Raw genomic sequence first — 142231 nt, 5'->3', positions numbered from 1 at the left:
CATGTGGGTGTGGCAATCGCAAGAACACTGAGAGGTGGAAAGGGATGGGCAGAGTGGCCAACTTCAGTTTCTCTCACTTTCTCATATTTTACCAGTTTAAGTTTAGTTTGTTCTATTTCTGCGCAAATTGACAAACAAACAAAAAAGTTTAAGTCCACGTGAACATTCGTAATACTGTACAAGCATATAGTACAATTTTGCCAAGTGCATATCCATTTTTCAAGCAATTTCCTCCCAATAGAATGCGTTTTGGGATGCTGTTTTCATGAATACATGTGTTTTTGCATGCGTGCGTTTCACTAATGTGTGCATTTATTATATATTTTTCTACACGTTCCTTGGCTGGACAGCTGCATTGCAAAATTAGCAGAAGTACGCATTTCAAAGGAGACGAGCCATGTGCCTTAATGCGCACCAGTTCAGGAAGTGTGGATTTGGTAGGCTCGTCGTAAAAGGCAAGCCAAATACATCATCTTTCCACCCCATCACCAGAGGTAGGTTAGGCTGAGAACTGGCAGAAAGCTACCCCCTGAGCTTTAAGACTGCATGGGGATTTAAACCTGGCTCTGCCTCACAGTCTGCCACTATTTTCTGGCTCCTGGGGTGGCCCTGGGCAGAGCCCCCCCCCCACTGCCAAGCTCCAAAGCCTTAATCACTGGCTCTTTGAGAAAAATGAAGGCAGCCATTCACAGGGTGCCACCTCCTTTAGTCGCCCCTGAATTCCGCACATGTGCAGAAACCCAAATTACGCGCAGCCGTGGTTAGAAATGAAGCTACTTCACCAGCTCTCTACTTGATTGGCTGAGAGCAGTGCTCAGGAGAAGGAAATATCACATCTCCCCCCCCCCCAACTGCCTGCATGAGTTTTCCTCCACTTGCTAATTTCACATTTCTGAACAGGCATATCTGACCTTCCTGGGAACCCGGGTGCGGCGAAAAACTCCACACTTTGGATTGTGAAGCATGAATTATTGTGACACTGTTTAATATGTAATCCAAACCGTACTGGGCAGTGCCCAGTATGGAAATCCTGCCTTTTAGTAAACATCAGAGCTACTTAAAAAACGTTCTTCCTTTGAAAATCACCTGGTCTGCCCTAATGTTGGGGAAGAAACACACACACCTCATAGGAACATAGGAAGCTGCCTTACACTGAGCCAGACCAATGGTCCATCTAGTGCAGTAATGTCTACTCTGACTGGCAGCAGCTGTCCAAGGTTTCAGGCAGGGTTATTTCCCCAGCCGTACCTGGAGATGTCAGGAATTGAACCTGGGACCTTGTGCCTGCAAAGCAGATGGTCCTTCTCCTAAATGTGAAGTAAGATGCTAGTCCTCATGACCCGGAATAAAGATCCGGTTTAAATAGAAACAGAGGAAGCTACATTATACTGCATCAGACCAATGGTGCATCTAGTTAAGTACTGTCTGCACTGACTGGCAGCAGCTCTCCAGGGTTTCAGGCTGGGGTCGACCTGAAGATGCCAGGGATTGAACCTGCACAAAAAGGAAATGCTCTACCCTTTTGCTACGTCCCTTCCTATACTTCCTCATGCAATGTGGGAAAGGTGGCACTTCTGAGACAAACAGGCTATTTGCCGATCTTGGAGGGACTGAGGAAATGCTTGGACCTCTGGAGAAAGGAACAGCCACAACTACCTCATCTTCTGCTTGGTAGGTGTGTCAAAAAGTTGTTCTGTGGGTTGTTGGAAGCTGGCCACTCTGCTCACAGCCATGTTCCCATCCCCTTTGATAGGACCCTGAGTTCATAGCGTGGGTTGCCGGAGCCCGGGACAAGCAAGTTGCCGATGCCACCAGGGTTCTCCCTCCATTGGAGCCAAGCAAGACCACACTGTGCCATCTGCCCACTCTCACGGGGGGGGGGGGGGGGGGGAGCTCAGCCACCACCGCCTAAGTTGTCAACATTCAAATCTGGAGAAAGTTTAAGGCAGACGTTGCCAACCTGGTGCCCTCCAAGGGGTGCGAGCTACACACAGCTATGCTGAATGGGACACCCAGTCAGCGAAGGTTTCTTCGAGGGTTCAGGTTCTACAACATTCAATGGCAGCCTTTGTTGCAAATCTTCCTCCTAAACAGGCAGAGCAGCTCTAAATCTTTAACGGGCACAGCACTCTGTCCCTGGGACAGACCTTTTCCTTTTTTTAAAAAAAGTTTACCCTCAACATATTTATACTTTGGGGTCATTCCAAGACTTTTGGTATTTCAGAGAGGGCATGAAGAATCACTGTTTCCCCTGAAGGTTTTTTGGCAGACACGGTACCAACACTTAATGAAAAGCACTTTAGTGCCTTGGAGGGGTGGGGTAAGTTGGAAGAGTTGTGGTCTGAGGTCTTCCACAAGAGCGGGCTGGATGCTTTTGTGAATTCTCTGTCCGCGCTGTTCCCAGCATGTATACCCACATCAAACTATGATATGTAAAAAAAGCTTTCTCACAGGTTTCCTGCGAGGCTGAGAAGGCTGGCAAATTCATTTTTACAAGGTTGGTGCAGGGTTATTTTATGGACAAAATCCTAATGAATGCAACATCGTCGTTCCCACGCCCATCCAATTTCACCCATATCATTCAAAATTCCGTGGGGTGATTTCTTGTTCTGCACTCAGCCAGGCGAATTCTATAACCGATGCATCATATAAATTGCATTTGATTAATTGATAAATAGATTGATTAACCCTGCATAAATTTACGTGCCCATGAAAACAATAGACTATTTGTTTTTATATACGTTCCCATGTCATAGCAGAGGCATTTCCTCCTTTGTATGAAAGGAAAGAGGTGTGTTTCTTCTGTGTATCATTAGCAAACACCCCAATATTTTGGAGATTCTTAGGAAACTGACTTACCCCGAGTCAAAGCACTGATCTATCTAGCTCTGCATCATCTAAACCAGGCATCCCCAAACTGCGGCCCTCCAGATGTTTTGGCCTACAACTCCCATGATCCCTAGCTAACAGGACCAGTGGTCAGGGATCATGGGAATTGTAGTCCAAAACATCTGGAGGACCGAAGTTTGGGGATGCCTGATCTAAACTGACTGGCAGAGGTTTTCCAGGGTTTCAGAAAATGCTCTCTACCAGCCATACCTGGAGACTCCAAGGAATGAATCCGGCCATCTGCTTGCAAGGATTGTCCTCTGCTATTTGGCCATTGTCCTACATCTTAAAATAAAGAATTCCAGTCTTCATGGTTTGGAATTAAAGGCTGAGTTATTCAAAAACAAAACAGAACCCTCCCTTATATTTAGTCTTCTTAAAAAAATGCACCCCTTTTTCGTTGTTGCTCTTTTTCGTTCATTTTCAAGTTAACCTTGAATGATTCCAGAGGTCTTTTGGGTCGTACTGAAAGATGTACCTTTTCTACTAAAATATATTTCTCTCTTCCCCCACCGCCCCCACCCCCAAGTTTTCAATAGTGAAATCAGAACTTGCACTCCACATTGCCAGTAAAGGCTTCTCAGCAGACTGAGATAGAAACAGCAGCAAAATCAGACAGAAAGAAACCGGAAAGAACGGCCTGGAAGCAATAGATAAGGCAGCCGGCTTAACCGGGGGGGGGGGGGGACTGGCCTGGACACGGCTGCTGTGACTTCTTAAACACAACATGATCTACAGGAATCTTTTGAACATCGCCACCTACTAAAGTCTGCAAAACAGGCTAGAGGAGCTGTATTGGAAGCTGGCAATCTGCAGATGGGGGCTGAGTAACCCTAAAGTCTTGAAGAAGGCACCACTGGGACATTCCCAAAAGCTGCTCAGTTTGGTATTAATCCTGGGAGGCACCGTTTTGTGGGCTCGGCTCAGTCAAATACTGACCCCTAGAAGGCACTGTCAAGATTTCTCAATGGTGCCCTGCAGGGGAACAGCAACTTCACGAACGGAGGTGGGTCAGCTCACCCATGAGGCCTCTTCCGCTGATGGATCAGGCCAATGGACCATCTAGCCAACCAGATGGTGAACCAAAGCCTATCATCTGCTGCTAGCCACAATGGCTATCTTCCTCAATCGCCTCTGAATACCACAAACAAAGAGATGGTTCTCGTGCTTAGGAATCCTGCTCCCGGACTTCCCCGGGGCATCTTGTTGACTGCTGTGAGAACAGGATGCTGGACTAGATGGACCTTGGGCCTGATCCAGCAGCCAGGGGTTTCTTGAGTTCGGTGGCATCAAGAGCAACACCCTGTGCTGTGGGGCCAGCCGGCCAGCCTCACATTCCTGACTGTGAATTCAAGGGAAGAGATGGCCAGCAGGTGGCAGATTCATCCCAAGAAACAGTGCGGCCTTTGTATTTTGCCAAATTCAAGTTATTTATTAATTATGTTTCTATACTGTCCCTCATCTGAGGATCACAGGGGGATTTACAATATAAAAAACACAAAAATGCGTAACATGGTAACAAATGAAAATGATATCCGCCCCCCGCCCCAAACAGTTTAAAAGTCCATAGGTTGTTTATTAGCCAAAGGCCTGGGAGAAGAGGGACGTTTCCGCCTGGAACCTAAAGATATGTTACAAAGGTGCCACTTCCCTGGGGAGATCAGTCCACAATTGGGGAGCCACCACAGAAAAGGCCTGTTCTCTTGTTGCCACCCTCCAAGCCTCTCGCAGAGGGGGCACACGAAGAAGGGCCTCAGATGATGATTGCAGAATCTGGGTTGGTTAATATAGGGAGAGGCGATCCTTGAGGTCTTGCAGCCCTGAGCTCTCTTGGGGTGAGCTAAGAAGAGAGGTTTGGTGTGATCCTGAGGCCATTGGAATCCTGCTACCAGAAGGATTCTGACCCTTAGCACTGCATGGATATGTTTGTAACGCAAGAAAAATCACCAAAGAAATAGAAACAAAGATGGCAAAAATCCCCCCCCCCAAAAAAACCCCAAAGCAGCTTAGGCAAGGCAAGGATTCTCAGAACCCAAACAATTCATTCTGTGTGTGCCCAAGCAGAGGAGGACTTTTCTTTCTTTAACAGCTTCTTCTGAATGCTGCATGAAACGCCTCTTCTGAAACTGCTTTATGAACCTTGTCTTAATATGGCATGCAGATCTGCTGCAATTCAAAGAGCAAATAATTGCAATCTCTACTACGTATTTATTTGCCCTGTGGGAACACCTTGGCGTTCTGACCCTCACAGTGGGTTTGCTCCTCCCCCCCTTTTTTTAAAAGCATGATTATTACTGCTGACGAATTGGTGTGAGCCCTGGATGCTGCTTCCTCTTGCCAAAGATGCCAGAACATTATGCAAAGTTTCTCACGCAATGCATTCTTCTGCGCTCCCTCCATTTGAAGAGGTGAATCATCCATCACTTTCTGGGGAGAGGACAGGAGGAAGTTTGTATGGAAGCCAGGTGAGTAGGCCGGATGAAGGAAAGCAGCTTGCTAGATATATAGAGCCCCTCTAGCCTGGTGTTTTCTCACAGGCAGATTCTGCAACATGCTCTTAACAACAGTAAGAGTGCATTAGCGATGGATTTATCCTGCTTCAGGTTGTCTTGCAGTGCTTCCCTGGTGCTACTGCTTTATTGCTGTCCAGAGAGGTTATAGCACAAATGAAAAGCAGGACCAAAAAAACCAAACAAACCAGAAAAGTTGCGATATAAAAAATTATGGGATTTCAACGGGTTACAGGATATGCACTTATTGGAACTGAACAGTGTGATGGCACCCAAGCTTTCAAAAGCGCAAGCAGGTGTTAATGCTGCGATAGTATCACAAGCACAGATCACCATGAAAGTGCAATTTAGAAGGATGTGTGGAAAAGTCTCATACACACACTAGGAAGACTACTCAGAAACTTCAGGTGGTACAAAATCAGCAGTGGGGCCAACCCTACCATTAGGCAGAGTGAGGTAGCAGCTGCTGGGGTGATGGCAAGGTTCTGGAGGTCAGAGCTGTATATGCCACATAGCCTGTCCTGAATTTCCTAAGCTAGCCTAATACCATCAGGGGCAGTGGAGGGCAGTGTCCAATCGCCAGGATTAACATCAGATTAAACTTCCAGTCTCATCCATGGAATGGAGCTTCCATGTTTTATTTTGCTGCAGACAGCAAATGTCTTGGGTTGGCCATGTGCAGCAGCTAAATTTATTATTGATTGATTGATTGATTGCCTCAGCCACCCTGGGCAGCTTCCAACAAATATAAAAGCATAATAAAACACCAAACATTAAAAACTTCCCTACACAGCCTTCAGTAATGCATCTTGCTTCTGTATATTCGCCTCTGTGCATTTAAAGACTATCTCTTTCCAAAAAGGAGATGTATAACTTTCTTTCTTTCTTTCTTTCTTTCTTTCTTTCTTTCTTTCTTTCTTTCTTTCTTTCTTTCTTTCTTTCTTTCTTTCTTTCTTTCTTTCTTTCAATAAAAATTGCTCCCTGTCATCATAGCTGCCAAGTTTTCCCTTTTCTCACGAGGAAGCCTATTCAGCATAAGGGAATTTCCCTTAAAAAAAAGGGATAACTTGGCAGCTATGCCTGTCATGGAAACAAAGTAAATGCCTTCCCTGTTTCCCCCTTTTTCATACGTAGTCATAAATTAAGCCATGGCAGGGTTTTTAAGCATTTGAGAAATATAAGACATACCCCGAAAATAAGCCATACTTCCGCGCCGCGGAAACCAACCCCCACAGGCACCTCCACTCACAGAGTCAATCCATGCGGCCAGCACTGCAGGAGCGCGATCAGCTGTGAAGCGGCGCTCCAAAGTCTCCGCTTAATAGCTGATCGCGCTCCCACCTTGCTGGCTGCATCCCCACGCTCCGCCTTCTTGTCCACCGCCGTCCCTGCCACTTCCGTGCTTGCCACCACTGCTGGGCTCACTGCTTCTTCCTTGCCTGGCCCGGCCAAGGAGCTTGGAGCGCCCTGCAGCGGCGGGTGGAGCGCCTGAGCCAGCGGCCTCCGCCTGGCCCGGCCAAGGACGCCTGCCACCCTGCTACCCGGAACCAGTGGCTGCTGCAGCGCTGAGCCAGCGCCCTGAGCCGTAAAAACCGTACTGGTAATAAAAAAAATAAGACATCCCACTGAAAGTAGGCCACTCTGTGTTTTTTTTTTAGGAAAAAAGTTTTAAGACGGTGTCTTAAAAAAGGGGAAACACGGTTGTTCCTGTAGAAACATGGGGGGGGGGGAGATGTGTTTTGAAACAAACTGAGATACGTTGATGTAAAATTCTTGACTTCCCTCGCTCTGCTAATGGACAGTCATTGAATGGTTAACATGGCAAATCCCTAATGTGCCATAGCATTAACAATGATTGGGGGTGGGGGGGGAGCATATTACTCTAGGAAACTAAAAGAAAGAAAGGAAGAACAGATTTTTCTGTCCCCTGCATAAACATGGAGGTGGTATGAGAAAATGGTAGTTTCATAGCAAGATAAGGAACAAGATTTCTTAAGACTTGCAGAGACTTTTGGCGGTAAAAATGATTAGTCATTTGTTGCTGTTTTTATAACGGGTGCCAGTCATCCAGTTAAAGAAATCTTCTTTGATTGATCAGATGTGTTGGTTGATGAAGGAGCTGGACATGGAGAGAGGGGTTAATTTCTTTCATGGGCGCAAATCCCCCCCATGTATGAGACAAGCCAACAGGTACAAGGTCAGCCAAGCAAGTTGCTATGGCAATGGCCTATATAAATGATTAAGGCATGTTGGCTTATTAGTCAGTCCACGAGTCAGTCTGCGAATCAGAGTATGTGTTATGTCTTGAATTGCTGGAAGCAACAGAAATACTTTCTGCTTGCATATATCCATATCTGTATCTGCAAAGCCTACAAGCTGTATGTGTATATCAACATCAGGAATGGTATTACCGAAGCCTGATCTTCTGCAGCAGTAAACTATTTTGGACCTTATTTTGGTGCCTCTGTGTGGTGACTGGAACTGGGGGCTACTTCCACTTACATGGGTATCACACTTCAGTTTCTCAACATCGTGTTGATTAAAGGTAAAGGTAAAGGTAAAGGGACCCCTGACCATTAGGTCCAGTCGTGACCAACTCTGGGGTTGCGCACTCATCTCGCATTATTGACCGAGGGAGCCGGCGTATAGCTTCCAGGTCATTTGGCCAGCATGACAAGGCCACTTCTGGCAAACCAGAGCAGCACACGGAAACGCCGTTTATCTTCCCGCTGTAGCAGTTCCTATTTATCTACTTGCATTTTGATGTGCTTTCGAACTGCTAGGTTGGCAGGAGCTGGGACCGAGCAACGGGAGCTCACCCTGTCACAGGGATTCGAACTGCTGACCTTCTGATCAGCAAGCCCTTGATTAAGGGACCAGTTAATTGCATCTGCATAAATTTGGTTATAGATGCAGAATAAGAGCATAGGAAGCTACCTTACACCAAATCAGATCAGTTGTCCATCAAGTTCATAGGATGGAGCTTTGACACAATCCACATCTACTCATAAGTAAACCAGACGTAGTTTGAAGGAACTTGCTCCCAGGTAGGGGAGTATGGGATTGCAGCCTTAATTAACTAAACACCACAGTATTCCTCCTCCTCCTCCTCCCTCCCTCCTCCTTCTCCTCCTCCTCTTCCTAAGGCACCATCGCTTTACAGAGAGTAACATCATCAAAAAAATGAGAGTAATGTTTTTCCATATTTGGCCATGTGCTTGTAGAAATAGACACCTGTCAACAGCATTGCTCCTTTTTTTAGAAAGACATTGCTTATTATCTCAGCTCTTAACTGACGTCTTTGCTAACTTGTAATAAGAATACAATGAACCTCCAAAGGTGTTACAATGAACGGTAAATGACAGCTGGGATGTTTGAATACTGTACCTGACCTTTTCCCACATGCAATGAAGCGCTGGAGGCCGCTGTCCAAAACACACTTACCAGGGACTGTAAGCACCATTGAAAGCAGGGAGACTTGCATTGGATTGTGCAGCTTTTAATTTTCAGCTTTTCCATCTATCCTGATGAAGAGTTCTGTGTAAGACAGAGGTTTGCATATTATTTTTTGAACCAGCTGGCCCGATAAGTGACTCCATTTTCATGAGGAAGAGAAATCCCATTCCAACAGGAGATATTAATTCTCAGCTGTCTGCACCTCTCCTCCCGCTGAGGGACTGGCTAGAAATTGAATTTTCACCAAAGCTACAAATTGACTTTGGCTGTTTCATTCCAAAGTCGGAGGGAGGGAAGATTCCAAAGTTTAGTGCTGGTGTGGAAATAAAACAGAAGCCTTCTTCTCCCCCCCCCAAAAAAACACACACATTCTGTGCGCCTCACACAAATATTTTCTCTTAGGGTACACAGACACATCTCAGACTGTTAGCAGTTTTAAGTTCAACATAATGTTTTCAACCCTCCGCAGAGTAAAGGGGATAAACAGCACATATTGAGCAGAAGGGATGAGAGGCACCTGATGAGGTGGGATGTTGCAGGGCCACCCTAGGGAGGGGGCAAACAAAGTCAGGGCTGTGTAAGGACTCTGACCGAGCCAATCTGGATCTTCTATGGAGCCTGTAGCCCCATCCCTCCGAAAACAACATAGAAGTGATCACCTTCCCTTTCTGAGGGCGAAAAAGAAGTCAAGCTGAAAAACTATGAAAGGTCCTGCAGCCTGGGAGTGAACAAGCCCCTTCCCAAAAGGGGCTCAGCAGCCATTTCTGATACAGTGGTACCTCGGGTTACAAACTTAATTCATTCCAGAGGTCCGTTCTTAGCCCGAAACCATTCTTCACCTGAGGTGTGCTTTCGCTAATGGGGCCTCCTGCTGCTGCCACCACCGCCGCGTGATTTCCGTTCTCATCCTGGGGCAAAGTTTGTTACCCGAGGTACTACTTCTGGGTTAGTGGAGTTTGTAACCCGAAGTGTTTGTAACCCGAGGTGTTTGTAACCTGAGGTACCACTGTATTTCGAATCACTATGTGGGCCTTTTTTTTTTTTGCCTTATACAGGTCACTGTAACTCTCCGACAATTTGACTTCACCCCCAAAGGCACACTCTTCCATTGCCTCCCGAGACAGACGGATGTTTTTGATATGATGATAGTGAATGCTATGTTTGCTAATTCTTGGTGCTGCTTTGAGCTCAACATTGTTGCTGGAAAGGTGGGTTACAATGGTCGAAATCAAGTTAAAACAAATCAAACTGTGGTACCTGCGCAGCCCTGACCTTGTTGCTGCTTTATGTCAACACCACATTGTCCAAATACGTGGCAGCAATGATAGTGCCGGGAGAGTGGTTTTGAGGCACTATTTGGCCTCAGAAGATCCTTAGAAGACTGTTCATTCAGAGTCAACAGTACTAGGTTTAGGTTCGAAGGACAAACAGGCTGGCTTGTATGAAGGATGAATGGATATTTCTGGCCTGGATAATGTTTGTTAGTTTTTAATTCATAATTCTGTTTTGTTTCCACATTTATTTCACATTTTTTTTAATTCCTCTTGATTTCAGAGCAGCTTTTGATTCTATCTCCAGAACAAAGGTATGGGAAAAACTGAAAAAAGCTGAAAAAAGGATTTTTGTTTTTGTTTTTCCCCAGTTTATTCTGGCGCGGTGGCCATTTTGGAACTGGGTGGAGCATGCTCAGAAGCGACTTTTGATGCTGCTCTGCCCAGTTCCAAAATGGCTGCAGTGCAACTTCTGGCACGGCGGCCATTTTGGAACTGGGCAAAGCAGCATCAAAAGTCACTTCTGAGCATGCTCCGCCCAGTTCCAAAATGGTGGCAGCGCTACTTCTGGTCTGCTATTTCCGGCCCGGTCCCTTATTTCTCTGACAGCAACTTGGCAGCTATGGTGGAAAGTATAATAACAACTTTCGGATTTAATCCACAGATCTTACTTACCATGGGGTATGAAGAAGCAAAAAACAACATTAAACAGCGAGTGGTAGATACTGAACGACAGGTAGACCTAGCCAGGTCCCCAAAATTCCTAATTAGTGAAACTAGAAAATACTTGACTTCCCAAATGCCATACATAGCTAATCTCGAAATACCAAAACAGCAAAGGGCTTTCACCTTGGCCCGCTGTCAAGCTCTCCATTCAGCAATTCAAGAAGGCCGCTATATGAAGATACCATACGAGGAGAGGAAATGCCCATGTGGCTCTGGGCAGCAGGAAACAACGGAACATGCCCTTATTCATTGCAAGTATTATATAGACCAGGCATCCCCAAACTTTGGCCCTCCAGATGTTTTGGACTACAATTTCCATCTTCCCCAACCACTGGTCCTGTTAGCTAGGGATCATGGGAGTTGTAGTCCGAAACATCTGGAGGGCCGCAGTTTGGGGATGCCTGATATAGACGTTCGAGCCAGGTTTATCCAGCCCATCTTATATAAATTCCCAGGGTGTTCAGAACAACACAACATCTCCCTATTACTACAGGACAAAAGCCCAGAAGTCACATATTCAGTCGCCAGATTCTGTGCTGCCATGATAGATATTCGTTGAAGGATGGTCTATGTTACAAATCAGTCCTAAAATGAAGACCCATATTGTTAGATCTGTATCACTGAAGCCCCATCCCATATGGCTGTTTTAACGAGCCTTTTTTAATCCCTCTTATTAGTTATTAAAGGTAAAGGAACCCCTGACCATTAGGTCCAGTCGTGACCGACTCTGGGGTTGCGGCGCTCATCTCGCGTTATTGGCCAAGGGAGCCGGCGTACAGCTTCCAGGTCATGTGGCCAGCATGACAAAGCCGCTTCTGGCAAACCAGAGCAGCACATGAAAACACCGTTTACCTTCCCGCTGTAGCGGTACCTATTTATCTACTTGCACTTTGACGTGCTTTCGAACTGCTAGGTTGGCAGGAGCTGGGACCGAGCAATGGGAGCTCACCCCGTCGCAGGGATTTGAACCGCCGAACTTCTGATCAGCAAGCCCTAGGCTCTGTGGTTTAACCCACAGCGCCACCTGCGTCCCTTATTAGTTATTATTCACCCATTATTTATGCTTAATCAAGTATTTTATATATATGTTTTAATCTACGGTTGGTTTTTGCTCCCATTTATTTAATAATAATTTGCTTAGATTCATATTGTTATGCTATTTATTTAAATGCTTTGCTTATGCTAGTCTGTGACCGAATGAAGTAAATTCATTCAAATTCCTCTAATAATAGAATATAAATGTGCAGGTAAGTGCACATTCTCTCTCTAAATATGTATCTGGAGGTGTGTTTTCTCTCTGCACACAAACTTAGGCCGGTGGGTCCAAAACTGGGAAGTAAAGATCCAGAAGAGTTTGAAGGCAGAGCAGCAGATCATCACCATCATCTTGCAGTCGCCAATGGGATGCCTGAAAAGCTAATAGGTGGGGTTAGACTCCCTCTGCCCCCCTATAAATGGAGCACCAGGAGACAGCCTGCTCTAGGCCTGCTACATTCAATGTTGTATTATGCTCCCAGCACCTGTGTGAAACATGAAACAGTATTTGAGGTTCAGGAGACGACACAGTGTGCTGCACACAAGCGCCTTGCCAGGATGAGTAAGCCAGGGCACGTTGCCATTTCAAGCTGCTTCCGGCCAGCGGCTTGTTTTGTGTGATGTCAAGTGGACAACAAACCATTGGCTCCAAATGTGAGCAGCAGCCTAGCCAACCCCAGGGTGTACCAGCCTGTTTCATCTCTCGCACCATATTCTTTGCCAAACATCGGATAAACCCCCGATGCATTTGAGGGGAAGCCAGTGTTCCTTTCAAGGGAGGGAAGAGCAAACTTTTAGTTCCTGTTCCATCCAACTTTTTTCTTTCTTTTTTAAAAAATGAGTGTTGCAGAGAGGTTACAGGCCTGTGTTTGTGGGGCGGGGAGACGTTCTGTTTAGCATTCTACCTCAGGGCTTATCTTATCGCTGTGTTTACAGCATAGAAATGGATGACTGTCCGTCAGCTGCCAAAAAAGAAGAAGAAGAAGCATGGACTGCTTTGTGCCGCTGCAGATAACATGCCCTTTGCAAACTTCCTCCTTTCCAAAGTGCACTAGAACAGTCCAAAATGAACTACAGCCATCATTTCAACTCTATTGATAATATATACAGTATCTCATCCAGAATTCAAAGGCCTTCCTAAAGTAGGAATGGGGCATTTGTCCATTTGGCATTTTAATACAAACCACAGAACCTAGGGCTTGCTGATCAGAAGGCCGGCGGTTCGAATCCCCGCGACGGAGTGAGCTCCTGTTGCTCGGTCCCAGCTCCTGCCAACCTAGCAATTCGAAAGCACGTCAAAGTGCAAGTAGATAAATAGATACAGCTACAGCAGGAAGGTAAACGGCGTTTCTGTGCGCTGCTCTGGTTCGCCAGAAGTGGCTTTGTCATGCTGGCCACATGACCTGGAAGCTGTACGCCGGCTCCCTCAGCCAATAACATGAGATGAGCGCCGCAACCCCAGAGTCGGTCACGACTGGACCTAATGGTTAGGGGTCCCTTTAGCTTTAGCTTTTAACCAGCAGTTTAATTCCAGAATCAAAGTGGAGCTATTGGCCAGGGGTGCCAACTTGAATAAAATAGTGTGCATAATCAATCATATAATGCGGTGCATGCGCACCATGGGAATGGCCATCAACTTGGGGGGGGGGTCCAACCCCCTCACATATTTTATTGTTACAGGTAGGTAGCCGTGTTGGTCTGAGTCGAAACAAAATAAAAAAATCCTTCGGTAGCACCTTAAAGACCAACTAAGTTTTTATTTTGGTATGAGCTTTCGTGTGCATGCACACTTCATCAGATACACTGAAACAGAAGTCACTAGACCCTTATGTATATTCAGAGGGTGGGGGTGGGGGGGGATGGGAATGGGTGATGGGCTTATAGGAGTGGTAAACCTGTTGATGACTGTTAACGACTGTTAATGACTGCAATTGGTCTTGCGGGGGGGGGGAGCTTTTCTTAGCTCCTCAGCCCTTGCTTTCCCCTTTTAACCAGCAGTTTAATTCCAGAATCAAAATGGAGCTATTGGCCAGGGGTGCCAACTTGAATAAAATAGTGTGCATAATCGATCATATAATGCGGTGCATGCGCACCATGGGAATGGGAATGCCCATCAACTTGGGGGGGTGTACAACCCCCTCACATATTTTATTGTGGTGGCCAAAGCCCCCACAGCCCTTAGGAACTGGCTCCTATCCTATCCGCTGAAATACCATTCGACTCTTTGCAGGGGGAGGGAATAAGTCACACCCTCCTCCCATGGCAGAAGAGGAGAGATGGTTTGGCTGGGCGAGAAATGTGCTTGAAGATGTTGTGAGGAGTTTTGCCCAATAGGGAAGAAGTGGAGACCAGCTTATTTATACCAGCTCCATCCCACACTATTCCCTCTTTTTTTCTGTTGGCACCTGCCCTTTGTGGGTGAGATCCCCACCGCAATTGGCCCCAAGTCTCCTCTTTCTTGCCTGCTCCACCCTGCTGGGTGTCATCACTGTGAATGGAGTGGTATTCTTTAATTTGGCTTAATTGGCATTTTGTCCAGGAAGGTGAGATAGGGTTACCAGATGTCCCCGTTTCCCAGGGACACTCCCCGGATTTGCAAATAAGTCCCTGGACAAATTCCATCCCCGGAATGTCCCCGGATAACGCAAAGCTTACTTAAATCCTTAGTGCCTGAGACATTTTGGGTTTCCCTGGCAGGTAAGTTGGGGGGAACGGGGGCCAACGTGGCCACAGTGTGCCTGTCAGGTTCATATCCTTGAGGCACGCAGCAGGGAGGGAGGAATTTAACAAACATTGCTTTGTGGCCACAGTGTGTGGCTGTAAACCTGCCCAGGAGACTGGAGGAACGGCGTCCCCCCAAAATTATTACTATTCACCTGCTCAGAAGTTTTTTATTTGGTTAATTAGGTATGTGCACAGATCCTCCAGTTTATTTTTAAAATAAATATAACCTGTATATCGATGATATTATTTGTCTCGAGTCCTCTTTTTGGCCTGATGGGAATTTGCCCTTCTTGGGGTGTGGGGTTGTGGTGCCAATTCTCCAAGCCCAAACTCATGTACAAAACAGGCACATATTATCTATTTTCATTCCACTTCCAAATCATTTCCTAGAAAATATCCTGAAGTGATTTAACATTAAAAGCAGCTTTGACAATTCCATATATAAAAGCAACTAACAAAAAATTCATATATTAAAAAAAGATTTGAAATCCAATAAAGATGCAGACAGGGAATGAAGGGGTACATAAACAGGTGTGTATTTCTGAAAATATAATGTACAAATTCTATTTGGGAATTTAGCTTGCGAAAATGCGCATATTTAGGGGGGGGGGAGTATGCCAAAGTGCACATGAATTTTAATGTGCAAGAGAAGAAAGTTGTCAAATTGGGGCAAACTGAGTTTAAGATTGGCAAAAGGAGAAATGGAAGCAGACAAATTTTTCTACCACAAACCCTAAAGTGTGCCTGGGGTGAGCTTTTGAGTTTTCTCTTTGAACAGGACCTCCCATGCACCACAACACACACAAATTTTGCATTTCCTCTGACTTTCAAAAGTGGCTTTTCATCGGGGCACAAGGGGGGGGGGAAGCCACACACCGTCTCTAAGAAAATGTCCCAGTTTAGGAGAGTAGCCTCACATGCACAAAAATTCATTTTCATCCATCTCTGATCAGTTTGGGATATGAAATTTGGTGCTTGGTATTAGATAGATAGGTAGATAGATAGATAGATGATACATTTTGTCTATATTTTGGTCATTTTATTATTGTTTTATCTCTGAATTTTATACCAATTTATGTAATTGTTTATTTTATGTAAACTTCAATATTATTTTCTTTTCTATAATAATAATAATAAAATTTTTATTTATACCCCGCCTTCCCCAGTCAAAACCAGGCTCAGGGCAGCTAACACCAATAAAATTACAATAAGACATAAAAGAAAAGAAAACAATTAATTAAAATATAGATTAAAATACAATATTAAAATTTAAAATGCAGCCTCATTTTAAGTAGTCCATAAATCAAAACCATGAGGGAGGAAAACACAGGGGTCAGACTGAATCCAACCCAAAGGCCAGGCGCAACAGCTCTGTCTTGCAGGCCCTGCGGAAAGATGACAAATCCCGCAGGGCCCTGGTCTCCTGTGAAAGAGCGTTCCACCAAGTCGGGGACAGTACGGAAAAGGCCCTGGCCCTAGTCGAGACCAATCTACCCCTGACTCAGGTCTGGCACTAACTAAGCGGTTATAGAAATCTTAATAAATTGAAATGATCAATGGACACACAAGAGTTAAAAGCACACATAGTGTACGGTCAGTGTTAGTGTAGCAGTCACAGTGTATGAAAAGGACCTGAGAGTCCAGGATTCAAATTCCTACTCAGCCATGAAGCTTGTTGGGTGACCTTGAGCCAGTCACTGTCCTCTCAGCCTAGCTTACCTCACAGAGTTGTGAGGAAATGCTCCTTGGAGAAAAAGTATTATTAAATAAAGGCACGTTTCTGCATACATGTGCAGAAGTCGGAATATTAGCCTCTACATGAGATTTAACATTCAGATTGGTCATAACCCAGTTATTATAAAAACAATACTCTTTTGTTAGTCAAACTGACCATTCATCTTCAAATGCACTCAAACTTGTTAATGAAATACCAAGTAGGAGTTTGGTATTGTTTACGTACATTTGTCAGTTGTAAGACTTTCTCGAGCTGCGATGAAAGCCATCACTTCAGTCATGGGCACCAATGAATGGACCAAGACTGCAATCCCTATGTGAGTAACACCCACCGAACACAGGAGGGGGGGCTGGTTTCTAAGGAAGCGGGCGTAGGTTTGTGCTGCATGACTAGTCATTTATTTCATTACATTTATATATCCTCTGTTGTATGGAACTCATACAACTCTCTTGTATGGGCCGGTTACCCACCAATATCCTATCCACAGCCTGACCAGTTAAAGATTTGTTTCACTACAGAAAATGGTGCCAGTGCCAGACCTGAGTCAGGGGTGGACTTTTGAAATATGGCACCTTGAGCGAGGACAAAATTTGGGGCCCCTCCAATATTTCTTATTTTTACAGTACTGTAATTCATTTTTGTACAGTTGATTTTTTATGAATCTTCTCAATAGGTACTGTATAAATATAGATATTATTATTATTATTATTATTATTATTATTATTATTATTATTATTATTATGTGCCCTCTCGGATTGGTGCCATATATGGAGGAACCACCTCCACCCATACCTGCCATGTTCCTGCCTGAAAAATAAGGGATCGGACCGGAAGTAGACCAGAAGTCGCACTGCAGCCATTTTGGAACTGGGCAGAGCAGCATCAAAAGTCACTTCTGAGCATGCTCCGCCCAGTTCCAAAATGGCCGCCGTGCCAGAATAAACCGGGGGAAAACAAAAAAAAATCCGTTTTTTTCGGCTGGGAACAGCCGGAAAAACGGGGGTTTCCCGGGGAATACGGGAGACTTGGCAGCTATGCCTCCACCACCCTAAATCCAGTGTTCCCTGAGTAGACTCACAGCTTGGAGCTACAACAATCCGAACCATTGCTTGGTGTTGCTTCACCCCAACACACCTTGTGTTGCATCTACTGAAGAATGTTTCTACTGCCGCCAGTCACCCACCTCCCTTCAGGGGAGTAGGAAGGGAGGGGCAATAGGGGTGCTCCGCCCCAGGCAGCATGATCCTGAGGGTGCCATCGCGGCTGCCCCCGCCCGCGCTGGGTGCCCCGCCCCCGCAGGCAGCGGTCCCCGCCCCAGAACACGTGCTCCGCCCCTACGGGCGGCGCGTCACACCCCCAGAACATGCACCAGCCCCGCCCCGCCTGCTGTCCGCCCCCGGTGCCAGAGCATGAAGCTCCGCCACTGCCTCCCCTCCCCTCCCTGGGCATGTCTTCTCACTGGTGGCACTTTGAAATGGACCCCGTCAATGGCTGTCAACCAGCATTTTGCAACAACAAACACGGAATGCCCAATGTCAAGACTCCCATTCCAAAGCATCACCGCCTGGAGACACATCTGGTGGGAGGTGGAGAGGCAGTGGAAGCGGCAGCAGCAGCCCCCAGCAGAGGGACTTAATGTGCCATTGCAGGGGTGGCAATGGGCCTTTCTGAGGTCTGGGTCCATCAGTGGGTGCCTGACTCTGCTGACCCCTGACAGCAAGGCAGTTGCATGAAGGGCCTCTTTCAAATGCTGCTCCTACTTTAAGGAGACTCATAGTCATTCATGGTCATGACTAATTTAAGCTCATTAATTTAGGTGGGTTTACTCTGAGCAAAACTTATAACCCCAGGGCTTATTATAGTTCACTAATATGCACATTTTATGCACTCTTTTTTTACCCCAATATATTAATTTCTGCTATTAATGGTGCTGGAGGAGACTCTTGAGAGTCCCATGGACTGCAAGAAGATCAAACCTATCCATTCTGAAGGAAATCAGCTCACTGGGTGCTCACTGGAAGGACAGATCCTGAAGCTGAGGCTCCAATACTTTGGCCACCTCATGAGAAGAGAAGACTCCCTGGAAAAGACCCTGATGTTGGGAAAGATTGAGGGCACTAGGAGAAGGGGACGACAGAGGATGAGATGGCTGGACAGTGTTCTCGAAGCTACGAACATGAGCTTGACCAAACTGCGGGAGGCAGTGGAAGACAGGAGTGCCTGGCGTGCTCTGGTCCATGGGGTCACGAAGAGTCGGACATGACTAAACGACTAAACAACAACAAATTAATTTCTGCACACATTATGTAGCTGGAGAACTGCACTGCAGAATTCAGAGAAGCACAGTTTTTGAAAGACGGCTGTGTTTTGGTTCGGAAAGTGAGAATTTGGCAGGTTCAATTTTAAATGCGAACTGAATTGAATTTCCCCTCTATCTCTGTAGACCACCTCCAGAAAGAAGGGGCTCTTGCGCTCATCTCCTGCCCCTGGGCTTTGTATTTCGGGCATCTGATCGGCTGCTGTCAAAAACAGGCTGCTGGTCTAGATAGGCCTTTGGTCTGCTCCAGCAGCCAGGCTGCCCTGATGTTCTAAAACAAGACTTCACTGAAACGGCTGGGGCTGTTTCATCTGTCAGTATTTATCCACTTTAAAGTGGCTTTTTTGATTTTAAAATGACTAACCATGCTCTGACCCCTTATAGGAAATGTTTTATATTTTCACATGCATGAACCCGAAAGGAACCGGCCGTCTTTGTCCGATGAGGCATGACATTCTTACAGGTGCTTCCTCCCAATTTCTGACATACGGCCCCCAGGGACCTCAGGTTCCTGTAAAGAAACTGGGGGGGGGGGTTGCACATGAGCGCCAGCCACCTTTCTTTTTTACATTATTGAGAATCGTTACTGAGACGAGACAAGTCCTTCATTTGGTGTAAATAAATAAGGAGAGCCTCCAACTGGTTTTAGCAGAGAATTTAAAGTATCCTGGAAGCTACCTTAAAACAGACCCAACCTCCAGCATCAGAGTTTGTCCTCTGCCTGGCAAGGGTCTCAGGCAAGGTCCTGTCGCCTGGTCCTTTTTGACATGAATCACCAAGGATTGAACCCAGGAGCGTATGGATGCAAAGAAGCAGCCACTACTGAGCTCAGCTCTTCACCCAAACCCGCTAGCTCACATCTGAATGTGAGCAGATGGGATCCTCATGACTCACCAGGCTAATTTCCAGTGGTTGTGCTCTGTACTCAGAGGAGGCACTCGCAAGGTTATCTAAGTGAGGGGTTCAGCCAGAGGGCCACATTCCCTTCTGGGCAAGCTTCCAAGGGCCACATACGACTGGTGGGTAGAGCCAGAGGCAAAAGTGGGTGGAGCGACCTATGTAAATTTTTGTATTGTACTACAGACTAGTTTCGACACGATCCTCCATTCAGACAAGCAAAATGCTTTATCAGTCAGGTAAAAGCATTCAGAGTGCACAATAGGGCCTGTGGGATAGGTTGCCTAGGGAAAGTGGGTGTGGCCAAGGGAGCATTCCGAGGGCCAGGCAGAGAGGTCCAGAGGGCCACATTTCGTTCCTGGGTCTGAAGTTCCGCTAATAAAAGGTCTACTGGCCTTAAGAATCCTACAGCAGTGCCTTCCGTTCCTCCCATAAATAACAGCTTACTTTATTAGGCTTAAAATATGCGGTGTTCTTTGTGGGGTGATTGTTGTTGTTTTTAACACTCAGATAAGAAATTTGTGCCATTTGTGCCCAACATCTTTCACATTACAGTAACTTTGGAGGAACTGTATGTTGTGGTGAAGAACAGCACTGTGCAAAAGGGAGGGATTTTTTTTTATAAAGTGCTTGTGGTTGGAGGATGTGACATTGTCACGCCATTCAGCGGGAACCTGGCCTTTAAAAAAAAAAAAAGCTGAAAGGAACATCTTGACGGCCTGTTATCACATCAAGGTGCAAAGAGCAACGAATAAGCCCAAGAGGGGGTGGCAAGGACCTCATCCTGCTCCAGAATATGCACTGGCAAAAATGTGAGTTCTGGACTCTTCTTTTAAAATAAATAAATAAATAACTAGAGTGCAGAGATAGGCTCTGGGAGGAAGCCCTACTGAATTCAATAGGGCGCGTTGCTGAGTAGACATTGTTAGGATTGCACGGTTTAACAGTAGTGTAGCAAAACTGTAGAGGAAGAACTGCTAATTTTCATTATCCTTTTGGATTTTCCAAAGTGCTTCTCAGTTTTTATTGTATTGGAACCACTCTGAGGTAGGTCTTTATTCTTATTCACATTTTGCAGCTGGGGGGGTGGGGGTGGGACTGAGGCTGAGAGTTTGTGACTTAAGCAGAGATGACCCTGGAGCTCTTCCAGATTAAATCATGCACAGCATAAAAAGAAGGTGGTGCCAGGATGAGGCCTTTTCCTCTTGCTCTCTGGCATATTTGGAACAAGCAGTGCTTACCGAGTGATAAATGGTCAGCACTTTGCATATGCTCAGATGAACACTGCTCTCTAGAACTACCTTGCAACGTTTTGTCTTTGAATCCTGGCTGGCAACCAACAGAATAGAATTAACTCTGAGACTTTAAGACTTCTGCATCATTGATATATCCTGAGTTCGGACTAGCATGAACTCGACCCAATTTAAAGACTCTTACATCTAATGCTGTAACAGATCATCGTTGTACATATCCTTGTAGCTTTGAGTTGACAACTTTTATATGTATTCTTGTTTTTGCAATTCATATTTGATGTGTTAGTAGGGATCATTCTCACTGTTGAATCTTATATTGGCCTGTTTTTATTCTTGGTCTGTTTTTTTATTGGTGCTTTTATCAACGAGAACTCCAATTTATTGAATCCTGGCTGGCAACCAACAGAATAGAATTACCGGTAACCAGGGCCATCCCTAGGCCCGGGATGGGTGGCGCAAGGTGCCAGGGCGCCCGGCCATCAGTGGCACGGAAGGGTCGCCAAACGCTGGTGTCTGCCTCCGCGCACCTCTGCTGTTGAGCGGCTTCAGGCAGCTCTCCGGAGGCGCGCGGGGAGCGCTGGCCCTGGGCCGCCTGAACAGCTGAGAGGCGCAGCGCGGCAGCCCCAGGCTTGCGCTCCCCACGCGCCTCTGGAGCTTCCCGCGGGGAGTGGGAGCCTGGGGTCGCCTCCTCCACACCTCTCAGTTTTTGAGCGGCTTCAGGCCGCTCTCCGGAGGCGCGCAGGGAGCGCGAGCCTGGGGCTGCCTCCTCTGCGCCTCTCAGCTCCCCGCGCGCCCCTCCTGCCTGCCTCACTCACGGGGGGCGCCGGAGGGATCTTGGCACCAGGGCGCCAGATATGGTTAAGGCGGCCCTGCCGGTAACTCTTCTTACTCTTTTAACTCTCACATTGTAACCGTTCAGTTTTACTTCAAGTGTGCCTGCTAAGAATCCACAGATCTGTGGCAATGCCTTCAAAGAAGACGTTTGGCTCTTGTGTACTGGAAAGGCAAATTATCTGAACCATCACTTGTTTTCTGGCACACATACAAATTCACAAATTTAAAGCACAATCCTGCATGGGTTTACTTAGAAGCCAGTCCTGCTGAGTTGTATCCAATGCTAATTCTACTGAGCGTAGACTTATTGAAATTAATGGACACAACTAACTTACGTTCGTTCATTTCAATGGGTCTACTCTGAGTATAACTTAGCTGGATAGAGCCCACTGACCTTCAATGGAGGATTCTCCAAGGTAAGTGGGTATAGCTCAGCAGCTTTAGGCGGTGATCCTAAGCACACTTACTGGGGAGTAAACCCCAGTGAATACAATAGTACTTGCTTCCAAGTAAGCATGTGAGTTGCGCAGAAGAGAGATCATAATCCCCTAGTTGATAGCTGTGTCATGTGCAGTAGTTTGGCGAGAATTTCTGATTCACAATACTTCAACAATAGCAAGTAAAATGGATTTTTAGAAAATCTGCTATGGATGATCCTGTGGATGATCTGAGAGCCAGTGTGGTTAAGAGCGGTAGACTCGTAATCTGGTGAACTGGGTTCGCGTCTCAGCTCCTCCACATGCAGCTGCTGGGTGACCTTGGGCTACTCACACTTCTTTGAAGTCTCTCAGCCCCATTCACCTCACAGAGTGTTTGTTGGGGGAGGAAGGGAAAGGAGAATGTTAGCCACTTGGAGACTCCTTCGGGTAGTGATAAAGCGGGATATCAAATCCAAACTCCCCTTCTTCTTCTTCTTCTTCTTCTTCTTCTTCTTCTTCTTCTTCTTCTTCTTCTTCTTCTTCTTCTTCTTCTTCTTCTTCTTCTCCTGCAAACCTCTTTCCTCTTAGCCTCAGTGATCCTCACCTGTATAATATGAGTATTACAGTAACTGCATGCCTTTGATCGGGTCTTTCTGCTGCTTTACTACTGATCAGGGAATTTTGTGTCAGGATCCCTGATCAATCATAACTTAGGTATCAATTTGCATCTGTGAAGAGCAAAAGATAATTGACCCTACTGCCCCCTGTTTTGCACCTGACTCTGATTACTGAGTCCTGGAGTTCTACTGAAAAACAATGTGCCATATTTACTTGAATGTAATGCGCACATTTTTGGGCCAAAATACATCACGGAAATTAGGGTGCACATTATATTCAATGGTGCGTTAGATTTGCATAAATATGGCAGGTCTTGCAGGCCTGAAACTGTCAACCCCTGCAGTAAAGGACAGCGCTGTTATTCTAAAAAAACCAAGGTACATGGAATCCCAGGAAATGCCTTAACATCGTGTTGTCTGCACGCAGCCGAGCAAGCTTGCCATTAGGAGGGTACAGAGGGTTCCCATTTCTCATATGAGGAACTGAGGCCAAGAATAAATGACTTGCCTAAGGCTTCCAAGGATAGAGGTGGAGTTAAAGCACCGTTCTACAGAGATGGAGGACAAAAGCATGTTAAGAACATAATGATCTAAGACAGGCATGTCAAACCTGCGGCCCTCCAGATGTTTTGGACTACAATGCCCATCTTCCCCAACCACTGGTCCTGCTAGCTAGGGATCATGGGAGTTGTAGGCCAAAACATCTGGAGGGCCGCAGGTTTGACATGCCTGATCTAAGAAGAGTCCTGTTGGATCAGACCAAAGGCCCCTCTAGTTCAGCATCTTGTTCTCAGAGTAGTCAATTGTGAAGCCCTAAAAGCAGGAGCTGAGTGCAACCCCATCACTTGTGAATCCCATCACTTGTGAATCCCACCAACTGCTGTTCAGAGACAGGTTCCCTCTGACAGTGGAAGTAGAGCATAGAAGCAGACAAGTAGCCAGGAGTAGCCTTCTCCACCAGGAGTTTATGCAACCCTCTTTTAAAGCCATCCAAGTTGGTGGCTGTAACTGCAGGTAGTGGGAGCAAATGTAGTAGGTTAACTATGTGCTGTGTGAAACAGCACCTACTTTGGTCTGTCCTGAACCTTTCAACATTCAGCTTCTTTGAGAAAGGGATAAAGACTGTCCGCTTTCTCTAGACAATGCATAATATAATTTACCTCTGTCACATCCCTTTTTTTAGCGAGTTGATTTACTTTACGCGGGGCAAGCAAATTTCCAGCATGTATAATGCAGAGAGAGAATATTTCCAATGCTTTTGTCAGATTAGTCACCATGAATCAAATGTCACTGAATGATTCACAATTGCAGCAATGCTTTTTTTTCTTTTTTAATGGCAACTGTGGTTGCCAACCAAACAATTTCCATTTTAGAAAGTGAATCTTATCTTTTGCATCTGCCTTCTAAAAATGTCAAATAATCAGCAAAGAGTTAAGGGGAACGGCATCGATCAAGCCACTGGCAGCTGCTGTTGGGCTATTGCACTTGAGCGTGTGCAGAATGCCTGTTAGCACAGAGTAACTACAGGGTACTCCAGGCCAACCACCTTTATTTCTTACACTCCTTCTTTTCTATATAGCATAGTGGTGTGTCAAAGTGTCAAAGTGGCTGACAAATCAGAAAAAGAGGTAAAACTACAGTATGTACATCCATCAACAGGGATAGACGAAGCTGACAGCTTTGGTTCTCTCTGTTTCTTACTTTTCCAAATCTTAAGCACAGTTCTCCGCACTTCTGTTTGTTTATTCTGTTTATTTATTTTCAAAGTTCTCATGAACTTTAAGTGCACATTTACCTGCACATTTTGCCTAATCAACTCATGTTTGCATGCAATTCCCCTTTAATAAATGTTACTCTTGTTATTTTCACTAATATATGCCTTTATAGGCATGTCTTATACCAGGGGTGCCATATTTCTAAAAGTGAAAATCCGGACACAAAAGTTGTTTAGCTTTTTATGGCAAAATCTCAAAATAACAACAACAACAACAACAACAACAACAACAATGAAGTTTTTGAGCTATTTTAAAGGAAATTCGCCAAAATCTACACTTCTTCCCATACGTCTGAATTTTCCGAGACATTTCAGCGATTTCCGCCCGGACACCGTTTCAGACGGCCAAATCCCGCTATGTCCCGGAAATTCCGGGTGTATGGAAACCCTATCTTATACAAATACATGCATTTCTGTACGCCTTGTTTAGTTGGAGAACTTCGCTGCAAAATTCAGAGAAGTGTGGATTTCAAAGGATAGTGGTGTTTGGGTCTGCGCGTTGTTTTGAAAAGTGTGAATTAGGCTATCTGAATTTCGCCTCCATCCCAATTGGAACTGGAGTCTGCTACTCCATTTGGTTCGCCGTTACTGCAAATGCTTTTTTTAAAAACGGACTTTTATGCAGCCACATTCTGGCTGTGAACCAACACACACTTTGAAGTGCTTTCTTATTTTGGGCATTTGTGGAAATGCCCAACGGACCACCAACAGTTCATTTATGGAATATGCTGCCACAAGATGGCCACTGGCTTAGGGAGATTTTAAAAAGCATTAAACAAATTCATGGAGTAAATGGTCCTACCAAAGGACACAAAATAGAACCCCGGGTTCAAAGGCAGTGTCCCTCTGAGTACCAGGTGCTGGGGACAAACAGCGGGAGCGGGGGACTCTTGCCTTCACACCCTCATTTGGGGCTTTCCCAGAAGCATCTTGTTGGTGACTGCTGGGAAAAGGATGCAGGACTACGGGTCCATTTAGTGCGGTTCTTAAAATGCCACTGTGCAAATGAGTCCTCTCAGAAATTCAGGACACCAAATAGTTGGACATCCCGAGCAAAGCCAGTTGAAATGAAAAGGTGGGTGTCAAATGTTTATCCTTCGCTGATTCTGCAGCAGGTGAGGTGGGGGTTAGGAACCCAGCTCCGAGAGTTCTTGAGAAGTGAGACCGAAAGATGAAACCGTCATGTGTGATGTGTTCCATCATGTGCGCCTCCATTCAGGCGAAGCCACCTTGGGAAAAGTTGGTGGGGGAACGAAGTTCATTGAGGCTTCATAAGCCAGCTGCTTGACTGCCAACAACATCAGCAGGGTTCTTAATAGATTCCCCACCCCCACCCCGAAATGTAAAATGCAGCTAAGGATGGGCAAATCTGGCAATTTCGGCTTCTCCCAGTTTATATGCAACATTGCCTACCATGCACAGTTTTGCAAATCAATTTCCCCTAATATAAGGAATCTTTGCATGTTCTTTTCACCAATATATAATCGGGCTTTATCCTAGTATGTGCATTTTTGAACGCGTTGCTTGGCTGGAGAACTGCACTGCAAAATTCAGAGAAGTTTGAATTTCGAAAGACAGCTGTGTTTCAATTCACATACCGTTTCAGAAAGCGTAGATTTGGTGCGTTTTTCTTTAAATTGTGAACTGAATCAAATTTCTCCCCCATATCTAACTGTAGCACAGGGGATGGTTATGCTCTGCCTTCACGGTCAGAGCCAGTAATGCTTCTGAATACCAGCTGCTAGAGAGAGTTCTCTTGTGCTCAGGTCCTGCTTGCGATTCCCCTACAGGTTGGCCATTGTGAGAACAGGATTCTGGGTTAGATGGGCCATTGGCCTGACCCGGTAGGCTCTTCATAAACTCTTATGATAGGTAGCAAAGGGAACCCAGCATGAAGGGTAACATTTTCTCACTTCATGTGTATTTGCCATCATGGCACAGTGACCAAACCATGTGATGCCTGGAGCGGAGTTTTTCCAGGTTTTGCTGTGCGTGCATGCACAGAAGCGCTCTACTGCCGCGCTCGCATGCACAGAAGCGGTCCCTCCGGTTGCGGAAACCTTGGGAATCCGACCTGAGCTCCGGAATGGATCCTGTCTGCAACCAGAGGTACCACTGTACAATTAAGAAGAAGTATATTTTAGGGAGCAGGCTAGTAGACGGGGCCCATTACTTACACCAGGGGTCCCCAGACTAAGGCCTGCCACCGCATACGGCCCAAAGGCCTCTTTTATCCGGCCTGCGACGACCCCCGCCGCCTGCTGCCACCACCCGCTCTTACCGGCAGGGGAAAAATGGGGGGAAATGGCGAAAATCATTCGTGCACATGCGCATGGGCCTCTCCCGACCCAGAAGTGCACCGGAAATAATGTTTGCGTGCTTGCGCAAGCGTCGTTTCCAGTGCACTTCTGGGTCGGGGAAGGCCCATGCGCATGCACACAAACGGTTTTCGGTGCTTTTTTCCAACCCGGAAGCGCACCGCTGCGCCTGTAAGAGTGTGTGCACATGCGCACGGGCACGCACTCCCCCGCCGGCCCGAAGCCAGGTAAGTTTGGGGACCCCTGACTTACATCATAGGAGCCCACACAACGCTAAACACTGTTATTGTATGTAGGTTTTATTTTATTGGTTTTTTATCTTATATTTTGGAAATGTACATCAATTTTTCCCCATTAATTTTTTGGGGGGCCCCAAAGCTATAGCTTGTTTAGCTAATATGTAAATCCGGCACTGCACTGACAGAGCTATCATTTCCAGTTGTTGCAACCTAACCATTCCAGCACTCAGAGCTAAGCAATGGACATAGGCCCCTGGGATTTTTCTCTTCTGCCATATGCACCAATAAGGTCCGTGCAAAACGCTTTTCTGCATGCTCTGTCAGCCATATACTCAGAATTCTCCAGCGCTATAACCAGCTCTACTTTTGCTCAAGGGCTTTTGATCACTGAGTAAACACTCCCAGCCTGGTGTTTGCTTAATATCTTTGCACAGGGTTAAATGTTTATTGAAACATCCTGCCCCAGATGTGACCAGAGATGGGGCGGGCGCGGGGGGTGGGTGGGTTGGATCCATTCCTTGCCAGCTTTAAGTGACAGCTTTGCTCCAGAAAATCAAATGCCACCCTGGGAAAAAGCTAGACCCGTGTCAGTTTCAGAAGGGAGCCTGCAGGAGTCTCTCCAACAAACAGGTCTCAACATGCACCAAGGGTGGGTGGGTGAGCGTTGCTGGATAATTGACACTGTTGGGGGATCATGGTGTTCTGGGTGACACACACAGCGTCAAATTGAGGCCACGAGCTCACTGACAGGGCGATGGGAGCAATTGACAGTCAAGAAAACAAGGGTTGTCTTCTGCGTGTTGACCCAGCACTGAGTTGACAACCGCAGTAGGAAGCAAAAGGCATTCCCACAGGCGAGCTACCTCTTACACAGCTGCACAGCAGCCAAGGAGGAAAAAGGTACTCTTGAGGTCACAGAGAGAACCCTCTTCAGGACCCCTTCCAAGGTAGTGTCATTTTTTGGCACTCCTCTTGAGATTCTGAGGGCTGCATGGACAAAAGTGGCAGCATAGCTACACGGCTGTGTGGCTTCCATATTGTTATCCATGCAAACTGTCAAATTCACAATGATGGCAAAGTAGAACCTCCATGTTCAGGGGAAGCCACTTACTACTGGAAGAAAGCCATGGAAGAGGGCTATTGACTTCAAATCCCAGGATGCACCTGGCTCTTGTGTCCCCACTTTCCCACCAACTCAGGAGAATCACAGAGAATGAAGTTGTAGGAAGCATATACCATATTTTTTCGTGTTTAAGGACTAGGTTTTTTCCCTTAAAAATAATGTCAAAAATTAGGGGGCGTCTTATACATAGATACATCTTCCCCTATTTTCTTTCATCTGAGTCCCCCAAAATAGGGTGCATCTTATATATGGGGGCGTCTTATAGCCAGAAAAATACATACTTACTAGAGACAAAGACATCCTCTGGCACTGCAGAGTCCTAGGCTGAAGAGTTTTTGTGTGGCATCTCTCTCTCTCTCTCTCTCTCTCTCTCTCTCTCTCTCTCTCTCTCTCTCTCTCTCTCTCTCTCTCTCTCTCCAGGGCCGGCCCTACGTGCAGGCTGGGTGGCGCAGGGCACCACGGCGCCGGCCTGCCAGGAGGGCGCCGCGAGCTGCGACCACCCGCTGGCCGGCCGGTCCGCCGCGCAGCTGCGCCCACGGCAACCGCGCTGCGCCTGCCCGCCGCGCCTGTGGCAGCCGCGCTGCGTGCGACGCCCACCCACCCACCGCACTGGGAAACGGGGCGGGATGGCACCGGAGGGATATGGCGCTTAAGACGTCTCTCTCTCTCTCTCTCTCTCGCTCGTAATGTGTAATATTAATTCACCTAGTTCAACAGGTGGCAGAGCCCATCATACTGCATTTGGGCCCCTCATCTCTGCTCATTATGTTGAGTAGGGCCCTGAATGTCTGCCCCCAAGTCTTACCATGATGGCACAGGAAGGTGTGGAGTGGGCATTGATGTGGCAACGTCCTTGTGGACACAGGAGCCAAAGTAGCTCAGCTGGGAGAGCGTTAGACTAGAAATCTGAAGCCCCCCTGGTTTGATCCCAGGCAATTCTGCTTGGCATGGCCCTCCTTGATGCGAATGGGCTATCTTTCAGTGACACATTTAGGTGTCGAAGGCCCTGCATTATGCCCCTGGCATCTCAAGTTAAAAGGGTTGGGGGTAGCAGGTAGATATGGGGGAGGAATTAGGTTTGGTTCACATTTTAATGGACGCATGCCTAACACACACTTTCTGGAAGAATGTGCGAAGAAAAGCAGTCATTCTTTGAAATTCACGCTTCTCCAAAATTTGCACCGCAGTTCTGCAGCCCAAGTAATGTGTACAAAAAATGCATATACCAGAGTAAAGTGTGATTATTAATGCATTTAATTAGTAAAAATATAACACACAGAACGCATATTAGGGAAACGGCTAGCAAAAATGTTTCTAGTAGGCAATGTTACATATGAAGATGCGTATATTAGGAGAGATCTGCACTAAAATGCTTACAAATTTCATAAATAAATCACAAACCGATGCAGACGTGTGAAGAAGGTGGCTTCATCCACACCATAAGTATATTTAAAGCACATTGCTTTCCCCCGCAAAAAATAATAATAATCCTGGAAACTGTAGTTTGTTAAAAGTGCTGGCAATTATAGCCCTGTGATGGGGTAAACTCTAGTTCCCAGGATTCCAGGGAGCACTTTAAATGTTTGTTGTGGGTGTGACTGAAGATTGGAAAACTGGAAAGCTGAGAGAAAATGAACTTAACAGGTAATTGGAAAGATCCCCTGCCCGAGACCCTGGAAAGCTGCTACCAGTCAGAGTAGACAATACGGGGCTCGATGGGTAACTAACCTGCTGTGCAGACTGGAAATTTTTTCCCCTTCCTAATATGAAATATATTACCATTTTCCTCCCACACTCAAAAGCATCTAAAATAGCATTTCAAAGCAGAGGCTGTTCTGCCTCCAGATGTTCTCCTGCACCTCCTCAACCCAGCCACCTGCACTGAGATTACCTACCCAAAATAGTCCCAGCTGTGATCTTGTCTGATCAGCTCCGGCTTCCAGTTAGTCTCTCCAAGAGGAAGGAAGATAGAGTAGCTCAATAGCTTCTTCCTCACACTGCCAGCTTTATAGGTTTCCTCCTTGCATTCATGTCTACCAGCTATTCCCCTTTTTTGTCCCCGTACTCATTGCTTCCTCTTGCACTTGCTTCCAGCATGTATGGTTCAGCTGAACGTCTTGATTCCTAGACCCGGTTTCTTCTGGCTCCCAATTTCTTTCCATCCTGTGGTCCTCCTGATCCCAGCCTGCTTGCCTCTTTTACTTTCTGTTCCTGGTGCCAAGCCCCTGTCCTTATCCTCCTTCCCAAGATCAACATGAAGCCCAGACTCAATCGGGCTAATTCTCCCCAACCTAAGTGCATATAAACAGGGCCGGTCTTACCATTAGCCAGACTGAGAAAGCTTCCTCGAGCAGCTGGTTCTGGGAAATGGGAAATGACAGTGAGATGCCGGAGGAGGACAGAGCCATATGGGCCACATGGCCTGCACATGATTTGCACACCCCTCAACGAACCTGCTGCTCTCCGCAGGAAGACATAGGGCTCATCCGCACTTAGTTCTTGCCCCCATGCTTCCTAGGCACAAGTCTGCCCTTTAAAGCAATTTTCTTCCTCCTGGCATTTCCCCCATTCTGAATCGGAACAAACAGCAATTTGGGTTGGGTCTGATTCAGTAGCAAAGAGTGAGTTTTTGTGGGGAAAGTACTGGGGCAAAAAGCAAAAAAAAAAAGAGGACAAGGAGCTTTAAAGTGCCAGCCTGTGGCTAGAAATGCAGCAGCAAAGGAAGTCTGGAGGAGCAGTGTTGTCCCACTGCCCCTCCTGATGTAAGATTCAGCTGCTGGTCCAATTTGCTTCTGAATGCATGATGAGAGGAACACACCATTTTTGCCCTTGACTTCTTGCAGCCAGATGTATTGGGACCCCCCTGCATGTAAATGAGCCTGACCGCAAAAGGATGCTTCACCTGAAACTCAGGTTTGGTGATAGGTGCTCCTTTTATTACTTTTGAAGCACCATTTTCTACAGCAAACCGCCGCTTTTTCCGGAGTAAATGTGCTCAGCGTCGGGGCAGCAGGTGCAAACTCTGTTTTATTCCTGTAGTCGTGATGGTGCTCTGATTTAAGTAAGTTTTAAAAGGGAAAAACATAGAAGCAAGCTGGAAAGGCGGTGAGAGAAGGCAGAATAAGTGTGAACCTTGCATCACAACTGAAATAATATGATTGTCTAAAGTCCAGGGTCTCAGTTTTGCTTCTGTGCTTGTCGAATGCTAAGGGGCTTCCATTTACCACGCCACAGGGTAGTCTATGCTCTGGCCTCAAATCACACATGCAAACGATTCCGCCTTCTGATACTTCCTCTTTGACTGTACAGAGGTCATAGCACAATCACTGCCTAGGCTAAGATTTAATCTAAATTACAAACGCACCGTGGTTTAATACCACTTTAAGCAGTTTGGCTTCCTGCAGGGCATCCTGGGAGCTGTAGTTTGGTGAGGTGTTTTCCACAGACCTACAGCTCCCAGGGTCCTGCTTTCCTGCTTTCCATAAGCATTCCATAGGCATCTCATTGTCCATTGTGAGAACAGGATGCTTAACTAGACAAGCAGTTGGCCTGATCCACCAGGGCTCTGAAGTTCCTATGGTTCTCTGGGAAGAGAGGAGATAGTGGTCTGTAATGTGAGCATGCCTGTGGGTGCTATTCAAGAAAGTCCCTGCTGTCCTGGTGTATGCACAGTGTACATTATTGTAGTACACAAGGAATCACGGCTGCATGAGTACAAAGCAGGGGTCCCCAAACTAAGGCCCGGGGGCTGGATGCGGTCCAATCGCCTTCTCAATCCGGCCCGCAGATGGTCCGGGAATCAGCATGTTTTTACATGAGTAGAGTGTCCTTTTATTTAAAATGCATCTCTGGGTTATTTGTGGGGCATAGGAATTCATTCATATTTTTTTTCCAAAATATAGACCGGCCCCCCACAAGGTCTGAGGGACAGTGGACTGGCCCCCTGCGAAAATTTTTGCTGAACCCTGGTACAAAGTTTAGAATGGTTTCTTTTCTTTTTTTAAAAAAAGTATGTGCACAGTGTGTGCCAAAGTGTGAGAAAATATTTTGTGTAATTCATTTTTTGAGATACAAGCCAAGATCCCCAACTGCCTTGAGAAGGAAACATTTTCTGAATCATAACAATTATGCTCCTTGGGGTTTGTGTTATCAAGTGAATGTTTGCTTTCCAAACTTCTGCAAACAGAAAAGGATTTCCATTGTATCTCCTCAAGAGCTTATTATTTTAATGTTTCTCTCTGTGTGTGATTATACCAGAGATGCAAGCGGGGGGAGGAAAACAGTTGTGTGTTCTGGTTTGCGCCTCTGAATTGATAGATTTCTCACCTGCCAGAGTGTCGGAGGGGGTGGGGAAAGGCCTGGCGGAAAGTGTGCACTTTGGGGGTTGAAACGCAACCAGTCAGCCATGCAAACCCTTGCAGGATGACAAACTCTTTTCAGTGGAAAGTTGGCTCAGTGGACAGTCCTAGTGACTCATCTTAAAAAAAAAGTCCTTTCCAACTAACTTGGAGAGGTAGTGTGAGTGAAGCTTGGCAGGCTCTCAAAAGAGAGCTCAGCTCCTTTGTGATCTGAATATCCGTGACGGGCTGTTGCCAATAAACCCTTTCAAAATCCCTCAGCAAACTCTCGGGGGCCCTTAGACATTTCTCCTTGGTTAACGTTGCCTTTCGCTGTGGCTTTTGAAAAAAACCTTGGGTGCCCCTGGAGTTTATCCAAGGTCTGAAATAGCCACTTCCTTCAACGTCATGCCCATGAGATGTTGCTGGACTACAATTCCCACCATCCTCTAAGCACTGGCCATTCCAGCGGGGGGCATCTGATGGGAGCTGGAGACCAACAACATCCTGGAGGGCACCAGGTTGGAGAAGGCTAGTCTGAAGATAGTACAGGAGGCAGCTGCTTTACTTTATTTATTCAACATTTACAGAGAGAGGCTTGGGAATGCAGCATCTTGGAATAATGGCGTCCCAAGAAATCTCCACCCCGCTTCTCTTCCACTTCTCCATTCATCAACAGCACCACCCCGTCTAGGGTTGCCGCTTAGGACCATCTGTCTCCGAGCCCTTTGCTCTCCTCCTTTTAAGGCTCGCTGGGTTCTGGGAGCTGGTGGATCTGGAATGCTTTCTAGTGATAACATGTCAGCCTCACCCCCCGACCTCAGAGCATAAGTCAACCAAAGACTTATAATTTGGCATTAAATTTGGATTGTTTGATTATTTTATAATTTGGAATGTTTTTACTGTGGTTTTTATTGGATTGTTAGAATGGAAAATTTAATAAATATTATTACCGAAATAAAATAAAATAGTGATAACATGTCAGCCAGCTGCTCCAGCTCTGCCTCCCCCCCCACTGATTTCCCAACTTTTCCCCTCATCTTCCTCTGAGCTGTGACCCCCCTCAAATCCCTGTTGTAATTCTGAACTGTCTTCTCCTCTGGAAGGGTCAGGCTGGGGAGGCAGTCTCCACCATTCCTCCTCTGCCCAGTCCCTGACAGAACCACATGTCTGTTGCCTTGTGTCCCATGAGAGAAGAAAAGCACAAAAAATGTAAGGAAATAAGTGAAGGTGAACAACGGGGGAGGGGCCATAGCTCAGTGTCAGGGCATTTAATTTGCATGCAGGGGGCCCCAAATTCAGTCCTTGGTGTTTATAGTTAAAGGGATCAGGTGGATCTCGCTGTGCCTCAGAGCCCAGAAAGAGACTGCCAGCTGTGAAGTCCAATACAGTGGTACCTCAGTTTAAGTACACAATTGGTTCTGGAAGTCTGCACTTAACCTGAAGCGAACTTAACCTGAAGTGAACTTTCCCATTGAAAGTAATGGAAAGTGGATTAATCTGTTCCAGACGGGTCCGCGGAGTACTCAACCTGAAGCATACTTAACCCAAAGTATGAGTGTAATTGGTTCTGGAAGTCCGTACTTAACCTGAAGCAAACTTTCCCATTGAAAGTAATGGAAAGTGGATGAACCCATTCCAGACGGGTCTGCAGAGTACTTAAACTGAAGGTACTCAAACCGAAGCGTACTTAAACCGATGTATGACTGTACTGGGTTGGATAGACCAATGTTCTATCCGACATTGGATAGAGGCCGTTTCCTAGGTTGAAGTAAATTTGTTGTTACAGTGGTACCTCGGTTTATGAATACAATTGGTTCCGGAAGTCTGTTCATAAACTGAAGCGAACTTTCCCATTGAAAGTAATGGAAAGTGGATTAATCTGTTCCAGACGGGTCCGCGAAGTACTCAACCTGAAGCGTACTTAACCCAAAGCATGGGTGTAATTGGTTCCGGAAGTCTGTTCATAAACTGAAGCGTTCATAAACTGAAGCGAACTTTCCCATTGAAAGTAATGGAAAGTGAATTAATCCGTTCCAGATGGGTCCGCGGCGTTCGTAAACCGAAAATTCGTAAACCGAGGTGTTCGTAAACCGAGGTTCCACTGTATTTTTAAGTAGGATGGTGGGAATTAGACTCTAGTTCCCATTTGCAGAGTATGCGGAAGACAGCCCTGGGTTGTTCGACTCTTTAATTAGTTCTCTTTTTTCATCTTATAAAACTACGCAAGACACTCTCTTCTAAAGTTTAAATAACATATAGCTTTTACTTACTGTACTTTCAGTGGCAGATAAAATATATACAATGCAGGTGGATGTTTCTTAAGATGCTAATACATCTTACATAAATTACCAGGCATAGGCAAATTCCAGCCCTCCAGATGTTCGGGACTACAATTCCCATCATCCCTGACCACTGGTCCTGTTAGCTAGGGATGATGGGAATTGTAGTCCCAAACATCTGGAGGGCTGGAGTTTGCCTATGCCTGGATTAAACTGTTGCAGACTAACTCTGAGGCAGATGGAAGCACTGGCACAGCACAACTGTTAAGACTGTTCTATCAACTGCCATAACTGTACCAACTGAAAATAACTGCCACAGAGTGTTTGATGCCATAGAGTTCTACAGCTCTTGCAATCAGTTCTTTGCATATGCATTTTGGATGCTAAAATCCCACAGGTATCACATTTCTGAATACATTCTCAAGCAGGCAGAGCCATTCTGACAATTAACACCACCTCATTCTGTCGCAAGGATAGACCAGGCCAGAGTCAGAGGTCATATTTGCAATCAGTTTTCAGCATCAGTCCCAGGGAGAGAGACATGAAATAACAGGTTAAAATCAGGCAGGCGGGTTTATGAAGACTTCTGACAATTGTGGACATTAAAATTACTAGGCACGTTATCTTTCCTAGATAACCATTAATTGCCCTTGAAGCTTGTCGGCAGGTGAGCGCTGGAGATGAGGAATGAAATCTGGCTTGTGTTTAAATCACTTCTCTTAAAAAAAAACCTAATAATAATAATACATGCTCCCTTCCTCAGTTCTGGAAGGCATGCGCCAACATTTCTTATCTCGTGATAAGAATCAGCCCCTGACAAGATGCAGAGCAGGGAGGAGAAAGACCTCACACCAATTTGAACCTCCCAAAGCAAGATTCCTCCTGACTGTCTATCACTCCTATGACTGCCGTGGTGCTTGGTGCAACACACAGAATGGCGATAAGCATGTTTCTGTGGTGGAGGAAGCCAAGAGAGCTGGAAGGAGTTGCATCTCAGTTGCTTCAGGAGCCAAGGTTATGCGCGCACACACACACGCGCGCACACACACACACACACAGAGGAAAAAATGTCTTCTGGCTGTGCCATCAATCTGCTTGGCATTAATTTCCCTTGTCTGTTTAGCTGCAGCCTGTGCAGCCTGTTCTTAAGGTTCTCATAATCCCAAATCCTCTCTAGGACATGCTGATTTTCCTTGTAAGATTTAAAGGCATTCCCCCTCTGCAATTGCACTTGCAAGTAAGACATCAGGGTTCCCTTGAGTCTGTGCCATCTGGGAAGAGCCAACTACACAACAGTTTGATTAAATGGTGTTTATTATAAATGGGGGAAAGGATACGTTTCCCCAGAATATAACCCCCTCCCCTACAAAGCAGTATTTTTTTCTGGAGAGATGAATCAACACTGCTGTCTCTTTTTCCTGGCCAAATCTGTCAGTTTTTGCTTCTCCCCATTCCCCCCCCCCCAAAAAAAGTTCAGCTCTAGTTTAAACATCAGCTTGCACTTTCTTCTAAGTCCTCATGAATATTCGTCAACATATGAGTGTGAATTTCTCCTAATATTAATGCTTGCATGCAGTTCTGCCTAAAATCCACATTTTTGCAAGGCAATTTCTTCCTAACAGAATGCATTTTGTATGTTATTTTCACCAATATACGCAGTTGCATGCATGCTGTATGCAGTTTGGGCTTGGCTGAAAAACTGCACTGAAAAATTAAGAGAAGAGGGGGTTTTGAAGGATGGCTATGTCTTGGTCTCATATTATTTCAGAAAGTACAAATTAGATAGATTCACTTTTAAATGTGGTCTGAATCATATCCCTCCCCCATCCCTACATCCCATGCTACTCCCCGATGTTCCAAAGACGATTCAGAGATAAATGCACAATTTGCAGGTGATTCTGTCAATGTCAACTGTGAACTTACATATTTCCCTGGAGACAGTGGCAGACACGAATTCTTTAACAGAAGAGGCTATTGCCTCATACAGTGGCTCCAGAAAGTTAAACGAAGAATGGAGGGGGGGGCTGCGGCGGGAGACTGTGTGATGATGAACAAGTGATGTTAAGTGAAGATAAATGCTTCTGGCCCATTTCTGCAAGGTGAAAGGTACAGACGCCATCTGTGATCAACAGGACTCTGTAAGAGAATACCTTTTAGAATTTCTGCTTCACATATCTGCAGGCTGGGGAAAGGCGGCTGGCCAGAGAAAGGCAGAGATTACTATTTCACAAGATTGTGGCAACATGTTTTACATATACAGAGACAGAAGCAAAATAGAGGGGCAGAGAGAGAGAGATTTGGCAGAGGAAATTATTTGTGATAAAGGTGTTGGACAATTTGACAGCCATCTGTCAGGAATGCTTTGATGGTGTTTCCTGCTTGGCAGGGGGTTGGACTGGATGGCCCTTGTGGTCTCTTCCAACTCTATGATTCTATGATTCTATGAATTTGTGACATCCAGTTGTGGCATCCAGTTGTGAGAATGCTTGGATTGCAGAGTGATGAGAGTGCAAGCATTGATTTCAAAAATTATTTGGTGGGCTAGAGCATCACACAGAGAGGAAGTAGCTTGCTGTTGAGGCTTACTCACTGCTATTTATATTATCTGTGAAATGCCAATACATGGGTCACCCATGTTTTGGGACCTATGGGCTCATGTGTGAAACTGTTGTGAGCAGAGGAGGAAGGATTTGTCAACCTTGGTTCTCTCATTTTTCCAATTTTAAATCCAGCTTTTCCACATTTCTGCAGCGGTTTGTGGTTGGTTTGTTTTACGCAAAATCCTCATGAAAATTATTCATTGTGTTAGTGCTAATTTCTCCTAATACCGTATAGACATTTTTGTATTCATTTTTAACCAATAAACGATTTCTTGAAAGTCTATTTTCCTTAATACTTAGTTTTTCCCTAAGATAATGCATGTTTGTATGTTATTTCTGATAATATATACATCTTATGCACTGTTTAATATAATCATTTGTGTACAAATCACTTGGCCGAAGAACTGCATTGCAAAATTCAGAGGAGTGCAAATTTCAAAAGGTGGGTGTTTCCGTTGATAGATTGTGAGAATTAGATTTGCCTTTAAATGCAAACTGAATTGAACTTCTCCTGCATCCCTACCCTCAGCCCCACTTGTTACAATTCACTTTCTTCCCTGTTCCCCCAAACAACTGGCTTTATGAAACATACTGAAGCGAAAGAGCATTAAACAACATAGCAAAACAAGTTGAATAGATACATTATCTATGATGTTACACTCCCAGATTTCCTTAGTACATTCTCGGATACTTCCCTGAGTAAGAACATTCTCACCTCTTACTTATAGTTCCCCACAAATGTCTTAATTATGGTTCCATGTTTCCCTCTCCCATAAACTCCAAATTCCTTAGTCTGCCAACATTTCCTGCAAGTGTATTTCCCCTTTCCACAATGCCCCTGAATTATTGACATTCCACCATGCCTATATTCACCTTTGTGGTGTCATAGCTTTGTTTCATCTTTGGGAAATTTTCTGTGCCCATGAAGTTGGTACTGAGGGGGGGGAAGCTTGTGAGGTTGCTGAGGATCCCCCCCTCTCTGCTTCCCAACCTGTGCATCTTATAATAGCTTCTGAAACTGATCTCACACATCTTCCTGTGGTGCATGTTCAGTCTTTCTCCAACCAGTTCAAAGACCACCATCTGTACATCTGGGCAGCATTTTCCACCACCTTTGAGAATTTCCTGGTTCTTTATTCTTTTTCGTTCTCTGTGCTGAACTCTGCCACATTCTTTGCAACATCATCATCTGAGGAGCCTTTTTGGTTCTCGGTTTCCTCCTCTCTTCCTTCGCACCACCAGCAGCTTTAGTATAGTTTCGGTGTCCTGTCTTGCTCATTTCCCCAGAAACATTTGTCATTGCAAAGACTGGCGAGTTTTCAAACGTTGCCTTAACAACTTTTTAAATATCTTTCTCCCTGTAATCTTCCAACTTACAGTATTTCTTCTTTCCTTTTTCAGCAAAATACAACCCCCCTTGTTTCTATTTCTGTCTTTTTTAAAATCCTGACTGGCAATTCTGCTTTTGTTTCTCGCTCTTTATCTGTGTCTACCCTTTCTTGCTTACATAAGCTTTGCCATTTTCTGTAATGATATTCTAGTCAATAATTGGACATGTGGTTGTTCACTGATTTTCATCTTTCCCTAAGGAGACAATATAGGCTGGCACTCTCTCCTCGAGTCCCCACAAACTACAGTTTTGGAGAACAATACATCTATTGTCAGTAGCTCCATCTATGGAGTTCGTGAGGAAGAGGTTAGCTTAGATCATGGGTAGGCAAAATAAAGCCCGGGGGTCGGATCCGGCCCAATTGCCTTCTAAATCCGACCTGCAGACGGTCCGGGAATCAGCGTGTTTTTACATGAGTAGAATGTGTCCTTTTTAAAAAATGCATCTCTGGGTTATTTGTGGGGCCTGCCTGGTGTTTTTACATGAGTAGAATGTGTGCTTTTATTTGAAATGCATCTCTGGGTTATTTGTGGGGCATAGGAATTTGTTTTTGTGTGTGTTTTTTTCAAAATATAGTCCAGCCCCCCACAAGGTCTGATAGACAGTGGACCGGCCCCCTGCTGAAAAAGTTTGCTGACCCCTGGCTTAGATGAATTAAGTTTTGAAAAGCACAAAGATCAACATAGTTTTGAAAAGATCAACAAGGACCTTCTAAGGGAGTGGTCTTCAGTGAGAAACTCTCTACTGTACTTGTTCTGATGGAGCATGAGAAGAGGTGCAACCCAGGAGATCGTTTGCTGTGTTTGGAGAAATTGTTGTTATTGTTTCCCAACAGTAGCTACCACATATGTGCATATATTTTCATTTTACCTGCAGTCTTGTTTTGTCAATTAACAAATTTCTTTTATACCAATTTCACCGGGGTGTTTTTTTATGTGACTTTGTCTATTGTTGTTTTTCCATATTTTGAGGGACTATGGTTGGTATGCAACTAATGCATCTCATTAGTGCAAGGATTTCCACTTGCGCAATGGGACTTCCTGCATTCTCCTCCCTTCCATGTGCCCTGCACTGTCCCCAGATCTGCTCTGGAGAATTGGAGGAATCCCTGCAGCAGATTTATGGGGGTGAGGGAGGAGAGTGGGGAAGTCCCATTGCACAAGTGGAAATCCTTGTGCTGATGAGATGTGTTACTCAGCACTAATATGAATACAACCCCTTCCTCTCTGTCTCAGTTTTTTTCTGGTGTTGGGACCCAGTTCCTAAAGTTGTCATCACAGACTTAGCAAACTGCCCGTAATTTTGATAGTTGAGGTGTTTTGTAGAGATGGGGCTTGTGTTTTTCATGGTTTCCTGGGTGTACAGCCTCCCCAAAGGATCCCTGTTATGTGAGCCTGTCAATGACAGGGGTGTAGGACACAATTTGCCCTTCCCCCATAGACTTTAGCCTTCCCCATATAAATGAATTCTAGTCACGAATGGTGACTGCAGGAACTAAGAATCTGGCCTCTCCTACCTGCCAGCCAAGCTTCTGTTTTGTGGCATGCAAGAGTGTGATTCATTCATTCTCTGGCAGTGCTTGTCTGTTTATCTATCAGAAGATCACACTATTTGTGCAGTCAGGCATCAATGTTTACGGCATTTTGCAGAAGAACGTAAGATAGTTTTGCCCTAAAGAGCTTACAATGTGATTTTTGACAAAGGTGTGAAGAGGAGGGAGAGAGATGAGAGGGTGTGGGAAAGCTGAGGATCAATGGGGGACACAGGGAAATTGATGGTCAATAGAAGATATGGGGTGGGTTGAGTGACAGGGAATATTTGTGAGCAAGTAGAGTCATATATACTTATCCTTTGGTTTTGTTGGGGATGTGGAGTAAGTGATGGTCCAAAGGCTTCCTATATCTCTGGTGGGTTGTCTGGATGCACACTTTGTTTACTCCTGAATTATTTACTCCATTCATTGGGGTGGGGAGGAGGCACCAGTTATTTCCTTGTGTTGCTAGCCTTCCAACTCCCCACAGCTTGGCGTGGGTTACAATGAACACATCGCTGGACAGAAACAGCTTAAAACAATATATCTTTATCAAAACTCCATCTGTCTGGAATTGGCCAGCAACACGAGAGTCGGATGTGGTGAAATGCATGGGGTTAATATGGACTTGGGTACAAGCCTGTGGGCAGCTCCATCAAGGACTGGATGATAAACCACAGCAGCACCTTGTAAAACTGTACCCAAACCTCAGGTGAATCTTCAGACTTATATATAATAATGTTCATTGGATAGAATTTTTGTCCAAGGATTAGTGAGTCAACCACATTGCCTTAACAGGCTTTTCGCTGGATGGCTTTGAAACTGGCAGATGGTTTTATTTCCTCCAGCCAGGTATTTGTCGTCAGTTGCAAAATGTTTAAAATATGTGTGGGTCAGTAGAAATATTTACAGAACAATCCCTGGCAAAGACATGGTGGTTTCCTGGTGCTTGCGTTTAGAACAGAGGCGAGATGAGGGTGAAAGGTAACAGTGTGTAGCAGATTGGTAGATTAATGTTTTGCAAAACTTTTACTGGTGGTCCAGATCCAAAGTTATGACTTGAAACACCACTTTCGACTCAAATGGGCTTTGAATTCAGGCTGTAAAGCAGGAATTGGAAGACCACAGGCCTTGGGGTTGAATGTGCTCCCCATAGACTTCTGCCTGGTCCTGACGATGCTCCCTGGTCTATAGCCTACTTTCCGCATTTCTCCTGAAGCTACACCTCTCCCTGGCCCTGTTCCTTACTCTTTGAGTGCTTTGCCTGGCTGGAAACTGTCCCCCAGCTGTGATCATGCTTTTGGCTTGCCTGGATGGAAGATGGACAGGTGGGTGGGTGAGGTGGCTCGATGTAGAACCATCTGATCTTGTGCAGTTGGCAGGTAGTAATCTATCATACAAAGGTAAGAGTCAGATCTGTGGCTCTGGCTGTGCCTAGTGTTGCCTCTGGCCACACCCACAGCTGGCATTCAGCCCCTTCAGAAGGTCTCCCATGAGGGAATGGAGTCTTTGGGCTGAAAATAGCTCTCCAGCCCTGCTGTAAAACCAGGACTATCCAGCAGGGGCACCATTCTGGGAGTGCAAGGGGGTGGGTCCATCCTTGGACCATTCTCATGTTTCAGACCACACACAATTACCGGTACTTCTCAAAAAGATGTCTCTGTCTCTGGTCAGCTCACTAGTTCTCCAATGATACTTGAAGAGCTGTACTGTAGACAGATACTTTGTGGCAAATGGTGCATAAAGGTACTATAATAAAAAGTTAAAAAGTTAAAATTTTATTCTGTACTTTCTTTTCTAATTGTCTTTATCAACTCCTTTTCCGTCTACTTACCTCCTCCCCCCCTTTCCCTCCCCCCTCCTACCTCACACCATTCCCTCCCCCCTCCCTCTTCCATATTGACTTACCTCAGATATTTTCTCTTGTTCGTCTCTCTTCCTTTTCCTTTTCTCCTTTTTTCCCGGTTCTTTTTATACTCAAGGTCTGGAGCATTCAGATTTTGAAGCCAATTTAGTAATGTTAATTGTAACTTTTGAACTGCTGTAAAGTATGTATTTACTATATGTATTTTTCTTTTCTGTATTTTTTTGGAATTTTAATATGCAATAAAGGTTTTTGTAAAAAAAAAAAGTTAAAATTAAACAGCCTATTAAATTGGCCTCTTTCGCCATACAACTGGCAGGTGGAAAGGTCTTAACCCAGTACCTTAAACTCATATGTTGCCTTCTATCAGCCACCAGTAACCTGGTTCCCTCCAGATATTCTGCAGCATAACCATCAACCCCAGTCATTCCAGCTCTTTCCTGTTGCCTGGTACGGTACCCGAGGCCCTTTAAACTGGAGATGCCATGGATTGAGCCTAGGCCCTTCTGTGTGCAAAGTCGGTGCTTGACCACTGGGTGACATACCGTCCCCTCAGGATTGAAGGTGCCGGGTGGAACTCTCTGAAGGGGGCAATTCATAAACAAGGGGCCACCTCTGGCAGTGGAGGCCTCTGTTAAAAATTAGCTACCATTAGAGATCCTGCTTATACCTGCTAAAGGCAAAGATCCTTTTGTTTGTTTGTTTTAATGTAATTTTTATTAAATTTTCTGTTTTATTAAATTTAAAGTACATCCTTAAGATATCAAGGACTTCCCTTCTGCTCTTTCCATGGTTCATTTTACATATCATAAAAACCTGCGTATTTTACAAAAACTATACCGTTCGGTATTCCATTATTACATCCATCAAAACCTACTTACACTGTTGAATTTATCTTAATGCTGCCAACGTTTTCAGCTGTACACAGTGATTTCCCATATATTCAATAAACGTTTTCCAATCTTCTCTGAATGTATGTTCTTCTTATTCTCTTATTCTATATCAGGGCCAGCTCTAAGGCAAGGCTGGGTGGCACAGGGCTGCCAGGGGGGCGCCGTGCGGCTGCGCCCACCAGACAGCCATGGTGGGAAACAGGGTGGGGGGCGCCGGAGCGATCTTCGCACCATGGCGCCCGGGCGCCCAATATGCTTAAGACGGCCCTGTTCTATATGTTAAGTCTGCAAGCTGCGCATATTCTGTTAAAAGGTAAAGATCCTTTTGGCCCAGTTCTCTTTTCTGTCAGCGGGGCCCTTTCAGTAAATTTTTACTCTATTTGTTCATTAGTAGAAGGATAGACACCACCTAGATCTTCCTCCTTGGGCACCACTGCACAAAGGGTAGCCAACATGGCAGCTTCCAAGTGTCATTGGACTACAACTTCCATCATTTCTCGTGCAGATGGGGGCTGATTAGGGTTGCCAGACTCAATAGAGGACAGGACTTCTGTGCCTTTAATTGCCCTGCTCTCTTTTGAGTCTGGAGTCTGGAAACCTTAATTTCCAAGCAAAGGGTCTGCTGGTTTCTCTTTAAGGTTTCCAGACTCAAAAGAGAGCAGGGCAATTAAAGGCACAGAAGTCCTGTCCTCCATTGAGTCTGGCAACCCTAGGGCTGATGGGAGTTGAAGTTCAATAATATCTGGAGGATATTATGTTGGCTACCCCAGTGTTTCTCAACCAGTGTGCCTCCAGATGTTTTGGGACTACAACTCCCATCATTCCTGACCACTGGTCTTTCTAGCTAGGGATGATGGGAGTTGTAGTCCCAAAACATCTGGAGGCACACTGGTTGAGAAACACTGGGCTACCCCACACATAGGCAATGAGCAGCATTTTTATGTGGAATGGCACATATCTGCGTTTCCCCATTTCTCCTCACTACCCTCTGGGTCTGTGGCTAGGTGGTAGAGCACCCGCTTTCCGTGCGAAAGGTTCCTGGTTCCATTCCCAGCATCTTCAGGAAGACCTGGGAGAGACCCCTGCTTGAAACCCTGGAGAGCAGCTGCCAGTCAGTATGGACAGTATTGAACTACATGGGCCAGAATCTGTATAAATCAGCTTGCTTCCTGCATCCAATCATTCAAGTGGTTTATGTTTTGATATGGCTTTAATGAGAGAGGGTGAAGCTGGACTCCTCTGAAAAGGAACGGGACTGTTACCTGTTTGATTAGTTAGAACTTGGTTGGGAAGGGAGCACTGGTTATCAGCTCAGGTATGCCTACCGATTGCAGTCAAAGCCCTGTGCCGCGGAAATTGTTGCCGTCAATGGATTTATCAATATTTCCTTACGCCCGTGAGCTTTGATACGGTGTCAAGTCATCGCCGCCAAATACTTTGCATGTGATAAAGCTTACCTGTTTCAGATACAGAAGTGAGTTGTGTTTCCTTGTGACTCACACTATCGCAAGGCTTCAGGGTGGCTTCTTGGCTGACTGCCGGGCTGATTATTCAGAGGAGGGTTTAGCAAGCCATGGGCTCAGACCTCACGATCTGAAATTGTTTTAATTCGCTAAAAAAGGGAGAGGAAGGAATGGTCAATGGTCAAATGTACACTGCACATTTATTTTTTTTAATAATATTTTTTATTAATTTTACAAACAAAACTAAACAAACTACACACACATACAATATAACACTGTCCCTTCGTTTTCCCTCCACCCACTGGTTCACCTCTGCCACCAGTGAAACCCGTGTGTTTTGAGAATCAAAGGGGTCCATTGTAAGTTGGGTTTGGCCTCCCCCCTCCCTCCTCCCCCCTCTTCCCCCCCCCCTGCCACTGAAAGGACAGGAATGGAGGAGCTCTGAGGATTGGTTTCCCCCAGCTCATTCATAAGCATACTTAGACAAATACAAACATAACAATAATAGGGGAGAATTTTAACTCCCCAATTCTTATTACCTTAACCTTATACTTGTGACTTCCTCGATAGTCTTCCTCCTGGTTTTCCTTAAACAAAATCTAAAGTTTATGGCGGGTTTTCTATTTCAGTTTAAAATCCTTTTCTTATAATATTAACTCAACCCTCCTCCTTTTCCATGCTGCCCTCCCACAGGCCCCCTCCTGCCACAAGAGGAACCCGTGGGGCACAGCATTTCCAAGGTTCCATTATATCCCCTCCTCACCCCTCTGAGCACTCCCTGCCACTGAGTATCTCAGAGTAAGGAAAGGAGAGTAGGCAGCTTTCTGCCTAACCTAACTTAACTTACAAAAATTTACATTAACTTAAATTCTTTCCTAAGCCGTTCTTATAATTCCCTCCAGAAAACACAGCTTTTTCCATTCATTTTTACACTCCATCTCCTCTCCCTAAGTCTTTCCCCCCAATTGGATCAGCATTTCCGTTAACAGACCAAAATTTCAAAAACCGTCTTTCAGAGACTAAAAGCAAAATCTTTTAACTAGAATATTCACCCCACACCCATTCTTTCCCATATCCGTCTCCAGACCCTTGTCCCCCCCTGCCCCTGTCTTTCCCATTCCTCCCTGACATCACCCCACATTTCAACCCCTCCAGGATCTTCAAGTCCATTAATCCTCAAATTCCTTTGCTTCTCCTTTTCTTGCTCTGCTTGATTTTCTTCCTTTTGAAGTCCATGCTTTGCTTCATCCCAAACATATTTTTTATAGTCCAAGTCCTCTTTAAGATTTTCATCTAGTTGTTTCTCCTGACATCCAGATTCAATCTCCACAGTCTCCAAGATCAAATTTTCCTCTAAATCCTGGACTTGGACTTCATCCTCGACTGCTGGTAAATTGGGATGTTGCCGTTCCTTGTAAATATCCTCCCATATTTGTAGATAGTTTAGCACAGCCTCCTGGAAGGCTCGAGAGTACTTTGTTTTCATATTTCTCCTGACCGCAGACAAACAGGAGGTGGAGAACAAAGAGGTGCTGGAAAATTCCTTCCTCAGACGGTCGACTCCATTTTGGCTGTTCTTTTCCTTTGTCTTTTAACTCAATCACAACTCCATTCTTAATTCCAATATTGAATAGTTCTACCACGTTTTCAGTCAATTTTTACTGATTACAACAGTGCAATAAATCCACCCAGTCTTTTGACAGCTTGACAGCTTTTGACAGCTGTCAAAGCACTCTCCCCCTTAATAATGCTGTACCTCAAGGGGTGCCGGACTCGGGAGTTGAGAGGGTTCAAAAAAGTCTTTCTTTCTCTCGGGTCCACAGTCCCAAATGCCTTTTGTCGTTCAGCTTAAGATTATTTAAAGCGCCTCCCAGTTTTCCATTAGGAAGAGACCGACTTCCGTTTCTTTAAAGCCTCTCCTGTTTTTCCAATTAACGAATTTAAAGTCCGTGATCGCAATTCCACTTACTTTTTGGAAGTTTAAATTTGTTCGGAAGAATCTGCCGCTTGCCGGGTCAGGACTCGGAGCTTCACTTTTCGGAGGTAAGATATAGACCAAAATGGCTCCCGCGGTTCCACCCCGCCGGCTCTCGATCACTCTATTGAGCTCTCGGGCAGCGGGGGATCCGCAAAAAACGGAGCAACCGCTGGGTGCGTGAGTCACCGGGACTCTCTACCCGGTGTTTTTACGGGGAATCCGCTCGCTCTGCGGACTTCCCCCCCCTCCGTGAAGCCAGGGACATCGGCGCGCGAGGTCCCTGCGTCCTTCTCTCCGCCGCGACAGACCGGAAGTCTAAATGTACACTGCACATTTAATCCAGCTGCAGACTGGGTGCAGGGGGGCATGTGGAAGGGAGCAAGGGGAAATTCTAGTGCACAAGTGGAAGGTGTTCCACTCATCCAATATTTGAAGCACTGAGAGAGAAAAATAATTATCATTTTCCCCTCCCAGGTTCTGCACCCGAGCAGCCCCCGCCCCCAACCCGCCCCTATCAAGGTGTCCGTGTCAAAGAGCCCGTAAAGGAACTCCTAAAGCGAAAGCGTGGCAGTGTTCAGAATGCAAACGTGGCCACTGCTGGGACAGCGACGACGGTAAGAAGAGCTGTGGGCAAAACCACAATTTGTGGGCAAGATCCTCTTCCTCTCTGAATCTCCTTGTTGATTCATATGGGTTTCCATCATGATGTCACCTATGCCAAGCTCGGAGTCTTATGCTCGGAGCTGGCAGGCTAAGCAGACCTGAAATTGAGCTTTGTATAAAGCTCATGTGGCAAAAATCTGAATTTAAAAACTGAGCCGGGAGAAGTGGCACTTGCAACAGCTGAAATGAAAGGCGGCCTGTTGCGGGGCAGCATGGCTTGCGGAATCCCCACCCCACTCCTTCTGCCCTTTCATTCTCCAAACAAAAACTTTTATTTGGTTTGGTCATAAGATTTCTTACCCACCCTTCACCATCAGGACCCAGAATGGGTTCTCACAATATAATCTTCTTTGGCGATCACTCGTAGCTGAGTAAGATTGTCTTCCATAAACATGGTTTTAACAATGAGTCCATAAGTGACTGTGGAGGCCAATTCTGGATCCACACATCCTTCCACAGTGGAGACATTGGTTTCCGGGCGGGAGTTGATCATGGTGTGGATTTGCCAAGCGTGCCTTCCTCTTAGCACATTTCTCCCTTGCATCCTGAGTTCAAGTGTCTTCAAAGCCCATGACACCTTTAGTATAGGCTGTTTTCCAATTGGAGCGCTCTCAGGCCAGTGTTTCCCAGGATGGGTTCTCACAATATAATACAGTTACAAGAGCAAGTAAAACCATTATTATTATTATTATTATTATTATTATTATTATTATTATTACTACTACTGGCTGGCCCTGCCATGCGTTGCTGTGGCTCAGTCTGTTAAAAGGAGCCTCAGAGTCCCCCTTCAGACTCCCCTCACCTTCAGAGTCCCCCTGTTTTACATCCCAGCCCCTCCTACCCCCACCCACCCACGGCTCATCCCTGTGATTGACCCCACCCTGTCCTGACCCATGACCTATCCTGCCCCCTCCTCCCCCCATCCCCCACCCAGGCGAGCCCCCACCTCCACTTGGCCCAGTCTGGAAAGCCGAGCCGAGATGCTGTGGAAAGGGAAGTTTTCCTAGGTGCAGTACCAGTGTAGCCGTCACTAGAGGGCACTATTTTGCAACCTCTCCTGTGCTCCCAGCATGCACTTTCATCTGATTTGTGAGTTCTGGAACACATGGTTTGGGGGCTTTTACCTGGTGGAGGTGTGACATCTGTCTTAGCAAACTTTATAAGATCCTTCGGACATTCGCATGTGATGTTGTGTCAAAATTTCACCTCAATCGGTCAAACGGTTTTGGTGAAAAGTGGAGACACACCCACATGCCCTTTTTACATTTATATATTATCTATATATTATAGATTGTTATTAGTTGTAGTAGTAGTAGTAGTATTAGTATTATTATTATTTTAAATCAAAACTGATGAGGTGGGTCCCACAAAACACAACACTGTCAAAGGCCAGGGTAAAGAGGTGCATCTTCAACATTTGCAGTCAGCTGTACAACAAAAATGCTAGACAAACCTCTGCCAGGAAGGAGTTCCACAACGGAGGTGCTGCCACAGAGAAAGCCTTCTCCCAGGTTGTCATTCCCTGCTCTTCTGAGGGTAGCAGAATGACCAAGACCACATTCACGCCCTGCATTTAAAGCATCGTGGTACCACTTTGAGCAGCCATGGCTTCCCCCAAAGAATTCTGGGAGATGCATCTTGATAAGAGCGGTTACAATTCTCAGAGTGGTTTAATAATCAACTCCTCTTCACACAGAGCTCTGGGGAATGGGGGGGGGGGAGATGGCTTTCTAACAACTCTCAGCACCCTTAACAAACTACAGCTACCAGAATTCTTTGGGGGAAGTGACATCATGGTGCTTAAAATATAAGGTGTAAGGGTGGCCTAAGAGATCTCCCTATTCCCCAGTCCATATGCTGGACCTGAAAGCGCATTAACTGGCCTTGATGTTTAATCGCAGTTTAAATATCACTGAAATGAGTTTCCTAGTTGGCCTCTGAGTAATATTTTCTCTGGTATTACGCTTTCTTAAATAGCTGATGTCAAACTATTATTTTCCTTTAGGTATTTTTCCCCCATCAGCCTGTCCCTTCCTATTCACCCACTGGTAAGTGTCTCAGTATTCTATTCTATTCTATTCTATTCTATTCTAGTTTTTGCTTTTGTTTCCACTTCTTTGCTCTGACCTTCTCACAGCTTAACTCTCAAGTACAGCTGGGGGAGAAATTCAATTAAGTTCGTATTTAGAAGCGAACCTTCCTAACTGGCCTTTTTTCCAAAGCTAGCTGTGAGCCGAAACACAACCACCCTTTGAATTTTGCACCTTTCCACATTGTGCTGTGCAGATCACCCAGTCAAGTAATGTGTTTCTAAAAATGAATATTTTAGCGAAAACAGTGTACAAAATATATGCGGGGGAAAAAAACGGTTTGCAAAAAAAAAAGGTGTCTATTAGGCAAAATTGCATAGGAAAATCTGTATGTTAAAACTTTGCACGAAAATGCTGATGAATACTGGGGACCTTAAAAAAAAAACCTAAGTGGAAATGATTTAAGATTGGAAAAAATGAGAAGCTGAAACTGACAGATTTGCCTCTCCCTACCTTCAAGACTCTCCTCTCTTCACAGGCCAAGTCTGCACAGATTCGGATTTTGTCACTTCTGCCCTGCCAGTGATGGATGATGGGTCGCTGTATTCCGGGTGGTTAACACAACCTTCTCCAGCCTCTCTGCAGCCTTTGACCCAGTGGACCACCTACCCAGATTATGTCTCCCATGAAGCTGTCAGCTGTCCTTATTCAGCGGACATGTATGTCCAGCCCGTGTGCCCAAGTTACACGCTCGTCGGAACATCTTCAGTGCTCACTTATGCATCTCAGCCGCTGATCACAAACTTTGCGGTGAGTTTGGCTGGGTCACTGCAATGGACCAGTTCTACTGATTTCTTACATTTTTATTGAACATGACTTATATGCCTCCTAACAACAATAACAGCCTCTAGGTGGTTTACTTAAAACAATATCAGCCGTTCATAAGATGACGCAGATAAAATTAGCAAACTTTAAAAACACATAGAGACGATAAAATGATCAAAATATCGATGAAAAGCAACAGTTTTAAATACAAATACACATAGTAAAATTACATTTCTGGGTAGGCTAAACAATTAAGCTTTCAGCAGTTGTAGGAAAGGGTGCAACAAAGGCACCTGCCTCATATCAATGGGCAGGGAGTTCCAGAGAGAAGATGCTGCTACTCTGAAGGGGCAATTCTATTTTTACAAGTGCAGAACAGTGTGTGGCAGTTGCAAGAATGCCAGTTTCATAGATCAAAGTGGTCAAGTGGGATAAGGTGGTCCTTCAAGGAAGCTGGTGTCAGGCTGATGAGGGCTTGGTGAAATATTTCCCTCAAGATTGCAGATTAAGTATTGTTGAAATCAAGTATCATTGGGTGACAAATACACATTGTATGCAATATCCAGTAAGCATTCATCAGATATTTAAACATACAGTGAATGTTTGACATCACAATTCTCAGAGGACCATCACACACAAAGGGATTATTTTCCTGATGCAAATCCCCTTCGACTCTAATTTAAGTGCAGGCTGTTATAGAATTAAGCTTCCTCATGTGAGAAGTAAAAAAATCAAGATCATTGTGTGCACTTCAGGGGGGGGGGGGAAACGAGAGAGAAAGTGAGAGTATAGTCGTCAGCTTAGTATTGGCTTTGACTAGCAAGGAATCTCATCGCTCCGACTGGCAGCTTCTGAATTGCTGTAACTGAAGAGTGCCATAAATTGCATTGTTCTGTCTTGCTACCCAAAATATCAAATACCGGATCTGAATATCCGCAGGGAGCACCTGGATGCTTTTCTTCCTGGTCTGTTTCCACACGATATTTTTACAACATTGTTTGCAGCTGCATTTCAAATGCTATGAATAATTATTTTATTTGATGGCTTTCAGGGTGCTTTACCTTTTTTTTAAAAAAAAGCAACACTTTGCACAAGACCAACTGTATATAGCAAAAGCAGCAGTGAAGCCTTTTTTCCAACCAAAGACCTGATCACCCATTGATTTCAGACACGATCAAAAGCAGGGGTCAGCAAACTTTTTCAGCAGTGGGCCAGTCCACTGTCCCTCAGACCTTGGGGGGGACTATATTTTGGGGAAAAAAACGAATTCCTGTGCCCCACAAATAACCCAGAGATGCATTTTAAATAAAATGACACATCCTACTCATGTAAAAACACCAGGCAGGCCCCACAAATAACCCAGAGATGCATTTTAAATAAACGGACACATCCTACTCATGTAAAAACATGCTGATTCCCGGCCCGTCCGCGGGCCAGATTTAGAAGGCGATTGGGTCGCATCCAGCCCACGGGCCTTAGTTTGGGGACCCCTGATCAAGAGGGACAGTCCACAGATACTGAGCTGTCTTCCACACTGAAGCCTACGGGGCTGGAATTTGTTGCAAATGTAGTTGCTGCTGTCAGGGCATGGTGTACAGAGATCAACACTGCCTCTCGTGCTATTTGCCGTAGCAATGTGCCATTGAAAGTGGAAGGAACTTAGATCACATGTTCTGTTCTTCTGTTGTAGTTGTTTTACTCAGTTACGGGTATGCACACCTCCGCAGATGGTTAATGCCACAATGCCTCCATTAATTTCTATATGGGGAAGGAAGAGGCAGCATCCCTAGAAACAGCTGAGAGGAAGGAGGAATCTCATTGCCCCACAGCAAGGGCCCTGTTATTCCAAGGGTGCCTAAGTAGCAGGTGGGCTTCTCGCCCCACAGCTGTGTTAAGGAATCCAGCCTATTTCCCACCATGCAAGTTAACAAATACATAACACTCCCATTCGTATGCTTGGGAAGGTTTTCTGTTCTGGGTTGGGAATGAACACACAAACAGGTGGTTTCCGGTACAGTTTGGAAAACCTCGGATTTCTCTACCGTCTCTCTTGGCAGGTCCAGAAGTTGAGAGCCTAAGTAAGTAATGCAAGGAGAGATGGTTGGGAGTAGGCTGTAGGCTCAAAGGAAGCTGTTTCATACCGAGGTCAGACTCTTTGTCCTTCCAGCCCAGTGTCAACCACACTGGCTGGCAGTGACACTCCGGCAGAGATCTTTCCTGTCAACACTTACTTGACCTTTCCTAAAACTGGAGCTGCCAGGGATTGAATGTGAAACCTTCTGCATGCAAAGCAAGTGCTCTGCCATTGTTGTTGTTTCCCTCTCCTCCCAGGTATTTCATGGCATCAGTTAGCAGAATTTATTTATTCATTAGTCCTGGGCAGCTGCCATGGTTTTTTTGCCTACTCCCATTTTATCCTCCGGCAATGTCCCCCATGAAGCAGGTGAGGTTGAGAGTGAGTGATTGGCCCAGCAGCAGTTGGTGGGGTGTGGGGCAAAGTCACAGAACCCCTCCTGATGCGAGTGGAATTACTGTTTATATGGATAAGGCTCAGGCAGGCTGCTGCTTCTTTAGCATTGTGGCAATAAGGTTGGAACCATGTGGACACATTGGCATGACAGAATTACCGTATTTTCCAGCGTATAAGACGACTGGGCGTATAAGACGACGCCCAACTTTTCCAGTTAAAATATAGAGTTTGGGATATACTCGCCGTATAAGAAATACGACACGCGTATAAGACGACCCCCAACTTTTAAGAAGATTTTCCTGGGTTAAAAATTAGTCTTATACGCAGGGAAATACATTTACGGTATACAACCTTTGCAGACTAAAAAAAAATCCAACGGTAGCGGATTCTGCTCTTATTCGTTTGTGCAATTTCTGCTCCTGACCTGTGGGTGAGCAAGCAAATTGTGGCAATTTCTATTTCTGATGGTATCCTCCCAGATTCCTAGCCAAAGGTCGCCTAGGGAGCTTAATGGTTAATTGGAGATTTGAACCTGGGTCTTCCCAATCCTAGGCCAATTTTCTACTGCAGGGGTGCAAAACCCAAGGGCCTCCAGATGTTAGAGCTCCCATCAACCTTGACTACTGGCCCTCCTGGGTGGGCCTAATGGGAGTTGGAGCTCAACAACACGCACATTCCCCATCTGTGGCCTAGTTACTCAACCACACTGTGTCCTTCATTATTTTTAATGGTTCATTGCTAGTTTTGCAGGTTTTTTTGTTTGGAGGATTTTAATCTTGACCATTGTTTTTGACTTATTTATTTTAAATAAATTAGTGGAGGCATCATGGCTGGGGCTGATAAGATCTGGAGACCCACAACAGGGGTCAGCGACCTTTTTCAGCCGTGGGCTGGTCCACTGTCACTCAGACCATGTGGTGGGCCAGACTGTACTGTATTTTGGAAAGAAAATGAATGAATTCCTATGCTCCACAAATAACCCAGAGATGCATTTTAAATAAAAGCACACATTCTACTCATGTAAAAACACCAGGCAGGCCCCACAAATAACCCAGAGATGCATTTTAAATAAAAGGTCACATTCTACTCATGTAAAAACACACTGATTCCTGGACCATCCATGGGCCAGATTGAGAAGGCGATTGGGCCGCATCCGGCCCCTGGGCCTTAGGTTGCCTACCCCTGACCCACAACATCTGCCCCCCCCCAAAAAAAAGTTTGGCCTCTCCTGCTCCAGAGAAACACAAGTGATGGGTCAATCTGTTTTTTTCCTTTTAATCAAACAGGCAAGACCCACTTCCACGCCAGCTGTTGTGCCTCACTTGGATGTCATGGACCAGCAAGCTCCTCTGAGCTACTTCCCATGGACTCAGCCAATCTCAACATTACCAGCGCCGTCCCTGCAGTACCAACCGGCTTCACCCACCCTCCCTGCACCCCAGTTTCTGCCTCTTCCCGTTTCAATCCCAGACCCGGTCCCCGAGGAGCTGGAGGACTCAAGGAAGGAAATGGGCACCCTGACCATCGAGAAGCTTCTTCTGCAGGATGAAAACAACGGCGCATACGATCTGAGCAACAGCCTCCCAGTCGAAGGCCTTTAAAGCCAGAGTTTCGGCATGCAGGGATAGTGTAAAACGTCTCAAGTCTTTGTGGCTCAAGGACAACCCAGCTCTCTCCCTGTGTCTCTCCTTTGGGTTTGTCTTCTGTGTGCTGAGCCCCTTTCCATATTGCGTATGCAGAGAAATGGCGGTTTATCGAGGCAGTTCTTCAGCACCCATGTTTTGGCAAAAGAAATACAGCAGTCCGGCCCCACAAGTAGGAATACCACACTGTGAATAGGCTCTTTCCGTCTAGATGGAGGAATAAAGCGCAGAAACAGGGAAACAGTGGTAAGGCAGGCCACAACAGCCCTATTTCAGCTTAAGTACAACCCGGGCAACCCCACGGCACCTTAATTTGTATGGCTAAGCACCCGCCCAGTTCCATGGGTGGCTCAGGAGGCTGCCTGGAACTCGGGGATTGAATGGGTGCTGCTGATGGGCTCCTCTAGAAAAATCTTTCAAGGGGGCAAGGAGCAGATGGGGACATGTTTCCCTTGCAAGGTGTGGCTGTTAGCTTTGTACCGTAGGTTGAATTCAATTGGGGGTTTCTGTGCACAGTCCCACTCACACCCCTCTCCCTTGTCACACTCTAAGTAGTGCTCGAGGGAGGTGTGGAGTGTTGCTAGCCTAAGGAGAAGGGGTGGTCTGGGCAGAGTCCCAAGGGGCAGACAAAGAGGCCTGGAAGGCCACATTTGACTCCCGGGATGGAAGACCCTCACCTGTAGAGCAAGGGCTTATCCACACTTTCATCTGTGGTGCAATTTCTATAGGTCCATGATTTGTAGGCATGGGTGGTTTTTTGTTTTGGTCACACCGCTGCGTTCCCTGAGCGAACCCACTGTTTATCACTGGATCAGAACAAACAGAAGTTCATGGAAAACCTGGCGTTTGTTCCAATTCAGCGGTAAAGCATTGCTTTTCCAGGGGGAAGCAGCAAGATAATAAACCCCCAAAACTGTTCGGACCTGTGCCTAGAAATCATGGCACAAACAGAGCCCCAAGTGCTCACACCAGCCATTCACAACCTGGCACCCTCCACTATAACTCCCATCAGCTGTGACCATTGGGCCGTGTTGACTCAGGGTGATGGGAGTTGTAGTCCAAAACATGTAGAGGGTGCCACGTTGGGAAAGCCTCAATCTGTTAAAGACGCACATTCTTGTGAGATTCGCTCAGCCCTTACAAAACCTATTTAGAAATATCCGGTCATATTAAGTGTATTTTGTCAATTATCTCTTGAAACACTGGATTATCACCAGCTATTCAGGGTAGAGCCAATAAAAAATTATAAACCCAAGTTAGGCATGTCCATTAACTTCAATAGGCCTCCTCTGAGTAGGAATAGCATTGGATACACTTTTTTTTAAAAAAAAATGCAATGTTTGAATGTAGAGTGCACCTTCTGTGTTTTATTGCACCAAGATACTCAGAGTGCCCCCTAGAATGACAGTATTTTCCAGGAGAGATTTAAGCACATAGCCGAGCTTTAGGTTTGTGTAATTAAAAGTGTCATCTTGGCACCCCCAAATTCACATTTAAAAAAAAGAGACTTTTTGCGGCTTGAAAAGTGACAGGCAAATGTGGGATGGGTGGCTGACTCACAGTAAACAGCCCACAAGCTAATAAGGATGCATGGGCATACCCAGCACGGGGCAGGGGGGCAGCTGCCCCCCCCAGAAGCAAAAAAGGGAGAGCACAGCACGACAGGCAGCCTGCTTGGCTGAAGCGAAACAGCAGCAGAAGCAGTGAAGCTGCCTCCGTCAAGGGAAACCTGGACCTGGACCTGGGCTAACTTCAGCCCACACTCCTTCAAGTCACAGCGAGCACAGCACAGAAAGTGCTGCCCCACAATGCTCTGCGGCACTTCATTGTGCACTTTCTGTGCTGTGCTCACTGTGACTTGAAGGAGTGTGGGCTGAAGTTAGCCCAGGTCCAGGTCCAGGTTTCTCTCGACAGAGGCAGCTTCTCTGGTGCTGCCTCATTTTAGTCATCGCTGCCAGTAAAGGAGCGGGCGAGGCAGAAGCACAAGCGCGGGTGGCTCCGTGTGCCTCCCTATGGGGGGCATGGACATTGACCATGCCTCCTGGGAGGATCCCAGCCACGTCATTGCCAGCCAGCCAATTGGGTGGCTGGGGGTGGGGGGCATGGCTGGTGTGCCGCCCCCTAGTTTTGATCCTGGGTACGCCCATGTGCAGGATGAAAGTTTACTGTCGTATAACCACCCTGTAAACAAATCAGAAAATGCCCTCAGTAAAGTATGCACAGAGTTGTCTGGAGGAGCTTTCCTAGTTCTTTGTATATAATAGTCAGGATAAACCAATGAAGATGATGGAAAGGCAAGCTGGGTCTCTGCTGTTTTTGGAATCTGGCTTGTTATTTTTTTAAAGAAGGGATTAGTGTTGGGTGCTGTTATTCCTTTAGGCAAATATCATAATAAAACTTAGCATTGATGTAGCACATTCCCAGTGTTCCAATGGCTCTGCTTGTATACGCATTTTCCTAAGAATGATTTCCCATGCCAGGAATATTCCTCCTGTGAAGGATGCTGCAGAGAGCACCTTTTAAAGCCAAACCCTCTTAAAGAAAGGACACTTTTCCAATGTACACTCAACATTACCTTGGCAAACGGCATTGCTTCATTTCCGAAAGGGCTGTTGACATTCTGAGCGCTCAGTGCTGTAAAGTTTTTATCATGTGTACAATATAACAATCTGGGGACAAATATTGTCTGCAGGATCCAAGGGCCAAGCGGAGCAGTAAAAATTTTTTTTAAAAAAAATCAAGACTTTCTCCCGCCCATACACACACGTCTGCACCTTTCGCCTCCTTTTGGCTTGGATTTCGACTGCTGTGGAAACAACTGCCTCTTTGTCTGGGAATGGGGAAAGCGTTGCTTTAACTGAATGCCGTGTGTAGCAATTCTTCATCTAAAAGATCAACAAAGCCTGGGAGACTAAATGGAAGCAGTCGGGTCTAGTTCTGTAGGGTAGAACCTGAATTATCCAGCATGCTCAGGCAGTCGTAACCCCTATGGCCTTCGCTCCTTCAAGCCTGACACCCTCACCTGCCCAAATCTTTTTCTGCCCTCTCAATCAAACCTACTCTCTTTTGGCACCCCTTACACAGTGAAGGCCAGTTTATTGGAGGGGGGGGGGAACAGAGCACTGCCTCACCAACAGCAAAAGCCAGCTCCCTTACTTGCCTTCTTACTTAACAATTAGTGCAGGGGGTGGCAGTACCTGTCACCATCCTCCTGGTGTTGCCCTTGTGGCATTCAGTAGGGAGGAGGATGGAGACAAAACTAGAATTAGTTGTCTGTGCCTGTCATTAGCTCTGGTGCCACCTACTGTTGACCTCCCTCCCGTCTACCCTACCAGTGGAAGCATCATGCCATTTTCAGCGATTGTATTTGCCAGTATTCTTCTTCTTTTTTTATTAGATAAATCTTTATTCAATTTTTTAAAAACATACATGACAAAAAAGAAACAAAAAACAAAAGGTAATAAGAATATTCAAATTATATATATACAAAATGAATTTATAAAAGAAAAAATGGGAAAACAAAGAAAAGAAAAGACATATACAAAAGTACCACAAATAAAGTAGAAAAAAGAAAATGAAAATGAAAATCACTTCCTGTTATTTACAGCACGCGTTCCTTTGTTTCTTCTCTTCTTCTTGCTGTTCCTCCTAATCTATTCCAAATCACACTTTCACTTTAGATTTATTTTCTTTTCTCCTTTTAAGTTCTAATCTAAGCATTTCGCTAAATTAACCTCTATGTTTTCTCTCTCCAAGTAATCTTGAACATACTTCCATTCATCTATTATTCTTTGCCTCGGAACGTGTCTAATTATTGCCGTTAATTTTGCCATTTTTAAGTATTCAATTAACTTCTCCTGCCATTCCTGAATCGTTGGTAAGCTAGCCCCTTTCCATTTCGATGCAACCAATACCCTTGCCGCTGCACATGCGTACAGCAGGATGTTCACTCTGTCTTTTGGTATGTCCGGTGGGATCATACTTAAGAGGAAGGTTTCGGGGGTCTTTTTTAAATGTACATTTTAAAAGTTTTTTTAGCTTTTCGTATATCTGGTTCCAGAATTCCGCCACTTTAGGGCATGTCCACCAACAATGATAGAAGCTCCCAATTTTGTCCTGACATTTCCAACATTTCCCCTCCCCCGTTCTGTAATATTTCGCAATCTTATCTGGGGTCATATGCCATCTATAGAACATTTTTAAGATATTCTCTTTGATGTATTTGCCAGTATTCTTCTCTGGGTCTTTCTTTTCTTTTCCTTCTTTCCTTCTTTCTTTCTTTCCTTCTTTCTTTCTTTCTTTCTTTCTTTCTTTCTTTCTTTCTTTCTTTCTTTCTTTCCCCCAAGCTTTATCCACAAGCAATATGCATTGACAGGCAACCCTCCAGCTACCTTGATCCTAAGTTGTAATGCAGGAGTGGAGAGCCTGTGGCTTTCCAGATATGGTTGGACTACAATTCCCATGATCCCGTGACAATTAGCTGTGCTGACTGGGGCTAATGGGAAATGGAGTCCAATGGCATCTGTTTCTATTGCCAAGTTTTCCACCACCACTGTAAAGTACAATTCATATCTGCTGAACTCTGAACATGGACTTCAAACAAAGGGGAAATACTGTTTCTTCTTCTTCCCACAACTGGCCAAAGCAAGCAGAGCTGTTCACAATTAAATCAGTGTTACAGCTCTGGGCATGTGCCTTTGTGCACACTCGTACCAGGAGAGCTGTGTTGCAAAAGCTTTGATGTCTGTATTAACAGGATGTGAAAGAGCAGCAAAGCGATGTTGAGCTTTGCCCTACAGGATGGGAGCCTCTTTTTCACCCCATACTTAGAATGCAATGAAGAGCTTTCAGGTTCCTGAAGATTGCAAGGGGTGTTGGGTTGCCTATAGGATGGTAGAATTCACTTTCATCACAGTCAAAATTAAATATCCCACACCTGGCAAACGTTCCAATTTTGCCCTGCCAATGGTGAATGCAGATCTTTCACCTTTGGGTTTTTCCATTTTGGAGCATGAACTCTTAATGTAGGATTTAACTTGGTATAAGTGTTTTAGACTTGTTGCCATGTCTTGGCAGGTTTGATCTGGATAGGCATCAAATATGAAATCTCATCAATTAATGTATGGGAAAGAACAATGCAGTACATTGCCATGCAAACAGTGCTTTTTCTTCAGGAGGAACTCACCGGAACTCAGTTCCAGCACTTTTCAGGTGGGCGTCATTGCTATTCTAAGAGAATGAAGGAGGTGTTCATTGTGAGTTCCGGCATCTCTTTTTCCAGAAAAATAGCACTGCATGGGAGTGTAGGCTTCCTGAAAGCATTTGGCTGGTCGCTGTCAAAAGCAGGATGCTGGGCTAGGTAGTCTTTCATTCTGCTGTGACTGGACTATGGAGAAGTCTATCAACAATGGTCAACAGCATCTGTTTTGCATGCAGAAGGTGTCGTGCTCAATCTCAGGCATCTCCAGACACGGCTGGGAGAAATTTCTGCCTGAAATTCTGTCTGCCTTTGGTCAGTCAGCATAAAGAATATTGAGCTAGATGAGCCAATGGTCTGGCTCAGTATAAGGCATCTTTCTGTGTTCCTGTGTATTAAGGGAAGGGCTGTAGGTCAGTGGCAGAGCACCTGCTTTGCATGCAGACAGTCGAAAGTTCAATCCCCGGCAACTCCAGAGTGCTGGAAATGTCCCTTGCCTGAAAATCCTGGAATTCCAGCCAATGTAGACAGTATTGAGCTACCTGGCCCAAGGATAAGGCAGCTTCCTATATCACTAGTTATTGCTCTGTGTAAAACCAGAAATCAGGGCTCATTCCAAGATCTGTGGGTATAGCAGTGTACTTTCCCTTACTGCAGATTCTCTCTTCCACTCAAGAAAAGCCAGGTGTGTGTATTCTGTCCCCCAGTAAACGCCACTGCTAATCAAAGTGTTTGATCCGTGGACCCGGAGCATACAAATATTTACTGAATCGCTCCGGAACCTGATAGCTATAAACACAAGCAGTTTAAGTAGGAAAAGAGTAAGATAGGGAGGTGAGCGGTTGAAAGCAATGTGCGGTCTCACGTCACATTTTACAAGAGGTACAAGAAAATCACCTAGAGGCAAGATTCTTGTCCCCCCCCCCCAATTTTCTTTTTTTGAAAAAAATGGTTTTGCAGATAGTTACCTAACAGCCCTTGCAGCTGTTGATAGGAATAACACCTGGTTCCTGACCATGGAGACAGCAGGTCTGCATAGCAGCCATGAACTTGTTTGGTTGGGGGCTTGGTTGTTGAACTAACACCTTACTGAAGCAGCGATGGACAGGCTGGCTTAGATTTTTTAAAAATAAATAGGAAAAATTCATGAAGGGCAAGGCTATAAATGGACATACAAATAAAATAATGGTGATGGTGATGGTGATGGTGATATGAGCTGCAATAATGAACCAATAACTTCAGTGTACAGAGATTCTAAGTGACAGGTGTTGAGGGCAAACCACGGTGGAAGGGATTGCTTCCTGCTGATTGCTTCTGATAACAGGATGCTGGACCAGATGGGCTGGTGGCGCTGTGGTCTAAACCACTGAGCCTCTTGGGCATGCCAATCAGAAGGTTGGCGGTTTGAATCCCTGTGATGGGGTGGTAGCTCCCGCTGCTCTGTCCCAGCTCCTGCCAACCTAGCAGTTCGAAAGCACACTAGCTCAAGTAGATAAATAGGTGCCGCTGCAGCGGGATGGTAAACGACGTTTCCGTGCGCTCTGGTTTTCGTCAAAGTGTTCCATTGCGTCAGAAGTAGTTTAGTCCTGCTGGCCACATGACCCAGAAAGCTGTCTGTGGACAAATACCGGCTTCCTTGTCCTGAAAGCGAGATGAGCGCCGCAACTCCATAGTCACCTTTTGACTGGACTTAACCATCAAGGGGTCCTTATTTTTAGGTCTGATCCAGGAAGATGCATCTTGTAAAGCAAGGGAAGGTGGCCTGTGGCCCCAAAGACATAAGCAGCCCTTGAACTCATATCCCTCCCCTACTGAAATTAGGTTTGAAAGAAGCCTTCTATTGCTGCCAGGAGAAGGGCTCTTTTCATGCCTAATTGTTGGTGAGGGCAAGGAAGAGTTAGTATGCCTGGTTGAGGTGTGCATGCACAGCTGTGACTGCAGTCTGTGCACTGTGACAGTGTGCATAAGACGCTCACAAATGAGCCCGCGGGCCCCAAACTGATGAGTGACTCTTCTATTAAAATTTCACAGGTAAGTGTAATGTTTCTATTAAAATAGCATTAATGTTTTGGCAGTGAGCAAGCTTAAACAGCAAACTGCTTCCTTTGGGTCCAAAAGCTGAGTCCACCAAAGGATTTTTGAAATCAATGCATGTACAGTAGTACCTCCAGTTACTAAAACCTCTGGTTATGTAAAGGTCAGGATGTGAAAGCAGCAAACCCGGAAGTATTGGACCAGGTTTTGCCGCATGCACAGAAGCCATCTACCGCCGCACACGCATGCACAGAAGCAGTCCTCAGGTTGCGGAAACCTCGGGATCCGCCCAGACCTCCGGAACAGATCCCGTCCACAACCAGAGGTACTACTGTACTAGCATTACCCTACAATCCAAGTTATACATTGTGACCTCTGGATGCCACAAGACATTCAACACCTTTATCACAAATAATCTCCTCTCTCCCAAATTATCATGCTCGGAATTTTTAAAATTCAGTGCACACGGTCAACATTTCAAGATTCCCCCCGCCCCACCTGCTCTCTCTCTCTTTCTTTTGCCTCTCTGTGTAAAACATGTTGCCACAACCTTTTGAAAATAGTAATCTGGACATCTCTCTGGCCATATGTCTTTTCCAAAACCGCAGGTATGTGAGCCAGAAATTCTAAAAGGCATTATCTTCTGAAGTCAGGTTGATTATGGACAGCGTTTGTGCCTTTCGCTTTGCAAAAATGGGCCAGAAACGGTTATCTTCACTTCACATCATTCGCCCATGATAGCTCAGTCTCAAAGCTCATCCGCCACCTCCACCCGGTAATTTTTCCTTTATCTTTCTGGAGCCACTGTATGGGGCAATACCTCTTCCATTTAAAAAAACCCATGTCTGCCACTGTCTCCTGATAATTCCGTAAGTTCACTGTTGACATTGATAGAATCGCCTGCAAATTATTAGTTTATCTCTGAAGTGTCTCTGGACCATCCATCCCGCCCCCACCAACCCCCCTCAAGGAAAATACAATCTTTCCTTTTCAGTGGAAGAATTTGAATAATTTCTGAACCAGCATCTGGCTCTCCTTATTTGGCCCAGCTTTTGTGGGGGAGGGAGGGAGGTACTGTATATAGTTTCCACACATTTAATTCCTGTTTCCTTAACACATAGAGAGGGAGCTGAGTTTGAATTAGGAATGGAGGATAAATCCAGTTAGGATTTTAATCCAGGACCCTCCCCACCCAATTCTCACTTTCTGAAAACAATACATGAATCTCAGCACAGCTGTCTCTCAAAATTTGCACCTTGTTGAGTTGCGTGGTGCGGTTGGTGCAAACATAAAATGCCTTCTATCAGAGGAAATTGCTTGGAAAAAAGTGTATCTTGGGTTAAATTTCCACTAAAATGCTGATGGATTTTCATGAGGACTTTAAAAAAAAGGGCAGAAAAAGAATTCCCATGTACAACAGCTCTTCTGAAAACCATATTGCTAGTGGTGGAATCAGAGAAATTATGGCAAGTTGTTATGGCAAGGCAATTGCTTTTTGCGGCCAACTGATTGCAGGTACGTAAACACAAAACACCCATAAAGATTAATCTAATTTCCGTCTGTTAAGGCTTGGCCTTGGAACAACAGCCGAGGAATGGGGCTTCTTCTATCTGGGTCTATAAATCATGGCTTCGCACCGTTTGCAGGCAGAGGTGGAGCTAGCTGCTCCGGCACCTGGAGCGGCACACATGCTGTGCACCTGGGGGCAGGGCAAGCATCCCAGGGGGGCGACGCCCACGGTGAGCGGCGAGCATCCCAGGGGGGCCGCGCGACGATGTCACTCCCCTCAGGGATGACAGCCAGGGTGGTCCGCACCAACCACACACCCCTTCCTCTGCCAGTGTTTGCAGGGAGCACAGAAGGCAACACAAACCCTGCTTTCTTTCGGGCCATACATGAGAAAGCAACCTCCTTCCAGGTCACAGATCCACAGGAATCTGCCTTACATCGAGTCAGAGCTTTGGTCCGCTCAGTATTGTCTACACAGACTGGCAGCAGCTCTCCAGGGGTTTGGGCAGTGAGCTTCTCCCAACCCTACCTGGAGGTGCAACTGGGTATTGAAGCCGAGACCTTCTGCATGCAAGGTGGATGTTTCACCACAGAGCGACGACCCTTCCCCAAGAAGTCAGACTATTCATCCCTCTTGCCAAGTACTGTCTCCTCCAGTGGCAAGCCATGTGGTGCCCTCTAGATGTTAGTGGACTACAATTCCCATCCCGCTCCAGATGACAGGGATGGTGGGAGCTGTCATCTCACAATATCCGGAGAGCGCCACACTGACTACCTCTGGTCTGTTCAGACAGTGCGGGGTTCCTGAAGAGCCTCAGGCAGAGAGGATCTTGCCCATCACCTGCTGCCCAGAATACTTTTAAATGGAGATGACAGGTGTTGCAAATATAAAGCGAGATTACTCACTTTGGAGACCCAAGACGAAAGAGGCTCTTTGTTGAGGCACAACTGCACAGGAAAATGAAAGTAACCACAATTTTAAAAAAGCTAAAGCATGGCACCTAAGCTCCAACCCATAGTAGCCGGAAACCATGTTTAACTCTGTAATTACCAATTCCTCTCCCAGAGCTACAACTCCCAGAGACTGATGTCAAGAGGGATTGACTGCTAAACCACTCTGAGAATTGTACCGGTAGCTCCGTGAGAGGAATATGGGCCTCCTAGCAACTCTCAGCACCCTTAAAAACTTCAGCTCCCATAATTATTTGGGGGAAGAAGCCATGGCTGTTTTTAGTAGCAGCAACAAAGAGACAACCACGGTGATGTTGGCGAAATAATGAAAAGGTAAACCACCGTGAGGTGCAAATGATCAGTCTTTGAGAATTGTGAGCTTCGTTAGTCTTGTTAAGCCTTCACACATGAACCTTTGAAAGAGTCCGCACCCTGAGGAAACCATTCCTGTGAAACGGGCAAGAAGCTGGCCACCCGTCGGACGTATGGGAAGAGATAAGAACGCATGATACATCATAGCACTTTATTGTCGGACTTTATTGCACTTTATACTGGACTTTTAAGACTTCGAGTATGAGACTTTGCACACATTTTTGAATCTCCTTGTATATGTGAAGGTTGTTAATATTTGCACCTCACAGTGGTTTACCTTTTCATGGCTGTTTTTAGTAGCTATAAATGCATAGTGCAGATGCAGAAATAAGTTTCTTTGCAATGCAAAAAAACAGACTTCCTTTTGGAAGCTTGTGAAGCAACCTCAGCAGTTTTTAAATAGTGACATCAATAGCAGTAGTTGCAGGGTTAGCCTCCCCCTGCCCGTAGCCGCAATCTGAACAAAAATCACCCCATGCTGCTGTTCACCTAAGGAAAAAGCTCCTTTTTGACCCAAACACATGTTCTGTTAAATGGAATAACAGGAACATATCCTCAAAGGCATTGCATTCCCACCCACCCCCTATTAGGCCATGGGGGGAAATGGAACATTTTGCAAATGCCCAGCAGGGGTCACTATGAGCTTCAAGAGGTGATACAAGATTCCTCCAAATCCAGATGTTAAAATGCAAATACATAACACATGTGGCAGGCCACATTCTGGACCTTGTTTTCTCAACTGGGCAGGAAAAGGATGATCTGAAAGTGTGTGATATTGACATCAGTCACTTGTCATGGTCAGATCACTTCCTGTTGAGATTTAGGCTTTCAGCACCTTATCCCCTCTACAGAGGTGAAGAACCAAGTGGGATGATCCACCTTGATGGATCCAATGGGTTTTCAGATGACTCTGGGGTATTTTCTGGCTGATTTGACTGGCGTGTTTGTCAGAGCCTTGACCCACCTCTGGAACATCCAAATGGCTCGGGCCGTTGACATGAGCGCCTCTGAGAGCCCTCTCTCACTTTGTGGAGCCCACTTCTTCTCAACCCTGGTATACTCCAGAGCTTAGGGCAAGGAAACAAGCTGGGAGACAGCTGGAACGCAAGTGTAGGGAAAGTCCAGTTGAATGCAATCAAACCCTGAAGAGGGCTCAAGTCTACCGTGTGGCAGTGAAGGCAGCAAAGAAGGCATGCTTTGTTGCCTCCATTGCATCCTCATTGTGCCAGAGCTTTTCTGGGTAGTGTGGGGCCTCTTACAGGCTGGCCCAAAGAACCAACAGTAGCTCACTGTGACTTGTTGCATTTTGAGGACAAAATCACTTGCATCCCCCCCCCCCCCCCGGGATATTGACAGCAGATGACTCTCAAGGGGTGTTCAGAGCACTGTCAAGTCCTGTTGTGTTGCATGAGTTTTAGTTAGTAAGGCTAAGGATGTGGACAAGCTGCTTGGATTGGTCAGGGCGACCACTTGTCCTCTGGACCCTTGCTCTTCTTGGCTGATAAAAACTAGCAGGGAGGGAACAGCTGGCTGGGCCGGGGAGGCGATTAATGCCTCCTTTTGAGAGGGGGTTGTCCCTGCCTGCTTGAAGGAGGCAACAGTAAAACCACACCATTCTTAATAAACCCTCCCTGAATTCAGAAAATCTAAGTAACTACCAACCCGTTGCTAATCTCCCTTCCTTGGGCAAGGTTCTGGAGCGGGTGAGCGCAGACTAGATCCAGGCACTCTTGGAGGAAATGAATTTCCCAGAACGATTTCAATCAGGGTTTAGGTGCTGTTTTGGAACAGAAATTGCTTTGGTCACCTCTGTTGGGGGAGAGACAGGGGAAATGTGTCCTTGTTAATTCTCCTCGACCTCTCAGTGGCTTTCAGTACCATTGGTCATGGTATCCTTTTGGAGCAGCTGTCCGAGTTAGGGGTGGGTGGCACCATATTGCAGTGCTTCTGGTCCTACTTAGATGGTCGTTTCCAGAGGATGATGCCTGGGGAGTGCTCTTAAGCCCTGTGGAACCTTTAATGTGGAGTTCCTCGGGGTTTAATTTTATCCTCTGTGCTGGCGTTATCCAGAGTTTTGCAGTATGGCATCAGCAATATGCTGATGACACACAGCTCTACTTCTCCTTTACAACTGCAGGTGCAGAAATGGAAGCGCTGGACCAGTGTCTTGCCTTGGTAATGGACTGAAGAGCTAACAAACTGAAACTCAATGCAGATAAGGCACTGTTAGTGAATGGTTCCCTAGGTCTGGGAGGTTGCCTGCTCTTGATGGGGTTACACTGCCTCTGGAGGAGCGGGTACGTAGCTTGGTGGTACTTTTGGATTCTTTGCCATCACTTTGAGGCTCAGGCGGCTTCAGCAATGAGGAGTGTGTTCCATCAGCTTTTATCTTAAACAATTGCGAACGCAGTAAATAAAGAGTTCCGGTAATCAGACGTTTCATCGTTAAAGAGATTAGTCATCGAGCTGTCAAAATCAATTGTATCAGGAGGAGCATAGAAAGAGGACGATGTCCTTCAGTTTATTAAACCCCCTTAGGAAACATGGGTAGGGCTCACAAATTCAAATACATTTCCTCCCTATGGAAACATGCAGATGGGGACAGGTAAGTTTCCATCGAGACTTTTTGTATTAGTGGGACTGAGGGTATTAACTATGTATGTGTGAATGGACTGTTGTCTCACCTTTATTCCTGTAGATATACCCCTGCTTTAAATTGTATACATACTGTCTTACCTTGTATATTATTTACTTCAAAGGTATGTCTTAATAATGCATTTTCAGCATATTTGTAATTTTAATTTTCCTTATTCTACTTGTTAATTCAGTGCAATTCTGATACAATTGATTTTGACAGCTTGATGACTAAGCTCTTTAGTGACGAAACGTCTGATTACTGGAACACCGTCTGAGTACTGAACCACTGGTGTATCACAAGTGGGCTCTTTATTACTGTGTTTGCAAATGTTCAAGATAAAATCTATTTTGGAAAGAGAAGAAATGAGCACTGAACCACTGATATAACACAAGTGAACTCTTTATTTACTGATAAGGATAAAACTTATTTGGGGAAAATTACTTTTGCCATTTTTTTGGATGTTTATTGTTTGTTTACAGACAGTTGCCTTGGTGATATTAGCTTGTGTCGACTGCAGTAGTCATTGTATCACCACCCTGTTGTTTTATTGTTCCATCAGCTTTGGCTGGTGGCCTAGCTGTGCCCCTATCTGGACAGGGATAGCCTAACTTCTGTCATCTATGCCCTGTTAACCTTTAGATTTTATTGCTGTTGTGCATTATATGTGGGGCTGCCTCTTACAGTCCTTGTGGACATAGGCTTCAAAATGTGTGGTTCAGATCTCAGAAGACTGAGCCACACTTCTGATGTCCAAAGTGCTTCATGTTGATGAGCAAAGGCAGAATAATTACTTGGGACTCCAAATTCTGGTTTATTGGTGAATTTCTGTTTCTGCAGGCTATGCATGCTGCTAGCCATAAGTGAGGAAAGATGGGGTGGTTTGACTAACTGAACTCCAATGGTAGATTACACCCATATACTGACAAAGCCTCGTTGTCAGCCATGTCCACAGGACTATCCTGGAATATCCAATAAACCTCCCCACTCAGCCTTTAATGGAAATGAAAAGTATCTCTCCCATGACAAAATTTTATCAGGACCTAGAAACTACAGGGAAGCAGATTTCAGCTAAGCGTTAGGAGGGATTTACTAATGGCAAGAGCTGTTGCAACAGTGGAAATGCTGGGCTCTCTCCTTCACTGGAGGCATCTAATTAGCTGTCAGGGGTGCTGTAATTGCATATTCTGCACTAAAGAGTGGGTCAAACTAGATTGCCACCGAGGTCCCAGCCCATTCTACAATTATTTCATTCTGTGTGAACACAATGCATTGAAATATGCCTCCAGCTATCAGTTTGTGCTGCGAGAATGAAAGGGGAAAACAAACCCAGCTGCAGCAAATTGGCTGACGTTTGTTTAATGGAGTCAAAGATACAAGATGACAGGATGGCGAAAGAAATGCTGTGATGTGGTTTAAAACGTTGTTCGCACCCTTAAATGAACCCCACAGAAAACACCACCAGAAGAAGGAAAAGGTTGGGTTATGTTCGTGGAGGCAATATACTGGCTTATCTGATCCGAGCACAAACATATACATGCTGTATTTATGAAAGATATGAAGGAAACAGAATATATATTCTATGGATAGGCGTATGCAAGCTTTTGCGTTTCACAGAACCCTTCATCTGGAGGGGACCAAAGTTTTAAATATATTGAGCACGCCAGGTTGCGAGGGTAAAACATGCCACTAATCCAGGGTGTTAAAAAACGGGCTGTGCACCTGCCACAATTCCAATCGGGTACAGAAAAATTGCAAGATGTGTTGTTGGATGCAAAATTCAGCTCAAGCCTTTTTTTTAAAAAAAGAAGTTTCTAGTACTTATAATTACAGAGATGTGCTTGCAAGTATATAGGCGATGCTCGATGAAATAAGACATGATGGTGAATAAGATACCCAGTGGGCCAGGAATACAACGGCAGCGCCCTGCCTGGCCCCTTTGATCCTCCCCACAACCAGCAGAGGCAAAGCAAATTAGGCAAAATAAGTGACATTCACATCAGTTAAGTCGCTTGCAGGATTCAGCTTTTCTCCGTGCAGAATTTGGATTCCCCGGTGTGTGTGTGTGTGTGTGTGTTTTAGCACAGAGAACAAACGGTCTAATGTCACCCCCTTTCCATTACACCCAATGAAGAACTCTGTGAAGCTGGGATGCTTGCCCCCTCCTCCAACCAGAATGGCAACCAGAGTCTTTGCTGATCCCCTGCGTTTAGGACAGCGGCGGCCCACCGGACGCTCCCCCATTAGCTGTAGCATGCGTCCCAGCTCCTATCTCTCCGGAAGAAGTCATCTGCTACGGAGACAGAAGGGGCATAGTCCCTGCAGTCCGTGTTTGTGTAGGGGAAATATTCCGGTACTCTGAAAGCGTCCAAGTGCTGAGAGCCGCAAGACATACAGCAGCACGCAGAAGGGGCGTGGCTGTACTGTAATTGGGACTGCTGGTGATAGGGGCTTCCTTCCGACGATGGATACATGCAGCTCTTGGCATCCAGAGGGGAAGGGGAGCTGTAAGTGAGTGGGGTGAAAGGAGGAGGCTGTGGTGGAGAGTAGCTGTAATCAAATGAGCTGGAGGGATCAGAGGAATCCGGGGATCCGGGACCCTATGGAGAAGGGAGAGGAGAGAGAAAAGGAGGCATCTAAGGAAAGAAGTCAATAATAATTAAGGCTCCAGGCTTCATTTATTGATTCTCTTTATATTCCACCTCTTCTCCCAAGGGGCCCAAGGTGGCAAACAACGGTTCTCCTCCTCCCCATTTTATCTTCACAACCACCTTGTGAGGTTGGTTAGGCTGAGAGACAGTGACTGCCGTAAGTGAGGTTCACGGCTGAGTGGGGATTTGAACCCATGTCTCCCAAGCCCTAGTCACACAATCTAACCCAGGGGTCAGCAAACTTTTTCAGCAGGGGGCTGGTCCACTGTCCCTCAGACCTTGTGGGGGGCTGGACTATATTTTGGAGAGAGAGAAAAATGAACGAATTCCTATGCCCCGCAAATAACCCAGAGATGCATTTTAAATAAAAGGACACGTTCTACTCATGTAAAAACACGCTGATTCCCGGACCGTCCGTGGGCCGGATTTAAAAGGCAATTGGGACGGATCCAGCCCCCAGGCCTTAGTTTGCCTACCCATGATCACTATCACACTGGCTTTCTTTAATTGCTTTAACAGGTGCCCCAGAGCAGGGCTCCATCAGAGCAGCTGTGCTTCTCCCAAAGCTTTCGACGATTTCTATCCTGCAGTGCTTTACAGAACCCTGAACCCCAACCCCATAAAAACTGAAGTGCAATTACCAGGCTTTGGTTGAGGTAGGGAGGGCCTAGTTGGAAGCTGTCGGGCGAGCAAGGCATGTTGCCCTGGATAGTCCCCAAAGTAGCATCCAAAGGTAGCTCAGTCTGAAGGCAGGAATCAACCAGCTGTTCCAAGTAACTGGGGATCTCCTCGCAGGCAGTGCAGTTTTGGAACTGCCAGGGTTGTACGCAGCCAGACGAAGAAGAGGCAAGTTCTGTGTCTACGCAAGGGGCTAAGAGAGGAAGGAGAGGAGAGAAGTAGACTGTAGGATGCAAGGACAAACAGCTGTCATTTTAGTTAGTTGCATCATTTAGATTATTTCTATGCTCCCCTTTTGCACAAGCCAAAGGGCAGCCAAAAACAAGCAAATAAAAAAGGGGGGAAATCCATAATAATAACACAATTTTTGAAGAACACACAACAAGTGTAAGGTTCGACACTAGGCAGGAAGAATCAGCTCCACAAGTAGGAGATGGGGGACACCAGGATTGTCAAGAGTACATGTGAAAAGGATATAGGGGTCTTCGCAGACCGCAAGATTTATCATGAGTCAACAATGCAATGCAATGCAATGCAAGCAGCAGCAGCAGAGAGAAAAATGCAAAAAGCTGACGCTATTCTAGGCTGCATCAACAGAAGTCTACTGCCCAGATCAAAGGAAGTAATAGTACTACTCTATTCTGCCTTGGTCAGAGCACACCTGGAATACTGTGCCCAATTCTGGGCGCCACAATTTAAGGATATTGACAAGCTGGAAGGTGTGCAGAGGAGGGCAACCAAGATGTTCAAGGGTCTGGAAACCAAGTCTTATGAGGAACAGTTGAAGGACCTGGGCGTACTTAGCCGGGTAAAGTAAGGTTACCAGACGTCCCCGTTTCCCAGGGACAGTCCCCGGATTTACAAATCAGTCACCTGACAAAATCCTATCATTCCTACTACTGAAGTTGAAAAGTGTCCCTGGATTCATGGGGGGGGGGGAATCTGGCAACCTTAGGATAAAGAGACTGAGAGGAGATATGACAGCCATTTTCAAGGGCTGTCACATGGAGGATGAAGCAAACTTGTTTTCTCATGCTCTGAACCAATAGATTCAAGTTACAAGAAAGGAGAGTCCGACTAAACATCAGGAAGGACTTTCTGACAGTAAGAGTTATTGCACACCAGGAAGAAGCTGATGTAAGATGTGAAAAGATTAACCCCCACCCCATCTTGCTGGATTAACAGGAAGAGAGAGAGGGAGACAGAGAGAAAGAAAAAGGTGGGAGAGAAAGAAAGCCACTAAACTTGATCCATTAGTTCCTTTTGGGAACAGGTTGGGTCTATAGGCCAGCACCAAACTGAGATGAAGAGGCTGGGGGGGAATCCTTGCTGGCTTCCCCCTCTATGTGTCCTCCTCTGCATTTAGCAAAGCTCTTTCCACCGTTCTGATTGGCTGGGTTCCTAATTAAATGCCAGGTTTAGGAAGTCCGGAAAAGAAGTGGGATGTGTTTTGGGAGAGAGGGGAAAGGTGTGGGGGGTGGGGAGAGAGAGAGAGAAAGGTGCTCTCTCTCTCTCTCTTTTTGTACCAACCTGCACAGGGAGGGGAGAAAGACTCCGTGAACTGGACATTGTTGCCACTGCCTTCTCCGGAAACCTGAGAACACAAGGAATAAAGCAAAGGTGGTTCTCCATTTATAAAGCAGAAGGAATTCCTTGCCTCCTTCCCTTCCCCCCTTCCTTCATCCCCTTAACACGGTAGAGGTAAGTCCAGGCTTTCTCTCCAAGAGGAACACGCAGGGGGTTAGCAAGGCAGGTTGATTCTGCTGTTACCTGTGTATAGGTTGAAGTTGTGGCCATGTTAGATATTAGTTAGTCTGCTACCTAACTCATAAGATGCATGCTCCCATATAAGAAACATGCAATTCCTGAAATCTTTTAAGAACGCACTATTTTGCCATGGGACAGGCTCTCAGCATTTTTTAAAAATAACCTGCTATCAACATGCCTATGTTTAGGGTGAAGCGCCATCGAGAGCAGGTAATTATTATTTTTTTAAGTTACTGGAAGGTCACCCCTATTTGCAAAGCATTCCCCCCCTGGAATTTACAACCTTGCTTTGTTTGATCACAGTTAAATCTATAAAGGTAGGCTCTGTAACAGCAGCTGCTCCAACTTAACGGCAGATGCTTTGAACTCCAGAAGTCTAGAGCCTGGACAGAGAGTTCACCTAAAAAGGAATTCAAAGGCAGCTCAAAGCTCTTCCACAAACAGAGGGGTTCTCCATAAAATGAACGAAATCCCCCCCCCAAGGGGGTGGTAGAGTTTCACAGTCCCTCCACTCCTTGTCAGGTTTTGACTCAGGCGAAATCCAAAGGCAGTTTCAAGGTTACCTGCTCAGGTGAAACACCCAAAACTATGTTGAGGAAAGCCATCTGAGCCACAAAGAAAGCTAGTGAAATTTCTCAGATGAGATCTTGCATGTTACAAGAACCCCCCACCCTCTGGTTTTAAATATTGGGACGAGGTCCCTCTGGGGTCACTATTAATCTGTGTATTTACACTAAAAATTATTTAACTATTTATAATATTCCATTTTTGACACACAGTGCTTAGGACACTCCCAGGGCAGCTAAGAAACATTTTTAAAAAGCAGCAGCAGAAACAGGAATATGAAATGGCATTAAAGTCTCAGGAGCAGACATGAGGCAGCATCACGAGCCATTGTCAGTAGAAATTGAGAAAAGCTTAAGTTCTTCCCTGCATGAGGAAGGATATGACATGAAATGACAGGTGAGCAAATCTGTCAATTTCGATTTCTCTCGGTTTCTTATTTGTCCACTCTTAAATACACATTTCCACATCAGCAAGCAGATTCTTTTTTAAAAGAAGTCTGTGTGAAAATTTATCTGCATTTTACTGCTAATTTCTTCTAATATACACATTTTTTGCAAACTATTTCCCCTAACATAAAGCTTTTTTGTATGCTCTTTTAACGTAATATATGCATTTTTATGCACACTTTATCGCACACAAATTACTCGATAGGAGAAATGCACTGCCAAATTTGGAGCAGTGCAAATTTCCAATGGTGATTCTGTTTCAGTTTGCATATTGTTCGTGCCCCATTACATAAAATCTCTTTTGCCGTCTCTTCTCTTCTCTTCTCTTCTCTCCCCTTCCCTTTGCAGGCTGCCCGCAGGATCATCTAAACGGCTGCCTTGCTTGTGTTCTAAAACCTCCTGCTTAGATAAGAAAACAACCGTTGTTTTCTTACAGCACAGCTAGAAAACTAAACAACATTCACAGATTTTTATGTCATCAGAAGAGTTATCTTCACTAGGGTCATTTCAGTGCTGAAGGGATTGATTCTCTCTCTCTCTCTCTTAGACATATACACTTTCCAGATTGCCCAGTTTCTCAGACAAAGGGCAAATATCTTTTCCAAGGAATAGCAACAGGTGGGTACTAGAGTTAATCTGTGAAAGTGGAAAACAACCCTCCAGTGATGTGAACCCGGAAGCAGTATTTGGCTGGCTTTTTCTTTATGCAAATCACTAAAGCAACATAAGCCAGGGGAGCTCTTTGCACATACTGCAATGTGCTGTTTGTGAATTCTTGATCACTCCTCCTCTCAGCAGTTAACACTTTCCCACCTTCCTGCAATAGCAAGGGTGTGGAACCTGGGCTCAGCTAGTGCAGTCATTGATCAGGGATGATGGGATCTGTAGTCCAATAAGCTCTGGGAGGTCCTCAGCTTCCCCATTCCTGAGCTATGGGATGCTCTGTGTTACGGTCATCAACAATTGAGCCTGATTAGATGTAGCTTAACTCTTAAAGAGATAACGGGCTGCACCCAAGTAAGTTTCTCTCATCATATTAACAGACCTGTTACCAACGTCCATTAATTTCAATGGGTGACAAATGTTGGAAACTCACGCACTCTTGCTTTGTAAATTTAACAAATGATAACACCGGAAACTACATTATATAAGGTCAAACTATCTACCCCACTATTGCCCACTCAGACTGGCAGCTCCTCTCCAGTCTCAGACACAAACCTTTTCACATCAGCTGCTCCCTGATTCTTTCGGACAGTGATGCCAGGGATTGCAACACTGAGCTATGGCCTCCCCACAAGTTTTTTTTAAAAGAGACCATGGTTTAAATTGCAAAATGGATGGGTGTAACCTGGGATCTTGCATTGGCCTAAAATCCAGAGGGGAGGCATCAGAGGGTGACAGAAACTCCCAGGTCTCTGCGTCATAACCCTCCCTGATGCTTTGGAGCAGCAACTCCCGCAAAAATTCGAGCACAGTCCCGAAAATGTCCACCTCCATGGGTTACGCATTGCAAAAGCTGACTTGTGGTGCTGCGTGGCTAGGCCGCATCCAGACTGCTGTGTTGGGAGTAGCCCTCGGCACTAGCATGCACCCCCTTCTGCCTCTTTATTCTGGACCAAAAACTTCCAATTTCTGCAACCCACCCACAGAAAGGGAAGGTCCTCTGGTCGAGATGTTAGAGCCCAAGTTTTGCATGCAGATGTTTTGAGCCTGTTCAATCCCTGCCATCTCCAGATACAGCTGTGAACCTGGAGGAGGACCACTGCCATTTATTGTAGACAGTGCTGAGTTAGATGGACTAATGGTCTCTGCATAATACAGCTTCCTATGTTCTTATGCTAAAATGAGCAGATTAGGCTTTTATTCTTATTATTAAATTAAATTTGCATGCCGCCCTTCATCTGAAGATCACAGGGCAGTTCGAACTCAAAAGGCATAAGGGGGGGGGGGAACAATAACCCTCCCACAAACACATTTTAAAGGCCATAGAACGTTTTCCCCTGGTGCCTAAAGGTGTCTAATGAAGGCACCAGGTGAGCCTCCCTTTGGAGAGCATTCCACAGACAGGGAGCCACTACAAAGAAGGCCAGTTCTCATGTTGCCACCCTCCAGACCTCTCGTGGAAGAGGCACACAAAGAAGGGCCTCAGGTGATGATTGCACTTTGACACTTGATTGGTCAGGAAAAACACTGGTCGAGAATTGCATGCATTAATTTATAAGAACAAAGAGGGCGCCTTATGGCTGGTTTACAGATAAATGTCAAATGCCTGATGGTTAATTGGTCGTGTGTATGAATAACTATTGCAGGGAAGACTTCCATATGGCTTTGCATCAGCTCCAGTACAATGTTTTTTCTATAGCAGGCATCCCCAAACTTTGGCCCTCCAGATGATTTGGACTACAATTCCCATCTTCCCCGACCACTGGTCCTGTTAGCTAGGGATCATGGGAGTTGTAGGCCAAAACATCTGGAGGGCCACAGTTTGGGGATGCCTGGTCTAGTCAGGCCCAGTCTAAACGAGCAATGAACTGTTCCTGGACTGCACCACTTCAGATTGCAAGTGGAGGGTGACAATGGTGAATGCTCTTGCATATATTTTAATCCTTGCAACAGAAAGCTAGTGTGCTAGGGAGAAGGGTTCTGAGCCCCCACATTTCTCACTGACAAGCTAGTTTTCTACATGCAGGGTTTGGTGTTCGGTAGGAAAGGATTCGAATGTATCGCCCCTTCAGTCTGAAGTGGTGCTATGTGGGAATAGCTGTTTCACGATCCCAGGTTCTAGTTCACACATGTTCAAGTGTTGCATAACCAAGTGGCATGGTGCAGGCCACACCACTATATGAAATGAAGAAAATAACAAGTTGTTTGATTATTATTATTATTTTAGAATTGACCACAACTGTGGGAAGAGGGGGAGGGTGCTTACGGCTTCATCTGCCACAGCCTGTTTGGCTCTTCTCTGCTGCAGAAGCTCCTTCACTGTAATCTTGACTCGGACACCTTGATAGACCTTTGGTTTTCCTAAAAGAATCAATTTAACAATAGGATTTTATATTCTGAAAAGTAAAAAGTGAGTTTAGGGTTTGCCAGCTTGGAGTCATAAATGGCTTAAGCAAGTGATTCTACACTTTAGGAATTGGGGGCTTGGGTTCTAATCCTGACCACACTACCTTGAAATATTTCCCCCTTTACAGGGTTTACTTACCTCTGGGAAGGAGGGAGCTGCAAGTCATGCTGAATTACAAAACAGGAAGTCAAAATAAAACTTGTAAGGGGAAAGGCCTTAAAATGCGGTTTGAGCCTTTGCATGTTTTAATTGGATTTTTTACATCAGCTTAAGCACAACATACCATTTATTCTCATTCTTATTACAATTTACATACCACTCTTTATCAAAAGATCACAGGGTGGTGTACAACATTAGAAACACATTGTGTATGTTTACATTTTAATGCTTGAGTCTAGGGCTTGCTGATCAGAAGGTCGGCGGTTCGAATCCCTGTGACGGGGTGAGCTCCCGTTGCTCGGTCCCAGCTCCTGCCAACCTAGCAGTTCGAAAGCACCTCAAAGTGCAAGTAGATAAATAGGAACCGCTACAGCGGGAAGGTAAACGGCGTTTCCGTGTGCTGCTCTGGTTTGCCAGAAGCGGCTTTGTCATGCTGGCCACATGACCTGGAAGCTATACGCTGGCTCCCTCGGCCAATAATGCGAGATGAGCGCGCAACCCCAGAGTCGGTCACGACTAGACCTAATGGTTCGCTTTAATTGGCCTTTATCATTAAACTACCTAGGCACATACTTTGCCATTAAGCAGTATATAAATAAGAATGATTTATTATTAAGAATAATAATAGTCTGAAGTAAATCCCACTTAGTCTGCAACGCCACTTTGGCACTTACTGTCTTGGCTGCAATTCTACAGGTAACTCCACTTACCTGGGAGTAAGCTCCACTGAATTCATTGGGGCTTGCTTCTGAGTATATGTAGTTAGGACTGCACTGTTAAATGTTCACTATCATTCCCTTATACTAAAAACTGTATTTGTGTGAACATTTATCAGACTTTAATGGATAACATATAAATACTTTAGAAAGAGGGGGTCAATGGCAGACTGTTGGATGAGTGGAATGATCGAAAGCACTTTTTTAAAAGAAAAAGAAAAACTTGATGTCAGTATATCTCTCTGAATATAGTTTTGGATTTGATATCCCGCTTTATCACTACGTGAAGGAGTCTCAAAGCAGCTAACTTTCTCCTTTCCCTTCCTCTCCCACAACAAACACTCTGTGAGGTGAGTGGGGCTGAGAGACTTCAAAGAAGTGTGACTACCGGTATATTATTGATGGCCTTGCAACCATTCCTTAATTTGTAAACACTTTCTGATAGAACGCGTGTTGTAAAACATTTGTCAAATAAAGCTTTCCCCCACCATGAGTTTAGAGTTTGATAAACCAATTAAGTCCAGATTACACTCAAGGAGGTCTCATTCCATTCTGGTCAGTAAGTCTGAGGAATCTGCCCCACCACCACCACCATACATTGCAGGGAGAGCACTCAGTATCTTTTTGTCATGCCTGATGGCCCTGTCGTGACCCAGTATGAGTTCCTGTTCACATAAGAGCAACTCAGTTTTGGGCAACCTCCCATTTGATTCTCTTTGCCCAATGTGGCAATGTGGGGCTCAAACCCACAACCTTGAAATCAGGAGTGGTGGGCTCTATTGACTGAGCTATCCCAGCTGCATGTGCTTATGCTGTCTGGCTGTGAATTCCTTGCAACTGGGGTGTCCCTAATTCAAACCTTGCCTTTGCCATGGTCCCACCTGCTTACTCTAGCTCACACTTAGAGGCTGTGTAAGCACATTGAAAGCACACACCAAGAACCCTGGGAACTGGGGTTTACCCCTCAGAGGGATAAAATTCCTAGCACCCTTAACAATCTACAGTTCCCAGGATTCTTCGGTGGTTAGTTTCAGCCTCTCTCATTCCCATCCGCAGGGTGGGAAGAATTATACCAGCCTACATTGCAGGGCTGTTGTGAAGCTTGCCTAGGAGAGCAAATGTGAAGGTCTTTCACAACACTCAAAAATTGCTGTGCAAATGCTACGTATTAAACAGCCAAACAATTGATACCTGTCCTGAGAAAACAGAAGCATCAGGTTTCAGCCAACAATGTACAGTGGTGGCTGCTACATAATGTTAGATTCTAGATTTAATGGTCTTAACTGGGCAGGGTATTTTGCAGGGAACAGAGGGATGGCCAGTGAGCCCCGATACATTTTAATTGATTTTTTTTTTGCAGTGGGGGGGCACCTGCTCATTCTGCTTAGGGGACCACAGGCTTAGGGGACCGTTCAGTGTCCTGCCCTGACAAACACCACTGAGGATTCCTAGAATGAGTTTGCCAGATGAGAAGCTGCAACAATTTTATTCCCCTGCAGGGGTTTTGGAAAGGTGGGGTGTGTGTGTGTGTGGAAACCTGGATGATCTTTGTGAATTTGGCACCATCTGAGACCATGCCATTCCACTGCAAAATGCCTAAATGTATATAATCAGTAGCAGTATTTTTAAATTTTGTTTTAAGGAAGTTATCTTGTGTCAGGGGAAAAGGAAACGGAGAGGCCTTTCTTTTACTGGAACTCACGACTATTTTCAGAGCTAGCTGGCCTTATTGGGTGGAAGTACCCCCCCCCCCCAAAAAAAAAAACCCAGACTGGGTTGCTTCAAGATTCTGAGCAGCCTTGCTTGCATTGAGTCATGATGTGGGAGTAGGAATGTTGCCATTAGGCTAGGATTTTAGGGAAGATGCTTGGGTCCTCTCTCAGCAGAATTTGCACACACACACACACACACACAGCAAGACTGCTTTAGCACATTTTGGTGGAGTAGTACCGTATTCACTCGAATCTAACGCTCACATTTTTTGGCCAAATTACGTTGCGAAAATTGAGGTGCGCATTAGATTCGACAGTACATTTACATTCGCCAGCAAATACTTTTTTTGGTTTCAAGGTTCTGAAAATTGAGGTGTGCATTACATTCGATGGCGCATTAAGACTCGAGTAAATTCGTACATTTTATCTAAAGAGGTGGGCCTCTGCGTAAGTCCAAAGTACAGTACAAAATTACCCAGCTGCACCACGGAGCAGTAGTAATTTGGTTATGGCGACATTTATATCCCACCTTTCCTCCGAGGAGCTCAAAAAAGTACACACTTCTTCTCCCCTTCTCCATTTTAGCTTCACAACAACCACCCTGCGAGGTAGGTCAGCTTAGAGATAGAAGACTGGCTCAAGGGCACCCAGTGGGATTCATGGCGGAGAAGGGATTTGAATCCTGGTGTCCTAACCCCCACTCTTATGCTGGTGGTACCCGCCCCACAACCACTGGGTGCGACACCCCTTTCTGAAAAACCAAAAACTTATATGGCTTCTAGAAGATTGGCCGGCTCAAAGTGTTGCAAACATGCAGAACGGAATTCTGGAATCAAGGGTCCAGAAGGAGGGATGAAGAACATGTGTCCATCCAAATGCTCTGGGGCCTCCAGTGTACATCACCCCTTACCATTGACCCTGCTGCTGAGGCTGATGAGAGCCCAGCAATACTCAGAAGCCAGTGTGTATAGTTGTTAGAGTGTTGGACTAAGACCTGGGAGACCTGGGTTCAAATCCTCGTTCAGCCATGAACTTCACCTTGGGCTAGTTGCTGCTTCTTAGCTTAACATACCTCTCAGGGTTGCTGTGGGGGTTAAAGGAGGAGGCGGAGAATCATACCAGCCACCTGGAGTTACCAGGAAAGAGGGTTGGATATAAATGCAATCAGTAAATGAATTCATCCCTTGTTTTTTTAAGAAACCACCCAGATGGATATGCAAGGCAAGCACTCAGAGGTGCTTGTGAGCAGCTGCAACTTAGAGCATTGCATGCCGGCATCTCCATTGCATGGGGCTGGGGGAGACGCTCTGCTTGCAACCTTGGAAAGCTGCTGCCAGCCAGTGCCTGGACAACAGCACACAAGATGGGTCAATTGGTCAGACTGAATGTAAGGCAGCTTCCTTTGTTCCTATTGTGAGCTGGATTCAATGCTAACCCACTGGAATCAATGAACCTAAGTATGTCAGGTCCAATAACGGCAATGGGTCTACTCTTCAGTAAGACCAGCACTGGGTACAACCCTATGTACTTCTTTGCAAACCAACTCTGTAAATTGTAGTGGTCCTCTAAACTCAGCGGTAAGTATGGATGAAATGGGTTCTTCTGCCCAACTCTATGATGTTTTCCCGCTACTCCCTATCTGCCACTCACCAGCCACCTACACGAGAACCGATTCCCACGAGGGAGAGGATCAACCGGTGTGTGGCCAGCTCTCTGAACTGTCCATTTTGCGCAAGGCGCGCCTAGGTCACAAATGCGTTTATCCCCAATCCGGTTTAAATGTCACGGCTTGCGGGGCCGCCTGGGAAGGGTAGTTTTGTAGAAAAAGCCTATTCACTCTCCGCAGCTCAGAATCCTGCCATTTCATGTCTCTGGGTGGTGCAAACATCTCGCCCAAGAACCTTTGCTTTCGTGAGTAAATCCCGCGTTTGCTTTGGGAGGGTGTGTGTGAGAGAGTTTTGCAGAGGCATCTGAGGACTGGGAAGGGCGGGGGGGGGAGAGAAGAAAGCGGTGAAATTTGGAGAGGGGGGCTCTGATCCCTCCCCGCCCCTCAAAAATAAAAAAAGAAGAGCAGGGGGCACAGACGGGGAGTGGGCTGCATGCCGTTTGCAAACCGATTCCACGGCACGCCGACTTCGACGGGGCTTACTCCGGAGTAAGCGCGCCACGGATCGGAGCCCTGCGCTAGGCTGGCTGCGCCGGAGGGAGCCTGGTCGGGGCTTCCCTCGTAAGCGCCGTGAGTAACTGCGGGCCGCCGCGCTCCGTTCCGCGCCTGCCTCCTATCCGCGCCGCCGGCCAACAGGCCCCCTTTCCGAGGCCTGCGCGTGGACGCGGGAAAGCGGGCGGGGGCAGGCCGGATCCGCTTCAAGGAATCTCGCTACGGCTGGCTCCCGAGGTCGGGTTAGGAGGGACCGCAGCCCTCTTGCTCGGGAGTAAAGGCGCCGCGCCGTCTCCAGCCAGGCTCCTTGCCAAGGCGGCGGGCGACTCCTCGCCTGCCAACCTGCCCTTACTTACCTGGAAAGAAGGAAGCGCCATGGAGCACGGGGGGTGGGGCTTACTTCCGAGTAAAACGTGGCCCGGATCCGGCTTCGGGACTCCGAAGTCAACGTGCACAGCAATCGCAAACTCTATACACGGTTTTTGATCGCTTGCATTTATTTCCTCCCGCCCCCCAAAAAATTACTGTGATAATTGCAACCTTGTGCACGTTGGCTCCGGAGAAAGAGCCGTCGCAATCCATGGGACTCCCGTGCAACGCGATCCTACGGCTGTTTACTCGGGAAGTATCCGGCTTCTCTTCCCTGCTACCCTTCCCAACCGACAATCTCCCTCCCCCTACTTTACACCCCACCCGCAACAGACCCACCTGAGATACCCATTTCCTTCCACCTCGCATATCTGCCTGCCTCCCCAAGCCGTGCACGGAAAGAGTATATTTTGCGTGGGAAGAATGGAAAGCAATCGTGCTTTGCCGCGCGTGGGGAGCGCAGCGGGGTTGTTTTTTTCTCCGCGTGGATTTTCTTGCGCGGCAGCGCCGCCGCTGGACGCGAAAGGAATAGCACGGGGGACCTCTGGGCACAAGCGACCCTTATTGAGCGCCGCACTCCATTAAAAAAAAGGTCCCATCTCTCTCCCCCCTCAACCACCGCACCCCACCCTACTGTATTAGGGGTGCACTCATTTAGCCTCTCCTCTTCCTCCCGGGAAGTGGGGAGAGCCAAGTGGCTGGCTAAGCCCCGCTGTCGTGGTGGGTGGGCTCTGATCGTCCCCTGAATATTAAAATCCGCAACTAATCACCTGGCAAGTTACGTGGCTGAAGTCTTAAATTGCACCCCGGGGATGGAGGGGGAGAAATGTTTGTAATTTGGAGATCCGTAGCCCCTGGTTGCCTGGGCAGGGAGGCTGGCTTTAAAGGTGAAAATTTCACATAAGTAATGTGTGTTTTAAATATATACTTATACATATACATACGGTATATATATTTAAATGCTGCCTTTCACAGTGAAGTTTGGAGCAGCTGCACTCCAAAACATTCCCAGCTGAGATGCTTCTTTTTCCTGTAGTCCTGTTGCTCTGATGTTGTGTGTGCAAGCGTGTGCATATATATTTATATATTTATTATGTATATGAGTTTGCATCTGGTTAGATTTAACTTGCATGCACTTAAAGAAACATTGATTTCACTGCATTTTGGAGCCACTGGTGCCCTCCTGTTCTTAACTCTCCCCACCCTTTTCTCTTCCACCCTGTTTTATTTGAAAGCAAACTGTCCCAACAAACTACATGGGTGAGAATTAATCCACCCTCCCCACCAAAACCCCACAAAGAGAGAGTCTGAAATCAAACTTACCTGACATTTTCCAGGGCAAGAAGAAGAAGAAGAAAAGGTCTTTATTCTGGGTTGTGTATGTTTTTTTTTACACCCAGGGATCTTCTGTGGACAAAAAAAAGGGATCCTCAGCTGGGCTTCCTAATTCAAGAGGAAAACAGAGAAGAAAACAAGGTTTTTTCAGTTAAAAAATCATTCCAAACCCTTTGTGGAGATCTCGAGTGGGAGACAAACAATATTAATGTTTTATACCTACAGATATAAGTTTGAATTTTTCTCCCCGCAAGCCAAGTATTTAAAACCTCAAGAATCCAATGATTTGACAATCAATGATTGCGCGATAGTTTCAATTTGAATATTCAAAGGCTCCACAAAATGGCCTACCTTTGAGTGAAAAGGAGCATCTCCCCACATACCAGAGGGTCTGAGGGAATAAAATCCACCACTGATGCCTCCCTGGGACCCCTGCTTGGGGGACATTGCCCCCCTTTTAGCTTTCTTGCCACAAACAACCCAGATATCCCTGGGGGTGGGCATTATTTCCACAGGAGAGGAAGGTAGGCTCTCCTGCAGACCTCTAATGTCCCCTTCCAGCTGTCGGGGGGACTCCTGCAACAGGTTGGGGGCCGTGGGGGTCAGGGTGTGCTTTGGGGGGCCACATGTGAGATTTCTGGGAGCAAATATGGCCCTCGGGGGGCGTGGCAGGGCCAGGAAAGGCTGTCAAGGCCTGCAAGGAATGCTTGCAGATGACAACAGAGCTACATTCTCTTCCCCTTGCATTTCCTATTCATGTTCCCCGTTGCATGTGGCTCCCACACCCCACCCCAGTTTTGCTGCACGTAGACAGATGTGTCCCTCTCTCGCAATACAGCTGTTCTGGTTTGCATTATGGGAAAGAAATGCATTGGGATCACTGCCCACCCCTGGCCCCGGCCCCTGTTCTCTTGCAGCGGCACTGGGTGTTGTGAGATAATGTTGCCCTTGGATGAAATTTCCCAAAAATTTCACATTGCATTTTCATAATCCTGCCCTGCCCCCCCCCTTTCATGGCAGAAGGCCTCAGGTAGGGACAGCTGGGTCAACCAGCGTGTAGGCGAAGCTGTTAATCATCTACCATGGTTATAATTTTGCCATTGTTCCAGTTCATTTTTTTTATTACAAAAGTTCAACAAATATAACTTGATTTGAGTTAGGGAGTGGTATGGGTTTAGAAATATTTCTTTTCTACTGGCTTTTCATCACTCCATAGACTCTGGCACATGTAACCTGTAATCCTTTTTTTAAAAAAATACATATATATGAACATATATACATATATTGCATATATACATATATATGCAAATCTCCTTAAAAGTTCGCTAGAGGGGACGAAATGACTTCTGAGAGATGCAGGAAAAATCCCTGGATATTTGCAAGAGGAGGTGGCTTGTGCTTCCCTCTCCACCCCACCCCAAAAAAGCATATTGATAGTGATAAAAACACTTTGCTCACAAGAGGCACAGATTGCATATTTATTTCACAAGATTTATATACTGCTTGATCACAGTAAAACCTGAAAGTGGTTTACAAAGAGAACAAAACAATTAAATTATCAGGTTGTTGGTGTTTTTTTTAAAAAAAAAAAGTTAAAAGCAACAATTAAGAATGGTCAAAACATTTGCTTGGAGTGGAGGACTTGACAGAGAAGCTGCCTCGCCTTCTCAAGTGTGCACTTATTAAACAGACACTTTTGGATTACTGCTCAATCATGAACACATCGTTGACCCGTAGCAACAGCTAGTGTGTTAATTTTTAACAGAAAGGATGCCAGATCTCAAGACAACTGCCCAGAAGCCTTGCTTCACGATTCCAGATGTGCCAAGTGTGCGCTGTGATTGCTCTGGGGAGACAGGCATTCTGCACATGCTCAGGGACACCCTTGTTGCTGTTACTTGGATTCTTCCAGGCCTGCATTCTGCTATCTAAGGCAGAACACAGACCCATATACTTCTAACCTTCTGTGCTAAAACGTGGGTACTCTCAACTCCTGGATTTTTGAAACAAAGGAATAACATTTGAAAGAAAGAAAAAGCAGAAAACAAGAGGAGCTTGAGCTCTGTCAAAGGAAGTGAGTGTTTTCTTTGGATTAGGACAGATCTGTCTCATGCTAGAAGAAACTGGAGACCTTTCTTCCCCTCCTCTCATAAATCACCTGTTTAAATTGGGTAGCTGTGAGTTGAGTTGAGTTGATTGGTCTATATATAGGATATGCTGTGCTTTCTCTTGTTTATTTAATAGTCATAGTCTTTCTTTCTTTTCCAAACATCTTCTTTTTACATTGGGAAAATTAAAAATTCCAGCGAGGGTACCATGACGCTGCCTTGATGTATGTGTTCCAAATTCATATTTTCAGAAAGTTCAACGCTTGACAGGTAGAGGGAGATGGGGAAACAAAGCTGGTTTTTTTTATTTAAGTAAAAGGTGTGGCAGATTACTTGAGACAGTTTTCTGAGTTTGAGTGCTAATTAATTTATGGACTTCAGAGATGAGAAATGAAACCAACCCACTGGGATGGGTTGAAACACAGATATGTTTTGCTCTCCAATTTTAGAAACATAATCGAATATCTCGAGAGATGATGCAGAGGTCTTAAGAGCTCTAGATCGAACATTTATTTAGCCATTGATGCTACAATTTAGAATCTACATGGTAGCCTCTCTAACGCAGGAATCAACTGAAGACAGAAAGTGGTAGGGGACGTGTGAACGGACTGGACACAACCATTAAAAAAACACAGCCACATAAAGCACCATTTTCTGAGTTGGCCATATTCTAAGGTAGCTTCTAGATGACCTGGATATTAAACATTGAACCCGATTCGTTTGCACAGAGCTTGTGGGGAGGGTAGACAATGGCCACATTCCCGCCATCCATTTATACTGTCATGGCTTCCCCCCAAAGAATTCTGGGAGCTGTTGTTTCTTAAGGGTGCTGAGAAATGTTAGGAGGCCCCTATTCCTCTCACACAGCTATAATCTCCAGAGCTTCTGAAGAGAGATTGGTTGCTAAACCACTGAGAATTGTAGTTTTGTGAGGGAGAAAGGGGTCTCTTAACAACTCTCAGCAAATTTTGAAGGATGTCTGTGTTTCAGTTCACTTTTTTTTTTCTTGGAAGGTGCAAATTAGGTGGGTTTGCCTTTAAATTTCTCCTCCACCTCTAGCCTCAACATGTCATTTGAAAAAAAGTTGTGTTTTTTAAAAATATAACCCACTTTTATGTGATAAAAATATCTCAGTGTAAAATGAGCACTTACCAGAGAGTAAGCGCCTCTGAAGCTCTGTCAAGCATTGGAGTAAACATGAGTAAGATTGTATTTCAGAGAAATAAACTCTAGTTTTTAACCCCAATATGCATTTGGGGACTTACATTTATTTTTTATTTTTTATATTATGTGAATCTTGTCTCTTTTCCCTCTCTCCCCCTTATCCTCTTTAATTAAAAAATTAAAAGGAAACACTGTGATTGCTGCTAATCGTGGGTGTGGGTGTGGGGGTGTGTGGACAGCCCAGTTGTAGCTTGTGCCCAGACTGAAACCAGCTTTGATGTGGCTGAAATGAAAAATGACATTCTGCAAGTACCTCGAACCATTTGCAATAAAATAAGCGAGGACACTCCGTGGTAACTTGAGTTGAAGCTGGCCATGTTAATTCATCATCATTGCAGCACCATGCTATCTGGACAAATGGCTTCCTAGCCGTCCGTTCATGGGGTACGTGCATTTGGAGATTGTCGTGGCGACGCTGTACCCGTCAGAGATTTATCCATTTACAAAGCACAGTTTAATCGAAAGGTGGGGAACCTGCAGTCATCCAGATGTTGTTGGATGTCAGCTCTCATCAGCCTCAGCCTGCCTGGCCAATAGTCAGGGATGATGAGAGCTAAGAGTCCAACAACATCTGGTTCCACAGGTTCCCGTCCGCCCTATTTTACAACAGTCCTTGGAGTTAGGCTAGGCTGATAGATTTATCTGGTACAGTGACCACCCCTCAAATTCTCCACTGGCTCAGTATTTGCTTGGGAAAATCTGGTTATGAATGCAAAATGCAGCACTGTTTGTTTAGCATTAAAAGATCAGGGAAGGAGTGGGATAAGATTTATAATGAATTGAAGAAAGTGTTTAAAAACACGTTTGCTAAGAAACCAGAAGCGTTTTTACTCGGAATTACAGGGAAAGAATTGCCAAAGAAAGATGTTACCTTTTTTCTGTATGCCACAGCAGCAGCCAGAATTGTATTAGCGAGGACTTGGAAATCTGAAGATTTACCTACTGTGGACAACTGGCAGATGAAGCTGATAGAATTCATGGAAATGTCTGAACTGACTGGGAGAATCCGAGACCAGGGAAAGGAGACGGTGGAAGAAGATTGGAAGAAATTTAAAATTTATTTGGAAAAGAACTTTAAGATTAAATATAGACAATAAAGGGAAGTGGATGTACAAAGAGGCTGAAAAAGCAATCAGATATAATAATGAATAAGTTTAAATGTAAAATGAGTATTAAGATTCTTATAATATTATGACTTATTGTAATATTGGGAATGGGAAATGAAAAATTTTGATGGGTTTTCTTTTTTAGAAAAAGAAGATATTTAAGAAATAGAGAGTGTGGTATTAAGTATGAACAATAAGCGTGGAAGGGGGGGGGAGAAGGAAGTCCATAGATTAGGAATTATATTGGATAGAGATAAAGAATTGTTTTTCTTTTCTCTTTTTCCTTTTTCTTTTTTTCCTATGCTGTTCTGTTTTGTGTTTTTTCACATTTTTTGGTATTTTCTTGTTTTTCTTTTTTGTATTTGTTATAAAACTAATAAAAATATATATTTTTTAAAAAATATAAAAGATCAGGGAAGGAGTACGTAAGCAACAAGATGCAAAATATGAAAATGGTACTGTAATTGAGCTGAAGAACATATGTATCAATACCCAAACAATTAAAGAAACAGGGTAACAATTTGTGTCAGAAGATGGGACACCATTTGAAAGACGGTCTCAACCCAGTTGAACTAGCATCTTTGAGAAGATATTGTTGAGTCCATCAGAAGTTGCACAATTTAAAATGAACATTTAAAGCACTCTTTGGCCAAGAAGGCTCCTGGGGCAGCTTACAAGATAGGTGGTAAGATCACCCCTGCCATCAGGATTACAATGTAAGAGATGTGGCACACATGGAAAGGGGTAGAAGGAGGGAAGAGGAAAAATACAAGCTCAGGCACCGTTTTGTTTTGTTTTTAAGTTGGAAGGGTGGAAATCCAACTAGAACTTCTTATGTTTTTTTCTGCAGCAGAGACCTCTGGTAAAAGAGGGGAAGCACCCCTTCCATGGTCATGCTGTCTCACCCTGTACTCAGAGGGGATCCCCCATCTGTCCAGAGCAGTTTGGGGGGTGGGTGCTGGGCACTGTCAGGGGGAAAGGGATCCCCTTCTGCTAGCAGATAGCTCCACTGGATCCATGGTCCTTGTGCTCCCCATAAGGGTGCTACTTGGTACAGCCCGCAGTTCTGAGAAGGACCCCCTGAAATGGAAACCGTTTGGGTAGCCTGATGGAATGGTTGTTGCTAGGCAACCATTGAGGGAGGGGCCAATGGTGGCTAGCATGTCAGCAGTGGCGACAGAAGAGCTTTCTTCTCTCCATCATGGACCATGTTGGAGCAATGGGCAAGCCCACATGGTTTTCGAATCCGTTAAAATCAGGAGGGAGATTACAGGAATTGTGAAGGCATTTGAGACTCGGGAGAAGCTTCTGGGGCTGGCTTTGTGCGCCCCCACCCCGAGTAAAATTTGCCCCAGGGCCCAAATGCTACACCTCAGTTTTCAGTTAACCATTAAAAAAGGACAGGGGGTTTCTCCAGATAACCTGTACATTCATTCTGATTTGTTTGCACAAAGTTTATACAGAGGCTAGATGATGTCTGGTCTTTACTGAACATTCATTTGGATTTCCTTGTTTGGAGGATACGTGTCTTGCTGTTAGTCAGTCATTTATTCCACACTCTGAATGCGTTTCTTCATGTTCCTAACTACGAAACCTCCTTCGATTTTTTTTTCAATTCAACACCTTTATTGGCATATATAAGACAATAAAACCATGTTATAATTCTGAAACATACAGTAAAGAGGGAATCCTTTGAAACCTCCTTTTAAACTGTACTTTAATTGCACGAAGTTCTAACATGCAGTTGACTCTGTCCCATAAAATACAGACAGTCTGGAGGCAACCTGAATGTAGACTATGTTTCCTAAAAGAAATGTTATCTGAAATTCAGTTGTGTATTTGTTTTTTTTAAAAAAAAAATCTCACTAGGGATGGGAGATATATTCAATTCAGTTCACGCTAATTTCCAAAACAAGATGCAAACCAAAACAAATCTGCACTTTTCAGAATTTTGCAAGGTAGTTCCCCAGCCAAGTAACATATGTTTACAAAAATGCATATGCTAGGGTAAAGTGTGGCATGCGAAATGCATGTGTTGGTGAAAATAACATGCAGCCGTGCATTACATCAGGGGGAACTGTGTTGCAAAAAGGTTTTCTATTTGGAGAAAATCGCACTAAAATGCCAGTGAATTTTCACGAGGACTTTTTATTATTTTTAAAAAATGGCAAACTGATGTGGAAATGTGGAGCGATGAACTGAAGTCTTGAATAATGAGAGTTTTAAATCCCCACCCTTACATCTGATGTGGCAAACTGATGTGGAAATGTGGAGCGATGAACTGAAGTCTTGAATAATGAGAGTTTGCCTTCCCCACCCTTACATCTTCCTTGGTTGGGATTAAATCCAAATCATCCCTGCCTGGAATGCCGAAGAGCAAAGAAAGATGCAGAGGGTGTGGTTCCTTAGCTTCCACTAAGAAATTGTGGGAAATTTAAATGGCGCTTAGCCCAGCCTTCCACTATTTAGGACACTTGGAGCAGAGCCCTTCTACTACCAGGTAAGCCTGTCAGGCCTCACGACAAGAGCCAGCCCCGTTTCTTCCGAGTATCCCTCTCATGCAGCATGGCAGAAATGTGCACTCTGCATATGTTCAAGGTACTTCTTTATCTACCTTCAAAGCAAGTACCAGAGGTTACCCACCAAAAACCCCAACAACAGATACTGGACTTAACTGCATCATAGTTAGCATCCAAAATGTGTTGTTTTTTCAGCATCACAAATGAAGCACTGGTGAGCAAACTTCCAGGATTCAGTTCCTTAAAAGGTTGCTGTTCTGGGGGGTGGTGAGAGATGTACTCTGTACATGCTCTAAGGTTCTCTCCCTGTACCAGGTCTGGGCATATTTCAGGAAGGGCAGAATATAAACGCAGCTAATTAAGAAGAATTAAAAGTGGGGAGGGAAGTCTGGTTTCTACAACTGGAAGCAGAATGCCAAACTATCTTAGGTTTGATCCAAAAGGGCTCCTCCTCTTGTATTCTTAACACTGGGCTGAACCCAGCCTCTAGCTATGCTGCAGAGCTTGCCCTTGAACTGCATGTTGCAAGCAGGTTCTGAAAATGAGGGGCCTTTTCGTTTACCAGGCTATAATCTGCATCTCACAAGTCTGGGCCATAGCTGCCGCATGGCACCTGCCTTCCTCGACATCTTGTTTTGTCTCGGGGGCAAAGTCCAGGATTGCTTGAATATATGCGCATGTACAATAGTGCAATTTTCCTCTCTGGGTCTTGCTTGGTTCAAGCCGCCTAAGCGATGTGGCAACAGCCCAAAATAACCCTGAGGAGGTTGGGTCAACTGTACACATAGCCTGCAGGGATTGGGTTTCCATCCTGACAAGTCGAAACAGGGTTTTGAGAAAGAAAAGAAAAATGACCAGGAATTCCAAAATGGAACGGAATGTTGAGCAACCGACAGGTGCTGGGTCCTAGAGCTCCAAACTTCGGCACCCAACAAGTCCAAGGGGCCAGACTTTCTGATATTTGCTCAGATGTCTTAAGGCAGACATCGCCAACCGGGTGCCCTCCAGAGGTCTTGGACTACAAATCCCATTCATTAATTTACCGTATTTATATCCCACCTTTTCCTCCAAGGAGCTCAACGTGGCATGCACGATTCTCTGCCTCCTCACAGCAACCCTGGCTGAGAGACGGTGAGTGACGCAAAGTCACCCAGTGAGCTTCAGGGTCAGGTAGAGATCATCAGGCCTAGCCTGGTGCTCATCTGGAGAACACCATGGCTAGTGAAAGCTGTCTTTGAGGAAGGTGAAAACGCCTGGTCTTGCACGAGGAAAACAAATGGGGGTTCCTCCCTTTGCAAAAAAAAAAAAAAGCTAAATTCCTTAAAACTGTAGGCAAAACAATATTCTTCTGGTTTTTAAAATTCATCACAATTTTTAAAAACTGAACGCAATGCAATAAGAGAACCCATTTTCCATAATAAATTCAGCCTTCTCCTTCCTCAAACCATACGACCCTTCTCTCATAAACCCGTGGGACCCCTTTCAGGTGTATTCTTCACTTTGCCAGCAGGAATAAGGCCTAATCTGGACTGTGCCACCTGGATCAGGCCAGTGGCCCACCTTGTCCAGCATCCTGCTCTAACAGTGGCCACCCAGGCGCCCATTTTTGGAAGCCCACAAGCAGAACTTGAATGCAACAGCACCCTCCCCTGCTACAGTTTCCAGGAACTGGTTTCCAGAAGCATTTATTGCCTCCATCCATGGAGGCAGAGTATAGCCATCATGGCTTAAATAGCCACTGATAACCTTATCCTCCATGTCCAGTCCACTGAGGTCCAGTGTTGAGGGCCTTCTGGCGGTTCCCTCACTGCAAGAAGCCAAGTTACAGGGAACCAGGCAGGGGCTTCTTGGTAGTGGCACCCGCCCTGTGGAACGCCCTCCCACCAGATGTCAAAGAGAAAAACAACTACCAGACTTTTAGAAGACGTCTGGAGGCAGCCCTGCTTAGGGAAGCTTTTAATGTTTGACGGACTATTGCATTTTAATATTCTGTTGGAAGCTGCTCAGAGTGGCTGGGGAAACCTAGCCAGATGGGCGGGGTATAAATAAATTGTTGTTATTATTATTATTATTATTATTATTATTATTATTATTATTATTATTATTATTATCCTAATTGTATTTTAAAGCCATCCAAAGTCAGTGGCCATAACTGCCTCCTGTGGAAGTGAGTTCCATAGATGTCTTTTCTTTCATCTGGCCTGAATCTTCCAACATTCAGCTTCATTGGATTGTCTCATTGGGTTCTAGTGCTATGAGGGGGAGGGGAGAACTTTTCTCTGTTTTATACACCTCTTATCATGTCCCCTCTAACTTACCTTTCCTATAAAAAGCCCCAAATGCTGCGACCATTCCTCATAGGGAGCTGCTCCATCCTCTTGATCATTTGCATTGCTCTTTTCTGAACCTTTTACAACTTTGAAATGTACACAGGAATTCCATCTACACTTGAGACTGCAGGGGTTTGTGTGTGTGTGTGTGTCTGTGTGTCTGTGTGTCTGTGTTTGTGTTCCACCACGAGTCCCCTCCACCACAAGTCCCCTATGTGAAGTAAAGTAGCACAAAATACTTTGCTCAAACCTTCTCTCTGGTGAACTACCTTACTGCATGGCAGGACTGCCGCTGTTGCTAAATGGGAAGAGCATTCCAAGCTGTGTAATCTAAAACGGTCCAGTCCAGAATTCTACCACCTCAGTTTGTATCATGGGTAGATCAGCTTGATGGAGATAGCAAAGCGAGTGATCCGAAGCATTTTCAACCTCCAGGAAATGCAGCAGGAATCTTGTGAGCAAGGAACCAATGACCAACCCGCCCAGAAGTCAGGCTGGCTCTAAACTCAATAGTTCCTCTGCCCGCCTTGTGACAATCTCTCTCTCTTAGTTGATATGTTGGTGAAAGGAAACATTTCCCCTGCTTTTGAACCTCCCTTTTGACAGTGTGTGGATGTTTGACAGCAGAAAAAAGCCATTTTCTCTCTCTCGTAGGATTTTACGGCTGGGCTATGAAAAATAGATTAAAAATGCCTATTGTGTGAGAGTTTAAATTTCTGAATTAACATGCTATATTGTTAGTTTTAGACACTTCCTATCCTCAGAGAAATATTCTCACATTGGCTTTATCCACTGAAGAGCAGTCTCTTGCATTTGCCACAAAACCAATATTCTGGGATATTTCCAAGAATGCATTGTTCATGTGGGGTGCTTATATATTGAGAGCCTCACCACCATCGGCAAGTTTCCAAGTAAACTTGGGTAGGTGTGTGTGTGTTTGTGTTTGTGTGTGTGTGTGTGTGTGTGTGTGTGTGTATATATATATGCAAACACCACCATCTGGTGATCATATTTGGGAATGCCATGCATTTGGTTGGTCAATGTGACAGAATGTGATAGAAAAACAAGCTTGGAAGTTTGAGTTCATGCAGAATGTGGTTGCCTGTTGACAGGTTTCAGATGAACAGATAATATAACATCATTTCTCTGTTCCAGCTATACCGGCTGCCTCTTCCGAGCCCAATTCAAAGTGCTTGTTTTGAGATGTAAAGCTACTCATTGCATGGGACACCAATATTTTCTAGAATGCCGCTCCTGATAAGAACCCATGCAGGCCCTTGGATCATCATCTCACGCCCTTCTCAAGGTCCCACCTCCAAGGGAGAATCAGAGGCTGTTGATAAGGGCTTTTCAGTTATGGCTCCTCATCTGTGGAATGCTCTCCCCAGTGAGGTCTGCCTGGCTTCAATTACATTTTATCAGCGCCTGGTAAATACTTGCATTTTTTTCTCCAGACTTTTGATAGACTTAGGATGATATTGCTTGTTATTCTGTGCTGCCAAAGCTTGTTGTGATGATTATGGGGTTTGTCCTCCCCCTTTGTTTTCTGTTATGATCAATTTATTTGTGTTTTCAACAGTACAGTAGATGGAGATTGAATGAAGATTTATTGGAAGATGAAAATTTTATGGAAAAAGTAAAGAAGGCCTTGGGGGATTGTTTTTGAAATAAACCTCCAGGGTCAGACTAAATTACAAACGGTCTTGGATGCAAGTAAGGCGGTGGTGAGGGGACTGTTTATACAACAAAATTCGATTAAAAGGAAATTGAAAGGAAAAAGGAAAAAAGAAATTTTAGATGAAATTATGGAAAAGGAGAAGGAACTGTAAAAAAAAAAAAGCCAACAAGGAGTTAGTAAAGCAGGTAATTAAAATATTACAAACTCAATATTCTATGATAGTGAATGAAGAAATAAGTTGGAAAATAAAAAGAGTGAAGCAGAAATATTTTGAGCATGCCAATAAATCAGGGAAGCTGCTACCGTGTTTCCCCGAAAATAAGCCACTGTCTTATATTTATTTTTCCTCAGGAAGACACAGTATGGCTTATTTTCAAGCGATGTCTTATTTTTATTATGTGTCCAGCCTCACCTCTTCCTTGGTGCCCTCCAGAACTGTGCCTATCACTATGTCTTATTTTCGGGGTATGGCTTATATTGCACAAATGCTAAGAAATCCTGCTACGGCTTATTTTATGGGTATGTCTTATTTTCAGGGAAACAGGGTAGCATGGCAATTGAAAAAAGTGAACAAAGAAATTTCATAAATAAAATTAATGTAAATGGGAAAATCACAGATAAGATAAAGGAAATAAGAGAAGCATTTGTGAGATATTTCTGATTTGTATAAAAAAGGAAATGAATTTTTGTAAAAAAAAATAGAGGAATATATAAAAAATAGTAATCTGCCAAAAATAAAAGAGGAACAATTAGTGATTCTAAATACTCAAAAAACAGTTCAAGAAGTTTTAGAGGCAATAAAGCAGACAAAAAGTGGTTAGTCTCCAGGACCAGATGGACTAACAGGAAAATATTACAAAAAGCTAAGTGAACAATTAGTAACTCCATTGAAAGAAGTGATGAATGAGATTCTAAAGACAGGTGAAATCCCAGGAACATGGAAAGAATCCTATATAACAGTAATTCCAAAACAAGATTCGGATTTAATACAAATAAAAAATTATAGGCCCATTTCATTATTAAATAATGCTTATAAATTATTTGCAAATATTTTAGCTAATAGAATGGAAAAAAATTAGGTGAATATATACATCAAGATCAAGCAGGGTTTCTTCCAGGTAGACAAATGAAGGAGAATATAAAAAATATTCTGAATGTGATAAAATACCTGGAAATTTAAAACGGAAAAAAGCGGCAATGATGTTTATAGATACCAAAACAGCTTTTGACAATATGTCCTGGGATTTCATGAAAAAATTGCTTGAGGAAATTAATTGTGGAAATAATTTTTTAAAAGGAATACAAGCAATATATTCAGAACAGAACGCGAAGTTGATAACGTTATCAGGTGATAACGAAGGAATGTAAAATACAAAAAGGAACTAGGCAAGGATGTCTGTTATCACCGCTGTTGTTCATCTTGGTCCTAGAAGTACTTGCAAGGATTATAAGAGCAGAGAAAGAGATTATAGGGATAAAAACTGGGAAGAATAAATTCAAATTGAAAGCCTTTGCTGATAATTTAGTAATTACAGTAGAAGATCCAAAAAATTCTCTCCCTAAGGTGATGGAGAAAAGAATTTGGGGAAAGTGGCAGGATTTAAATTAAACAGAAATAAAACTATTAGTTAAAATCCTAAAAGAAGAGAAAAAAGTTTTGGTGCAAAGTATTGAGATAGAAATTCATAAAAAAGTAAAATATTTAGGGATATGGCTAAAAATAAGAAATATAAATGTGTATAAAGATAATTATGAAAAAGTATGGTGTGAGATGAAAAGGAATCTAGAAATACGGAACAGAATGAACCTTTTCCTATTAGGAAGAATTGCGGCGATAAAAATGGAACGTGATGCCGAAAATGTTCCAGTAATGGTTAAGGATGATTGCCTCAAAAGATGGCAAAAGTACAGATACAAAAGAAAGAGGAGGCTTTGCTCTCCCAGACCTTAAATTATATTACGAGGCTGCGTGTTTGGTCTGGATTAGGGACTGGATAAAACTGGAAAAGGAAGAAGCATTGGATTTGGAAGGACATGATAACAGATATGGATGGCATGCATACTTATGGTATGGGAAAGGGAAAGTACATAAAGGATTCTACAATCATATAATTAGGAAATCATTAATGAAAGTGTGGGAAAGGTACAAAGATTTAATAGAACAAAAACATCTTGGTGGTTATCACCAATAGAAGCTTCATTACTCAAACCACTTGGCAAAAAGGGGAAGTGGCCTACATATAGAGATCTATTGAGAGATCAAGAAGGAAAATGGAAACTAAAAGAGTATGATGAAATTAAAGACCATTTTCAGAGTTGGTTGCATTACAGACAATTAAATGAGATGTTTAAGGAAGATTAAACCAAGGAACCAAAATTGAAAAATTCATCCTTTCAAACGGTTCAAGTTGGGGAGATTCATATTATGAGTGTGGCCGGAAACCCAAGGAACTGGACCAGGAGGCAACCTATTGGTTTTCTCCAAGTTCTATGACCCAAAGGGAGAAAATTGTTTTTCTAATGCAAATGATTTTTTTATAGCAGAACAGAGCAAAGCAAAGCAGCTGTCATTACACTAGTGCTGCAATGCGTGGCTGGTGCTCTTTTCATGCTTTGAATGATGGCAAAATGCAGGCAGAGATTTCAAGGTGTGTGTGCACAGCACCCCCTGGTGGCTAGGAAATATTTTCAGAAGAAGTCCACAGTTTCTCCTGCGGTGTCGCTCCTTGAGTATTTGCCCTGATTTGTTTGCAGGAAGGGAAGGCTGGACGACACCAGCTATTTATTGAACATTATTCTGCTTTGTTTTCAGATAGCATCAAGGAAATGCCACCCCACACTTTGCCGTGCTTTCCCCCACCACTTTCCTGATTGCGAAAGGTCTGTTTCTGGGCAGATGTGGGTTTGTTGCAGAAGACCTCTCAGTGAACTATTATCATACAACCCGAAGCTGTCAGCATATGATTGAGTCCCTTAGTCCCTTGATCCCTTAGTGTGGTACTTGTGTATGTTTCAAAGTTATCTTGCATTTCCCCTTTCTTTCTCTTCATGCAGAGTCAAATCCATCCAGAGATGATCTCCTGCATGATCTCAGTCATGCCTGCTCCATATCAGCATCACACCAAACAGGCTCCCAAACGAGTGTGGTGGGCAGAGTAGGTTGGAGAAGGCAGACGTGGAGAATAATTCCAGTTTCTTGGATTTTTATTTTTTTATTGTTGCTTCTGCACAACCCTAGCTAACAGGCCTGTGATGAACAGAGACTCTTGCACCATCAAGGGCATGTATGGGTGAGCTCTCCTGAATATCTTAGTTTGCTAACCTTCATAGAATTGTGCTGCAACAACTAATCCCACTTTCCAGGGAACTCTGGGAATTGGAGCTCTCTGAGGGGAACAGAGGTCTCCCAATTGCTTTCGGCACCCTTAACAAACTACTGTACACTTCCCAAAATTCTTTAGGGAGGGGAAGCTTACTTAAAATGGTTATGATACTGCTGTAAATGTGTAGTGCAGATGGTGCCTTACAATCTGGATTAAATTGGCTGGTTGTTGATAAGTGTGGAGTTTTTCTGTGTGTGCAGCTTTAGTCTAGGGATGGGCAGAAGGTAGATCTCTGGGAAATCTGCAGTAGATTGGCAAGGCCTTCTGATGCCCAGCTGTCCTAACAATCTCCCCAGGTTGCTGAAAAGAATGCTTGGGGGGAAACCAGGAGTGGACTTTTGTGCAGGCTTGGCTCTAATTCTGATCACGTCTTCTTGGCTTCAGCATGTGCCCAGGGGCACCATGTTCCTCAGTTATTTAAGAATACTCACTCAGCTGAGCCACAATTTTGCACTGGGTCCTAGTTGGCATACTGGCAGCAAAAACCAAAGCAGATCCCGTAAGCCTAAAGTCCACCCACCTCTTAGAGTGATTACATTTATATCCCACCTTTCCTCCAAGGTACTCGGTGTGACATGCATGGTTCTCTTCCATTTTATCCTCACAACAACCCTGTGAGGTAGGTTGGGCTGAGAGATTGCGACGAGCCAAAGGTCACCCCACAAGCTTCATGGCTGAGTGGGGATTTGAACCTCTCAGTTCATAGTCCAACACTCCAACCACCACACCACACAGGCTCTCTCAAGATGGTCAGAACCCTTCCAACTTGAAGCATTTCTTTAAATAAAACCCAAGGGGCTTATGTTTGCCCCTCTGCCATGAGTCTCTTTGGTTTAGTAAGTCCTTCGACATTCGTAGGACCCCCAAAGGGGGCTCCCATCTTCCTTCGGCCAGAGAGAGCTGTTGTCAGGGAGAGGGGCTGTGTCTGAAGACTCCTCTGAAGAGGTCTGGAGCATTTTGGGAGTCAGGTCACTGGCCACAGTGGACATAAAAGATGAGAATGGGTAGGGAGATGCAGCAGAGTAGCCGGCTGCGTAGTGGACGTCGTCCAGAGCATGGAAAGAGTAGGATTGAGTCCCAGAGATGGGCGAATTCCAGGTGGGATTTCTGTACTGGGAAGAAACTCCCGGCTCATGAGAGGAGAGGCAGCCGGTAGTGATGGAAGGTGCTTGAAGGGAGTCGGGAGGACACACATCCGATTGGCCAAGGCTGTCGGGCATGGCTTGTTCCCAGGAGTCTCTCTGCAAGAAAGAAAACGGCCCACAGCTTAGAGTTTTCAAAGGGGTGCAAGAAGCAAACCTCCCTACAGAGTTACAGGTAGCAGCTTGGGCAGGGAGGCATGATAAGGCCTTCCCTAGATAGTCTCCGTTTATTTTTTTGTGTGTGCATACGTGAGAGCGAGTTAACTGTTGCAGGGACACATCAGGGTCCTGCGCAAGGGCTTCCCATAATCTGGTTGGCCCCTGTGAGAACAGAATGGTGACTAGATAGACTACTGCAATGTGCTGTACATGGGGCTACCTTTGAAGGTGACCCAGAAACTACAACTAATCCAAAATGCGGTAGCTAGATTGGCTTTGAGACTCCTTAGGGCAGTGATAAAGCAGGATATCAAATCCAAACTCTTCTTCACACAGTTGCTGGGAATCTCAAGTGGGGAGCAGACTGTTGCACTCAAGTCCTGCTTGTGGGTTCCCCAGAGGCATCAGGCTGGCCACTGTGAGAACAGGAGGCTGGACTAGATGGGCCTTTGGGCTCAATCCAGCTTCACGGGTCTAGTGTGTTTTATCTTATGTACTTACACTTAAAAAATGTGCCGAGTCGCTTGGGAAGGATGGCATGACCGATGTCAGTGGCGACGAGGCACTAAAGAGGGACGAGGCTCCAGAGGTGACGGATGCAGTTCGGTGGTCAGCATATTGGTCAATGAAATGGGTGTCTAGAAGTGAAGGATATCCCTGAACTGCCGGTGATTCATACGCAAATGGCTTTGCTATGAGGGAGGAAGTGTAGATGTCACTTGAGATCTGCTTATTGTTTTGTAAATCCACATCTGCCATTAGAGATCTTCGGATGCCATAGTAACCAGACATAGCAGAAGAACCTATTGGCAGTGGAGAAATCAGTTACCATAGCACCAGAAGCCAACAGGGAGTGAGTTGAAGTGGGGATAGACACAGCATATCATTACACACACTAACGGTTGAGCTGCCGTCCCGTTAAAGTAATCACAGCTGATTAATTGTATTAAGGTTGAGATGAACAATTGATTGCATTTGCATAGAGGTAAAAACAGTAGTTGTGAACGAAGAAACACTCTGGCTGCTTCCACACTGCACATTTATTATGAATTAGCCACACTTTGCTCACTCATTTTTCACAGAGCGTCTGCTCAAAACATCCCCGATCTAATGCTTTCAGCTTTAATGGTTTCCCACCCTGCCCATAGTTCAGAATTTCCAGTTTGCTTTAGACCCCCTAAACTCAGTTGAATAGCCATACAATTATCCACAGGTCAATGGCCTATTGCACAGCTGTTGTGGCCAATTCTTGCCTGTATTGCTCTGGGCAGCATTCAGCTATGTTTTACTCAAGTTGCCATTAATGAGCATGACTAAGTTCGGTCCATTAATTTAAATAGATCTACTTTGAGTAAAGGGGACGTGGGTGGCGCTGTGGTCTAAACCATTGAGCCTAGAGCTAGCCGATCGGAAGGTCAGTGGTTCAAATTCCCACGACGGGGTGAGCTCCCGTTGTTCAGTCCCAGCTCCTGCCCACCTAGCTGTTCGAAAGCACATCAAAGTGCAAGTAGACAAACAGGTACTGCTCCGGCAGGAAGGTAAATGGCGTTTCCGTGCACTGCTCTGGTTTGCCAGAAGTGGCTTAGTCATGCTGGCCACATGACCCAGAAGCTGCGGACAAACACTGGCTCCCTTGGTCTATAGAGCGAGATGAGCGTGCAACCCCAGAGTCATCCGTGACTGGACCTAATGGTCAGGGGTACCTTTACCTTTTTACTCTGAGTAAAACTTAGTTGAATACCCTATAGTCAGTTCCTAAATTGCGCAAGCTACAGATTTCTCTATGGTCCATCTTGCTTCTTTAGAAATCAACTCTATCACTTTAACCCTTCTCTTTCCCTTCCTTAGCATTGCCTTTAAAGTTATTTCTCTCCCACTAATCGTGACCAGGAGATTTTTTTTGAGATATTTCACCATCTCAGTCTCTCTCTCTCTCTCTCTCTCTCTCTCTCTCTCTCTCTCTCTCTCTCTCTCTCTCTCTCTCTCTCTCTCTCTCACACACACACACACACACACACACACACACACACACACACACACATCTATGCCATCTCATGGTCACTGAGTTGTTTCAAGAAAGACAAATCAGCACAACCCATCTATGTCCCCATGGGCTCTTTAGAGGAAGGAATATACCCACCTGCCAGTGGGACAAATGACGACTGTGTTGTGGCAAGACTTCCCTGAAAGGAAAAAGAGTAAGGTGTTGAAATCTTAATAATTTCCCTCTCACGTTTACCAGGTTCGACTTGGCAATACCTTGGGAATCCTGGTGAAATTCTGAGGCCAGTGAAGCAAGCATGAAGTGCTAGCATAAGCTTAGCGACAAGGCAATGATGCAGGACAAAACTATGCCAACCTGGTGGCCCAGGTAGCTGCAGCTGGTGGGAGTTGCAGTCCAAAAACATCTGGAAGGCACTACTAGGTTTGCAAAGGCTGACGTGTGAGAGGGCTACCTTCTCTCAATACAAACTGGGCCACTTCATTCCCACCCAAACCTCCATCCTCCACTAAGAACAAGACTATTGCAGAGAGTAGGAAGTGCTCCCATTGGCCTTGAACCGCCTTCCAGTTTGCATAGTGCAAATAGGAAGTTCCTGACATGGCAAGCAACCAAATTTAGAGGTTTGGATTTGAATTAAAATTTGCCAGTGTCAAGACTTCCTTCGGGTTAACAACGCTCAGCTTCCCACCTGGCCATGTGCTCTTCCATGGAAATAAGCTCATTGGATCTTGCCATAGTTACAGACCACAGGGCAGGGGGGAAGTGATGCAATATTCCATTAGCAACTCGAAGCTGACACCTTTCCAGGGATTGTTTTGGAAAAACCGATTCACATAATCGCTCTGAGGGGCTTGTTAGGTTACCTACCAAGCTGCCTTCCACCAACTCAAAACATTGATCCACCTAGCTGAGTATTATTGGCTCTGGCTGGCAGGAGCTCTTCAGCAAGACAAGCTCCCTAAGATAGATATAGAGACCTCCAGCAGTGGGGCAGGGATGCCTGGAGCAAATGACTCCTCAAAATCACTGGCAGTGGTGGGTCCAGTCATTCAACCAGCTACAAATCCACCTAACAGTTATCTCATCCAGTCCACATTTTACCAGCTTCTCTGCAAGAATACCAAGGGGGACTTTGTCAAAAGGCTTACTGAAATCAAGATGCTTTGATACCAAGATACAATACATCAACACAGTATTCCTCTGATCCACCAAGCTTGTATTCATCTGGCATGACTTGTTTTTGAGAAACTCATTCTGCATCTTAGTAATCACAGCATCCTTTTCTAAGTGCTACACAGTGCTACACAGACCTAATGTTGAATTATCTGTTCTAGGACCTTTCCTAGTATCGATGCCAAGCTCATCAGTTGGTAGTTACCTAGGTCTTCTCCCCCATTTTGAAGATGTGGACAACATTTGCCCACCTGCAGACTGCCAGGATCCCACCTATTCTCCAAGAATTCTTAAAGATCATGTGCAGTTGTGTCAAGGCAAGTGTTCTCCCACACTTTCCAGTGCCTTGCTGTGTCACCTTTTTGCAGAACAAGTCTGATCTTTTGGGGAAGTGGGTTTGTTGCACAAAACCTCCCTGTAAGGTAAAACCGCACAACCTCAGTTTGCTGGTATGTGATTGAATCCCATCTGAAAATATTGAGAGTCTGGAATCGCCCTGTTTAAAAAGGAGCATTTCCAAATTCTAGAAATATTTATTATTATTACTGGTTTGCATTTGGTGATGTATTGGATATTCTAGCACAAATGGCTGCACAGTAAGTGTTGTTTATTTTATAAGAATATTTACAAAATGGTAACTTATAATCAGGGCTTTTTTCCTAGAAAAAAGAGGTGGAACGGGGTAACAGCCAACCCAAGTTGTTGAGCTTTTAGAGAGAGGACCTTAAAAGGGGGGAGGGGCTTATTTTCTTCTCCTGCCACTGCAACACTACAAAGGTGCCGGAATGCCCCAAAGAGGTGACAGAACTCAGTTCCAGTGAGTTCTGGCTGGAAAAAAGAGCCCTACTCATAAGAAAAATATCATGGCAATGTACAGTTAAAACATCATAAGAACGTAACATAAAAAGAATGAATAGGTAGACAGGTAGAGGTCTGCAATAGAATGTTGCTGACTTGAATGCTGCCGTTCAGGATTCCAGCTGGGAAACCATATCCTCTTTCAGGAAACTCCATTCCATCCCCCATTTTCTTCCTTCATTCCCCATACAGACAGACAGCATTCTGTGGCCACTGGCCATGCTGTCTCCCTTTTGGGCTTGTTTGTTTGTTTGTTTGACCTTTAGCTTTTTCCCTCTTTTATTTTTAGAACTGCAGATTTCTGGGTTCTCCTGAACATGCTGGTACATTCCTCTTGCTTTCCCCTGTTTTGGCTACGAGTGGAGAAAGGTGGGGGATTCAATTAAGTTTGCATTTTGAGGCAAATCCTCCAAATTTGCACTTCCTAAATCAATAGGTGAACGAAAATGCAGCCATCCTTGAGAATTCACAATTCTCCAAATGTCGCAATGCTGTTCTCCAGCCTAGTAATGTGTACAAAAATGTCTCGGGGGGGGATGTGCCAAAAAATACATATGCTGGGGGAGATAACATACAAAAATGCTTTATATTTGGGGAAATCACTTTGCAAAAATGTGTGTATTAGGCAAAAATGCATACAAAGGTGTTTGTGTGTGTATTAGGAGAATTTTTGCACTGAAATGCTGGTGGGTTTTCATGAAGACCTTGTAAAAAAGATTCTCAAAGTGGTGCGGAGATGTGGAAAACTGAACTTAAGTTTGGAAATATGCGAAACCAAATTTGACAGGTACATCCCTAACTATATGGCAATTGGCACTCACCCACAGAGTTTACAGTTGGAAGGAGACGATAGGATATTGTCGTTGCTGCTGCTTTATATGGCAGCATGCTGGCACATGGTACTTTACAAACTTATGAAGGGGCAACAGGTGCCTGTCCTCTAAGGGTTTACAGTGTTTTATACTATCAAGTCCCATTTCCAAAAAAAGAAGATGCACAGAATCAGAGATGTGCAGAACTGGCCAGATATGGAGAAGAAGAATCTCAAAGCAGCTAACAATCTCCTTTCCCTTCCTCCCCCACAACAAACACTGTGAGGTGAGTGAGGCTGAGAGACTTCAGAGAAATGTGACTAGCTCAAGGTCACCCAGCAGCTGCAGGGGGACACGAACCCGGTTCACCAGATTACGAGTCTACCCCTCTTAACCACTACACCACACTGGCTCTCTGTGGGCGGACAGAGGAGAGGATCTGGGAAAAGGCTGGTTGCTATGGTGCTTTAGAAAGATACCCGCTCCCAACCAATCTCCCATCCCGCTCTCTGCCGTACTCAACACTCATAGGGTGCTGCGGCTGCCACTCAGGTAGGTCGCCAAGCCATTGCCCATCCGTTGCAGCCTATTGGCGGGCGGAGCCAAGGATACTTGCCTTGCTCCAGGTGCTGGCAACACATGCTATGCCACTGCCCCTGGCTAACCCCTGTTGATCCAAGGCACACATTAAGCCCTTGTCCACCCTCCTGGGAAATCAAAAATGCAAACAGCGTATATATCATCACCATGCAAATTGTGCCTCTCATGATTGTCAGGTAAGAGCCAGGCCTTCAAAATCCCTACAGTGTTGATGGTTCATTTAGACAAGAGGCCATCTGCTGGACTCCACCCTCTTTCTCCACAGACAGGTCTAGAATCATCTGCCCATGAAAAGTTTTGTTTTTGTTATTTTGCTTTGCTTTGGCAAATCAGAGTTTTCGTTGCACAGAATATCAGTTCCAAAGAAAGCTTCCTCATCAGCTGGCCGAATCATCCCCACTCACCTGCTGTTTGCTTTCAGGGTTATAGTATCTGTTTTGTGACAACTGTGACAACACCGTTGCGAGACTGACCAGAGTGCCGCCTCGGCTCTGTGCAAACAAGGAAGTTTGTTCCCACACTGTAGCTTTTGGATTGGGTTGAATGGGCCCATTGATAGCTGCTGGAGTGTATTGACTCTGAGAGGCAGATCTGGCTGTGAACCAAGAGGTCTTTGGTTCGCTGTTTGCTGATGCCCTACAGCCACCCACTCAGCATCCTTAGGCAAGCTGTTATTCTCTCAGCCTCAGCTAGGGATGGAAGAAGGCATTGTTTTCTGTCTTGCCCTGTATCCATCATATGCAGCACTGTTTCCCTTCAGCCACAGTTCACCTGCCACCAAGAACCACTCTATTCACCTCACTGCCCCCTGTGGTGAATATACATAACTGAGATGATTAATTGCGTAAATTATGTTTCCATTAACATTATTCCACCCTGTTCATTCCTATGCAAAGGAAGCATAATGCAAATGGGGGTATGTAATCAATTACGTAGTTTATCAAACTGAAATCAACAGCAACAGTAATACTGATAACATTATGGATTTACCATATTTTTCCATCTATAAGATGCCCCCATGTATAAGACGCCCCCTATTTTGGGGGACTCTGATTTAAGAAAATGGAGGGAGATACTATCCGTGTATAAGACGAGCCCAGATTTTGAACATTATTTTAGAGTAAAAAAAAACCATAGTCTTATACACAGAAAAGTATGGTATTTCTGCTCCAGACATGTGCCCAATAAGCAAACTTTGGCAATTTCCTCTATTAATAATAATAATAATAATAATAATAATAATTTATTATTTATATGCTGCGCATCTGACCGGGTTGCCCCAGCCACTCTGGGCAGCTTCCAGCAAATTAAAAATAATCAAACACAGTAAAACATCATAATTTAAAAACTTCAGATGTCTTCTAAAAGTCAGAGAGTTGTTTATTTCCTCAACATCTGATGAGAGGGCGTTTCACAGGGCAGGCACTACTACCAAGAAGGCCCTCTGCCAGCTTTCCCTGTAACCTCACTTCTCACAATGAGGGAACTGCCAGAAGGCCCTCCGAGCTGGACCTCAGTGTCCAGGCTGAACAATGTATACGGTTATACTCCTTCCAAATTCCCTGACATTCCTAACCTCAGTTCCACATCTGCAAAATGTGGAGACCTACCTTGCAGGGTAGTTCTAACTTCTAAGCTTGCTTTTGTCATTCGGATTTTGGATCTGTATATCTATAAATCCTCTTCACGTTTTCAAAGGTGAATTTTTACCCAAGACTTGAAAGACATGTGGCTTTGCTGGCAACTCATCGTTGTTTTGTCAGCCCTCAAATATGAAATTGCCTAAGAGGTGGTCATACTCCAATACTTTGGCCACATCATGAGAAGCGAAAACTCCCTGGAAAAGACCCTGGTGCTGAGAAAGATGGAGGGCACAAGGAGAAGGGGACAACAAAGGATGAGATGGTTGGACAGTGTTCTCGAAGCTACGAACATGAGTCTGACCAAACTGCGGGAGGCAGTGGAAGACAGGAGTGCCTGGTGTGCTCTGGTCCATGGGGTCATGAAGAGTTGGACACGACTAAACGACTAAACAACAACAAGAGGTGTTCATATACTAAATGCCGCTGCACATTGGCTATCACACCCTGTCACACTCTGTATGCCATTGCATTATGCCAGATGACTAAATGCCATTTGTGCCATCAGTATCAAGTATGAAACATCAAAATTAAGTATGAGACATCCATCAATGTAAAGTATGAAACACCACCGCATGTCGGCTGTCAAATGCTGCCATACTTCAACTGTCAAATGCTGAAATCAAATACCATTGAACATCAAATACAGATTTCAGATTTGTGGGGAATCTCTGAGCTTTTGGAGAACATCTGGGGAACACATGTGATCCAGAGTCTGCAAAGGGCAATTCTAAAGAGCCAAAGAGGTTTCAACTTTGTTCTGTGGCTTTTGCTGGTTTGCAGGCAGACCAGCACTGATCATTACCCAGCTTTTGGCATTAGTGCGCTTTTTGAGATCTGCTTTCAGTATATACCTCTTTCAGACTTCCAAGGATATCAGGGACCAGCAAGACGCTGATGAGTGCACACCAAGGGCGGGGCTAGCTGGAGGGATGCAATGGTTTGTGGGGACCTGTACTAGCCAGGAGGCAAGAATCAGAGGCAGGGAAAGCTTCAGAGCTGGAGGATGGAGCACGGGATGGGTTGGAGGAAGAGGCAGGTCAGGCAAATGAAAGGCCAGGTGCTTCCCCACCCTCTCCTGCACCCCTGTCTCCCAGAACCAGCAGGGAAATGAAAAGGGATGAGCAGATGAAGTTTCCACGCAGGCACAGTCTCTGCTTGCGTGTGTGCAGCCCATCGGGGGGAGATACATAAACTGGTTAAGGGGGAGTGTTCACCTGTTGATGCAACTGCTCCATGGAGCATGGACCTGGAAATAGCTGCCTAGCTGTTAGATTGGTGTACGTAGGTCTGCAGAGCTGCAGAAGTGTTATCTTTGACAATAAATACTTAACTGTCTGCTGTGTGCATGCATTCCTTTGTCTGGGAAGAGCCTTGACATGGGTGAGGCCAGATTCACAGCAATGGATGTGACTTTTACCTGGTTACATTCCAGCCATGCCTACCATAAGTCAGAGGTTTCTGCAACCCTGCAAGACACACACACCTCCATCTCCCCATCCTTCATCCATCCAAGCAAATGCACTCAAGAAGGGCAAAAGGGTGCAGGGCCAGTGTGGGGCGTGGCCTAGGGGCCTGGGGAGAGTCCTGAGGGCCGGATAGAGAGGTTGCATTTGGCTTCCAGGCCTACAATTCATCATCCTTGCTCCAGATCACACTGCACTTTTCAACATGCACTTACGTTCAGCCGTGAGCTGCTGGTCTGCCTTGAACGCTTCTCAGCCAGCAGGTCCTTCACCGTGTGCTTGACCCGGACTCCTTGGTAAACCCGCTTGCCGTAGTCTGCAGGGACTGAACCAAAGAAAGAAGCATGAGCGGGGAAGAGGACACCCAAAAGGGACTTCATTCTGTGCCCAATGCTTAATCAGTGAGGAGGACCACATGTTCTCCACTACTCAGCCAGGTTACTCACTAGGTAGTCCAGTCTACTTTGCAGGGTTATTGTGAGGATAAAACAAGGCAACGCTGTAGACACCACTCCCTGATCAAAGGACAGGGACAGGGACAAAGCCTGGATGGTTTTGGTAACAGGGGGTGAAGCCTGATGGGTTTTGGTGGACTGAAGGGCATAGATCAATGCAGCCTTCAACAAAAACTGGTGCCCTACAGATGTTTTGCACTACAGCTCCAAAAGCTGCAGCCAGCACAGCCTTTTCCCCAAAGAAAGCACATGTAGGGATAGAGGAGTCCGTCAGTTTTGGTTTCCCTTTTTTGCATTCTTAAATTTAGTTCTTTACATGTCTGCAGCAATTTGCATTTTTTTAAAGTCCTTCTGAAAATTTGTCAGAATTTTTAGTGTGAATTTTCTCCGATAAACATCCGATGTACAGTTTTGGCTAATATACACATTTTACCACTATTTCCCCTAATATAATGTACTTTGGTACATTGTTTTCACAAAGCACATATTTTTATGCATACGGTTCCCTTGTTATATGCATTTTTGCACACACTGGTTGGACAACTGCAGCTATCAGAGGATAGCTGTGTTTTGGTTCATGTATGGATCTGAGATTAAATTAGCAGGTTCTCTTTAAAATGCAAACAATATTGGATTTCTCCCCCATCCATACTCTGTGCACATACTTAGCCCAGCAATTTGCTTTCAGGACCAGAACTCATCTCATGGTCCTTTCACACACTAATTTAGTCCTGGTTCCCCCATAAACTTTCTTTGCTTCAACAACCTAATTCAGAGGGGGTGCCTTTTCTTGTAGCTATTGTTAAAACAGTGGGAGTCAGAAACTAATATGAACATGATAAGAGCCTGCCTTTTTGTTTTGATTATTTTTATTATGTATCTTGTGCTTTGTTTTATGTATTTTGGGCATTGTATACTGTCACAATTGTCTTGTGAACCACCCTGAGACTGACGGTTATAGGGCAGTGTACAAATTTAATAAATACTAAGGGACCCAGGTGGCGCTGTGGGTTAAACCACTGAGCCTAGGGCTTGCTGATCAGAAGGTCAGCGGTTCGAATCCCTGTGACGGAGTGAGCTCCCGTTGCTCGGTCCCAGCTCCTGCCAACCTAGCAGTTCGAAAGCACGTCAAAATGCAAGTAGATAAATAGGAACCGCTACAGCAGGAAGGTAAACGGCGTTTCCGTGTGCTGCTCTGGTTCGCCAGAAGTGGCTTTGTCATGCTGGCCACATGACCTGGAAGCTATACGCCGGCTCCCTCGGCCAATAATGCGAGATGAGCCTGCAACCCCAGAGTCGGTCACGACAGGACCTAATGGTCAGGGGTCCCCTTTACCCCCTTAATAGTAATAATAATAAAAGAGCCCACTGGAGCAGGCCAGAACTCTTTTAGTTCAGCATCCTGTTCTCACAATGGCCAACCAGGTGCCCATGGGAAACCCTTAAGCAACCCTGAGCACAAGAGCATACAGCCCTCCTGCAGTTTCCAGCCACCTCTGGCGATTGTGGCTAGTAGCCATAGAATTCGCCCAACCCTCTTTTAAAGCCCTCCAGTTTGGTGGCTGTCGGTACCCTCTTGTGGGAGTGAGTTCCACTGTGTGAAGAAGGGTTTTCTTTTGTCTGCCCTGAATCCTCCAACATTCGGCTTCATTGGATGTCTGTGATTTCTAGTGCTATGAATAGAACATTCAGCTTGGCTAAGTGGTGCATCCTCTTCCTACAAACAACTGCCCCTTGTGCAGAGAACCGTGTGCCAGCCCTTTGCAACAAAGGATTTCGTTTCGCACTCGTAAAAATGCCCATTGTTCACTTCATTATGTCTCTGAGTCATGCCTTTAAACCGGCTATTTATTTGTTTGTATGTTTTTGACCTTTTTCAGAGTGCCCATCCCAGCCCAGAATAATGAGGCAGGATCTCCTTTCTTTCATTTGCCCCATTGGGATCTGCCCATGGAAAGAACCTGCACCTGTGATGGAAGCCTGCATCAGGCTGGGGAGAGCTTTTAGTCAAATGTTACAGGTGGGAGCGTGATGCTCTGCTTAATCCTTTGGAAAACAAAAAAAGATGAGCATTTCCTGAGCTAAAACAAACATTAATGCCCTACGGGGGAATTGTTTGATCTTTTCCAGTGCTGGTTTGCTGTTCCAAAATTCGGACCTTTTGTCGGTTTGCATTTGGAGCTTTTGTTTCACCTGGATTGCGACAGCCAGATTAGATTTTCTCGGAAGGGATGGAGCTTCAACAGAAACTCCTCCTCTCCCCCCCCCCCCAAGAATGGGGGCCTATCCATACCTTGGCTGAATGTGGATTGTGAACCCCTTGGTCCTTGTTTAATTCCTCTTCATCATCCGTGCGGCATTCTCCTCCAACTACTGTTGCCCTGTTCTTTCTCCTTAAATCCAGAGTCTCCCTTTGCTTTGAAAATCCAAATAGGAGAGCTACTTTGATTGCATATAGGGAATCTGCAGCTTTAAGCAGGAGAAAGTTTGGGACAGAAGGATTTAGAGGAGAACATCGCACAGATGAGGGTAAATTAAAGGAGGTACCAGGGGTTCAAAGCTCACATTAGGTGGAGGTATGGATGAGCCCAGAGATAATCTACAATAAAAAGAAGCTGACCATCTTGTTTCTAACTTTCTTCCATTTCCCACTTAGGCTGTCAGACCTTTCAAGTGTCCCTATTTTCCAGGGACAGTCACGGATTTACAGAAGCTTCCCTGGTTTCTGATTCAATCCTGGAATGTCCTGCTTTTGCTTAGGACATCCCTATTTTCATCAGAGAAATGTTGCAGGGTATGGAGTTATGTGACCCCTGAGCCAAGGAGATAAGTAACTATGTACAACCTTTAGAAGATGTCTGAAGGCAGCCCTGTATTGGGAAGTTTTTTAATGTTTAGTGTTCCATTATGTGTTTATATACGTTGGAACACAGCCTTAGGCACAAGGTTCATCTACCCTAATACCACCAATACTATTCAGAGATTTAAATGGCTTGTTCTTTAAGCTAAAGCAGCCTTCCCCAACATGGTACCCTCCAGCCATCTTGGACTACAATTCCCATCAGCCCTGGCTAGAATGACCACGCTGCTTGGGGCTGATGGGAGTCATAGTCCAAAATATCTCAAGACCCCAAGTTGGCAAAGGTTTATGGATTTGAAAAAGATATGTTTGAATTGTTCTCCTTTTTTCTCTGCTATATGCTATATTCACTGTTATTTTTTCTAGAAAAAGACGTGCTGGAGCTCACCACGAACTTTTCCCTTGTTCTCTTAGAATGGCAATGGTGCCCGTCTGAGAGGGGCTGGAGCTTGGGGGGCGGGGGAATCCCTGTTTATATATAAAAACTGGGAATAAATGTTACTTTTCCTTTTATAGCATAGGTAGCTTCTGGCACCAATACCTAGGAAAGGCAAGCATATATTTGTAGACACCAAATGCCCGGAACCTCAGACTTGGTCAATGCTGCTGCCACCCTAAGCTAATAACTGGAGTCAAAGGATGATTCCAGATGAGGGTTTGATTTGTAAATGAGTCACTGAAATGTTTCGATCAGGTTTTTTTTAGCAACAGAGGGATTTGTTTTGTTTTGTTTTTGAATTCTTGGATATCCCCCAGAAAGAGTAAATCAGAATTACATAAGGATTTTTAAAAAAATAAAATAAAAAATGGCCGGTGTTTTGATGCCAATCACATCACTGCAAAAAAAGTTGCATGCACAAGGAGTGCCAATCCCACATTAAGCACTCCCCCAGAAGCATCTTGTTGTTGTGTTGAGTGCCCAGTGTGAGCCCAGAGTAATCTAATAAGATTCTTGTAATATGTACAAGGTCGGTACCAGTAGTAGTCAGTGGCGCAGCTGAGCTTACCGAAATTGGCACAGTGCAAACACGCAGCAGAGTAAATCCAATGCCTCTGCAGGTGCATTAGCACCACTGCAACCTCATCCCTTCTCCACCTGATGAGCCATGGCAATGTTGGTAATAGGAGGTCAGGTAATCGCCACCACCTACTCCTAGTTGGCACAAAAGACCAGAATCACAGAATTGTAGAATTGGAAGGGACCCCGAGGATCATCTAGTTCAAAGCAGGAATATTCAGCAATCCCATATGGGGATCAAACCTGTGACCTTGGTGTTATCAGCACCATGCTCTAACCAACTAAACTATCAAGAAGGTGACCATTTATTTGCAGGATTGCCTTACTCCATATATGCCCACTCAGCCACTTTGATCCGCTGAACTGGGACTGTTACTGGTGCCAAATAATAATTGTTCCACACTGGTAAGAAATTGATCTTTTAGTGTGGCAACAGCTACACTCTGAAATTCCCTGCCTACTGAAATCAGGCACCTTCGCTTTCTTCTTTTTGGCACCTGCTTAAAACATTTTTGTTTAGGCAACCTAAACATGTAGAAAATATCACACATGCTTTAATCAATCTTTATATTGGTGTTGATTTTAATTATCTTTTGAATATTTTTAATACCTGGTTTTGATTGTCTTTTAATTTTCTCTTATAAAAGATTTTTATTGATTTTCAACAAAATATGAACAAAACATTAAGTTTCCCCCAGTTCCATCTCCTCCCCCTGAAACAGAAGATTAATGTGTCAGATTTTGTTATAAACCTGTGTGCATAGTTAGTGGGTTCCAGTCTGCCAAATGTTCAGTGATTGCCTTTTCTTGATAATGATAATGTTTTATTCTTCTAAATCACTTAGAGGTTTTGTTACAATCAAACAGCATATAAATTTTGCTAAATAAATAAATACTAGGTAGAATTTACATAACATATTTTCAAATGCTTCACAAAGTATATTGGCTGCATTTCAAACAACCACACATTGGCTTAATAAGCTGAAATGTCCAGACAGGAATCTTTTGCTTACACACATGGCCTCTCCTCTCCTCTCCTCTCTTTGTGTTGTACCTGAATGAACTGCAGAAATTTACACCTAACCACAGTTTCTCACTTTTTTCAGATAAAGAAACTATGGTTAGGACAAGACAGGATCTCAAACCATGGTTTAAAATCTTGAAGTTGGTAATCAGTTTCCTAGTTTGGACAAAAGAGGAAACACTGTTTAATTGAAGATGTCCACGTTTAGTTCAGGCTGCAGAGACAGAAGAAAATGGACTGCATGCATAGGCAAAAGTGGACATCTCAGCTTATTAAGCCACCGTGCATTTGTCCAAAATGTACCATTATCTTAGTAATCCCTACAACAACCCTGTAGAAAGATTGGCATCATTATCATACTGCTCTTGAAGGACTAAGCCTGAGGGCTAGTATCTTGCCTGAGGCTACCCTGTTAGGAATGAAATGATCAGCCTCCCACCTTCACCATGGACCTGTCATTCACAGGCATCACCCCAGTCTGGGGCCCCATTTTCTGTCTTGTGTCTATAGAAATGAGTACATAAATATGTATGTTTTCAATTGTCAATAATTGATCTTTTGTGTAACCACCATCACACGACTTTCATCAAGAGAGTGTGCCGTCGATGACACCTACCCGTTTCCATGGCGAAGAGGGATCACTTCCACCTCTGTATTCGACAGGACTTCACGGCGGGATGATCAACCTTCATGAGCTCCGATCTGCAAATGAAGCCCCTGCAAAGGGGTGTTCCTGGTCAAGCTTGATTCTGAGCCAGACGGAAATGGCCTTCTCCACAATTTGGGGCAATGCCTCTGAAATGGCTTGCCTGGGATTTGCGTACATGCAAATCCTTTGATGTCTGTTTAGATGCAATTTGCATGGCCGGCGAGGAACACCATGAAAAGGCTCTTTCACTGGACCAAAAGGATATACTTCAGAAGAAAGAAGCAGGGGAGGGGAAAATAAAAATAAAATAAATGAGGTGTTCTTTTACTGATAAAAAAATTTAATGCTTTTGCTGTAGAGTGTTCTAACATAAAATTCCTCAAGTGCTTGAATGCTTAAAGATGATGGGACCTGTTCAAAACTGTTTGCTTAGATTATTCTTAGAATTGCTATTCAGCAGTTGTAACTGCTTAAAGAGACCCTTTTTGAACTAAATGTTCCACAGACGATTGGCTATCCAAGATACACCCCCCCCCCTGTAAGGGCTGATTCTGCTAAGTACACTATAGCATAGAAGCCCAGTTACCTGAGTCCTTACCTTTAACTATTAACAACATCATTCAATTTTTAGAAGTCTCTTCCAAAGGGAGTTTCTCAAAGAAACTGAAGAAGTGTGCATGCACACGAAAGCTCATACCAAAATAAAAACTTAGTTGGTCTTTAAGGTGCTACTGAAGGAATTTTTTTATTTTACTTCGATCCAGACCAACACGGCTACCTACCTGTAATCAAAACTTTTAATTTTTGTTCTAATTTTAGTTAGATTTCTTCTCTTTCATTTCTTGTATAATTTATTGTTATACTTTTTTTTAAAAAAAAAACTTTATAAATTTTGCATAAGAAAGCAAGGGGAAGGCTCTTGCTCCTTGCCTTATTCTCTCTCTCTCTTAAAAAAAAGGACTGAAATGAAATGCTCACATTCAAAATTTGGCAGCATCTCAGAATTCAAATTCTTCTATGCAGAATTTCAGATCTATAAGTAAAAGGGGGCATTTGCCAATTTGTGCTCAATAACATTATCTTTCAGATAAAACCATCTACTTGATGAATAGTCAAATGGTTCATGTTTGCTTTGGTAGCGAACTGCAGCTGTCAGGAGCTGGGTTATATTATGGGATGGTGGTGTAAAGAGCAAGTTGTTTACACAAGTCCAGCGTCTTTTTCATGTTCTGATCGAATGCAGCACAACACATGGCATATCATGTTGCAGGAAATAGCTTTTTGTTTTGTTAACACTTTGTCAAATTTCAGTGGAAAAGCAATGTGGATTCTGCTGTATCTGAAATCCCTAAAAACTCATGATAACCAGCTGCATGAGCAGCGAGCACCTGAAGCTTCACGAAGCTTAGCTGCTTGATCAAACCAGAATTCCTAGCAATCAGTAACACAAGATAAGCTTTGCAAGATCAGAGTTTAGCAATTGGGGATGTGATGAATAATGAACATGAGGCTTAACCTTTCTTGTTGAATAATAGTGAAATATACTCGGAGTCAAGAGTGAATTTCATGCTCTTTATTCAGCTCATAGTCATCAAGGAGGAGAAGAGAAGACGAATGGCTCTTTTCCCCAAACCATCTGCTTATATACATTATTTACACAATGGGCCTTGCGTGATTGGCTACTTCAGGGCTACACCTGTGGGCCAATTATATTATGGATTGACTTCTGCCTGCAGCCTGATTGGCTGCTCCTACAGGCCAATCAGGTAGCAGATTCACTTCTGCCAGCCGCCTGATTGGCTGCTCCAGCAGGCCAATCAGGTTGCGGATTCACTTCCACCTGGAGTTGGATTGGGTAGCTCCCGCTGATTCTGAATCCTATTGTTCTAGGATTCAGCTCAGTACATAACACCCCTCCCCTCTAAGTTCCAGTCCTGCCCGGGAAGTTGCATTCGTAGTCCCCAAGGTCTGCTGGCCGCCTCCGTGTGCGTTGTGGCCTGGGGTGTTCCTTGGTCAGGGGTTCTGGTTCTGGCTCGTGTTCCGAGGCTGCTGGCTGTGCCAGGGCTGTCTGGTCTGGCGCCACTGAACCACTAGGTTGTAGCTCTGGTTCCGGTGTCCTTCCAGCCTCGGGGCGCCCCTCTGTGCCTACTGCTTCTGCTTCCTCTGCCCACCCCTCTCGCTCTACAGGCCTCACTGCCCTGCTGTCCCCTTGGGTCCCCTCTGTCCCGCTCTCCTCCCGGGTTCCTCCTGGGAATCGTCGCCGTAGCTGGTCGCAGTGGCGGCGCCAACATTGCCCCCCTTCCGTTAGTACCTCGTACGACACGGGACCGGTCACCTTGGTGACTGTGGCGGGTACCCATGCTGGGCCTGCCCCAAAATTCTTTGCATACACTGGGTCCTGGGCCACAAATGTCCGGGGGTTCCTGCCTTTCCCCACCACTACCTCATCCTGAGCTCTGTCGGGGTGAAGTCGGTCCAGTCTAGTTGCAAGGCGCCGGCCCATTAGTAATTCAGCTGGGCTCCGGCCCGTCGTTGTGCTTGGGGTGCTGTGCTGTGCTAGAAGAAATGCGGCAAGGCGGTATTCCCAGTCCCCTTGTGTCATGCGGCGGAGGCTGTCCTTGGTGGTCCGCACCATGCGCTCCGCTTGGCCATTGGTGGCAGGGTGGAATGGTGCTGAGCGGATGTGGCGGATGGCGTTCTGCGCTGTGAAGGTCTGGAACTCCTCTGACGTGAATGCGGTTCCATTGTCCGAGACGAGGGTGTCAGGGAGCCCGTGGGTCGCAAACAGCTTACGTAGTACCCGGATGGCTGCCGCCGTAGAAGTGGATGGTACCAGTGCGACCTCCAGCCATTTGGTGTAGGAATCCACCACTATGAAGAATGTTTTTCCCTGGAAGGGGCCAGCGAAGTCCACGTGCAAGCGTGACCATGGATGTCGGGCGGACTCCCAGGGCTGGACTGGGGCCCTTGGGGGATCCGGGCGGGATTCTTGGCAGGTCTGGCAGTGTTGGACCCAGGCCTCTATCTCTCTGTCAATCCCCGGCCACCACACATAACTCCTGGCAAGGGCCTTCATCCTCACTACCCCTGGGTGTGTCTCGTGTAGGGCTGTGAGGACCCTTTTGCGGAGGGGCTGGGGAACAACGACCCTGCTTCCCCATAACAGGCACCCCTTGTGGGCCGACAGTTCATGTTTGCGGTTTGTGTAGCCAGCGAATTCTGGCCCGGGGCTGCTGCTGGGCCATCCTCGCCACACCCAGTCCAGGACCCGGGAGATGACCCTATCTTTTGTGGAATGGTGCGCAACTTCTTGTGCCTGAATGGGTCGGTCGGGAAGCAGCTCCAGGGTCATAACCTCTTGCGCAGGCGCTGGGTCGGGGCCTGTTTCTGGTAGTGGTAGCCTGCTGAGGGCGTCTGCGTGGCCCATCGCCTTCCCAGGGCGGTGGATTAGTGCATACTGGTAGCCGGCAAGGAAAATTGACCACCTGAGGACACGTGGAGACAACACTTGGGGGGTCTGCTTCTCGGGGGCAAACAGGCCAAGCAACGGCTTGTGGTCAGTCACTATGGTAAAGGGCCGCCCGTACAAGAAATCATGGAATTTTTTTACGCCCTTCACGATTGCCAGACCCTCCTTGTCAATCTGTGAGTAGTTTCGTTCGGCTGCAGCAAGCGTCTGGGAGAAGTATGCCACCGGCACCTCTCTTCCATCCGGGAGTTGGTGTCCCAGGACAGCGCCGATGCCATAGGGAGAGGCGTCGCATGCCAGCACCACTGGCAGCCTCTCGTCGAAGTGTGCCAAGACCGAGTTCGAGACGAGCAAGTCCTTGACTGCCTGGAATGCGGCCCTTTGTCGCTGGCCCCACACCCAAGGGGCCCTTTTATCTAGGAGTCTGTGTAGGGGCTCCGCTACCGCTGCCTTATGGGGAAGGAAGGCATGGTAAAAGTTCAATAGTCCCAAGAATGACTGAAGTTCGGGCTTGCTCTTGGGCGCTGGGGCCTCACAAATGGCCCGTACCTTGTCACCGGTTGGATGGACCCCTTCTGCGTCCACCTTAAATCCCAGAAAGTCCACCTGCGGCACTCCCAGTAAACACTTTTCCCGCTTCACCTTGAGGCCCGCCGTCTGGAAACGGTGCAGGACGGAGCGGAGGCGGTCCTCAAATTCCTCTGGTGTGGGCCCGGCGATCAGTACATCATCGAAGAAGGGGGTGACGCCAGGAATCCCTTTAAGGAGAGAGTCCATTAGATTCTGGAATATGCCTGGTGCCACGCTAACGCCAAATTGCAGCCGCTTAACTCTGAATGCCCCTCTGTGCGTCACAATCGTCTGAGCCTCTGCTGTGGCTTCGTCCACAGGCAACTGTTGATACGCTTGGGCCAAGTCCAGTTTGCCAAAGATTTTTGACCCAGCCAGGGTGGCGAGGACAAGGCTGACCACTGGCACTGGGTATGCATGGGCCGTGAGAGCCTTGTTTATGGTGCATTTGTAGTCTGCACAGATGCGGACCGAACCGTTAGGCTTGACGGGTGTGACAATTGGAGTTTCCCAGGGGGCGTTGGGCACCGGCTCCAGCACTCCTTGCTCCACGAGCCGGTCCAATTCCTCGTCTATGCGGGGTTTCAGGGCGAACGGGACCCGGCGGGCCTTGTGCCTGATGGGTCGTACAGCGGGGTCCAGCTGTAGGGCAATGGGGGGTCCTGTATATCGTCCCAATGCCCCATCGAAAACCCCTGGAAACTCTTTGCATATGGCGTCCACGTCCACTTGTAAGCTAGTGCGGTTCACCCCGGTAACGGCTAGCCCCAGAGGTCCAAACCATGCCAGTCCCAGTAAGCTAACGTAGGGGCCCTTAACTACCAGCAAGTCCAATTGTTGCTTTCGCCCTCGATATTGCACCCTGAAGGTCCCCACCCCCATAGTAGGGACCTTACGTTTCTGGAAGTCCCGGAGGGTGAATGGGGCCGGCCTTAGTTTGGGACCCCCATTAGGGCACAGTTCCCTTAATGTTCGGGCCGAGATTATGGATAGAGTTGAACCCGTGTCCAGCTCCATGCGGCATGGGGCTCCCTCTATCTGTACCTCTATATAAATTTTCTCTGTGCTGGGATGGGGCAACTGGAATACCTGGTAGTCCGTGATCTCCGTCGAGTTGCCTTGGTGCATGGTGCCGTGTGACCTGGGGCTCCTGGGTCGGTCATCTGATGCTTGTCGACGCGTGAGTCGAGCCCGACACACCCGGGCGATGTGTCCCAATTTTCTGCACTGCCTGCACTCTGCGTTGCGGAAACGACAGGTCCTCCTCTCGTGGTTCTCCCCGCAGCTTGCACAGTTCCCTCCTTCTCGTCGAGGCTGCTGTGGTGTGTGTGCTGCTTGAGTGCGCCGCTGTACTCGGTGTACTTCCTCCCTGTCAGATTCGGATTCGTCGGTGAGGTCTTCGTGGTAGACCCTCGGTTGGGATGGCGGGGCCGGTCGTGCCTCTTGCGTTGACCTCTCGGCGGCTTCGGTTGCCAGGGCTTCCTCCAGAGCAATCTGGAACGTGAGGTCTTTTTTGGCGTAGAGGCGTCGTTGCAACATCTCGTCCCTCAGGCCACCGACGAGGCGGTCACGAAGCATGTTCTCCAATTCTGAGAAGTTGCATAACCGGGCGGCTTGGCGGAGGGAGGTCACAAACCCAGTTATGGTTTCCCCCGGGGCTTGCCGCTTTGCGTAGAAGGCATTTCGGCAAGCTACCACCGAGGGCTGTGGTGAGAAGTGCTCCTTCAGCCGTTCCATTATTGTTTTGTAAGAGACGGTAGCGACATCTCTAGGTGCAAGGAGAGCCCGGGCGATTTCAAACGTCTCCTCTCCACAGACGCTGAAGAATGTCGCCCTCTTCATGGCATCGTTGGTGACTTCTTTCGCTTGCAGGAGGAAGTTGAAACGGGCGGCGTACCCTTCCCAGTCTCCTGATGCTGGTTTGAATGGCGAGAAGCTGCTGTCGGTTGCCATTCTGGGTTCCTTGGGTCCTGGAGCTGAAGCCTGGATGCACGGTGCGATGCAGCGGTGCAGCAGGTGGCGGTGCTGCGGTGCAGTGCGTGGTGGCGGTCAGCTCAGCAGGATCCCACCTTCGTCGCCAGTGAAATATACTCGGAGTCAAGAGTGAATTTCATGCTCTTTATTCAGCTCATAGTCATCAAGGAGGAGAAGAGAAGACGAATGGCTCTTTTCCCCAAACCATCTGCTTATATACATTATTTACACAATGGGCCTTGCGTGATTGGCTACTTCAGGGCTACACCTGTGGGCCAATTATATTATGGATTGACTTCTGCCTGCAGCCTGATTGGCTGCTCCTACAGGCCAATCAGGTAGCAGATTCACTTCTGCCAGCCGCCTGATTGGCTGCTCCAGCAGGCCAATCAGGTTGCGGATTCACTTCCACCTGGAGTTGGATTGGGTAGCTCCCGCTGATTCTGAATCCTATTGTTCTAGGATTCAGCTCAGTACATAACAAATACCCAATTTATTTTCTCTGAATGCAGGAAGTGTGAGAGGTGGTGCTTCTCAAAACCTAGACCCTGCCATTCAGAGGACTGGGAGGCCATTGTCACGAAGATGCCCCTCTATGAGCCTGCAGGTGTCTTTGGGTGCGTGCACACCAGGAATGTATAAAACACATGATTTTAGTTTAAGGTGCTTGAAATTGTAGCTCCATGAGGGGAAACTCCCAGGATTCTTTAGGGCAGGGGTCAGCAAACTTTTTCAGCAGGGGGCCGGTCCACTGTCCCTCGGACCTTCTGGAGGGCAGGACTATATTAGGGGGGGGGGAATTGAACAAATTCTTATGCCCCGCAAAAATCTTAAATAAACGGCCTCGGTCCTGTATACCTGAAGGAGCATCTCCACCCCCATCATTTAGTCCGGACACAGATCCAGCGCCGAGGGCCTTCTGGCGGTTCCCTCACAGCAAGAAGCAAAGCTACAGGGAACCAGGCAGAGGGCCTTTTCGGTAGTGGCGCCCGCCCTGTGGAACGCCCTCCCATCGGAGGTCAAGGAGATAAACAACTACCTGACATTTAGAAAACACCTAAAGGCAGCCCTGTTTAGGGAAGTTTTTAATCTGTGATATTTTAGTGTATTTTGCTATTTGTTGGAAGCCGCCCAGAGTGGTGGGGGAAACCCAGCCAGATGGGCGGGGTATAAATAAATAATAATAAATAAATAAATTACACACTTATGTAAAAACACGCTGATTCCCAGACCGTCCGGGGGGGGGGAGATTTAGAAGGTGATTGGGCTGGATCCGGCCCCCGGGCCTTAGTTTGCCTACCCATGCTTTAGGGGAAGAGGTGTGCTTTAAATATAATGGTGTGTACATAGCCTTTGTTCCATCTCCAGAGTAACCTCCACCGCTTGCTGCCACCATTCAGTGCTGATTTGCCCTTGATCACCCTGGCCAGGTATAAATATTTCACAGTAATGGCTAAGTATGGGATAGGTCTATTTGGCTGTGTATCTCCATGCCCAGTGGGTTAATTCTTGTTCTCATCTCCTGTTCTTAGATCGATGGCCTAACTCTTGACTGCTTTTAATCCCTGGATTAAGCCTGGGTGGATCAGACAAAAACCTACCCTTCCAGTTTTCCACCATGGCCAACAAGATACCTCTTGGAATTCCCAGCAACTAGTGTTCAGAGGCAGGCTGACTCCAACAGTGGAGGCAGAACATAGTCATTGTGGCTAGTTGCCAGGGACAGCCTTATCTTCCACGAAATGGTCTCATCTTCTGTAAAGCCATCCAAGTTTGTGGCCATCACTGCAACTTGCAGAAGCAAATTCCATAGTTTAACTATTTGCTGCTGTGTGAACAAAGAAGAAGAGGAGGAGTTTGGATTTGATATCCCGCTTTATCACTACCCTAAGGAGTCTCAAAGCAGCTAACAATCTCCTTTCCCTTCCTCTCCCACAACAAACACTCTATGAGGTGAGTGAGGCTGAGAGACTTCAGAGAAGTGTGACTAGCCCAAGGTCACCCAGCAGCTGCATGTGGAGGAGCGGGGAATCAAACCCAGTTCACCAGATTACGAGTCCACTGCTCTTAACCACTACACCACACTGACAGAAGACTCTCTTCTATCCATCCTTAATCTTATGATGTTCACCTTCCGTTGATGTCCCTGGCATCTGTTGCCCCACTTTGGCACTGTCCTGAGTCTCCCACCATTCAGCTTCATTGCGTGACCCCATTGAGTACTAACATTTTGAGAGAGGAAAAATATCTGTCCACTTTCTGCTCATCATGTATTGTTTTATAAACCTGAATCATACTTGACTTTTTTTTCTAAACTAAAAAGCACCAAACATTGTTTACTGTTCCCCAAAGGGAAATGTCTCCATTTTCCTGCACATTTCTGCACCTTTACAGTCCTATCAATACCCTTAAAATGCAGTGACCAAAACTATACACAACATTCAAGGTGGTGTACCATATAATGTTTCACACAGGGACGGCACAATACATTTTGGCCCCTGAGGCGAACCATAAAAGGGCACCCCACTCCCCACCAGAGAAGAAGGAGTGACATGAAGCAAGCATAAAGTTATACCATATTTTTTTAGCCAGGGCCACCCTGTTCCAGCAGTATGATGTCTGGTACAGCTGGTGGAAACCATGGAATACAGAATTGTAAAAAGGGACCTTAGCCATCACCCAGTCCAACTACCTGTTCAGCACATTGTCTTGCTAAGAAGCTAACTGTATTCATATGCAGGACTCAAATTAGAATGGCAGTCTGCCAGACCCTGCTAACTTTTATGATGGCTCCCTACAATTCCCAAGATCCCCTGGGAGAGGCTCCAAGGGAGTGTTTTACCAGAAGTTTACATTGTGGGTGGGTGGGGGCATGAGAAGGTCCTGGGCGTTTATAGTACAGTGCTTATTTAATACAAGGCAGGTTTAATCATTTTGGAAGCTCCAAACAAGAGGCTGTTTATTGATGAGCAGGCTAACACACAACTACGGTACATAGAAAAATAAAAGCACCCGAAAGAACAAGCTGAAGGGTGGAGTCTTAGTTCCAATCCATAATAACTGGAGACAACGTCTAAGTCTGTAAGTACTAGTTACTACACGCGCGCGCACGGCGTCTTTTTCTATCCTTTGATTTGTTTATGTTTTTCTCCATACAAATGTCCCCTTTTTAAAACCCACGAGGCTTTCAAAACAACCCGGAATCAAAACATTAGAGCCGCTTGTTCCCAGCCGGACGCAACAGCCCGGTACCCACTTTATGTTTTGACAGCCCGGCTGGGGCCCGCCCTTTATGCAACGCCATTGGCTGTCTCAGCGGCTCCTGGCGCTCTCATTGGCCGAGAGGGTTCATTCCGGCGGTTCGTCGGCGCACAGGTGGCGGAGGCGGGAGGGGAAGGCGATCTTGCGCTGGAAGTTGGAAGGCCGGAAAACTGACGGTAACTATGGAAACGGGGCCTAGTGCCTGCCTCTAAGCCCTGGGTTCAAGGCCTGAAGGTCTTTTTCGTCCCCTGAGCTTTTGATTCTTCGGCAGTTGGGCTCCTGAGTGAGGAGGGGGTGGGAATCCCCTTGCCTGGTCCTGCTTTGTCTTGCTTCGAGCCCTAGAAAACCGGGCAGGGTGGAGTAGCCTGGGAGGGGGGGGGAATGGGACGTTCGTGGGGGGTGGCTTCCGAATTGAAGGAGGAGAGATAGTATTCAGTATATGGAGGGATTCCCCTGTCCTTCTTTGGGGACAGCTTGATCTGAGGAAGGTAAGGGGCAACGGCATGAAACAACCAACTTCCACTTCTCTAGCTGAAAAACAAAATATATCTATATATGCTTTCCTGCAGCTGTGGGGAACCTTTGCCTTCCAGATGTTGTTGAACTCCCATCATTCCTTGCTCACGCTGATGGGATTTGTTATTCAGCAACATCTGGAGGGCCAAAGGTTCCCCACACCTGAGCCATCCTTGCCCATTGGCAGAGTGGGTCAGAAAACAAAATCCACCTACTTTTACAGGGTGGTTCCAAGGTGACCAAGGTAATGTACTGTATCTGAAGTAATTTGAGTGCTTGAAAAGTGCAATGTAGAGATTTCTGTATTATTTTATCACTTTTATTTCTATGGGCTGATTTGTTTTTTTATGCAAAGCTAACCTACAAAACTTGGTACAGTGGGACACGGGTGGCGCTGTGGGTTAAACCACAGAGCCTAAGGCTTGCTGATCAGAAGGTCGGCGGTTCAAATCCCTGTGACGGGGTGAGCTTCCGTTGCTCGGTCCCAGCTCCTGCCAACCTAGCAGTTCGAAAGCAGGTCAAAGTGCAAGTAGATAAATAGGTACCACTACAGCGGAAAGGTAAATGGCATTTCCGTGCGCTGCTCTGGTTCGCCAGAAGCAGCTTTGTCATGCTGACCACATGACCTGGAAGCTATAGACCGGCTCCCTCGGCCAATAACGCGAGATGAGCGCCGCAACCCCAGAGTCGGTCATGACTGGACCTAATGGTTGGGGGTTTCTTTACCTTTACCTAACCTACAAAACAGTGTATAGATACCTTAAATTAGAAAATAGTTAATTGCATTCTTGCTTACTATCCCATTTTAGACGAACCCCTTCTTTGCCGTGTAATCATATGCATATCTATGTGAAAGTGAGTACTGTTGAGTTCAAGTGGAACTTACTCCCAGGTAACTGTGCATCGGATTGCAATAATGTAAATAGCACTTGAACTGTAAATTTCCAAGTGTGGATTTCTGTTCTGTCCGGTGTTTAAACCTTACACAGTTAATTCAACTATCAGATTAAAAAATGGAAAATCTTAATTTTAAAAATGACTTTAGTTTGAGATTCTATATAGCAGTCACAGCCTCAAAACCGTTACTGCAAAACCTGTAAAAGTTCACATTTAGAAGTTCAAATATAATTTTAGTGTAATGCAGTGTGTGTGTGTGTGTGTGTGTGTGTGTGTGTGTGTGTGTGTTGCAGATGAGGGAATATAAGAGAGCCAAGGTTCTTCTAATTGTGGAAGCTGGATACTTTTCTAAAAACAAAAAGTCAAAAGCCTTCCAGTAAAATTCCACTAAATAATGTTAAGCTAAGGGAGGCACATGGGAGAAGATGATACTATTATCTATCTGATACACACACAAACTCACACACATAGTGTATGTATATGCTTTTGTTGAGGTAATTTGTATTGTGGTAGAGAATGAGAGGAAGGCTGTCAGTCTCTATCTCAGAATCTAAGAGAGATTGTATTTCTCTAGAGAATTTCTTCTTTGTTTTTCTCTAGTGCTCTTAACATGCCTCCTGGGAAGGTGGGCCACAAGGAAGCCTTGGTCCTGCAGTGTGAGTGGGACATTTGCAGCTTTGTGGCCTCAAAGATGGAGGAGTTCTGTGAACATGTGTCAAAGCACTTGCAGCAGCATCTCCGGGACAAAGATGAGGATGATGAAGTGGATTCTCTCGGTAAGGGGTGCAGTATAAAATGAGACTGACCCTGAATTAGTCTTTAGTGTAAGTTACAGTGTTACTCTCTGAAAACTGCTACTTCTGTGGTCCCCCACAAGATAGATCTCTTTCCCCAGCCCTGCCATAACAATTGCATTAACTTGCTTTATTTTATTGAATGGGGATGGGATCATCAATGGTTTGACAAACTGAAGAGCAGTTCAAAGGTTGGTGGTGGACACTAGTAATGGGGAAATGACAGCTGTAAAGACTTAATGCTTGGGATATGCCAAAGTGTGGCAGATCAGGAGTGCAAGAACCAAGCAGATAACACACAGTATAGTTTCAGTGTGACTAGTGAAAATGTGGGCATCCCAATAGGCTTAGAAAGTGGGGAACACAGCTTGATGAAATATGGGAAACATTAGCTTTCACGTTTTTTAAAAAAGAAATGAAGTAGTGTTAGCAGCCCCTACACATAAGTTAGGGTGGTATTTCCCAAAAGAGAAGGGAAGACTCTAAAACTAACACTTGCCACAGACCAGATACATTGTGAGCAAGACTCTTTGTTGTTTGCATTATGAAGCAAGCTTGTCATTCCCATACGTATGGAGGAGAACTGCCTTTGAAAGGTCTTCTAGTTCCATGCATACTAGTTCCTTGGACCTGCAGGCCCTCATCTACGGTATCTGCAAGTATGAATTCCTGTATTCTTGCATTTCAGAAGAATACTCCTGCCTTTGGCAGGAGTGTGGATTCTGTTCTCCCGAGAGCCCTGCAGAGCTGGTCCGCCATGTTTACTTCCATTGTTACCACACCAAGCTAAAGCAGTGGGGACTACTCGCCTTACAGAGCCAGTCAGACCTAACCCCCTGTCAGTTGGACTTCCAGAGTCGCAACATTATCCCCGAGATCCAAGAGAACTTCCTCTGCCTCTGGGAGTACTGTGAGGTGAGAGACAGGATGGGTGTTGAAGTATTTCCAGGGGACGCATCCGGGTGGTGGGGGTGGACTGTTCAGTGTATGAAACTGGAGAACAGCCAGTTGCAATGAGGAAGGCAATGGAGCTTGTTAATGAACTGTAACTAAACTGCACTTTTCTTTTTTTTAAACGAAACTATCAATTTGTACAAATGCTTCTCTACTGAGTAAACACACCTAAAGTTCTAGAACAGGCTTCCTCAAACTCAGCCCTCCATATGTTTTGAGACTACAATTCCCATCATCCCTGCTAGCTAGGGATCATGGGAGTTGTAGGCCAAAAACATCAGGAGATTGAAATTGAGATTGACATGTATATAAATCCTATTGGTTTTTAATTTTGATAAGCTGGCTTACAAGATGTGGCTATTTCTCCACTGCCCCACTTGCAGCACATTAGGAAATTATCTTCCTTTCCCTGTCTTCTCATCAGAGAGCGTTTGATAACCCCGAGTGGTTCTACAGGCATGTGGAAGATCACAGTTTCTGCACAGAGTACAAGGCAATTGGGAAGGAGAACCACATGTTCTTCTGTGGCTGGAAAGGTAGGAGTTCACCTTGTATGAGAGTCTTCAGGGTTTGAGGTGAGGTGGATCTGCACAGTGGCATTCAGAGCATCTTGGCAGCCCCAGGTTTTCCTGTTGCTTTGAGCCAGAACAAAAGATTTAAAATACTGTGGGATTTAGAAAATCTTTTTTCACAGTTCTGTTGAGTGTGTTTGTTATTTATTTGTTTATACTGTGATATGGTAAAATCTCAGGGCAGCGTGCAGTAATAAAACACACCATTGAAAACAGTACACATAATCATTAAGCTCTTGGCATAAATAAGTTTCCAAGAGACACCAGAAAGTCAAACGCCTGTGGAATCTCTGCTGGAAAACTGTTCCTCAGCATGGGGTGGGCAACACTAAATGCCCAGCTTCTAGATGAGGTCAGTCAGGCCTCTGTAACACGGGAGACAACCCAGAGGGCTTCTCTGGATGATTTCATAATGGATCATACTTAACTAGCATCCTTAGACCTACTCAGAACAAATAAGATTCTAATCATTTTTACTCCCGGGTCTAGATTGTGACTGCGCCTTCAAAGGCCGGTGTAAGTTGCGCGAACACCTGCGCAGCCACACGCAGGAGAAGGTGGTGGCATGTCCCACCTGCGGCGGGATGTTCTCCAACAACACCAAGTTCTTTGACCACATCCGCCGGCAGACAGCTTTAGAACGTGAGTATCTGAGCAGCCAAGCAGGCAGAGGGCCTAGACACAGTTTCTTTCTGGCAAAAGTGACACTTAGTGGTATTTTAAGGAACTTTAAAGCTTCTTCTAGTCACCAGAGCCAGAAAAAAAGATTGTCCACAATATTTGAGTTTAAATAGTCTCATATATGGAGTCATTTGGACAAAAAAGAAGACTTTTAATCTCTCCACATAACAGGTCAGCTACATTTACACGTTATGTAAAACCATACTGGGAATGAAAGTGCATTAGTTGTGCCCCTTGTAAAAATGTCCTCTGACAGGCATCTCAATGAGGTCTAAAAACAGTTCTTTTAAAGAAACAATTAAGCTGATGCTGGAACTCCTGAGATGTCTTTCCAGAAGCAACAGAAATTGTTAGACACGCCCACAGACAGGGCAGTTCCATGATGCCAGACTTGGATGGTTTATTTACAATAGTCATATACCATTTTTGATAACTTGTCAATTCCTAGGTTCAACAGTCTTGCATAGCTGCCAAGTACCCCGTTTTCCCCGGGAAACCCCCGTTTTTACTTACCTTTTCCCGGTGGTCCCCCGTATCACTTCGTCTCCCGTTTTTCTCCGTTATTTTCTCCTGCCGGCGGCCATTTTTTTTCTGGTTTGCCCTTCTATGGGCACAAAAAATGGCCGGTGGCGGCTTCAAAAGTCGCATCTACGCATGACCGGAAGTGCATAGACGCGACTTCCGGTGTCGGCGGCGGCCATTTTTGGTGCCCATAGAAGGGCAAAGCGACACCGGAAGTTACGTCGACGCAACTTCCAGTGTCACACGGTTGCCGGTCCCGGATTCTGCAGTCCGGGACATGGAAGGTAAGGTCTTGATAAGAACTATTCTTCTTACTGTGTGAGATCCCTAAGTGGTTTACATAAAGCACAATGAGATTATTTCTTTTTTTAAAAAAATCCTTATCACAGCATTTATAACCAAAGTTAAAACAAATTCCAGTGAATAGGAAGTCTGCATCAGTAAAACAAAGCAGTGTGATGAAGCTTGCGAGACAGGGGAAGACTGTATAGATCAGGCATCCCCAAACTGCGGCCCTCCAGATATTTTGGCCTACAACTCCCATGATCCCTAGCTAAGAAGACCAGTGGTCAGGGATGATGGGAATTGTAGTCCAAAAAATCTGGAGGGCCGAAGTTTGGGGATGCCTGGTATAGATAGATGGGTCTTCAAGAAACATTTGAAGCTTTCTACTGTTTCCACTTCATGAACTGCACATGGGAGGATGTTCCAGTGGGTTTTGCAGTAAGAAACTAGAAAGGCTTTACACCCAGGATAGAAGGGGCCAATTGCTGCCAACAGGCCAGTTGCTGCCAAGGGGGAGAAACACTCTCCACTTGAGTCTTGCCCCTGTCTGTTCCATATCTGATTCATCTTCACCTGCTCCCTCCTCTATACAGAGCAGCGATTCCAGTGCTCCCACTGCTCCAAGAGGTTCGCCACAGAGAGGTTGTTGCGTGATCATATGAGGAATCATGGTAGGTGGTGGCAGGAGCTTCTCCTTCTCTTCCCTCCTCCATTCCTCCATCCCTCCCTGTGGTAACCTCTCCTCTTCTTCCTCTTTGGCAGTCAACCACTACAAGTGCCCTCTGTGTGACATGACCTGCCCTCTGCCCTCCTCCCTGCGCAACCACATCCGCTTCCGGCACAGCGAGGAGCGACCCTTCAAGTGCAATTATTGTGACCACAGGTAAACTCAGGCTGGTCCAGGGAGAGGGAAGCAGGGGGAGGGTGGGCATAGAATCACAAAGCAAGGTAGAGAGGGAGGCTGGGTGAGAGCCCTGAACATTAAGGACGAAAGCAGATTTTTTTGCAAGTGACATGAAGGTTTCTTTTCAGTGGTAGGGAAATCCATGTGTTTCTGTTCACTTTTTCCAAAGTGACTGGCTTTTTTTCACTGTCTTAAGATTTTGGGAATTACAGAGGCCTGAGCTGTGACAAAAAAAAGCTGTTGCGTAAGTGGGATGGAAACAAACAGACAACTGTGTCCCATTGTTTGGCCCTGAATTGTATTATTGTGCTATTGTGGCCTAAAATTCCTAATCTACCCACCTTCCCAACATAGGGGTTGTTAACTTTAATAAAAGAAGCCACCATACTTAATTCAAATGATATTCAAATATCTGTGGATTCAAGGATTGATCTGTCAGGCTGCTATTGTCCCATCCTCTGGGGAAAATGTATTTATTTATTTTCATTTTTAAAATTTCTATGCCACCCTTCAGTATAAAACTCTCAGGGCTGCATACATTAAAGGGGTAAAAACAAATATATGTCTGTCACTACAAACATATTGCTGGCAGGTCAGTAGCAGTCAAAACAAAAATGCTCAGCAGGAAAAGCCTTCTGAAAACTAGCACATGTTAAATGTTGGAGTGCCTGGGTAAAAAGAAGCATCCTTGTTTGATGCTGGATTGACATCAGAATTGACACTGGATGAGCTTCCCTGGGGAGGGCATTCCATAAATGGGATACCACAACTGAGAAGACCCTCTTTCTAGTCACAATCTGCAGGTAGCAGGGTGAACAGAGGGTGGCTTCTGAGGATAATCATAGACTGTGGAGCAGGGGGTTGTGTGGTGGAAGGAATTCCCTCTAGTACTTGGGTCCAAAAGTGGCAGGAAAATTCAGCCTTGGTGCATGCCTTTATTGAGTCACTGCTTGACATTTTTCACTCTTGCAAAACCAAGCCATTCTTCTTGGGAACTCTCCTGCACCTGAAAATAGTAGAGCTGTTTTCACTAGCAGCGCAGATACAACATGTGCACCTTCTGGCTTGGAGCCTCTGCAGACAGTCAGCTGCGGTCCTAGTGTGCCAGAGGTTGAGATCCTTCCTTTTGCCTATTCCTTCTAGCTGTAAGAATCTCATTGATCTACGGAAGCACTTGGATACACACAGCAAAGAGCCGGCCTACCGCTGCGAGTTCGAGTCCTGCAACTTCAGCGCCCGGTCCCTCTGCTCCATCAAGCTGCACTACAAGAAGGTTCATGAGGTGAGATGGAGTCACAGAGCCTGGGGCTGTTTACTCTTCGATTTTCGAAAGAGCACCGAGGCCCAGGGGACAATAAAAATATTTGCAGGGTTCATGAAGGATATGGTTGAGATTTGACAATGCCAACGGCTAGAGCTAAAGTGAAATTCAGTTTTCCAGCAAAAGGGTATATGGGTATATAGCACCTTCACTATACACCTTTAGGCACCAGGCAAAAACATTCCTCTTTAACCAGGCCTTTGGTTGGTTGATATCCTATGCCCTTTTAAAATGTGTTGGGGAAGGGTTATTGGGTTGTTTTTGTTTTTATTTTGAGGTTTTATATTCTGATTTTATCCTGTGAAGCGCCCTGAGACCTGCAGGTATAGCACGGTATACAAATTTAATAAATAATAATAATATTTGCACCAGCTAATTTTGTGTGATTATCTCCCTGAAAATAGTGCAGCCGTGGGGAGGGGTGAAGAATAACTGGGATTCTTCCCCTTCAGCTCAGTCCCTTATTTAAAGATATTACCAGTCTGACTTTTTGGGCAGAGGGGTAGCCAATGTGAAGCCCTCAGGCTGCTGTTGAACTACAGTTCCTCACCATTCCCATCCAGCATGGCCATTGGTCAGGAATGATGGGAATCATAGCCCAATAAGAAGCAGAGGGCACCAGGCTGTCTACCCCAGTCTAAAAACTTGCTTTTTAAAACAATGAAAGCTGAGGTTTGCAGCATGCTGGATTTCTCATCCAGGACTTAAACCAGGCACCCCCAAACTTCGGCCCTCCAGATGTTTTGGACTACAGTTCCCATCATCCCTGACCACTGGTCCTGTTAGCTAGGGATCATGGGAGTTGTAGGCCAAAACATCTGGAGGGCTGCAGTTTGGGGATGCAGTTTGGGGATGCCACTTAAACCATGTGCTCTTGAATGATGTGCTGGTAGAAGATATTTGTGCCTCACCACTGCTTTGATGCAGATGGTGTATAGGAAGTTTCCAGCAAACCAAAAGATGCATACCTTTGCTTTCGTTTTTCCCGCACCCGCTCAGGGTGACTCGGAGCCGCGCTACAAGTGCCATGTCTGTGACAAGTGCTTCACTCGTGGGAACAACCTTACTGTGCACCTCAGGAAAAAACACCAATTCAAGTGGCCTTCGGGTCATCCTCGCTTCAGGTACGTAGGCTTAGGGGTGGGCTTTCATCCTTCCCTCCTTTTTATGTGGTCCTCATTTGCAGACAATGAGATTTAAAAGGCTATTTGAGTGATTTGGGTGGAGGGGAGGTTTGCGAGATTTTGAGGAGGGAAATCAACTTGTTGCTCCAGTGGGCTGTTGGCCTCCATCTTGTACCCAACGGCATTCTGGGGGAAAGCTAAATCAGAGCTGCCAGCCTTCAAGGTGCTCTAGCCAGTCCCCTCTAAATCATGTGCCCCCCCCCCGCCCGAAAAGGCAAAGAAAGCTGGGTGTGGGTGTTTATACCTTTCTTTTGCTTCCAACCTCTCCCCCTCCCCCAAGAATTTGAGCTGCTCCCAACCTACATGGTCTTGCTGGCCTTTTCCTTCAGACTGCACAGAACAAGCAAGGAGACTAATTGGAGAGCAGGTTTGCTGCTCCTCCATTCACATCCCTAAGGCTACGCAGGTTGCCATCCAGTTGGAGCCAAGGCCACAAACGAAAATGGCTGTGGTTGCCACAGTACAGTGGCTTGTGATCTGCAAAAACAGGCTGAAGCGGTCTCTACAAAATCACCAACTCTTGTGCCCCTTGCAAGAACCACTAGGTGGAGCAATTGGCTTTGCAAAATTCACCAATTAGCCTTTGCATTGCAACAACATTCATATTCTGCCTTTTACAGAACTTTGACTCATTTCCCGTTACTTTAATAGCCAGGTGGGATGGAATATTTTTCTCTGGGATTATTATGCCCTTAAAGCATAGTCTCACCATGAGGTGAGATTTCCGTATAAAGAATTATCATGTGAATTTGCCCCATAGGTGTCATGACACCTTTCCAGCATGCCCCTTGAATCTTTAGAAATTGGCCATCTCCACCTGGTCTGGTGTTGTGATTTCAGCCCTAGTAGATACTGTGCACAAACAGCTTAGAATGCAGCATTCCATAATGGCTTACACCTTGCTTATTTCTCCTCCCCACCAACCCACAACACTCCTCCCCCAGGTACAAGGAACACGAGGACGGCTACATGAGGCTGCAGCTGGTGCGTTATGAAAGTGTTGAACTGACAGAGCAGCTGCTGAAGGACCGGGAGAAGCAGGGCGATGTCCTGGACGACACAGCCCAGTGTGTGGTGCTGGCGGGGGCCGAGGGCAGCTTGCAGGGCATCATACTGGAGCCATCAATGGAGGAAGACGCTGATGTGGACTTGCAAGCTGCCACGTCCCCCCAGGGGCCTGCTCAGCCAGAGGCTGATGCGTCACCAGACCAAGAAGCAAGTGCTCCGTCCAGCCCCATCATCCGCGTTGTGAACAGGACCAATGAGCGTGGGGAGAGCGAGACTGTATACTACGTCATGGCCAATGCACCTTCTCAGAGCCGGGCAGCTGTGCCTAGTGGGTTTGCCACAGACCTGGAGGAGAACGTCATGGACAGGCTTCAGAAAACAGCTGAGGAACTGGGCATCCAGATTGTGTGAGGCTCTTGGATGGATTATCAGGTCCTTTCCACCAATCCCAGTAGGTGGCCTGGAGTCATGAATGCCATGCTTTGGCTCCCTGTGCTCCTCTAATGCACATCGTGAGAACCAGATGATGAGAAGGGGGCTGTTTGTTTCTCCCCACCCATCAAGCAGTACTCCATAGACTTCAGACGCAACAGATGCTTCCTCTTTTCTCCTGCCATGGGGATCTGGTGGGTGGTCTGGCAAAAGGAAGAAGGAAGCCACCTTCTGAGATGGTCAGGACAGAGGGCGGGGGCTGGTTCACCTGTCAGTTACTTAGGAAGGCGAGGGCGGCGACTGCCTCTGGTGTACCCTGTGCTGTGGAGACCATCCTGGGAATGCAAAATATCATGGGTGAGTCAAAGCAGTGGGTTTTCCAAGACGCCAACTCATGCTCCTTACCTTGATGGTTACCAGTGTCCCTGCCAGAAGTTTTTACATTTCCTTTGGCTGCATCCTGGCCAGCCTCTTTCCTTACTGTGAGCCCCACATTCGGACTCTGTAGTTCTTTCGTATGCCTCTTGCCCAGGCTTCCCCAAACTTCGGCCCTCCAGATTTTTTGGACTACAATTCCCATCACCCCTGACCACTGGTCTTCTTAGCTAGGGATCATGGGAGTTGTAGGCCAAAACATCTGGAGGGCCGCAGTTTGGGGGTGCCTGCTCTTGCCTCTCAACTGTTGGTACCCCTGCCTTTTGAGATGCTTTCTGCTATCCCGTTTGCCCAGCATACATAGTAATACCTGATGCAGTCTCCATCCCTTCCAGACTGTTCTGCATTTGAGAGTTCCAAGAGAGTTCCAGCACTGTTATCTCATAAGCTCTTCTGTTTGCTCCGGAGTGTGAGATTTTGAAACCATGTTATTCCCAGCTGCTACTCCAGTTAGTTGCTTACTGCCTTTTTTGTCATTGGCATGACCTCCGCTTGCGTTATCTTTGTAGCATGGGAGCCACTTGGGTAACCTAGAAAGCTGCAGGCTTTCATGTTACCTGAGCAGTGCAGGAAGCAGTGTGTTGCAGTGGCTCCCACAACACAGAGAGGCAGAGCAGAACAAAACAGGGTGCTAATTCTTGCCCTGAGGTCCTTCCCCCACATTGGGGTTCCGGCTCCTGGCTTGCAAGGTTTGTGTTACAAAATAATAATAATTAAAGAACAACAACATTACCAGGTCTTGTGGTAGACATGATGTTTGCTGTAATCTGTCCTAGAGGTGCATGTGATTGGGTCAGATTTGAGACAGGTAGCAGTTCAAGAGCCCAAATCCTTGAGTCAGTGGCCAGGGTGGGGTGGCTGCCACAACTGATGAACGGCGTGGAGCTGCATGAAGACTTGGAGATGGGTTTTGTGGTCATGCTTGGCGTCGTGATTCATTATTACATGGTATCAAATGTAGCGCTATATGATCATTCTGTTAATGCAAGCATTCAAGCTCATGTAATGCAACTCCCCCCTGCTCTCGTCTTCCAGTGCTCTCCCAACATCTGCTCTGGAGGGTTGGGGGGAAACCCAGAACAGATCTAGGGGCTGTACGGGGGGGAAGGTTCCACTGTGCAAATATAAATCCTTGTGCTGGCGTGACAAGTTTGTTGAATACCGCCCATTAATATATATTTTTCCTGCTCTTCGTAAGGTTCCAAGGGCAGGCCACATCAATTTAAAATACATCATTAAAAACCGTTTAAAAACAAATGGCCGTATTGCAGCCAGGCAGAAGTTTCTGCTCCAGTAGGGATGGCTTCTCTAAAAGTGGGGTATGGGGAGGTTGCCTTCCTCGGCTGCATGCAGCTGGGTTCACTTCCTGCCTCATCTGGATTCATTTTCTCTGCCAACACCTGCCATGGTGTCACCTGGTCAGGGGTTCACAAATTTTGGCTGGGTTCAGTAGCCAACCATTTTTGTTGTAGCTACCCTTCCACCCTTCCACACAAAGTGATTGGGTGAGAAATGGCAACTTGTCTCTGGCATTGACCTGAAGCAGCAAGACTTGTCCTCGCTCCTCTGACCCAGCATGAGGTCAAAGACAAATTCCTGCTCATCTCTCCCTTCCTGCAGGACCAAGCAGCTGCCAGCATCAAAGATCTACCCACTCCTGAGAACCCCGTTGCTGCCCATTGTATCTATATTTTGCGGCCTGGATTATATCTTTGTTGAGGGTGGAAAGGCAGGTTCCTGCCTTGTAAATGGGGTCCCAAAGTGCTGGCAGGTGATTTTCCAGTACCCCCAAGGTACCCATATGATGACTCCAGAGATCCTCTACGCAGGGGTGGGGAACTTCTGATTTGGGAGCTGGATACAGTGCTCCAGGTCTGGGGACTCCGCTCAGGCCATGCTTGCCACAGACCTGGCCCTCTGTGCTTTTGCCTGACTGGAATATGTCCTTGACCTGTGATGAAACCTATTGCTTGCCTGGATGGAGGATGGCAGATGTGTGCACATGAATCTGACACTTGTGTGGTTGAAACATAGCTGGCTGCGCAAAGGCAAGAGTCATATCTGTTGCTTTTTCCTTGGGCCACACCCATTATTAGTGCTGACCCCACCCACTGATGCCTCTGGGAGGTTTCCCAAGGGGGGAAGTGGTTCACGGGCCTAAAAAGGTCCCTCTACTTTAGCCTCATGATGGGTACCTGAAGCCTGGGAAAGAAAGGGCTGAAAATTTGTAAAATGTCTTTTGCATCTGCTTGCTATTCCCCTTCAGCCTTAATCTGGGATATATCTTGAACAGCTGCTTCTGTTTGCTGCACATTCCCAGTGCAGGCTCTTAATCCAGGGCTTGGCTTTCTAGATTTTGTCCCAGGAAACTCTGGACCAAGGTTCCTGCAATATAACTCGCACTTGGAAAGTTGACTCTCCCTCCCTCCCTTCGCCTTAAGATAGTCACCTAGAAATGACAGACTGGGGCAGCTATCTGGGGCAGTATTTACACTTTCCCAGGTTCCCCCTTTTAAAAACAGTCCATTACACACACAGAGAGAGACACACACAGCCAATATCCTTAGGAGACCCTCCTGTAATCTCCTTACCCATCCCTTTATGGAGCTTGTCTTGCAAAGAAGCTGCCTTCTGTTCCAGAGGTTATCCCAGGTTGCTTTCTTTGAAATGCTTCCTCTCTGTAGTGTCTTGTGACATTTTCACATGCAACAGCCCTGTAAGGTAGGTTTAAGGCAGCTGATAGGACATGATTTGCTCAAAAGCCACCCAGTGCTAGGTCTCCATACCCCAAATTCTATCCAGTGTGTCTCACCATTCTCTGTGGTCCCCAAACCTTTCCCACTCCCCCACACTGACTACTTGAAAATGGCTGGTTTAGGAAAGCATCTATGTTTGGTGCTCCCGTATGAGATTCCAGGACTTGTGGTATCATAAGGTTTTTGGAAGAGAGAGGAAAAATAATCGCTCTTGCTGCTGTGGGATTATCTGTGGCATGGAGAGGCTGTGTGAGGCGGGGAGGGTTTGTGGAGGGATTAATGGAAGCTTCCCAACCTCCCCCTGCGCTGCACAGTATCTTGGAAAAAAAGAAGTGAAGGCGATTTTCTCTGCAGTTTGAATGGATCTGGGCTGCTGCAAGGCCCTCTGACGATCAGTTCAATTTTGCCATGCCCACGGGGGCAGATGAAAAAACTTATTCCCCAAATTCCACCTCTCCCTTTGAAGCCACTGAAAAGCTGTCCCCTGGCGGGGTGCCAGCCCTGCTATATCCACCATGGCACAGATGATTCTCTTCTTCCTCCTTTTCTTCTGCGAGTTCTTCTCGGGCAAGGAGTTGGAAGGTAAGTCACAGGGAACCAAGGTACAAGGTAAGGGCTGAGCGTCCTCCTTCTTGGTATTGGAAGCTTCATCCATGCTAAAGTAGCTCTTTGGGTTACGAGGCAATGGTTTCTGGGTCAGCGGCTGCAGAAGGAGTGGAGAGTCTTACAAGTCAGTTGCGCAAATAAAGTTTCCAACTCATGGTGCATAGTTAACTGATCCAGGTAACCCCTGGTTTATATTTCACTCTGCCAGAAACTAGTTGGCTGACCTTGGATAAACTACAATCTATCTGAGCCTCAGTTACACATCTGTAAAATGGGGAAAAGAATACTGACCTTTTAATTGTAGTTCAAGGGAAAGATGATGATAGAAGTTTACACACACAAAATCCTATATAGCGAATTTTTAAAAAGAAGACAAAATACTGATACATTTTTATAGGGTGGCTAAGTTTGCAGTCTTATTTGATTACTTGGGAGCAAGCCACATTGAACTCAATGGGAGATGGATAGGCTTGTCCTGTAAAAAAGGATTATCAAGATAATAAATGCTCTGCTTGTTTTGATGCTAAAAGCCATTGTTGTTTATTGTGCTGTGTAATTCCAGGAACTTAAACTAAGATTAAACAGTTCACAAGTTTGAAATTTGAAAAATTTGCAACTTTATTTTTTTCTGATGTCAAGTTTAAATCTTGAGAGATTTCTTTCTTTCTTTTTAAAGACCTCTTGGCCAAACATCAAGGCAACCTTCGTAAATCTAGTGTCCTCCAAATGTTTTGGACTACAACTCCCATCAACCTCTGCCAGCAATGTTGTGGGACACTTTGCAGACCCTAAAGTAGGAAAGTAGCAAACTCCTATTTAAACAGATAAATAAATGAAATGTTATGACACTAAATAAAATAATTCCTTCCAGTAACACCTTAGCGACCAACTAAGTTTGTTACTGGTATGAGCTTTTGTGTGCATGCACACGACTTCGGACACTGACACTTAATAGGTACAGTATGTACACTACCTACTGTAGTTTTATTTCTGTCACTTAAATGCTGGGGTTTACCAAATGTAACGTTTTCATTCTGGTTGACAGAAAGAGGCCGCGATCCTAACCTCACTTACCTAGGAGTCAGCTCCATTGCATTCAGTAGGATTTTCTTCTGAATAGACATGGTTGGGGCTACAGCTTAGAGCTCTGCATTCCAGAAATGGATGTATTACAATTACATACAGTACTATAATTTATTTTTAGGAGAGAGCAAATTATTACACTTTTTTTAAAAAAAAATAATCCTCTTTTTCCAGCAAACTTGGACACTTACTGGTCTGGAACTGCCCCTATCTGCATGGGAGGCTGTAAAGGAAAGCACAAAGAACTGAAGAAAAGCACGTGTGGGAATGGAAGCTGCTGCTGGTTGGGGTACAAATCATTTTGCCGGGGTATGTGCAAATCCAGAATACATAGATTCAAATTCAAATTATGCTGCAAGCTGCAACCGGCGCTGCAGTGGTCTAGGGTCGTGAGAGGTCAAAGGCCATTACTAATTCTGCCGCAGGGTCCCTGTTGCCAATATCCTGAAAGGGGAGGGGTTTTTTTAGCCACTGAGAATAATTCTTCTCATCCTTGATGCTGATTGGAACCAATCACACTGAAAGGAGGTGAGTCAGTCATTGAGGATTGGCTCCTAGGGTCAGTCTGGAGAAGGTGCTTGGGAAGAACACTGGGGAGGATTTCTGTATGTTCCAAAGCATAGGGGCCAACTCTATGGGGCCCTGGTCTCTGTCCCCCCCCCCCCCGATAAAATAGGGGGTTGCAAGTTGGGGGGAGTGGGGGCAGAGGGGGGACACACATTTAGGAACACCAAGTGCTGCAGTTTCAAGAGAATGATGTGCAATGGAACATGGAAAACAAAATTTAAGTCACTTTAAAATAAAATGTTGGAGCACTCAAATTAATTTGCCCACGTAGGTGCATAGAAATCTAGCTGAAAGGCAACACATCGGAGACCTGAACTGATTGTTGCATTGCATCCCTAGTTCTTGTTGTATAAGATTATTGTATAATTATAAGATTATACAACCTTCTAAGATCATACAATAATTCTGGAGAGCGCGTGGGTCACGAAGGGACCCTGTACTTCTGAATTTGCCACAGCATTACTGGATGCAACTAACTTCCCCCCCCCCAAAAAAAAAGCGTAACAATATCATTTGTTGCTGATGAGGAATAGGGGGTTGAGGGTTTTTTAGGATATTTATTTTAGAATAAAATTATTAATAATTTAGCACGCAAACATCCTGCAATCACATGTCATCACCGCTCTTGGAAATGATTGTGTTGTTAATGAAGGCAAAACAGAATGGAGATTGTAAAGCATTTAGCTAATCGTATAGTAGTAAATGGGAGGTAAAAGGGGCAACATGGAGGATTTAAAGAGGATTAAACTTCTCTTTTTTTAAAGGATTACTCAGATTCACGGTGGAGGAGAGGCTGATCAGGCAGGCTGTCATCCTAGTTAAACAGAACTTCCGTGTGACTATAGTCTACCTTGATATACAGGTGGGACAAACTCGAGGGAAAGACACTCGCTGGTGGTGAAGCTCCCAGAGACAACTTGTTGGCCTTGGTTAAGAGCAGAATGCTAGACCAGGTGGACCTTTGCTCTGATCCAGTGGGACAATACTTCAGCAGTATGCTGGCCTGGGATTGGAAGCAGGGCCCAATGGAGGGATGCTTTTTTGGGGGGGGGACATGAACTGAAAATGGAATGAGGCCAACTGAAATTCGGACTCCGAGGATTATGTAAGAGTTTCAGCACCAGAAACCAGCAAAATCACAATTTTTCTGCATTCATTATGATTTGTTCTCAAGATTGCATCCAGGGAGTTACACTTAATCTTCAATACTGGATATGCCTGCAAAGGTTTTGGGGCAGGCATGCCACCTCATTTCCAACTAGTGCAGGTCCCATAAAGTAAAGGTAATGGGACCCCTGACCATTAGGTCCAGTCATGACCGACTCCAGGGTTGCGGCGCTTATCTCGTGTTATTGGCCGAGGGAGCCGGCGTACAGCTTCTGGGTCATGTGGCCAGCATGACAAAGCCGCTTCTGGCGAACCAGAGTAGCGCACAGAAACACCGTTTACCTTCCCGCCAGAGTGGTACCTATTTATCTACTTGCAGTTTGACGTGCTTTCGAACTGCTAGGTTGGCAGGAGATGGGGCCGAGAAATGGGAGCTCACCCCGTCGCGGGGATTTGAACCACCGACCTTCTGATCGGCAAGCCCCTAGGCTCTGTGGTTTAACCCACAGCGCCACCCGCGTCCCTGCATGTCCTGTAACTTCCTGCTAAATCCTGCAACTTTTTCAACCGCAGATGTTCTGCATTAGTTTTGATTTTGTCCTGCCACCATGACACTGCTGTGCAAAAGTGTCCCCCTCGAAGGTGAGAGGAGGAAGCATAGCTGAACAGCCAGTCAAGCAGAATGGTGTGCAGACGGTCCATTATAAACCCACTGCTAATGCACAATTATTGCGTCAGCGGCATGTTGCGGAACACAGTTGTCACAAAGCAACCATCTGGAGGGTCCCTGTGTGTGTGTTTTTTTTCTTTCACAGTGAACTGCGGGCGACCAGAAACGGAGTTCAATTCGGTGGTCTATGGGAACGACTGGTGGGTCGGGTCAGTGGTGCGCTACAGCTGCCGGCCTGGGTACCTGCTGGTGGGGGATCCTGCTAGCGCCTGCCAATCGAGTGGCCGCTGGACCCCCAAACCTACTTGCCTCAGTAAGTATAATTGTGTGCCTTTTATGCATATTTATACTTTTCATATTTATACATTTCATTAGTTTTACAATCAATATAACCTTTCAAAATTTGACTTCCTTCCCCCTCTTTTTGCGGTTCCTTAAATTTATTTTTAATATCTTCTGCATATTCAAATTCATTTAACTTGATCATTTAATTATCATACACTGTAAATATATACTGGAGGTTATTACAATAATCCCGCTAATGTTTTTTTTTTCTGTTTACAATTTATCTGTAAATATTCAATAAACCATTTCCATATACAGTATATATATATATATATATGTATATGTATATGTATATGTATAATGTAGGCATTGCACGCGCAGAGGTCACAGCCTTTCTCCGTAACCACTGAACCGCATTGCAACAAATTTGGGTATTGCCCACCAGGGAGGGATCTAGCGTGGGGGGAGGAGGGGGCAGGATAAGTCATGTGTCCTGACAGAGTGGGGGGGGGTCACAGGAAAGAACCACAGCAACGTGTGGCCGGGCCACCTAGTACTCTTATAAAACTGTAGGTTATTGCAATAATCATGCCAATGTTCTTATCTGTTTACAGTTTTGGTTTTTTTTTGTAAATATTCAATAAACCATTTCCATTCTTTTAGTATAAAGTTTGTTATCTTGATTTCTTATTTTTTCCGGTAAGTTTCACCATTTCTGCATATCCTTGAACACGTCATTCTGGCATAATGCCTGTTTTTATTGCTTTTTGCGAAGGGATCTGCCTCCGGGGTCGGATTGAGATAAACGAGCGGGACATCGATGGGAGCTGCTCCTCCACCTGTCCCCATAAGGTTTACCCAGGGGCCTTTCTCAATCATGGCTGCATCAAGATCTCCTCCTGCGTCACCAAGCAATCTGGCTGGACCCGATGGTTCTCTCGCTGTGACTTTTGTGAGTGTGATTGCTACGTCCCCTGCGGTAAGTACACACCCTCTGAGTGTCCCTATTTTCGAGGGACACTCCTGGATTTACAGAAGCCATCCCGGTTTCTGATTTCATCCCAGAATGTCTCGCTTTTCCTTAGGATGTCCCTATTTTCATTGGAGAAATTTTGAAGGGGTTGACGGCATCTGATTGGCTGGTGTTGAAAGCAGGATGCTGGGTTAGATGGCACTTTGCTCTGATCCTGCCAGGGTACTTAGGATATTAGAAGTAAAACGCGAGTGGTGCTGTGGTCTGAACCACTGAGCCTCTTGGGCTTGCCGATTGGAAGGTTGGCGGTTCAAATCCCCACAACGGAGTGAGCTGTGCCCCAGCTCCTGCCAACCTAGCAGTTTGAAAGCACGGCAGTGTAGGTAGATAAATAGGTACCACTGTGACGGGAAGGTAAACAGCATTTCTGTGCGCTCTGGCTTCCATCACGGTGTTCCGTTGCACCAGAAGCGGTTTAGTCATGCTGGCCACATGACTCAGAAAACTGTCTGTGGATAAACGCCAGCTCCCTCAGCCTGAAGCAAAATGAGCGCCACAACTCCATAGTCACCTTTGACTGGACTTAACCATCCAGGGGTCCTTTACCTTTACTTAGGATATTCTCAGTTTCTGGCCTTACCATTAGACAAAGTCAAGCAGCTCCCTCACCTGGAGCACTCAGGTGGGGGATAAGGATAGCGAACAACTGTCTCTGGTATGTGGCCTGCTCTGCACCCCTTAAGATAGCTTTGTTTCTTCAAGGTGATGTGAAAAATATTGACCAGTGCTGAAGTAAGATTTAGCTATCAGTCTAGCTGGCTTTGAAGCATGGAGTCCAAGCGCTGCCATCTTGTCCTCTTTTTTTTAACCTTGTTGTTATTTAGTCGTTTAGTTGTGTCCGACTCTTCGTGACCCCATGGACCAGAGCACACCAGGCACTCCTGTCTTCCACTGCCTCCCGCAGTTTGGTCAAACTCATGTTCGTAGCTTCGAGAACACTGTCCAACCATCTCGTCCTCTGTCGTCCCCTTCTCCTTGTGCCCTCCATCTTTCCCAACATCAGGGTCTTTTCCAGGGAGTCTTCTCTTCCCATGAGGTGGCCAAAGTATTGGAGCCTCAGCTTTAGGTTCTGTCCTTCCAGTGAGCACTCAGGGCTGATTTCCTTCAGAATGGAGAGGTTTGATCTTCTTGCACTCCATGGGACTCTTAGGCTGCCAAATATCTTGGACTAGCCCTGGATGTTCTTAACCATCACACACGCTTTTGATGGAATCCTGGGAACTGTAGTTCTAGGAGGGCGATAGGAATCTCTCTCACAATATTCTCCCCAGCAAAGTGTGCTTTCCTAGCATCCTTTGGGGGGAAAGTGATACAAAGCCGATATGAGCTTGTGGAGTAGATAGGGGCCCTGGTATTCACCACAGAGGGTCCCCAGTAGTTGTACTGGTGAGAACCCGGAGGCAACCACCCAATTTCTTCTCTTCCACAGCTTCCTCAGGATAAAGAACCCAACCCCTGCGGAGTGGCTCCTGTACACGCTGCAACACCTGACTTTTATGTAAGTTTTAGGCACCCTTCACACCTAGAGCTGTGACATTTAATCTATTTAACTTATTTTAATAATTGCTTAGGAATCCTTTTAAATCTACTTAAAATGTTAATAATTTTAACAACGGGCAGAGTGCCTCAGCAAGTCATTCTCTCACACACAGGAGGGAAGACCTCATCCAAGATGGTGCCTGCTGCAAGGTGAGGGCGGGGGGT

At 45.6% G+C, this 142231-nt stretch overlaps 6 protein-coding genes and 1 long non-coding RNA gene across 8 annotated transcripts; 4 read left to right on the top strand and 3 right to left on the bottom strand.

Moving 5' to 3' along the window:
- The first annotated feature begins 41248 nt into the window (after positions 1–41248).
- POU2AF1 (POU class 2 homeobox associating factor 1) lies at positions 41249–55833 on the top strand. Its single transcript, XM_035140012.2, has 5 exons — positions 41249–41261; positions 46950–47089; positions 49144–49186; positions 49707–49978; positions 53750–55833. Exons 1-5 carry the CDS (start codon positions 41249–41251, stop codon positions 54062–54064), a joined length of 783 nt encoding a protein of 260 aa, XP_034995903.2. The 3' UTR covers positions 54065–55833.
- A 12305-nt stretch (positions 55834–68138) lies between these two features.
- Positions 68139–81658, bottom strand: POU2AF3 (POU class 2 homeobox associating factor 3). Its single transcript, XM_035140069.2, has 5 exons — positions 81437–81658; positions 75843–75937; positions 71664–71727; positions 70097–70326; positions 68139–69404 (listed from the first exon to the last, which is right to left on the bottom strand). The coding sequence occupies exons 1-5, from the start codon at positions 81447–81449 to the stop codon at positions 69048–69050; spliced, it is 759 nt and encodes a 252-aa protein (XP_034995960.1). The 5' UTR covers positions 81450–81658; the 3' UTR covers positions 68139–69047.
- On the top strand, positions 71682–74708 carry LOC132593236 (uncharacterized). The gene is made up of 2 exons (XR_009558589.1): positions 71682–72863; positions 73262–74708. It is a non-coding gene; the product is annotated as an uncharacterized LOC132593236 (long non-coding RNA).
- A 15955-nt stretch (positions 81659–97613) lies between the features above and the next one.
- POU2AF2 (POU class 2 homeobox associating factor 2) lies at positions 97614–112618 on the bottom strand. Its single transcript, XM_035140011.2, has 5 exons — positions 112609–112618; positions 106851–106960; positions 100222–100264; positions 98583–98884; positions 97614–98021 (listed from the first exon to the last, which is right to left on the bottom strand). Exons 1-5 carry the CDS (start codon positions 112616–112618, stop codon positions 97614–97616), a joined length of 873 nt encoding a protein of 290 aa, XP_034995902.2.
- Positions 112619–114367: 1749 nt separating this feature from the next.
- On the bottom strand, positions 114368–118898 carry LOC132591182 (uncharacterized protein K02A2.6-like). Its single transcript, XM_060268376.1, has one exon. It carries the CDS (start codon positions 118631–118633, stop codon positions 114563–114565), a length of 4071 nt encoding a protein of 1356 aa, XP_060124359.1. The 5' UTR covers positions 118634–118898; the 3' UTR covers positions 114368–114562.
- Positions 118899–122041: 3143 nt separating this feature from the next.
- HINFP (histone H4 transcription factor) lies at positions 122042–137013 on the top strand. Of its 2 annotated transcripts, none has more exons than XM_035140079.2 (10): positions 122042–122091; positions 123929–124104; positions 124811–125037; positions 125501–125612; positions 126138–126290; positions 127730–127807; positions 127899–128019; positions 129184–129322; positions 130361–130485; positions 131490–137013. In XM_035140079.2, exons 2-10 carry the CDS (start codon positions 123939–123941, stop codon positions 131962–131964), a joined length of 1596 nt encoding a protein of 531 aa, XP_034995970.2. In that variant the 5' UTR covers positions 122042–122091; positions 123929–123938; the 3' UTR covers positions 131965–137013. The 2 variants fall into 2 exon arrangements, with proteins under 2 accessions (XP_034995970.2, XP_034995971.2); XM_035140080.2 differs by lacking the exon at positions 122042–122091 and adding an exon at positions 122327–122403.
- On the top strand, positions 135692–140902 carry LOC118097277 (sushi, von Willebrand factor type A, EGF and pentraxin domain-containing protein 1-like). Its single transcript, XM_035140010.2, has 4 exons — positions 135692–135758; positions 136992–137174; positions 139355–139522; positions 140270–140902. The coding sequence occupies exons 1-4, from the start codon at positions 135692–135694 to the stop codon at positions 140608–140610; spliced, it is 759 nt and encodes a 252-aa protein (XP_034995901.2). The 3' UTR covers positions 140611–140902.
- Positions 140903–142231: the final 1329 nt, after the last annotated feature.

The sequence above is a fragment of the Zootoca vivipara genome, chromosome 15, assembly GCF_963506605.1.
Source record: "Zootoca vivipara chromosome 15, rZooViv1.1, whole genome shotgun sequence".
Lineage (NCBI taxonomy): Eukaryota > Metazoa > Chordata > Lepidosauria > Squamata > Lacertidae > Zootoca > Zootoca vivipara.
Note: the sequence above shows the minus strand (reverse complement) of the source record. Positions and strands in the feature narration are given on the sequence as shown.

Excerpts from the sequence above, each read along its gene's own strand:
- POU2AF1 (XM_035140012.2), top strand. Across the intron at positions 47,090-49,143 it reads CTGCTGGGACAGCGACGACG|GTATTTTTCCCCCATCAGCC; the intron begins GTAAGAAGAGCT and ends ATTTTCCTTTAG. Across the intron at positions 49,187-49,706 it reads CCCTTCCTATTCACCCACTG|GCCAAGTCTGCACAGATTCG; the intron begins GTAAGTGTCTCA and ends CTCTCTTCACAG.
- LOC118097277 (XM_035140010.2), top strand. The coding sequence starts at position 135,692 with ATGGCACAGATGATTCTCTTCTTCCTCCTTTTCTTCTGCGAGTTCTTC. Across the intron at positions 137,175-139,354 it reads GTACAAATCATTTTGCCGGG|TGAACTGCGGGCGACCAGAA; the intron begins GTATGTGCAAAT and ends TTTCTTTCACAG. Across the intron at positions 139,523-140,269 it reads CCCCAAACCTACTTGCCTCA|GGATCTGCCTCCGGGGTCGG; the intron begins GTAAGTATAATT and ends CTTTTTGCGAAG.
- HINFP (XM_035140079.2), top strand. The coding sequence starts at position 123,939 with ATGCCTCCTGGGAAGGTGGGCCACAAGGAAGCCTTGGTCCTGCAGTGT. Across the intron at positions 125,038-125,500 it reads GCCTCTGGGAGTACTGTGAG|AGAGCGTTTGATAACCCCGA; the intron begins GTGAGAGACAGG and ends TCTTCTCATCAG. Across the intron at positions 126,291-127,729 it reads CCGGCAGACAGCTTTAGAAC|AGCAGCGATTCCAGTGCTCC; the intron begins GTGAGTATCTGA and ends TCCTCTATACAG.
- POU2AF2 (XM_035140011.2), bottom strand. Across the intron at positions 100,265-106,850 it reads CCAGCAGCTCACGGCTGAAC|GGAAGTCTTGCCACAACACA; the intron begins GTAAGTGCATGT and ends TTTTCCTTTCAG. Across the intron at positions 98,885-100,221 it reads GTCATTTGTCCCACTGGCAG|GTTCTTCTGCTATGTCTGGT; the intron begins GTGGGTATATTC and ends CACTGCCAATAG.
- POU2AF3 (XM_035140069.2), bottom strand. Across the intron at positions 70,327-71,663 it reads TTTCTCCCCTCCCTGTGCAG|CCCCTTGCGTAGACACAGAA; the intron begins GTTGGTACAAAA and ends TTCCTCTCTTAG. Across the intron at positions 69,405-70,096 it reads CCTACCTCAACCAAAGCCTG|GGTCCCGGATCCCCGGATTC; the intron begins GTAATTGCACTT and ends CCTTCTCCATAG.
- LOC132591182 (XM_060268376.1), bottom strand. The coding sequence starts at position 118,633 with ATGGCAACCGACAGCAGCTTCTCGCCATTCAAACCAGCATCAGGAGAC.